Here is a 143,592-nt window from a genome sequence, read left to right as displayed (position 1 = left end):
GGAGTTGCTCTGATACCATTTGTAACACCCTAGGTCCAATAACCCGGCCCACTGTCAAGATATTGTCCACTTTAGACACACAGTCCATCATGGGTCTGCTAATGGGCCTTGCAACCCAAAACGCGTCTTAACAGTTTAAGGAGCTCACAGGGTATTTAACCAATCAAATTCTCCCACCACTAACCAATGTGGGATCCATAGACAAAGCACACACAGACCCAGCATCTCTCCTGTGCTTTGTCGATGTGGAATTTGCCTAATAGTATCACAGGTTTAAATTTTTTTTAAACTGTTTTTTAAGTTTGGATTAAAAAAATATTGTAAACCGTATCAAACCAGATTGTGCACACCCGTAGTTGTGAATTTAATAATTGTATTTAGGTTTTGACTTGTTCAATATGATGAGTTCTGTTTTGAAATAATGATTCGATTTAAATGAAATTCTTCATTCAAAAAAATATATCTATATATTATTTAATTTGTAATAATTATATTTTTATTATTATTATTGATGACGTGACTGTCAATGCAAATATATGTTTATATTGCTTGAATGAAATTTGTTATGATAAGGTGTTAATTTGAACATGCCAGGTAGATTTGAGTAATAACTAAGAATATATATTGAATATGTGGAAATTATAATAATCGAATATTATCTTAAACGTGAAAAGTGCAGAGGCGGCTTATTGATCGTGCCCCATGCATCCACTATTTTTATTTATTTTTTCAAGTCTACGTTCAACGAAATCTTCTAATCACTAAATGAAGAAACTTTTAAGAATTTATTACAATAATACCTAAAAAGGAAATAGAGTTTGAATTGGTCAAACTCTATTAAATTTAAATATGGCAACCTTGTTAGAAATTTATTGTTGGATGCATTTAATAATGTTTATTTGTTACAATATTGCTTATTTACAAATATTATTTAAAATTTTGTATTGTCATTGATCTTAAACGTGTTATAACATGTTAAACCTTTCGATAAAATTATATATATTTATTTTAAATATATAGGTAAATATAAATACATATATATATATTTATGTACTTAAAATAAATACGTATAATATCACTTTAAATCTTTATATTTCCTAAAAATTTAAGATAATGTAAGATATATTGAACTTTTAAAAACTCATCAGAAATTACCCATAGTAAATAGGATTAAAAAAAAAAAATACCAATAAACGATAAACAAGTAAAATCAACAAAATGAAGATTTATTTTTTTATTAATAGGAGTTGAACAAGTAAATGCACTAACTGATAGTATTTGTTTTTTTTTTTATGGTTTTGTTTTTGTTTTTGTTTTTTTTTAATTTAATTTCATTGAAGAAATTAAAGATTAAAAAAAAAAAAAACAGACAAAACAATTTCGCTTTCACCAACCCCCAACTAAACCCAACAGCAAACTCATCAGATAAACTAACACCAACCCCAAACACTTCTCCAATTTATTATCAACAACAGTTACTAGAAACCGAGGCTGTTGTTGAGTAAAACGACGGCGAAGAACGTGATAATGAAGACGAGGACAAAGATGAAGACAACAGCCTAACTTTCTCAGCTGTCTTAACGCTATTATCCTCTACTATGTTCCCCTCAACTATGTCGTCCATCTCATTGAAAATGAAATCTATGTCGTTGTCGAATCCTGTGTCAGCGAATATGTCAGGGAGGTGATCGCCGGAGACATTTCCGAACGAGAAATCGGGAACCAGGAGGGGGGTAAATCCCGGATTGTCTAGATTGAAACTCCAAGTCATCTCATGGATATCTTCTGTAGTGTCAATGTATTCATGGTAATGATGTTGATCAAGTACGCCTACTTCGGGCGAAACAATGGCATCAGCGTTGACATTGGCGTTTCCGTCGACGTCTTCTTCTTGTTGTTCTTCTGCTGGTTGTTGTTGTTGTTGTTGTTCAACCTCTAACTCGGGTTCGGTGTCTTCGGATTGGTCGGTGGAGGACTGGTGAGGGAAAATGCCTTTGATTTTTAAGCGATCAAGGTAATGACTAATGTCAAAGTTGGTTACGGCATTTGCCCCTCTGTATTCAATGGCTGCCATGTCATAAGCTGCAGCGGCTTCCTCTTGCGTATCTACAAAAAAACAAAAACAAAATATTAAACCAAGGACGGTGGAAAGTAAACTTTTAAAGATGCAGCAGAATATTTTATAAAAGCAGATCAACGTCGATAAAATAATTACAATTCACGTGAGGTAGATGAAAAAATAATTCATCACTACGAGTAAAGATGATGCTGATTGATTCTACAAAATATTAAATAATAAAACTTAGATTTTTCATATTTCGCTGGAGAGAAAGTGCATTTGTGTACTCTATTTACAGTGTTCTTCCTCTCAACTAATATTTTTATATTCAACTTTAATTGTCATTTTTACCAAAAAGAAAAAAAGTAAATATTTTAGGGTATATGAAAGTCATCGGATAAAAGTTTGGTTTCCCATCAAACCTTAGGTGGGAATAAGTCTTTTGACCTAATCTAAACGATGAATCATATACAGGTGAAGGTAGAAATTAAAAGAGGTGGAGAAAATGAGAGGGAACAGGTGGATTAAAAAAGGTAAACAACGTGGACCTAATTAAATCTTAGAAAGAGACTAGACTACTAATTGACTAAATTATGAGAAAAAGGAGATTTTAATGATCTCTTAGTCAAATCTAAGTAAGTTGTAGCACACGACTCCTCGTGAGGGTCACTGATGGGATTGAATTTCTTTTGAGATCTGAATTAAAGGCAGCACCTCACTGACAATCTCTCGTGCGATCAACTCATTTTTAACACTTTTCAACATGCATAAACCAGCGTAAATATCACCTTCACCCCTAACGTTAACCATTTCAACAAACAGTTTTTGAAGGGTTCATTTTAAATTTTATTAAGATTAAGTGATATATTAACTATAATATGTTATCATATGATATATTTTAATTTATTATTAATTTAAAATTATTTAATTAAATAGTAACACATCATTATTTATTATAGTCAAATAAATACCACACGAGTTTTATTAATAATTTGACTTCTAACAAGTTGTCGGGAAAAATGAGGGGTTCCTTTGAGACACTGCTTAAACGTGGAGGGGATACATTTTATTCCAAATATTAATGACCAAAGAGTCAATTTTAAAGCAATCCACGTGGATTGTTCACCGCCCCTTTAATTAGTCCTTTAACTAACTCACGACTTGCGTGGCCAACGTGTTGTGACTATTGTATTTTAGAATCTGACAAAGAAATCCGAAAAAATTCCAAATAAAATTTTTAAAAAAATAATTCAAACGCAACCTCAAAAAAAAAAAAAAAAAAAAAAAGAAGAAAAGAAAAGCATCTTCACAAAACAATATTAGAATGACGTGGAGAACAGTTCAGAAATCTCTCCGCCACGTTCCCCTTGTTGACTAAAAATTGCTGATGCTTAAAAATGGGGATCCAGAGTGCCCAAATTTGGCAATATTTCTTTTTTTTAACCTAAACTCGAGATTCTGATTAGAATCTCTTAATTAAAATTATAATATGTAATTAAATTTATAAAGGTAATTAGTTTAGTTTAGTTTATAATGGGAAATAGAGAGAAATTAGAACTTACTATAAGTTCCGAGGTATAGATATTTATTTCCAAAAACTCTTCCAATTCGAGCTTCCCACCGCCCATTGTGATGATGCCTACAGTCAAAGTAATACATTAATTAATTATGACAAGTACTTGATTATCACCGAATTACGTCATTAATTGGATGATTAAATTACCTGGCCACGCCACGGTATTTAGAAACTCCTCTAGAGAAGCCGCTGCTACGACGTCGTAGAGAGGCTAAGTACTCTTCCTTGGATACCTTCTCCATTTCTTCGAGCTCTGTTTTGTACGTCTCCATCTGCAAAGAAAATTAAATTAAAAACACAATTAATTAGTAAGTAATTAGATTATGAAGTACACAAAAATAATAATAATGAAGTCATAATTAGAGAATTATATGTAAGTACAGGAAAATTCAAAGTCGTTTCTGGTCCCCAATACTTCAACGCAGCAAGATCATATGTTTTTGCAGCTGCTTCTTCACAATCATAAGCCCCTACAAAGAAACAATAGAAAAAATAACAATTTTGCCTCTAAATCCCAAATGGTTTCAGGATTCGAATTCAGCATGTTTAAGTTTAATGCGGAAGAGAAAATGGAGATGGATTGAGATTTGTGAAGAATAATTAAATAAAACCGACTTACCCAAGTAGACTACAGAGGAAGGTGGAGGCGAACGTTACAAGGAGAGACAGATTTATCAAAAGTAAAACACAGTCAGTAATTAATAAATAAAAAATATTAAACAGATCTCCATGATTTTTGTTATTCTTTTGAATGAACAGAATGGGGAATTTACCTTGTCGCCCCTTCTTGTTCTGAGTGTTGTTCCAGGAATTCTTGTCCCACAGATGCGCTTCAAACCTCCCCGTCCATCGATGCCTGTTCAGAATTAATCAAATGATTAATTAACATTAATCATAATTAATGTTTAACTAAGTAATGAATTGACCTGGTCACTCCTCTGTAAACGGAGCTTCTTCTTCCTGAAAAGTTGGGAGCAGCAGTCTGACATTTCTTTTTCGTTTGGTTTTTTCTCGGCCGTTTGATTGTCGGTTTAATTGATTGATGATGATCGAGAAGAACAAAAGCGGAAGTAGAAGAAGAAGAAGAAGAGGAGCAAGAAGTAGAAGGCGACCTCTTCTTCATTTACTCAAGAAAAAGTTTAAATTGATACAATTTGAACCCTGTAGAAAGTGTTTGAATAAAAAGAGAAGAGTTAAGTGAAGTAGGTTTCAGAAGCGAAGACTTTTGGTGCAATGGGTGGCAACCAAGAGTTGTTTACCAAAACAAGGAGGGACAGAAAGAAGGAGAAATTATGGGGCAATGTCGGGGAAGAGAGCTAAAAATAGTGGAAATGTTAAACCAGGGTTAAATCCTGGTTGTTGAGTTAATTAACTAGGGGTTAAGGATTTAACACTTGGCTGGTGCTGCAGCCATGCTGCCAATGGCGATTGTTTTTTCTAAGTGGGCTTTCTATGTATCAACATTTTTTTTTTAATTTCTTCTTTTATTTTCAGAGAGATATGCCAACAATTTAATCACACCCTATATATTAATTATTGAAATTTTGATATGGGTAGTGTTATATGTATAATTTTAATGCATAATTTTATATATAAATAACGATATGTCATTATATAATTAGATAGTTAAAAATTAAAATAAAATAATATTTAATTATATAATAACACACAATTATTTATATATAAAATTATATACATATATAAATCTATTATATATGTAATTTTTTAAAGAAATATTATTTTGTATAATCTGTTATATTTTATTTGACTAATATATTTTATTAAAATTATTTGGTGCGAGGAGAAATTTTAATAAAAGAAATGAAAATTTTGAACCGTAGTAAAGAATAAAGTATATTTTTTTATATAAATATTTAAGAACTAAAATATTATATTTCATATAGAAATAAAAAGTATTTAGAGATTCAAAAAGTTTAAAATCATTCACATGATAAATTAATTTATTTTAAATTGTGTGAAGAGGAAAAATAAAAATTAAAAGTAAATAATTTATCAAAACACATAAAAAATTAAGAATAAATAGAAATTTATTTTCCTTTAAAAATGGATAGAGTATTTTACATAATAATGAACTATTATCCAAAATCTTGGATTTTCTGTTATAAAATGAAATAAAAATACCTTTATTGGAATAAATATAAAAATATCTATCTAAGATGGTTTTTACAATAAATAGATAAATACAAAAAATAATATAATGTATTAAAAGGTCGTATTTTAAATTAATAACAATAAAGTGGAAATTATAATGATTTTTATTGACGTGGCAGGAGAAATCTGAGGTGTCGCAATCGTAGAAAAGCTGTGAAATCTTTATAAGCAAACTGTAATCATTTCCCAACTTTCTAAACAATGAAAAATATATCAGCCGCAATTTTGGCAAGATAGTTGAATATGTTATAAAAGTATAATCAGCACAAAACAAAAAATTTTATCATTCTGATGTATTAAAAAGTTAATTAATTAAAATTATAGAAGGGTTTAAAAATGGGAAATTAAATTAAATGGCCAAAATTGAAGTACACAAAGCGAAAATGTCTAATTTTATGGCCAAAGAACTATTTCCCACCCAAAGTATGCTATTATCTTAAAGTTTTCTCTGCTAACTTTGAAAATCTCATTTATCCAACTGTAAACAGTTAAAATTAACAGAATTCTAACCCCTTAAAATTTTATCTCTTTTTTCCCCCCTAACCTCTAAAAACTAACCATTTTTCCCTAGACCAAGTTTTAAAAAATAGCGTTCTCCCCTTAAGGTTTAGTTTTCAATCCCCGTACCAAATTCGATATCATCATCGATGACGAAGTTTTCCCGATACACCACCATACTCCAGTGGCCTCTCTTCCCTCTCGAATGTTGATCGACCCAGATTTGACGTTGTTTTCATTTGGAAAGTTTCTCATCTTCGTTTGGGAAGATGAAGAGTTTCGTCTCCCAACAAGTATAATATCATAACAACCAACATCGCAAAGTTCTTCTATGCACTTGTTAGACACGCATGGGGTTTGCCTATCATGCAATTGACTAACTTCATTTGAGGCACCTTATAGCGATGGTTTTACAAAAGGATAAACCATGCAAGTGTGTATAGTTTAGTACTAATTATTTAATTGAACATGCTTTTTTACACTTAAACTTATTGACTAATGAATGTGCTAATGCTTTTTAAAATTGTAAATTAATACATCCACTAGGTTACACCATAGACAGAGGAAAAGCTTAGCTACCATGTTTTCAAGTCTGTGAACCTGAAGGTCTGTCTGATTACAAATGTTTGGTATCAAGTGGCAAATACCCGTGAGATGCATTATGTACTCAACATCAAGGTGTATAGTCATCGAGTTTAATTCAGGTGTGCATAGTATCAACGAGATGCACCACATATGTACTCAAGGTAAGAGCCATCTTTGGATGGTTTGTCAACAATTCTAATCAACTTATGTGATAAGAGAAGAGCCATCTTTGGATGGTTTGTCAACAATTCTAATCAGCTTATGTGATAAGGAAAGAAACTGTTACCAGAGATTTTTTTGTATGATTAAGGTGTTCCAATTAGATAGCTTAATAGGCCATTTGGCATATGCGCAAGACACTATAGTTTTCACCACAACATCAAATATGTTCATTCCAGCTTGGGTCTCCATAGTTTTTCATAGATGCCCTATGTCAGGGTTCCAATGTATTGTAGTGTGACAATAGTTAACTTACAAATGGAATACAAATTTTATTGCCACATAATTTATTAGCCATAAACGTCAAAAAGTCTCCACTTACTGAGTTTTTTTCACGTGTTTCTTTTGTATGTTTTACAGATAGAGGTGAGTAGTAGGGTAGACAGAATCCAGTAGTCCAACTAGCAGCTACACGAGGCAAAAGGTTGTTATACAATTTGTCAACCACATGACATTATTACTATTATTTTTTTTTTTCAAACATATGAGTTTACTCAAGATTTGTATGACTATTTTATAGCAGAGATTTCAAATACTTGTTAATTTTTGAGTTTGATTTTTAAAGCAATTATTTTTATTACATCACCTTTTTACAAACTTTATAATGATGATAATGTATTAAAACTTTTAAATAGTTCAATTGTGCACCTCTCTTTTAGTATATTCCCATCAAGGGTATGTATCTAAAGAGGGGTGTTACATGAATTTTCTCTCTGTCGTCAAAACTCGTGGAAGCCTCGGGATTTCTCTGAATTTGGGAATAGTGAATTTAGGGAAAAAAAAAAAAAGGATGAGGATTTGATTTGGTTTTGTTTATATATGAGAGTATTTTGGTCATTTCCTGTTAATAGCACATTTTTGCTTTATCTAAAAGAATTTGGGGTTTAGGGCAATTAATTTAATACCCCTATTTAAAAACTAAAATATTACATTACATGTAGAAATAAAAAATATTTAGAGATTCAAAAAGTTTAATATCACTCACATGATAAACTAACTTATTTTAAATTGTCTGAAGAGGAAAAATAAAAATTAAAAGTTAATAATTTATAAAAACATATAAAATATGAAGAATAAATAGAAATTTATTTTCCTTTGAAATTGGATAGAGTATTTTACATAATAATGAACTACCATCCAAAATCTTGGATTTTCTCTTATAAAATGAAATGGGTGGCAACCAAACGCGAAAAGCAGGAGAAATTAAGGGGGGAAATGCAGGGGCAGAGAGATAAAAATAGAGGTGGAAAAGTTAAACCAGGGTTAAATCCTGGATGGATGTTGAGTTAATTAACTCGGGGTTAAGGATTTAACACTCGGCTGGTGCTGTAGCCATGCTTCCAATGGCGATGTATTGCCTAAGGTGGCTTTCTATGTATGTTTTCAACATTTTTTTTTTTTTAATTTTCACTCCTTATTTATTAATTATTGAAAAAATGATACATAAAATCTGTTATATATGTGTTTTAAAAATAATAATTTTAAAAATATTATTTGTATAAAATATTATATTTATCCAAGGGGTGCAATAGTGATTTTATTTTTTTATTGGAGTAATTTATTTCATTAAAAATTATTTCAAAAAATTTATTTTGGAGTGTCTTATAAGGAATAAAGTATATTTATTATTATTATTATTATTTTTTGTGATATAAATATTTAAAAACTAATATATCACATTACATCTATAAATAAAATAATATTTAGAGATTCAAAAATTTTAATAGCACTCACAGGATAAATAAAGTTTATTTTAAATTGTTTGAAGAGAAAAAATAAAAATTGGAAATTAAAAGGTAGTATTTTAAATTAATAACAATAAGTGGAAATTATAATTATTATTTATTGACATGGTATGATAGAAGAGTTGTGAAGCCATCCACGTGTCTATATAAGCAAACTGTAATCATTTCTCAACTTTTTAAAGAATATCAAAAAAATTTTAGGGCAGTTTGATTTCAGTTTTTTAAGATTATCTTGATAATCTATATTTTATTCTTTTGTTTAGTCTGTTAGTAATAAAAGATTACAATAATATTCTATTACCAATGCTGATGTGACAGGTAATATAGGTGATAATCTGATTACCACCTTCACCATAGGTATTTAAAGATTACCAAGGTAATCTTGATTTTATTATAATTATATTATAATTTATTAATTTTTTGAGACAAAAATAAATTTATTTTTAATTAATATGATAAATAATATAAAAAAAATATTTAAAAATAATTATATTCAAAGACATTTAAGTAAAATAATTTACTAGTAATATTTTATTACCTTTAACTAAACACAATAATTATTTATATTTATCAAATTTTATTAAATATAGTAATCATTTATATCCAATAATCTTTTAAGTAATATATCGTTAGAGTAATCTTTATATTTTGATAATAAAATATTACCCAAATTAAACGCTCCACAAGGTATGAAAAAGATCTCAGCCTTTTCAATTTTGGCAAGACAATTGAAAATGTTACAAAAGTATAATCATTATAAAACAAAAAATTTTGGTTCACCATGTGGGTTTCAATGGATTGTCTTCAACCTTCACCAGAAAATACCCAATCTCAAGATCAATAATTCCTTCCAATTCTCAATCTATTTCTAAAACTTAATTTAATCTGCCCAAAAAATCCCTCCCACTAATCATGCTACTAATCACTCAATAGTACAACCACAATTATAATTTTTTGAAATAAATGCATCTTTTATGTTAAAATTGTAAATTAATTTCCTCATAATTATTCTCTTATTTTTATTTAAGATAAAAAATACAAAAGCACATCTAATGAGTGACGTGTTAGGTCTTATTTAGTATAATTTTTAAATCAAATCAAAATTTACGATTTAATGCAAATAGTAAATTTTGAATAATTTAGTTTAATTATATCATTTCGTGCATAACCTTATATTTAACTTATTAAAAATGATAAAATGATGATTTTTTAATAGAAATTACTTATAAATTAATTTTTTTACTTATTTATGTAAAAGAACATAACTAGAATTAGGATGTTTTGTGTTAGATTTGTCCGGATTGAAGATGGCAATATTAGGCTCTGCATGAGAAAGTAAGCCTTATATGGTTCTAGTGGCATTCATTTAGTTTTCCTAAAACCAGTGGCTATTTATTTACTAGAGCACACAAAAGCCATAGCTCACCTCCTGTTGTATCCACATTCACTCACAAAATCCATCTCCCTCTCTCTCCTTTCTTTTCTTCTTCTATCTCCGAAGCCACAAAGTACAAAATCACCGTCCTGCTACTACTTCTTTCTGCCATGTGTCACGTTGCCTTGTCAGGCACCGCCGACGGTATGTTATTCTGCATTATTCGGTTCTTGTTATCACTTTCAAGGCCTTACTGTTTCATTATAAACTGCAACATTGATAGTCAAATAATGGATTCTTTCTTTTGATTTTCAATCTAATAGTGAAAACTAGCAGCTTCCTTGATAATTTTATCATTCAAATAACATTTGAAACTTTTTATTCAGGAAGAAAATGACTAAGAAAAGAGAGGATTCATAAGGTGAGAAGCTAGAGAAAGCACATAATTTTTTATTTTTAAGTAGTTAATGCCAGTGTAGTTGTATATATAACCATGTAGAAGTATATAATGCTCTTTGTTAAAAGTTTTGTCACCTTGCGTAATCGGTAGTTATCATGCAAAATTTTTGTTCACCTCACGAATTTACATGGTGACATTGTTTGGAGATGTGGAGGTGATGTGAATTTTCAAACTTTTGGTAGCTGACAAAATCGCAAAGTTGGGGGCCAAAGTGTGAGTTTCCAAACAGTGAGCTTGCGGTAATGCTTGGTTGGGGAAAAGTGCACTTTTTCAAAGTTTTCCCACCATGCGATTTTGTAAAGTAAGGGACAAACTGTCATTTTTCAAAGTTTTTCCACAATGCGAATTCGCATGGTGGAGATTAGTGGGTAAAGTGATATTTTCCATTTTGGAGTCAATTTTTTTCTATTTTAGGATTTTTTAGACGTGTAGATTTCAAATTTGAGATTTATGTTAAGTTTTTTGTATATGCATATTTCAAATTTGAGGTTTGTTTTTCCAATTAATGAACTTATCTTGAAAATTGACTTCATTTTTACTATGTAAATGACGTAATTACAATTTTTTTCTTATAGAGACTACCATAGAAAAGAAAAAGAGATAAGACGAAGGATGAAATGGTAATCCCATCGATCGATCCTTTAAAGCATAAGTTGGTCAACATGGGTATAGAGATGCAATAGGCATGGTTAGGAAAGTATTGACAGAAAGACAGTTGAAAATGTTTCAAAGCACATGTTTTGGCCACTTTCTTGACCTCAAGGATAGCAGATATAATGGAGTGTTAGTACACTCCTTCCTTCTAAAAGTTGTCAACAAGGTGAACTCGAGGAATGAATCATGGTTCATGGTGAATGAGGTTGACGATAAGTTTAGCTTGTATGAGTTTGACATTATGACAAATCTTTGATTCAACCAATTGATAGATATTGGCATGTATATTCCATTTGATGACACACGCAGGATCCGATATACATATTTCGATGGGAAGAAGTCGGCTAGTTATGAAGATGTTAGTAAAGTTTTCAAGCGGAGGCCTTGGGGGGAGTATGACGAAGATGCAGTCAAGTTGGTCCTACTGTATTATCTTCATCATGGGTTATTATGGAGTGATTTGAGGAAAAAAAATCTCTCAGTTGGTATTACAATTGGTTGATCATATAGATGGTTTTAATACATTCCTGTGAGAGTAAAAGTATGACAGATGATATATCATTCCATCAATGACAACTCACCTAAATGTGTTTAATGGGGTTTTTGCTTGCTTTACAAGTAATGTTATCCTTAGTGTAACTTGTGAAGTAAAATCTTTTTAGATAAAATAAAATCGATTAAATACGGTTGTTATTTTTTAAATACCTATTGACGTTGCACTTCTAGTTCTAGATATCAAATTAAATGCCTCCTTATTAAGGACATAAGAAAAAATGCTCCCTCTAAAGGATTTAAGCAAAAATGCCCTTTTTTCAAGGGCTTAAGCAAAAATGTGTCACTTTTTTTTTAATTATCAAAAATACCCTTCACCATTTCTATATAAACTTCACCCTTATATCTTTCTTACACCAAAGAAAATTCGTGTTTCTAAGTTCGAATAAAAAAAATCAGTTCGTGATACCAAGGTATTTATATGAATCTTTACAGAAAACTTAATTTATTTGTTAAATCAAGTTCATATATTTCATATATTTACAAAGAAATGTGCTATAAAATGAATATTAGAATACATATGAGACATTTAGATATTTGACAATAAATTAGGGGATTAAATGAAATGACAAAAAAATATAGAGGTATTTTAATATTAGACAATGTATGATCGTATTAAATGAAATGTTAAGGTAATATAGGGGTATTTTGATATAAGATTATGTATGAGGTGTAAAATGAAATGTTAGAAAAATATAAGGGCATTTTAAAATTAGACAAAATATGAGAGTATTAAAGAGATACAACAAAATTTAGAGGACATTTTGATATTATGCAAATATGAAATTCTTATATTTTATATATTTACATATTAATTATGTCATAAAATGAATGTTAGGAAAATATATATGCATTTTGATAGTAAATAATATATGAGGAAGTTAAATGAATTGATAGAAAAATATTGGGGGTATTTTGGTATTAGACAATGAATGATGGTGTTAAATGAAAAGTTAGGACAATATAGGGTCATTTTAAAATAAGCAAAATATGCGGGTGTTAAATGAGATACAATGAAATTTAGGGGGCATTTTGATATTATTTGAATATGAAGTTCCTATATTGTATATACTTACATATAATTTATGAGACATTTCGATATGAATTTCATAGGGTGTTAATGTGGACTTTTCTCCTAATTTTTTTTTTTTACCAATATTAGTTATTGTAGGATTTATTATTAAAATGGTAGGTTATGTTATTGTTCATTACGAAGAAAAATTGATTCAAAGTAAGTAGAACATAATGTAATACAAAATAGGTTATAAAAGAGTGGATAAAATTCAATGCAAAACAATACTTGAGGGATTTATCTAGTTGTTAAGTGAAAAATATGGTATCGATTTGATTTAAAACAATATTCAACCATGCATAAAACCAAAAGATATCAAGCTAGATTACCCTATAAAAATAAAAAATGATAAAAGATATGGAAGGTCTTGTTGACATGTCTAAATACTTCAAGAAATGTATTCCAGTTTTTGTAACATATACCCCCATTAAAACAAAACTAAAAGAAAAAAGAAATGGCAACAATGATGGTGAATTGCAAGAGGAATCTGATAGGGAAGACCTTATAGATTTTTGAAATGATGCATTGTATACTACTAAAAAATGGGTTCATGGAGACAAAGAGAGAGTTTCAGATTGGAGTGACTTTGATAGAACAAGATGTTGATGTTTTTGTTGATGAGATTGACTTTAAGGAGATGTTACATGTTAACTATGATATAGGTAGTCTCTAACTTGCAAATCCTCTTCAAGGTGGTAGGAATTATATTAGACCATTTTTTGATAATGTTCCAACTGATTCATTTAAGTGGCTACCCGATTTTTCTCCACAATTTTTAACATCAAGTGGTTCAAGATTAGTGCGAGAGGGGAAATAAAAATTGGTAACTTTTAAAAAAAAAAAGCACTTGATATATGTAATGGCTCAATTTGTGTTAAAGAAATGATTCAAGTACAAAATAGCTAAGTCAAACATAGGGAGATGAAAGATTAAATGTGTTGATAGGTAATGCAAATGGTATCTATTAGGAAGAAGAACAAAACCCACTGAATTATTTTGAATCCGTTCAATGAATCTCACTTCATATGTTCAAGAGATTAGATAAAGTCATATCGTAGGCAACTTAAGGCTCGAGTTTTAAGCCAAATAATGAAATCAAAATTTGTATTGGTTAATCATATTTATCAATTTAAGGAGATCATTGTTAAAATTACTGATAGATATCAAATTGATATATCATATTCACAAACTTAGTAGGTAAGCAATTGGACATTACAATTATTGAAGGGTTTGCAGAAGAGTTATTTATGCTCTTACTAGATTATTACTATAATTTAAAATGTGCTAATCTGGATACCATGATGCATATACAAATAGATGATGAGCATCACTTTCGATACTTATTCATGACATTGGGTGATTGCATTTGTGGATTTCAACAATATATTCGACCAGTTATTTACATTGACGTTGTTTTCTTAAAAGATTGATATTTGAGACATTTATGTATCGTTGTGGCCATGAATGGTAATAACCAGATCTATTTAATAACTTTCTATGTGGGAAAAAAGGAAGATCATGTGGTATGGTGTTGGTTTTTGACAAAACTTAAATATTGCATTAGTAAAGTAGTAGCGTTGGCAATAATGTCATATCAACATCATGTCATCTACATTGTAATAGTTGAAGTCTTTCCAAATGTACACCATGAATGTTATTGTCATCACTTTCCTTGTAACATGTGATCGAAGTATAAACGTAACTCAAAAATCGTGTGTTTGCACTAGAAAGCAATGAAGGCTGATACAAAAGCAACTTTTGAGGTCTTGATGAGATACACCTTGAAATGAGGGATTACTTACAAAAGGTGGGGCATCAATGATTGAGCAAGACACATTTTCTAGGCCACAAGTATAACATTATGACAACCATTATTGTAGAGTTCTTTAATGCACTTGTTAACGTGCACTGAATAGGTTTCATTTGTTAACGTATGCTTTTTCTTTTTAATTTCATTTTTGAAGTTCAAAAGAAAATTTTCTTTTCTCAAATGGACGCTGGGTTGGAGAAAGAGTGTCGAGCTTTTGATCAGTTGCTAGCTTTTCCCATATACCCCCTGGGAAATATGCTAACTCTCCACCCCAAAATTTCTAAAAAAGCGTCAACTAACACCCTGTCAATTAGTTCATTCTATAAAAAAGTTAATGAAGTTCTCGTTAAAAAGGTATTTTACTCATTCTGTCCAAATAAAAATCCTACTCATCGTCCCAGAGAGCCTTATAAGTCAGTTTTCACTAAATTAAATAATTATTTTTTTCCTTTTTTTCCCTTGCAAATTTTTTTAATTAATCAAAATTTAAAGGCATATGTGTAAATATCCAATTATTCTAATTTTATGCTGACTTAGTTAAATATAATTTTGTTATTATTCCTAATTTTCTAATAATTTTTCTGTAACCTCATCAACTTTGTTACTCTCATTTGCAATATCTCACATCTTAAATAAAATATCAAATAGGGAAAATTAATACATTCATATATAAAGATCAATTTTAACTGGTTCTACAGGTTGGTTTGACCCCTTTTCATTTTCTATTTACACTTACCTTAAAAAAAAAAAAATCAATTTCAACTTTAAATTAGTGCATTTGTCAAATTTTTATAACTTTTTATAATTTTTTATAATGGTTCAAAAGGTTAGTAAATTAATCTTTATCATGCTTTATACATTTTAGTGTGAAGATTTAAGCAATTGGATACAGTTTTTGGGTTAGGGTTTTGAATTGAAAGATTTGATGAAATGACTTGATTCATTAGTGTTTTGGATCGATATTCTTAGGGCTTTTATGTTAAAATAGGTGTAGAGTTGATTTATGATGAAATCAAATTAAAAAAAACAAAGTTTGGGTGGTGAAATTCACATTGCATAATTGACAGTCATCGAGCGAAATTTCTGTTCACCTTGCAAATTCACATGGTGATGTCATTTGGAGATGAGGAGGTGATTTGAATTTTTAAAACTATTGGCAACTAACAAAATCGCACGGTTTAGGGGCAAAGTGTGAGTTTCCAAACAGTGAGTTTGCAGTAATGTTTAGTTGAGGGAAAGTGCACTTTTTCAAAGTTTTTCGACCATGTGATTTTGTAAAGTAAGGGGCAAATTATTGTTTTTCAAAGTTTTCACACCATGGTATAAATTAATGGGTAGAGTAATATTTTCCATTTTGGAGTTAATTTTTTTTTTATATATTTTAAGGTTTTTAGACGTGTATATTTCAAAATTGAGTTTCATTTTAGGTTTATGGATGTATAAATTTCAAATTTAAGGTCAATATTGATAGAAAGACAGTTGAAAATGTTTTAAAGCATATGTTTTGGTCACTTCCTTAACCTTATGGACAATAGATTCAATGGACTGTTGGTACATTCCTTCCTTTTAAGAGCTGTCAATAGGGTGAACTTTAGAAATGAGTTATGGTTCAAGGTTGATAAGGTTGACATCAGGTTTAGTTTGTACAAGTTTGCCATTATGATAGGCCTTCGATTGATAGATGTTGACATGTATATTCTATTGGATAATACACACATGATTTGATATACATATTTCGACAGGAAGAAGTTAGTCAGTTACAAAGATGTTAGTAAAGTTTTCAAGCGGAGGCCTTAAAGGGAGGACGACAAAGGTGTAGTCAAGTTGGCCTTATTGTATTTTCTTCACCATGAATTATTATATTTGTGAAAAAAAAAATCCACCAGTCAGTATTACAATTGGTTGGTCATCTAAACAGTTTCAATGAGTTTCCATGGGAAGTAAAGGTATGAGAGATGACACATCGTTCCATCAATGACAACCTCACCTGAATGTGTCTGGAGTCTGACCTAATCAACAAGGCAGACTCCCTTAAATAATATAGTTTTATGGGGTTTCCACTCGCTTTCTAAGTAATGGTATCCTTGGAGTAACTTGTGAAGTAAAATCTTTATAGTTAAAATAAAATCAATTAAATATGGTTGTTACTTTTGAAATACCTATTGACATTGTAATTACAGTTTTAGATATATGAGACGTTGGACACATTGTATCGTTGAGCGCATTTAGTGTTGGGTCCTCTTCCACATATGTTACGTTGGCATATGAGGGATATCTCGGGTTGGTTTGATATATAAACTATCTTCATTAATTCCAATGTAAGAAATTGCTTACTATTTATGAAAAATATTAATAAGGTTACAAAGATTACTTAGACAGAAGTTGAATGAATTTAATTAATTGAACTCGACCAACATCGTGATTGGCAAACCTTACGTGTGTTTGACAATATCATGATGGGCAAACCCTGTGCGTGTTTGATCAGTGGCTTAAAGGACTTTGTGATTTTGGTTGTCATTATGTTATGCCTATGGCATAGAAAATGTGTCATACTCTATCAGTGATACCCTACCTCACATAGGTAATCCTTCACTTCAAAGTGTATCTCTTTAATTGCTCTTATCATGACCTCAAAATTTGTTTGTGTATAGGTCTGCACTACTTTCTAGTACACACACGCAACTTTTGAGTTTCGCTTGTACTTCAATCGCATATTACAAAGAAGGTGATGACAACAATATTCATGGTATATATCTACAAAAATCTCAACCATTGTAGAGTAGATAGTGTGATGTTAATATGAGATTATTGCCAACTGTGCTATTTCACTTATGCAATTTTTAAGTTTTGTTAAGAACTAAGACCACGTTGAGTGATCTTCCTTTTTTCTCATGCTAAATGCTATTAGATAGATCTGATTATTACTATCTATGACCATGATGAAAAATATGTCGTTGAAATACATGAATGAAACATCCTAATGCCATTAAAAAGTACTGAAAGCGATGCTCCTAGTTTGTTTGTATATATGTCATGATACCTAGATTAACACACTTTAAATTGTAGCAATAATCTGGTAAGAGCATAAATGACTCTTTTGGTGAACCCCTTAATGACTATAATGCCTAATTTCTCACTCACTAAGCCTGTAAATATGATATATCCATTTTATACCTATCAGCAATGTTGATAATGATCTCCTTAAGCCAATAAATACGATCAACCAACACAAACTTTGATGTCATTAATTGGCCTAAAGTTTAAACCCCAACTTGCCTATGATGTGACTTTATCTGATCTCTTGAATATGTGTGCGTGGGATTCATAGAACGGATTTGGAATAAGTCACTGGTTTTAATCTCTTTCTTGTTACCTGCCATTTGTATTGCTGATCAATGCCCTTAATCTTTTATTTTCTCGTGTTTGACTTAGTCACTCTATACTAGAATCCATTTTTCAATGCAAACTGAGCCACTGCATTTATCAAGTGTTTTTTATTGATAAATACGTCACCCATTTTTACAGTATTTCCCTCTCGTATTGATTTTACATCATTTGATGTTGTTGATATTAAACGCTGAGGAGGAAAATCAAGTAACCTCTTAAATGGATCAGTACAGGGAATTATCGAAAAATGGTCCAACATAATTCTTGCCACCTTGAAGATGATTTGCAATTTAGAGATTGCTTATATCATAGTTAACAAATGATGTCTTCTTGAAGTCTGGCTCATTAAAAAGAACATTAACCATCTTGTTCCTATCAAAGTTACTCTAGTCAAAAACCTTTTTTTTTATCTTCATGAACCCATTCTTCAGTAGTATACCGTCATGATGAAAATCTATAAGGTCTTTCCCATTAGATTCCTATTTCAATTCATCATCATCATTTCCATGACTTTCTTCTTCTCTCTATGCTTCGATGAGGGTACATGTGACAAAAACTAGAATACATTCCTTAAAGTATTTAAACATGCCAATAAAACCCTCGACATCTTTAGTATTTTCAATTTTTACATGGCAATCCAGGTCAAGACGTTTTAGTTTCATGTATAGTTGAATGTTGTTCCAAATTAGATAGAACTATACTTTTCACTCAGCAATTGAATAAATCCTTCAAGTGTTGTTCCCAATCAAATTTTAACCATTCTTTTATCACCTCCAATGCATTTAATTATATTCTAATTACTTTGAATCCATTGTTCTTCGTAATAAACTGTAACATAACCTATCATTTTAATAATCAATTATACAATGGCCAATAATAGATAAAAAACATTTATAATAAAAATCCAAATAAAACTTTACTAATATAGTCAACTTGATTTACATGATTAATTTGACACAAATTTTATTATTAATTGACCCCAAAACATCAAATATCACAATGCCCTCATATTTAAATATCAATATTAATTTAGATCTAACTTGACCAAACATCAATTTAGCCCACAAAATTCAAAAAATTTCCATGTACACCATATATGTTGGCAAATTTCATTAAACCCCACATTGTTACTTATTTTGGCAATTTTTTTTAACACTCCCATACATTTTCTAATGCCCCCTAAATTTTGTCATATTGCATTTAACACCCTTATATTTGTCTAATATTAAATGCCCCTATAATTTTTTAACATTTCATATAACACCCTCGTATATTGTCTAATATTAAAACACCCTTATATCTTTGTAGCATTAACATGCCCCATATATTTTTCTAACAATTTTTAACACCCTTATGCATTGTCTAATATCAAAATTACCCATATATTTTTCAAATTTTTTTTATAGCACAATTTTATATAAGTATATAAAAATATACGAATTTGATTTAATAGATAAATTAAGTTTTAAGTTAAGATTCGTATAAATATTTTGTTATTACAAATTGATTTTTTTTCAATTTGAACTCAAAAATATGAATTTTTTTCTTTTTGAACAAGCTTATAATGTTAACTACCGAGTGAAATTGAAAATCTCAATGATGTGAAGAATGAAAGAGGGTGATGGTTTATATAAAAGTCATGAAAGGTATTTTTGGTATTTTAAAAAAAACTGGGGCATTTTGACTTAAGTCCTTGAAATTAGGGTATTTTGCTTAAGTCCTTGAAATTGGGATAATTTTCTTACGTCATTCAAATTTAGGGCAATTAATTTAATCTCTCTCTAAAAATTTAGCCAATCTAAGCCAATATCAACACTGCCCTTCATCAATATATAATTTCAACTCTTATCAATCAATTTTAAATAAAAAATTTGAATGAATATAGCTATAAAGATTTATATTTGGTTATTTTATTATTAGTATTAATGATTTAAAAGATTTTAAGTGAAAATTTTGTTGAAATTGAAAAAGAATGAAATTTTATGGGGTGATCTAAGCTGACTCACATATTTAGGGGTAAATGATATTTTATGTAATAAGGGTTAAATAACATTTATCATCACAGAATTAGACAAAATAGATTGTACAATGATGTTGTTATAAACTATAAACTCTAAATTGTAACTATTAAATTTTAAATCCTTAATTATAAACCCTAAACTGTTTTTAGTAAAACAAAATCATAAACCCTAACCATAAATCCTAATTTCCTAAAAATTATAACTTTCACCTATGCGGTGATTTCAGAATGATGATTGAATATGTAATAAAGGTATAGGCAATATGAATTTTTTTTTTTTTATTTTGATGTAGTAAAAAAGGGTAAATAATTATTAACCAAGGATTTATAAAATTTAGCCAATACATGATGGGTTACACAAATATAACTAAACATCTTATAAAATATCAATATTGCCCTTCATCACCAGACAAGTTCAACTCTCATAAATCAATTTTAAATTAAAAATCACAACATTTAGCAAGAAATTTGAATCAGCCTAAATATGGAGATGTATATTTGGTTATTTTGTTGTTAGGTATTTATAATTTAAACAATATTTTAGAATCGAATTGAATATCAATCTAGTGGAGGCGGTAGTTTGGTCCAATCAGTGGTTAGATCAATTGGTCGATAGTTAGATCGATTAATTATTCAAAAATAATTTTAAAATTTTTTTTATATAATTTATTATTAATTATATAATTTGGCTTATTTAGTATTAAAATAAATTTAGTTTGATTTTATATATATATATAAGGTAATTAATTAAATTAACCAAGAGTTTATAAGATTTAGCCAACCCATTAAGAATTATACAAATATAACTAACCATCTTAAACATATAATATTAGTACTATCTATCATTATCGTTTAATGTCAACTCTTATCGACCAATTTTAAATTTAAAAAACTATAAGGTAAAGTAAGAAACTTGAATGAATCTAAATATGAAGATGTATATATAGTCATTTTGCTGTTGGTATAACTGATTTAAAGGATTTTAAGTGAAGACCACAAATCTTTTTTTGGCGACTGATGTGAAACTTTATGCATTTCATGACCGTCGACATGATGGTGGTATAGTCTCTTTGCTGCTTTTTTTTTTTTTTTTTTTTTAACCTGATTTGTTTTGCTTAGTAGTGGATTCGGGTTAAGCATTTGGCTTTGATGGGATTTGCATTGCCCAACGATGGATTTGGGTTAAGCATTTGTTTGGTGGCCTCGCCAATATAGTGTTGAGATTTCATTTGAGAAAGGACAAAAAGTAGTTGCATTGGTTTATTAATTCAATAAAATTAAGTGTATAATTTTTTATATATTATTTTATATATAAATAATAATATATTATAATATGATTGAATATTAATTTATCTTTAATTTTTAACTATTTAATTATATAGTATTGCGTCATTGTTTGTATAGAAAATTATATAAAAAAGTTATATACATAACATTACTCTTCTCAATTTTTGTTAAAACTAAATTACTCTTAATGAAAATAAAAAATTACTTTAATAATTAATCTTTCATTATTAAACCAAGTTATGTACAAATTTTTATTGATATTCTATTATTAATAATGATATAACAAATAATATGTGAGGTAATCAAAGTATTATCTCCACCTTAAATATTAAAATATTTCTAAAATAATATTTATTTTATTATAATTCTATCCTTACTTATTATTTTTTAAGGACAAAAATACTCTCATTTTTAATTAATATAACAATTAATATAAAAAATATTTTAGAATAATTATATCTAATATTTTTTAGGACATTTAAATAAACTAATATCTTTATATTTTTTATTATATTAAAAAATGATAATTATTTATATCTACTAATTTTTATTAAAGAAAGTAATAATTTATACTTAATAATCTTTGAAATAATTTATCTTTGTGGTAATATTTCATTTTTAATAATAAAAATGAAATTTTTTATTTGAACTTTTAAAGGTCTATTTTTCATTGACATGTAGATACTATTTTATTAATAATAATTTTCCCCTTTATTGTATCTCTTTCACTATCAATCAATTAAATCCTAAATCTTTGCAATTGCAAGTCTGAATATAAGTAATATAAAATAAAATGTATTAGGTTTGTTTGTTAGTAACTTATACATGAATATGATATAAATTAAAAGCTAGAATATTTGGCTTTTATTTGAGTGCGAAAAAATCAATAATAATTTTTTTGGTCCACAAAACTTTTCTGCATTACATATTTTGGGTCCCCTCTTATTTTTTTTCCTAAATTTTCTCTTCGACCAAAGCTACACTAAACAATATAATAACATAATTATTTAATATTAATAAAACTATGTGTATATATTTTTTATATATAATTTAGATACATAGATGATGTATTATCATGTGATTGAATAATTTTGAATTAAAAATAAAATAACACTCAATCAGATAATAAAACATTATCTATATACTTAAATTATGTATAAAAAATATATACACATAGCATTACTTTAAATCAATAAAACTATATGTATACATTTTTGGTACACAATTTAGATACACAGATAATATGATATCAATTCACCCGAGTGTATCATTATGGTACAAAGCCCTGCTAAAGAGATTGTTGGAGGAGGTCAAGCCAGAGTTTTTGTAGTTACTTAGGCTCAAGCTGATGCTAGCCCATTTGTTGTGACTGGTTAACTGATTTTTTATTTTTGCTATTTGTATGTACTAATTGGTTTTGGTATGAATTTTTTGAGTCAGTATGAAGCTGAAATTGACTTTAGAAAGAAGAAAGTCAAGTTATATCTTGATGATAGTGAAAAGTTCACTTTCGAAGAGGGTTGAGTATTAAATATGATGGTCAACAACATTAAAGCCATAAAATTGTTGAGCAAAGGTTGTACGAGTTATTTGGTGCATGTTGTGGGTAAGGATGATGATTCAATCTCGAATTTACAATCCAATTATGTGTAAATTTTAGGATGTGTTTCCAGATAAGTTATCAGGAGTGGCACCTAAGAGGGAGGTGGAGTTTAGTATTGAGTTAGCTCTCAAGATAATACCGATCTCTAAAATACAGTACAAAATGACCCCAACCAAACTTCAAGAATTAAAGAAATAGTTACATGGCTCTTAAACAATGGTTTCATTAGACCAAGTCATTCTTCGTGGGATGTATCGATCTTTTTTGTGAAAAAGAATGATGGGTTAATGTGCATGTGCATTGATAATAGAGAACTGAATAAAGTGACTATCAAGAATAAGTACCTAGTTAAAGGGTGCTTTTTTATTTTCAAAGATTGACTTGAGATCGAGGAATCATCAAGTCAAGGTGGCTGAAAAAGATATTTTGAAGACTGCATTTTGGACCAGATATAAACACTATGAGTTTGTAGTGATGCCCTCTGAATTGACCAATGCACTTGTAATCTTCATGGATTTAATGAATATAGTGTTCCAAGATTGTCTTGATAGGTTCATCATAGTGTTAATTGATAACATCTTTGTATACTCTATGACTCATAATGAGTATAAGTAGCATATGAGGTTTACATTACAGAGACTGCATGAAAAGTAGTTGTATGCTAAGTTCTCCAAATATAAGTTCTAGTTAGATTATGTAGCATTCTTGGGTCACATGGTATTGGTTAAGGGTATCTTGGTAGACCCAAGTAAGGTTAAGGTTGTACTTGATTGGTAGAGGTCTAAGACAACTACGGAGGTCTAGAGCTTTTTAGGTTTAGGAAGGTACTACAAACAATTAGTATAGGGCCTCGCCAAGGTGGCGTGACCGTTGACAAAGTTAACCAGGAATAATGTTCCCTTCAAATGGTCTAATGCTTGTGGAAAAAGTTTTCAAAAGTTGAAACAAAGACTGACTTCTACATTGGGTTTGGCATTACCAACCAAGGGTGCAAAATATATTTGTACACAAATGTTTCTTATCAAGGCTTAGGATCTATTTGATGCAAAAGGGTAGAGTGATTGCATATGACTCTCGAAAACTTAAGGAGTATGAGATTTGATACCTTACCCATGATCTAGAATTGGTCGCAGTTATGTGTTTACTCTAAAGATATGGTGACATCATCTATATGGTGTAAAATGTAATGCGTACACAGATCACAAGAGCTTAAAATATTTCTTCACTTAGAAAGAACTAAACATGAGGCAACATTGGTGGTTGGAACTTATGAAGGATTATGATTATGATATCAGATACCACCCGTGTAAGGCTAATATGGTGGCTGATGCCCTGAGTAGAAAAGTCGTCTTATCTCGAATCAGCACATACAGAGAGTTGTAACAAGACTTAGTGAAAGAGTAGATTGAGTTGGTACTAGAGTGATAGCTTAACTGAGGATTCAGTTGACTCTCATTGATGAGATTTGTATGGCACACTTAGTAGATAAGTGATGTGTTTAGATAAGGCAAAAAGTTGCTAAAGGTATTGAGACAAAGTTTGCTATGCTTAAAGATGTGTTAAGGTTCCATAATTGGGTCTGTGTTCCCAGCAATAATGATTCGAGGCATAAGATGCTTATGGAGGCATATAATTCTCTTTACACTGCCCATCCTGAGCGTGTAAAAATCTATCAACACATGAAAAGGTTATTGACATGTGTTAAGGTTTACACTGCCTACACGTTAACACTTACCAAGTTTGAACTTTATTGAGAAAAGATACAATACAAGTTTGTGTACCTTATTTTTAATACTTAATTGGGTATCCAGATGATTGATCTGTCATAATGTGTTTTAAAGATTTTGAATTAAGGATAAAGTAATATCAATTACATAATGACACATCATTTAAATACTATTGAATACTCAAAACTAGATATACATAACATTACATAAAAAGATATATGTAATGTAGATGTGATATTTTTATTTGTTGAAAATGGTAATGCGATTGAATGTGTGTTTTACGTGTTGCATGTTGAATTGACAATACAGTAAATATTTCCTTGATGATTGATGAAAAATGGATTGGTCTAAACTTAACGTTTGTAGTCAATTTGAATAAATTTTCATGCTCACTAAAATTCCTCAAAAGGAATGAAATATCTAACACTTTTATCTTAAGGTGTTTTAATCATATTTGCAAAGTTTTCAAATTTTCCTGCAAAATTTTTTTTATTTTTCTACTAGGAATGACCATTTTAAGGCCTATAACAACCATTCCAAAATTGGTTGATTGTTTTATGTATTAGTTATAGATGGAACGATCATTTCATTATTAGTAATAATTGTTCAAGAAATAAGGTTTCGGAAAAGCTCATTCCTTGTTCAAGCAGCACTTGTTCCATCAAGACTATATAAAATAGAAGTAGCATTTTCCCTTCATTTAAGCCCTTTCACTCATTTCTTAACACTATTTTTCTCTCCGAAACTTCTCCTAACACTCGAAATGCCTATAACCAAGAACACTCTAACCACACTCATAAAAATCAACATAAATAACCAAAAAATGTATTTTTCAAGGTATAATTCTTAGGAAAGTTTTTGAATGGAGTATTTTGACTATTGTAGGTTTGAATGATAAGATTGTAGGCTGTATAAATGGATTAAAGTGGCATAAGATACCTAATATAGAGTTTGTGGAAAGCCTTGATATATGAAGGAAGAGGTTGAATGTTGCAACAGTCACTGATTATTGATCAAAAAATCAAAAAATATTATAAATAGATTAATGTGTAGTACAAAACTCACATGAGGATCAACAGCTTTGATCAACGATCCTCATGTGTTATCGATACAATCTCTTCTCATAAGGAAACAACATTGGAAAATATTTTTTTTAGTATTTTCCGGAGAAGAGTTAATTTAAAATGAAAATTTACAAATTTACAAATATAGTTGAACTTTCTTTCAATGGAGCATTATTGTTGGATGTATTTATGAGTGTAGGTTTACACCTTGGGAGGATGGAGAACCCAGCTAGTTCCGTTGAGGTAATTCAGACTCAAAAACGGCTGAACCTCTTCATCTGTGAGTATCTTGGCAAATTTGGCTCGGCCAGTAGTTTCGGCACCTGGTCCACTGCACTGGTACTCTCCATAAAATACTTGTCTGCGTAATTGCAATTAATTTCAACAAAATACACCATTAATTAGTCGGAGAAGGAGGGTTCCTATATACTAATTAAAATCATATTTAAAGTAATAATTAAGATGATTAATTAGGATAGTACTTGTCGTTCTTAGTAGGTTCTCCAGTCATGCCATTAAGCCATCCTATATCGTTGATGTGTTCACCCATGAATGTGTAAGCAAATATCACCCTAGGGCTAAACTTCCATGCCCGTCCAAGGTATGTGTCACCACTGCCGATTATTTTGCAATGGACGAATGCAAATCCACTTGCCCCACTCACTTCTTGTCTCGCATGTGCTGTTATTACTGATAAACCTGTTGCCACAGATTTTATAGTCGAGTTCTACAATTAAAAAAAGAAAAATGTAATTGTTAGTTTTACTGCTTGTCAACACAGCATTCTTCTATAGCCATAATTCAGAGTCTTTCAAGTACCAAGTATATGGATTGGCCATCTCCGAAGATGAAATCAACGGTGCCTTCAATGTAACAGTCTTTGAACAAATGTCTGCCAATAAAATCACATAAGGTGTCTTGAAAACCAATAAACCTGCAATTATGGAACGCTGCCTTGTCTCCTGTTACTCGCAAGGCCACTGCCTGTTGATCGAATCTTTTTGCATCCGGCGGTGGACACGAATTCTGAAACAATATTAAAAGTAACAAATATGAATATTGAATTATCACACGGGAAAGATGAATTAAGACTGAAAATCGTGTATTTAAAACTTAAAAAACTTACGACGAATTCAATGTTAACAGCCATGAAGTAGTCACCCTCTACAGCCACTGTAGAGCTATTCACCGTGCCATATTGGGCTGCTGATGCATCATACATAATCTTTGGGATGCTTGGATCTCCAAAAAATGTTACAAACTTCCTGGAGGGATCAATGGTGATCTTTTCTTTATACTCACCGGGGCCAATCTTAATTATCACTCTCTTTGTGTTCTCTGGTGGAATGCTTTTCACTGCATCAGTAATCGTCTTGAAATCTCCAGGGCCCCGTTGGTTGACAGTTATCACTTGAGGAGAAGCCTCCGCGGTGGCCAAAACTGCGTCCAAACCGCTGCCATTTTGGCCATTCGCAGCATTCTGTGCTGCGAATTCTTTCACGTTTTCAGTAATCCATTGGTTAAGTTTAGATACATCGGCAGGTATGATCCCATGGCAAACCACAAATGGGATGAAGTTAGAAGAAATTACTAACAGGGTTGCTAGAATTGAGAATTGTTTCTTCTTATCAACCATTCCTGACTCTTTATTTATCTATTATTATTACTTTTTTGTTTTTGTTTCTGTTTTTGTTTATGATATGAAGAGTGAATGATAGTTAAGGTATTTATATTTGTTTGCACTAAAATTAGTGGCCCCTTGCGGGAGGTTAAATTTGACATGACCAATAATAGCAATGGTTAGAAACAAATTGTGCATTCCACCATACGTAGAAATTCTATTTCTAGATTTTGACTATCATTAGATATTAGATGGAAAAATAAGTTGACGTATTCAGTGGTAAATTAAGACGTAAAATGTGCAACAAATTGAATGTAAAAGATACAATATTAAATATGAAACTTCAAATATGAAAGATATATTGATATTTACCTATCACTGAGAACATAATTACTAGCAAACTAGAATATTGCGCACCTATGCTTAATTTTTCAATTTTTTTTAATTCCTTTTAGGAGGTCAATTTTACACCAATTCAAAATCGAATAGGAGCCTAGAAGTAAAGGCATAATCTTTATCCTCTCTGATATTGTATCTACATTTTTATTGGTCGAGCTTTTTTGAATGTATCCTGAGATACCAACATATATTGACAAATAAAAGTTATATTGATATATTACAACAAATATTAAATTTGGGACAAAATATTTAGATACGATTTTAATTTTACCTAAGAATGTTATTTTTGGAGACAAAATTTTAATTTCGTCGTAAAATAATTATTTTAGGGGATGAAATTTTAATTTCGTCCCTAATAAGTTAAGATTTATTTTTAAGGACATTTTCAATGTTGCCCCAAAATTATAATTTTATGGACAAATTATTGTCCTAGAATGATAATTTTAGGGGATGAAATCTTAATTTCATCCTTAAAAATGTAGGATTTATTTTTAGAGATGATTTTATTTTTGTCCTAGAATGTCATTTTTAAGGGCAATTTTATTTTGCCCTAGAGTGATAATTTTAAAGGACAAAATTAAATGTTTGTCTCAAAAAACATGGGATTTATTTTTAGGGACAGTTTTAATTTCGTCTTAGAATGTTACTTTCAGGGACAAAATCTTAATTTCGTTCCAAAAAACGTAGGATTTATGTTTAGGGACGACTTTAATCGTCTTAAAATGTCTTTTTTAGAGACAATTTTATTTTTATCCCATTTTTTTTAGAGACGACATTAAAATGTCTTTAATGGTTAAGATAAAAAACGGAGATACTATTTTGTTTCAAGAAATTTTTTGCTCAATCAATTTTTGAATTCTTGATCATGTACAAAGGAATTTTGTTTTTTTTTTTCCCTTGAATTTAACTAAGCTTTGGTTTTATGCAAAAAGTGAAACAATATTTGCAAGACCATCCTTGTATTACTTTTAATTTGTCTTTTCCATGTCTCATTCTATGGCTAAAAAATATTATGTGGTTAAAATGTGGAATGAAATGATAAAGTTGAAGGAAAAAAGTTCATCAAATAGAAAACCATTAACTGCAAATGAAATTTGTGATGAAGTGCTTGGAACTTAGTCAAGCTATATTAAGGGACTTGGGTATGGGCCAAAGCCTAAGAAGAAAACAAGACCAGATCTTCAAATTAAGAGACTTGTTGATGCTCTTAAAGAATCTGAAGATAGGTTTAAAGAATCACAGGAGAGAAATATCAAATATCAAGAGAATGTCAATGAACTAACCATTCACTTAGAACGACAAGAAAAAATGTTATAGATATTGTTAGCCTTTGGAAATCATCCACATGCTTCTTTAAGGTAAAAATCATAAGTAATTTATATTTGATGCAGCCCATATCATTATATCAAGTATTTTAGATACTAAAATTCTAATGCACAATGATCAGTTATCTTTGATGCTATTACAGAACATCTGGAAATTTAAGTTCACATTTTTTTTATACTCACTGGAAATGAGTTTTGCTAAAATTAGAATGGATATGGTTCTATGGTTTCATTCTTTTGATGTACACTGAATACAAGTTTTAATTATCTCATTGATATATTATGTGATAAAAAGGTTTATTATGTGCTTCCTACTAGTATAAAATGTAAAAAATCTCTAACTGTCTGAGTTATCTCTACTTAATATATAGTATATTCTAGCTTCCTAAACTTTCGTATTCACTGGAAGAGGATACATAACTAAATGGGCCATGCAACTCACTGTAATAAGAGAGAAAGTGTATATATACTTAAGCCTAGAATGGGAGGAGGGGCTCCTGGAAAATGCTTGATAAGTTTTGATCAATTTGATGCATTGATTTCATATGAATTTGATTTTTTATTTGCTTAGTATAATTTTGGATGATAATGAAAATGTTATATGTTCAAAAAAAGGTCTAGGCTTACAGTTATCATATATTTATTATATTTTAGTCTAAGGTGCATTACACGTATATGTGCGATACTATGTTCATAAGTTGAATTTTTGTGGCATGAATATGATTAGACCCCTAAATTCAAGAAACATTTTAGTTTAACACAATCCATTGGTGACCCTTTGAACATTTTCATCTAAATTCAAGAAATTTTTTATTTTCGATTCGCAACACAATTATGGACATAAAAAATTGCTTTCAATTCACTACTTAAACAAGGACCATAAAAATTTGTCCCTAATTTATTATACAATCAAAGACAAAAAAAATTGTCCTCAATTTGTTATACAATTAAAAACAAAAAATTTTGTCTCTAATTCATATACAATTAAGGACAAAAAATGGTCCTTGATTCATTACACATTTAAAGACGAAAAAAATTATCCCTCATTTAATGTATAATCAAGGATGAAAAATTTTGTCCTCAATTCATTATATATTCAAGTATGAAAAAAATTGTCTAATTCATTATACACTCAAGAACGAAAAATTTTGCCCCTAAATATGATCTTTTTGGGACGAAATAGAGTTATTTGGGATAATATCTATTTTATTTATGGACAAAATATTTTGTCCTAAAATGTGTATCATTTTATGACAAAATACTATTTCGTCCACAAAGATTGGTTATTAAAGACAATCTCATTTGTTGTGGGCATTATCAATTGCTAACGCACATTTTTTGACGATTTGATCTTTTGTCCGAAAGGACTTTTTAAGACGAAATTTTGATTTTTTGGGACAAAAATTTTTTGTCTTTAAATTGAATATTTGTTGTAGTGATATCACCTAAAGATAACAATTTCAGACCGAATGTATGGCCTCTAACCCTTCCCGACCTTAATAAGGAGGGGATTTCTTAATAGAAAGGGGGAAGGGGACGAAAACGGGGATGAAAAAAAATTTCATATTTACTTGTCACTAAAAACATAATTACTAGAAACATACTCTCCATTCTAGCAACCTTGTATCTACATTTTTATATGTGGAGTTTCCTTGTATGTATACTTAGATAGCATTGTGTCACACCATTGTGTTTTTGATAAATAAAAATTATGTGGATATCATCTATACATATACATGGATATGTCGAGTTCGAGCCTAAGCTTTGTGATGAAATGAATGACATCGTTTTTTATAAATAAAAAAAAAAAAGTGAAATGTTGCCATTTCACGAAGAGAAGAGATCTCCACGTTCACTAAACAAATACAAAAAAGAAGCCCTAAAGGCTAAAGTTCAAAAATCACCTAAGTACTTAGAGCAAAGCATTACTCCTAACCCAAAGCAATCAATGACCAATGACGACAACTGGAGACTGAGCAATGACTGAGTGACTGACAATGACAGGAGACAAATTCCCCCCAAGAATGATATAGAAATTTGTAATTTTTAAACTAATTTTTTTCTGTTGTAGGAATGTTGTAAGCGATTGAGGTTAATCAATTGCTTGTTGAAACGTTGAGGTTAGGTGCCTCGACGGCTAGGGTGGTATTTAGAATGGATTGGATGTGAATTCTCTATTTGGTCATAATTATATATTAGTTTGTCAAAAATCAGTTATTTGATGGTTTACTAATTGTTTCTTGCATTTGCCTATTTTTCACATTGAATATTAGGTTGTTCCAGGGAAAAAAATGTATCAAATTAACTGGCTTGATTATTGGGTTTTTGGTTTGTTGGTTTGGTAGATGATAAATTCAGGAGCATGTGTTGAACTGGAACTTTGTTGTGGCTTTGGTGAATATGTGTAATTTAGGTCATGGTAGCATCTGATAAATGAGGAACATCAACTTCATGTTACGAGTCTCTAAGCAAGAATGTTAGAGATGGAGAGTTAGTGAGATGGGAACTTTGAGAGGGCTTGAGAAGATGATAATTGATCAAGTTAAAATTTTGTCTATAAGATTATGGGAATTTTTTTTTTTTGAATTTGTGAATATTACAGTATTATTATACTGAATTACTATCTAATTACAATACATACTATTCATTTAAAAAGTTATTGTCTAAGGCTATAAAGTAATGGTTTTAAAGTGTGTTTTTATTTTCGAAGTAATTAGTTTGTGATGTTCAGGTTTCCCTCTTGTATAGTGCATCATATTCATGATTATTGTTATTTTTTATTTTGTTGAGGAAACTTCTTTTTAAAGTTGATTTTTAGGTGAATATGTACAATATGGCATCAAGAAGATTTGAATCATTTGGACCAGGTCGTGCTTCATCTCAAATGTCTACCACTAGCATTGTGGCACTTTTATCTCATACATTTATTAAAGGAAATTTGGTGCAAATTGAAGCTTCTATACCTAGGCTAGAGGTTGCGATGGAAGATAATTTAGATGTTGATATGATAGTTATAGAAGATTTTTACGCTTCAGCTTCAAATGAGAAAGATGAAGCACTTGTACATTTTTTAGAAACAAAAGAAGCACCACCTCCTGTTATCCAATCTAACAAGAGGAAAAAAAAATTCAGCTATTTGCGAGTGTTTTCTAGAGAAGATGTTTATTAATGTTGGGTGTGTGAAATATGTAGTATGTAAGTATTTCAAGAAAATGTTGAAATCACTGAAGACTAGGGCTATTACCTATTTAACATGACATACTTCTCAATATTTTGAGGGGAAGAAAACATTGGGGAAGGATGTTGTTGTAGAAGGACAAACATTATTGGGTTTCAACCTTCAAACTCTGAGTTGATTAACTGTCTTTCTACCTCGCTTGTGTTTAAGAAAAACATGAAATATTAACATAACAAGGTAAGTTTAAGTAAAGTAAATAACTTTATAACTATAATGCAATTGTTATGTAAATAATTGTACTAATTAATTCAATGATTGTGGTGTCGGTGTTGTCAGTTCAAAAGGCCTTGATTGACCTGATTCGAATAAATGAAATTTCATTCAATATAGATGAGTGTGTGATGTTAACTAATTTATGTCGCGTTCTTCAAAATTTTTACAAAAATTTGGAAGAAAACAAGCAAAAGTTTATTGTTATAAGGTTTATCAATCAAAATATCTTAGGTTAAAGAAACTTTTTAAGGAGATAACAAGACTCAACATTTTACTAATCTCTGGAATTCGAATACTTAAAATATTGAGTATATTGTTATTATAACACCCCACCCAAAAAGTCTTATCTCATCAAGTAAAGTGCTAATAAATCAATATCACACATGTTCAAGAATGTGAATATATATAAATGTTAATGTTTTATTTTACTGAGTTTGAATATTAATCAGAGTTTCGGATCGATTTCAGTCAAGAATCATATAATAAACCATACACAAGTCAACACACCAATATTTACTTGGTTCGGGTTCAAAAGATTAGAACCCTACATCCAAGTAAATATTGGTGTGTTGACTTGTGTATGGTTTATTATATGATTCTTGTGCAAATTCTTGACTAAAAATCGATCCGAAACTTTGATTAATATTCAAACTCAGAAAAATAAAACATTAACAAGTGGTATCAGAGCATTTTTGAGTTGAATATTGTTATTCTTGTTTGAGAAAAATTGTTTGGAGTGTTTCTTGGTTCAAGATTTGTTTATCTTGTTGTTCTTTACATTCTGATATTGTTGTTTTGAAAGAGCTGAAATTATTTTTGCTTGCTATTTGTTCACTGTTTGCCGATTGTGACTATACTGTTCATTATTTAGATATTTTGTCACTGTGGCTTAAAGAAATAAAATAAATAAATAGCTTGCTTTGATCTCTTTCTGTTATTGTGGTTTGTAAAGAACTAGATTAGTAAATACTTGATTAACAATGAGTCAAACAAAAATTGATGTTGAAAGATTTGATGGGAAGGGTGATTTTAATATGTGGAGAAAGAAAATGCATGCTGTTCTTGTTCATCAAAAATGTGCTAAGGCATTGGGTGGTGAATCTGCTCTCCCTGAAAATATGGACCCTGATATGAAATCTGAAATTTTAGAAACTGCATATAGTTTTCTTATCTTGCATTTATCTGATAATGTCTTAAGACAGGTTGATAATGAAAATACTGCTGCAAAGATTTGGTTGAAATTAGAGTCACTATATATGACAAAGTCTCTAACTAATAAAATCTACCTGAAGGAACAATTGTTTGGTTTTAGAATGGATTCCAATAAATCTCTTGATGATAATCTGGATGAATTTAATAAAATTGTCATTAGTTTGGCTAATATAGAAGAGAAGATATCTGATGAAAACCAAGCAATAATCATCTTGAACTCTTTACCTGATTCTTTTAAAGATGTTAAAGCTGCAATAAAATATGGCAGGGAGTCTTTGTCTTTAGATGATGTATTGGGTGCCTTAAAATCAAAAGATTTAGAAATTAAATTTGAAAGGAAGGCAATCAATGAAGGGCTTCAGGTTAGAGGTAGGACTGAAAAGAGAAATAATCTAAAAAATAGGAAAACCTCTAGATCCAAATCTAAAAGTAAGAAAACTTGTTGGCAGTGTCATAAAAGGGTCATTTTAAGAAGAATTGCCCAAAGAAAAAGAAATTGTATAATAATAATAACAATTATGAAAACCATGACACAGTAAATTTCCTAGAAGGGTATGAGAGTGCTAAGGTTCTTACATTAACAGAGAGAATGCTTAGTGAGGAATGGGTTATGGATTCAGGCTGCACTTTTCACATGACACCTAGGAAAGATTGGCTAACTGACATTAAATACTTGAATGGAGGTAAAATATTTATGGGAAATGATGAGTCATGTGATGTTATTGCTATTGGTAGTGTCAAATTTAAAATGCATGATGGTTCTATTAAAATTCTTGAAAATGTGATGTTGGTGCCTAATCTAAGAAGGAATTTAATCTCTTTAGGTACTTTAGATTCAAATGGATATGCTTTTAAATCTGAAAATGGTGTTCTTAAGGTAATGAAAGGGTCCTTAGTGGTTATGAAAGGGAAATTGAATCAGGGGCTGTATATTTTGGAAGGTTCTATTGTGTCAGATTCTATGAATTTAAATCCTAAATCTGATGAAACTGTTTTGTGGCATAAAAGACTTGGACATATAAGTGTTGCTGGATTGCATGAACTTTGTAAACAGAAATTGATTAATCTTGATAAGATTGGTAATTTGGATTTCTGTGAAAATTGTGTTTTGGGTAAATCACATAAACTTAAATTTGCCTCTGCTACTCAAAGAACTAAGGATGTTTTAGAGTATATACACTCTGATTTGTGGGGATCTCCACAGATCCCCAATTCTTTGGCTAATTCTCATTACTTTATAACCTTTTTTTATGATTACTCTAGAAGGGTATGGGTGTATTTTTTAAAACATAAGGATCAAGCCTTTGATTGTTTTAAAGAATGGAAAACACTTGTTGAGAATCAAACTAACAAAAAAATAAAGGTTTTAAGAACAGATAATGGATTGGAATTTTGTAATAAACCTTTTTCAGATTTTTGTAAGAAAGTAGGAATACTTAGGCATAGAACATATACTGAAACACCTCAACAAAATGGGTTAGCTGAAAGAATGAATAGAACCATTATGAATAAAGTTAGGTGTATAATGGCAGATTCAAGTTTAAGCAAAAGATTTTGGGCAGAGGCAGTTGCCACTGCATGTCATTTGATTAATAGATCACCTTCATCTGCATTGAATTTTAAAACACCTATGGAACTTTGGAATAAAAAACCACCATCATTAAGTCATTTGAAACCCTTTGGATGTTTTGCATATGTTCATGTAAATCAGGGAAAATTAAATCCTAGGGCTTTAAAAGCTGTTTTTTTGGGTTATCCTACAGGTACAAAAGGCTATAAATTGTGGTTGATTGATGATAAAAAATGTGTGATAAGTAGAGATGTAGTCTTTAATGAATCAAAATTTTATAAAGACTTGTTTGTTAGTACTCAGTCAGGATAGGTTGAAATTGAGGTGGAGACACCACAGTTTAGCTTACATAGGCAGTCTCAAGAGTCTAGTGGTGGACCTGAATTGGGTTTGGATGAAATTCGTGCTTCAAAGTACGAAATCTCAGACTTGAATCAGCAACCACCACTATCGAGTCAAGAAGAAAGTTCTCAATCTGAAAGTAGTCCTAATTTGTCCAATTATCAACTTGCTAGAGATAGGGTTAGAAGGGAAATTAAACTACCTTCTAGGGATGCACATGCAGATCTCATTTCATATGCATTACAGATAGGTGATGTAATAAAAATGGATGAACCTATTAATTTCAAGCAAGTGTGTAAAAGTAAATGCAGGGATGATTGGATGAAAGCTATGGAGACTGAGATGGCTTCTCTACAGAAAAATCACACATGGTCACTTGTAGATAAACCCAAAGGTAAAAAGGTAATTGGATATAAGTGAGTTTTCAAAAGAAAACCTGGTATACCTGGTGTTGAACAAGCAAGATTTAAAGCAAGAGTTGTTGCTAAAGACTTCTCACAAAGAGAAGGCATTGATTATAATGAGGTATTCTCTCCTGTGGTAAAGCATACATCTATTAGACTAATGTCATCTACTGTTGTTTTGTTTGATTTAGAATTAGAACAAATGGATGTTACTACTGCCTTTTTGCATGGAAAATTAGAATAACAAATATACATGGAACAACCTGAAGGGTTTGTGAAACCTGCTAATGAAAATAAGGTTTGTTTACTTCATAAATCTTTGTATGGTCTTAAACAGTCACCTAGACAATGGTACAAAAGATTTGATGATTTTGTTCTTTCAATTGGATTTTCTAGAAGCAGTTATGATCACTGTGTTTATTTTAAGAAAATTGAAAATGACAGTTTTGTATATTTGCTGATTTATGGGGATGACATGCTTATAGCTTCTAAGGATATGAATGCTTTACTTGATTTGAAATGTATGTTGAATTCTGAATTTGAAATGAAGGACTTGGGTCCTGCAAAGAGAATACTTGGTATGGATATAAGTAGGAATAGATTGAAAAGATGTTTGACTTTATCTCAATCTACTTATATTAGAAAAGTACTTGAACTATATCATATGATCAATGCAAAGTATGTGAATGTTCCTATGGGTGCTCAGTTTAAATTAAAATCTGCTAGTTTTTTGTCTTCTGATGAATCTGATTTCATGAAGAATATATCATATTCTAATGTGGTAGGAAGTCTAATGTATGCAATGATAGGTACTAGACCTGATATAGCATATGCAATTAGTCTTGTTAGCAGATTTATGAGTAATCCAGGTAAAGAACATTAGAATACAACAAAATGGTTATTAAGGTATTTGAAGGGTACATCTGATTATGGCTTATGTTATACTGCTGATGCTACTAACCTATTTTCTGTGAAAGGATTTTGTGATTCAGATTTTGCAGCTGATCTTGATAAAAAGAGATCCTCACTGGTTATGTTTTCACCTTTGGTGGAAATGTTGTAAGCTGGAAGTGTAATTTGCAACACATTGTGGCACTTTCAACAACTGAGGCTGAATATATAGCATTAACTGAAGCAGTTAAAGAAGCACTGTGGCTGAAGGGAATTATTTCTGAATTGGGGCTGAATATTGATGTTCCAGAAGTCTTCAGTGATTCACAGAGTGCTATTCACTTGTCCAGAAATTCTGCATTTCATGAGAGGACTAAACACATTGATGTAAGGTTGCATTTCATCAGAGATGTGTTGGCTGCTGGTAAAGTTAATGTGAAGAAAATATCAACAGATGTCAATCCAGTTGACATCTTAACAAAGCCTGTGCCATTGAGTAAGTTTAAGGATGCCTTGAATTTGCTCAAAATTTGTACAATGTAAATGTGTTGTGGTCTGCAGAGGAGTCTTAGATATATTAGTTTTTGTCAAGGTGGAGTTTTGTTAAGTCTGTGACATAAACTAATGGCAGTCTTGTAAATAATGAGCAAAGTTTGAGCAAAGTTTGGGCTATAGTTATTATCCAGGGATAGTTTTGTCTTTGCTAGGTTTAATGCTTTAACTAATGGTTTATAACCATTAGTTGGTTCTAGAGAAAATTAAAGTGAAGAGAAAAAGGCTTTACGTGGCTATTTCTTTGAATAGGAAAAAGGCAGCCTTTGTGAAATATTTTTTTTCTCTTTTGGATTATTTCATTCTTCTCTGCTAGGTTTACAAGAACTGCATCAGTCCACCATTTTTGCTTAGATCTAGTTGTCTAAACACTTGAGTCAGTGTACAAGGTCGCTGTGGTGCTCGGGTTTAGGAAGGATTCGAGTCGGAAGGTTGGATTCGTTTCCGTTTGTGTCTGTAATGCTAGATCGGCTTCTGAATCTGTAAGTTGTACTATTTTTCTTACAAATTAGTGGATTTGCTAGAGGATTCCTCTGCCTTGGATGTAGGGTTCTAATCTTTTGAACCCGAACAAAGTAAATATTGGTATGTTGACTTGTGTATGGTTTATTATATGATTCTTGTGCAAATTCTTGACTGAAAATCGATCCGAAACTCTAATTAATATTCAAACTCAGTAAAATAAAACATTAACAATAAATTATTCCAATCCCAGATGCACAATATTCAATCTTTGAATGACATTATGTCTTTATTAATAATAATAAAAACAATAACCAATATAAATCCCCAAGTATTAATATCAAAGTTCTATATAATCAAAATAGCATCCAAGGTGCATACTAATATAAATCATAATCACATTATCTCATAATCTAGGGGTCCATCAAATGCACGCCACCATAAGTCACATGTCAATTCATCATTGACCAACCCCCTCATTGTCGGCATCTCTATGCCCCTCACTTGCAAAATCAAAAGGAGGGGAGTGAGTGAAAAACACGTAGTAAATAAAAATGATCTATCATACAATTCATCAATCAAATTTATTTATTTCCTTTTTTAACTTAGGCTATCTTTATTCCAATCTCATACTACTTAGATATCAACTGAATAAAGGGAATTTTTGTATCCACTATAGTGACCAATCTCTAAGGTTCATTAGTCTTGATTGTCTTATCTTTTTGTCAATCAATAGACTTATAGTCTTGACATATTAATCTATGGACCTCTCTATATTCTAGTAAGTCCTAAATCAATCGATAGATATGTGGTCTTGGCAATTTTGTTAACTACTTGGGTTTCAAAATCAGAATTTTCGGACCACAATTCTGGTTTATTGGAACTTTGAAATGACCTACTAATTTGAAAACTATGCATTCGCTCAACCTCATATCCCAACTTATGTTGTGTAGATAATTACACAACTCCCTAATGAAAATATAAATGGAATTTACATAAAATAGAGACATAAAAGAAGCTAAATGTAATCCACTAATATAATCACAATCCAAAATTGCCCTAGCCTTTGCTTACAAACACACTAAAGACTGATTCCGTCGTGACCTAAACCATAACGTTATTCAATCATTCTATATAAAATCTTTAACAAGAATAAAAATTTCAACGTAAATTTTGAATTAATGAAACCATGGGTTAAAATAGACGGACAAAAAAAACTAAAAATGGCATATCTAAGGCAGCGAATTGCATGAAAGTGCTAAAATATCACAAATTGAAGAAATCAAAGTAGAGAAGGGAACCTTTGAAGAAGAGAGGGTGACGGAATCTATCTGAGTTTGGTGACTGAAAGGCGAGAGAGTTTACAAGATGAGAGTGTAATGGGTTTCTCTGCCAATGGCCTTGAACGAATATATGCTTTTTCGGTTTCAAATAGCTGTATTTTTTCAGTATTTTAATTTATATTTTCTAACGAGCAATATTATGTGTACTTATTTTTAATACACAAATATGCATACATTTTCTAAAGAATCTGTTGTTTTTGTTCCTTTTTGCGTTTTTTCTTTACATCCAAGTCTTTGCTTTTTAACGGCCACGATTTTAAATAGGAAGGAGAAATTTATATAAAGGAAGTTAAAAGTGCAATACTAAGTAATACTAAGTGTATATATTTTTGAGTATATAAAATGAGTATATAGATAATTTATCATCATATAATTCATCTAATTAAATGATAATATATCATCTGTGTATCTATTTTATATATTTAAAAAAGAAGCTGAATTTTTTACTTAGATTCGACTCAAATTTGAATCAAATGAATTTCAACTATGCTAAATTGAATCATATCCAGCCCTAGACTAGTATCACTAGCGGAATGAATAATATCGTCAAAAAAATTAGTTGCAAAAATGAATTCCAACTAATGTTTTTAGTTGCTAAAATAACAATTTTGAAATGATGAAAAAAATTAGTTGGAGAAAATTAATTTAATTATACATTTCACGGCTCATGTTATAGTTGCTAAAGAAATTTATTTACAACTAAAATTTTAGTTGTTAAAATAACAATTTAGAAATGAAATTATTTTGTAACTAAATATTTAGTTGCAAACAAAATTATTTGCAATTAAAGAATTAGTGACAGAACATTAAGTTTATCTCTATTTTGCAACCAAACTTTTAATTGTTTTGCAACTAAAAACTTAGTTGTAAATTATTAATTTTAGTAGTCTATTGTTTCTTTCTACTAGAAAAGTGAGGTTGAAAGAATAGAATTAATTTTTTGCAACTAAATTCATTTTAGTTGCTATTGGTAAGTTTTTGCAACCATTTTTAATTAGTAGTAAAAAAGTTAGTTGTTATTTGTATGTTTTTCTATATTTATTTTTTATTAGATTGAACTAAAATTGTAGAATCTTGAAATAAAATTTTTTTTGAAAATGACTTGATCAGTGAGAGTGATCAATCTCAAAACTTAGTTCATGAGAAGGATTATTGAGATACCCAACCTTCCACTTCAAGTAATAGATAGATTGTTATTCATAGTACCTCTTAACTTCAAATAAATGTTGAACAACTAATTATTAAAGCTCCACAAATTGTTGATAATAGTCTAGTAGACTTAGTTGTTCAACAATCTTTAGATATTATTGAACAACATATTGTACAATCTACTTTACAAAATGATATTGATACAACATTAAGAAAATCAGTTAGAATAAAAAAATCAATAATTTTTAGTGATAATATTATGTATTTACAAGAAGTTAACCATAATTTAAGAGTCGAAGATGATCTTGTAATATTTGCACAATCAATGGATTACAATAAATTTGCTTTTGTTGTACAATGCCATGAAATATAAGATGGAGTCTATGAAAAGTAATAGAGTCTAAGATCTTTCAGAGTTTCCTAATGAAGCAAAAGTCATTGAGTGTTAATGAGTTTTTAAAACAAAGAAATACTCATTAGATAACATTTAGAGATATAAAACAAAATTCATTGCTAAAGGTTTCATTAAAAAAGAAGGAATTGATTACATATAAACTTTTTCTCTTGTATTCAAGAAAGATTTTTTTCGTATTATTATGACATTAGTCATCCATTTTGACTTAGAATTGCATCAAATGAATATGAAAACTATGTTCCTTAATAAGAATATAAAGGAAGAGGTATACATGAAACAATCAGAAGGATTCTCCTCTAGTGATGATGTAATACCCCTCTTCGAATACATATTTCTACTCGGAATATGTACCTAAAGAAATGTATTGACTTAAAATTCTTTCACAACATATATATCAAAAGCAAGCATAATAAATAATAAACTTTCACAATCCTCAAAAGTGCATTTATTAATAAATTCATAACACATGATCCAAATATTAAATACCTAAGTGTTTGCAGTTCAAATCATAACAAACATTGTGCATAAATAAACTTGAAAGAACTAAAAATACATAAATGTAGTCATATATGAAATGATAATTATGCCCTTACCTCATGCGTTGCCTTAAGCTGACTTGCTAGCCCTTTTACTGTTGCTTTACTACTCAATAATCCTACTTATAAAACCATAAAAGGAACATGTGAATGAAACACACTCAGTAAACATGTGATCTGTTGACACTTAAAATATATAATATGAATAATCATAATCTCTTATGTGCCTTTATTTACTTTTCTAATGGTATTTTAGATTTTTTTTCAGAATTTTGAATGCCTATTTGAATTATCTCAATGCCCAATGCCCAAATCTCTAATAGCGATGTTATCCTAGATGACTAATGTTAAACGATGTATCTTAGCATCCTAAACACTTAGTGAAAGCATGAGACATCTCATATGTGACAATAAAGTACACCTAGTACATTTGCTAAGTGGGCTTCATGCTATGGATACTATATCATGAGAGGAGTGAGACCTCAGACCTCTCCTAATATTAGATAAACATCTTACATACTAAAAGGCCCAACGTTAGTGCACATTCATTAAAAGGTATTGAGGTCACACAAATTAGCCTGGATGCTTTCACAACTACACTATACATAGTTGGGTAGCCCAAAATAGAATGATATATTGTTTTCAGTTTTTTACTCAAAATCACTCCAATTAAGATCAGTGTTGTCGTTCACATAGTCAAACACCTACAAATCACCTTTCATGCCATCTTCCACATAGTCTAGCACCCTTATCAGATTTTCTCATCATGTTGCCTTCATTAGGGCCTTATGACTTATTTCCTTCATAATCATCCTTTATAAGGGTAAAATGGTCTTTTCATAGTAGTATACGTGTTTAGCAACTCTATGCTAACATTAGTAGTTTCATGCACCTTTATCCTAAATTTTCCCAAATGTACACAGGGATGTACTCTTCACACATGTGGGTGAATTGCATTACCTACACGACAAGCATCTAATATACATGGGTATGTAACCTGGCGTAGGATCCACGATCGTGTGTCTCATACCATAAAGGCGTGTACTTGAAACCTAATTAACATGCCAATGTATTTCTTCTACACAGGGATGTTCATCCCCAAAAGTACGTGACCATGAATATAATGCACTATATAACGGGGAAAACTAAATATCACAAGCTAATTACATGGAAAATAAAAACATTTTAAAACTGTCACTTTATAGCCTTAGATAATAACCTTTTAAATGAATAGTATTTACTGCAATTAGATAGTAATTCGGTATAATGATACTGTAATATTCACAAATTAAAAAAAAATGAATTTTAACTTGATCAATTATCATCTTCTCAAGCCCTCTCAAAGTTGTCATTACACTAAACTTTCCATCTCTAACATTCTTGCTTAGAGACTTGTAACATGAAGTTGATGTTTCTCATTAATCAAATGCTATCACGACCTAAATTACACATATTCATTGAAACCACATCGAAGTTCAAGTTTCAACACATATTCATGAAACCAAACAAAAAGACTAAAAACCCAATAATAAAGCAGCTAATTTGATACATTTTTTTCCCTAGAACAACCTAATATTCACTGTGAAAAATAGGCAAATGCAAGAAACAATTAGTAAACCACCAAATAAAGCAACCAAACAACTGATTTTTGACAAACTAATATATAATTATGACCAAATAGAGAATTCACATCCATTCCATTCTAAATACCACCCCAGTCGTCGAGGCACTTAATCTCAATGTTTCAACAAACAAATGACTAACATCAATCGCTTACAACATTCTTACAATAGAAAAAAAATTAGTCTGAAAATTTTAAATTTCTATATCATTCTCATGGGGAATTTGTCTCCTGTCATTGTCGGTCAGTAATTGCTCAGTTTCCCATCGTTGTCATTGATCACTGATTGCTTTGGGTTGGGAGTAATGCTTTGCTCTAGGTACTTAGGTGATTTTTGAACTTTAGCCTTTAGGGCTTCTTTTTCGTATTTGCTTGGTGAAAGTGGAGATCTCTTCTCTTCGTGAAATGGCAACATTTCACTTTTTTAATAATTTATTTATAGAAAACGATGTCATTCGTTTCATCACAAAGGTTAGGCTCAAGCTCAACATATCCACGTGTATGTATAGGCGATATCCACATAATTTTTATTTATCAAAAACATGATGGCATGACACGATGCTATCTAACTATACATACAAGGAAGCTCCACATATAAAAATGTAGATACAAGGTTGCTAGAATGGAGAATATGTTTCTAGTAATTATGTTCTTAGTGACAAGTAAATATGAATTTTTTCCATTCCCATCTTCGTCCCCTCCCTCCTTTTTATTAAGAAATATTCTCCCTATTAAGGTTGGGAAGGGTTAGAGGCCATACATTCGGTCTGAAATTGTCATCTCTAGACGACATCCATATAATTTTTATTTATCAAAAACACGATGGTGTGATACAATGCTATCTAAAGATACATTCAAGGAAGCTCCATCTATGAAAATGTAGATACAATATCAGAGAGGACAAAGATTATGCCTTTACTTTTGGGCTCCAATTCGATTTTGAATTGGTGTAAAATTGACCTCCTAAAAGGAATTAAAAAAAATTGAAAAATTAAGCATAGGTGCGCAATATTCTAGTTTGCTAGTAATTATGTTCTCAGTGATAGGTAAATATCAATATATCTTTCATATTTGAAGTTTCATATTTAATATTGTATCTTTTACATTCGATTTGTTGCACATTTTACGTCTTAATTTACCACTGAATACGTCAACTTATTTTTCCATCTAATATCTAATGATAGTCAAAATCTAGAAATAGAATTTCTACGTATGGTGGAATGCACAATTTGTTTCTAACCATTGCTATTATTGGTCATGTCAAATTTAACCTCCCGCAAGGGGCCACTAATTTTAGTGCAAACAAATATAAATACCTTAACTATCATTCACTCTTCATATCATAAACAAAAACAGAAACAAAAACAAAAAAGTAATAATAATAGATAAATAAAGAGTCAGGAATGGTTGATAAGAAGAAACAATTCTCCATTCTAGCAACCCTGTTAGTAATTTCTTCTAACTTCATCCCATTTGTGGTTTGCCATGGGATCATACCTGCCGATGTATCTAAACTTAACCAATGGATTACTGAAAACGTGAAAGAATTCGCAGCACAGAATGCTGCGAATGGCCAAAATGGCAGCGGTTTGGACGCAGTTTTGGCCACCGCGGAGGCTTCTCCTCAAGTGATAACTGTCAACCAACGGGGCCCTGGAGATTTCAAGACGATTACTGATGCAGTGAAAAGCATTCCACCAGAGAACACAAAGAGAGTGATAATTAAGATTGGCCCCGGTGAGTATAAAGAAAAGATCACCATTGATCCCTCCAGGAAGTTTGTAACATTTTTTGGAGATCCAAGCATCCCAAAGATTATGTATGATGCATCAGCAGCCCAATATGGCACGGTGAATAGCTCTACAGTGGCTGTAGAGGGTGACTACTTCATGGCTGTTAACATTGAATTCGTCGTAAGTTTTTTAAGTTTTAAATACACGATTTTCAGTCTTAATTCATCTTTCCCGTGTGATAATTCAATATTCATATTTGTTACTTTTAATATTGTTTCAGAATTCGTGTCCACCGCCGGATGCAAAAAGATTCGATCAACAGGCAGTGGCCTTGCGAGTAACAGGAGACAAGGCAGCGTTCCATAATTGTAGGTTTATTGGTTTTCAAGACACCTTATGTGATTTTATTGGCAGACATTTGTTCAAAGACTGTTACATTGAAGGCACCGTTGATTTCATCTTCGGAGATGGCCAATCCATATACTTGGTACTTGAAAGAGTCTGAATTGTGGCTATAGAAGAATGCTGTGTTGACAAGCAGTAAAACTAACAATTACATTTTTCTTTTTTTAATTGTAGAACTCGACTATAAAATCTGTGGCAACAGGTTTATCAGTAATAACAGCACATGCGAGACAAGAAGTGAGTGGGGCAAGTGGATTTGCATTCGTCCATTGCAAAATAATCGGCAGTGGTGACACATACCTTGGACGGGCATGGAAGTTTAGCCCTAGGGTGATATTTGCTTACACATTCATGGGTGAACACATCAACGATATAGGATGGCTTAATGGCATGACTGGAGAACCTACTAAGAACGACAAGTACTATCCTAATTAATCATCTTAATTATTACTTTAAATATGATTTTAATTAGTATATAGGAACCCTCCTTCTCCGACTAATTAATGGTGTATTTTGTTGAAATTAATTGCAATTACGCAGACAAGTGTTTTACGGAGAGTACCAGTGCAGTGGACCAGGTGCTGAAACTACTGGCCGAGCCAAATTTGCCAAGATACTAACAGATGAAGAAGTTCAGCCCTTTTTGAGTCTGAATTACCTCAACGGAACTAGCTGGGTTCTCCATCCTCCCAAGGTGTAAACCTACACTCATAAATACATCCAACAATAATGCTCCATTGAAAGAAAGTTCAACTATATTTGTAAATTTGTAAATTTTCATTTTAAATTAACTCTTCTCCGGAAAATACTAAAAAAAATATTTTCCAATGTTGTTTCCTTATGAGAAGAGATTGTATCGATAACACATGAGGATCGTTGATCAAAGCTGTTGATCCTCATGTGAGTTTTGTACTACACATTAATCTATTTATAATATTATTTGATTTTTTGATCAATAATCAGTGACTGTTGCAACATTCAACCTCTTCCTTCATATATCAAGGTTTTCCACAAACTCGATATTAGGTATCTTATGCCACTTTAATCCATTTATACAGCCTACAATCTTATCATTCAAACCTACAAATGTCAAAATACTCCATTCAAAAACTTTCCTAAGAATTGTACCTAGTTTCTACACCTTTTGAAGTGTCTTTTATGCTCATTATCCTTGTAAAATACTTCATTAGGTCAAGTTGATTTTTTATGAGTGTGGTAAGAGGTGTTCTTGGTTCTAGGCATTTTGAGTGTTTGGAGAAGTTTTGGAGAGAAAAGACAACGTTTAAAAATGAGTGAAACGACTTAAATAAAAAAATCACTCCAATTAAGATGAATGTTGTCGTTCACATAGTCAAACACCTCCAAATCACCTTTTGTGCCATCTTCCACATAGTCTAGCACCTTTATCAGATTTTCTCATCATGTTGCCTTCATTAGGGCCTTATGACTTATTTCCTTCATAATCATCCTTTATAAGGGTAAAATGGTCTTTTCATAGTAGTACACGTGCTTAGCAACTCTATGCTAACATTACTAGTTTCATGCACCTTTATCCTAAATTTTCCCAAATGTACACAGGGATGTACTCTTCACACAGTGGGTGAATTGCGTTACCTACACAACATTCATCTAATATACATGGGTATGTAACCTGGCGTAGGATCCACGATCGTGTATCTCATACCACAAAGGCGTGTACTTGAAACCTAATTAACATGCCAATATATTTCTTCTACACAGGGATGTTCATCCCCGAAAGTACGTGACCATGAATATAATGCACTATATAACGGGAAAAACTAAACATCACAAGCTAATTACATGGAAAATAAAAACATTTTAAAACTGTCACTTTATAGCCTTAGATAATAACCTTTTAAATGAATAGTATTTACTGCAATTAGATAGTAATTCAGTATAATGATACTGTAATATCCACAAATTTAAAAAAAAAATGAATTTTAACTTGATCAATTATCATCTTCTCAAGCCCTCTCAAAGTTGTCATTACACTAAACTTTCCATCTCTAACATTCTTGCTTAGAGACTTGTAACATGAAGTTGATGTTTTTCATTAATCAAATGCTACCACGACCTAAATTACATATATTCATTGAAACCACATCGAAGTTCAAGTTTCAACACATATTCATGAAACCAAACAAAAAGACTAAAAACCCAATAATAAAGCAGCTAATTTGATACATTTTTTTCCCTAGAACAACCTAATATTCAATGTGAAAAATAGGCAAATGCAAGAAACAATTAGTAAACCACCAAATAAAGCAACCAAACAACTGATTTTTGACAAACTAATATATAATTATGACCAAATAGAGAATTCACATCCATTCCGTTCTAAATACCACCCCAGTCGTCGAGGCACCTAATCTCAATGTTTCAACAAACAAATGACTAACATCAATCGCTTACAACATTCCTACAATAGAAAAAAAATCAGTCTGAAAATTACAAATTTCTATATCATTCTTAGGGGGAATTTGTCTCCTGTCATTGTCGGTCAGTAATTGCTCAGTTTCTCATCGTTGTCATTGATCACTGATTGCTTTGGGTTGGGAGTAATGTTTTGCTCTAGGTACTTAGGTGATTTTTGAACTTTAGCCTTTAGGGCTTCTTTTTCGTATTTGCTTGGTGAAAGTGGAGATCTCTTCTCTTCGTGAAATGACAACATTTCACTTTTTTAATTTTTTATTTATAGAAAACGATGTCATTCATTTCATCACAAAGGTTAGGCTCAAGCTCAACATATCCACGTGCCTGTATAAGTGATATCCACATAATTTTTATTTATCAAAAACATGATGGTGTGACACGATGCTATCTAACTATACATACAAGGAAGCTCCACATATAAAAATGTACATACAAGGTTGATAGAATGGAGAATATGTTTCTAGTAATTATGTTCTTAGTGACAAGTAAATGTGAATTTTTTTCATTCCCATCTTCGTCTCCTTCCTCCTTTTTATCAAGAAATATTCTCCCTATTAAGGTCGGGAAGGGTCAGAGGCCATACATTTGGTTTGAAATTGTCATCTTTAGACAACATCCATATAATTTTTATTTATCAAAAACACGATGGTGTGATACGATGCTATCTAAGGATACATTCAAGGAAGCTCCATCTATAAAAATGTAGATACAATATCAGAGAGGGCAAAGATTACGCCTTTACTTTTGGGCTCCAATTCGATTTTGAATTGGTGTAAAATTGACCTCCTAAAAGGAATTAAAAAAAATTGAAAAATTAAGCATAGGTGCGCAATATTCTAGTTTGCTAATAATTATGTTCTTAGTGATAGGTAAATATCAATATATCTTTCATATTTAATATTGTATCTTTTACATTCAATTTGTTGCACATTTTACGTCTTAATTTACCACTGAATACGTCAACTTATTTTTCCATCTAATATCTAATGATAGTCAAAATCTAGAAATAGAATTTCTACGTATGGTGGAATGCACAATTTGTTTCTAACCATTGCTATTATTGGTCATGTCAAATTTAACCTCCCGCAAGGGGCCACTAATTTTAGTGCAAACAAATATAAATACCTTAACTATCATTCACTCTTCATATCATAAACAAAAACAGAAACAAAAACAAAAAAGTAATAATAATAGATAAATAAAGAGTCAGGAATGGTTGATAAGAAGAAACAATTCTCCATTCTAGCAACCCTGTTAGTAATTTCTTCTAACTTCATTCCATTTGTGGTTTGCCATGGGATCATACCTGCCGATGTATCTAAACTTAACCAATGGATCACTGAAAACGTGAAAGAATTCGCAGCACAGAATGCTGCGAATGGCCAAAATGGCACCGGTTTGGACGCAGTTTTGGCCACCGCGGAGGCTTCTCCTCAAGTGATAACTGTCAACCAACAGGGCCCTGGAGATTTCAAGACGATTACTGATGCAGTGAAAAGCATTCCACCAGAGAACACAAAGAGAGTGATAATTAAGATTGGCCCTGGTGAGTATAAAGAAAAGATCACCATCGATCCCTCCAGGAAGTTTGTAACATTTTTTGGGGATCCAAGCATCCCAAAGATTATGTATGATGCATCAGCAGCCCAATATGGCACGGTGAATAGCTCTACAGTGGCTGTAGAGGGTGACTACTTCATGGCTGTTAACATTGAATTCGTCGTAAGTTTTTTAAGTTTTAAATACACGATTTTCAGTCTTAATTCATCTTTCCCGTGTGATAATTCAATATTCATATTTGTTACTTTTAATATTGTTTCAGAATTCGTGTCCACCGCCGGATGCAAAAAGATTCGATCAACAGGCAGTGGCCTTGCGAGTAACAGGAGACAAGGCAGCGTTCCATAATTGTAGGTTTATTGGTTTTCAAGACACCTTATGTGATTTTATTGGCAGACATTTGTTCAAAGACTGTTACATTGAAGGCACCGTTGATTTCATCTTCGGAGATGGCCAATCCATATACTTGGTACTTGAAAGACTCTGAATTATGGCTATAGAAGAATGCTGTGTTGACAAGCAGTAAAACTAACAATTACATTTTTCTTTTTTTAATTGTAGAACTCGACTATAAAATCTGTGGCAACAGGTTTATCAGTAATAACAGCACATGCGAGACAAGAAGTGAGTGGGGCAAGTGGATTTGCATTCGTCCATTGCAAAATAATCGGCAGTGGTGACACATACCTTGGACGGGCATGGAAGTTTAGCCCTAGGGTGATATTTGCTTACACATTCATGGGTGAACACATCAACGATATAGGATGGCTTAATGGCATGACTGGAGAACCTACTAAGAACGACAAGTACTATCCTAATTAATCATCTTAATTATTACTTTAAATATGATTTTAATTAGTATATAGGAACCCTCCTTCTCCGACTAATTAATGGTGTATTTTGTTGAAATTAATTGCAATTACGCAGACAAGTGTTTTACGGAGAGTACCAGTGCAGTGGACCAGGTGCTGAAACTACTGGCCGAGCCAAATTTGCCAAGATACTAACAGATGAAGAAGTTCAGCCCTTTTTGAGTCTGAATTACCTCAACGGAACTAGCTGGGTTCTCCATCCTCCCAAGGTGTAAACCTACACTCATAAATACATCCAACAATAATGCTCCATTGAAAGAAAGTTCAACCATATTTGTAAATTTGTAAATTTTCATTTTAAATTAACTCTTCTCCGGAAAATACTAAAAAAAATATTTTCCAATGTTGTTTCCTTATAAGAAGAGATTGTATCGATAACACATGAGGATCGTTGATCAAAGCTGTTGATCCTCATGCGAGTTTTGTACTACACATTAATCTATTTATAATATTATTTGATTTTTTGATCAATAATCGGTGACTGTTGCAACATTCAACCTCTTCCTTAATATATCAAGGCTTTCTGCAAACTCGATATTAGGTATCTTATGCCACTTTAATCCATTTATACAGCCTACAATCTTATCATTCAAACCTACAATAGTCAAAATACTCCAGTCAAAAACTTTCCTAAGAATTATACCTCGTTGCTCCACCTTTTGAAGTGTCTTTTATGTTAATTATCCTTGAAAAAATACTTCATTAGGTCAAGTTGACTTTTTATGAGTGTGGTAAGAGGTTTTCTTGGTTCTCGGCATTTTAAGTGTTTGGAGAAGTTTCGGAGAGAAAAGACAGTGTTTAGAAATGAGTAAAACGGCCTAAATAAGGAAAAATGCTACTTCTATTTTATATAATGCCAATGGAACAGGTGCTCCTTGAACAATGAATGAACTTTCCTAAAACCTTAATTCTTCAACGATTATTACTAATAGTGGAATGATCATTGCATCTATAACTAAAACATAAAAAGTCAACCGATTTTGGAATGGTTGTTATAGGTCTTGGAATGGGTTTTCCGAGTAGAAAAAACAGAAAATTTTTGCAAAACAGTTTAAAAACTTTGCACATATGATCAAAACACTTTAAGATAAAAGTCTTAGATATTTCAATCCTTTTGAGGAATTTTATTCAGCATGAAAATTTATTGAAACCGACTACAAATATAAGTTTGAACCAATTCATTTTTCATCAATAATCAAGGACATATTTACCATATTGTCAATTCAACATGCAACACATAAAATGCACATTCAAGCACATTACCATTGAGTACACACATGTTATATTTGTATGTATTAGTTTGTACATGTGGTTTAGAGAGTGATGAGTTTTGAATTGGAACTACTAAAGATTAGTTTATGTGGTTGCTTGTGGTTGCATAAAAGGTATGTTGTATTGGTTTAGTAAATGAATTGTGATTGTTTGGACAGTATGAAACGATTTATCGGAGCTTAATCAAAATTGTAATGTTTGGTAATGACATTAAATCATGAGCTTGTTGAATTGATTGAGTTATGAAATTAGGATGTGCCATGGATATGCCTTAAGTTATGTTGTATGTGTTGGATGAGAAGAGTTGTATCACTTATGTGTGCTTTCTAAATTGTTAGTATGAAGGAATGTCTTAACAGTGATTTTTGGTTAAATGATTGTAGTGTCATGATTATGCGTTATGTTGGTCAGGAATCACAAAGTTTAGGTGAAAGAGAATTCTAGAAAAAAACATTACACATTCGTGTATGTCTACATATACGACTATGTATAATTAGGTGAAAATTAGTTCATGTGTTAGATTTGAATTGCTAGCATGTTAATTTAGGAATTGATACATATCCATGTGGTATAAGACACACGACTTTGTATGCCACCCTAGGTTGCATGCCCGTGTATGATAGATGTAAAGTCGTGTATCTAAGATATATGCACCTTTGTGTATGAAGGATATGCCCCCTTTTATAATTGGGCAATTTGGAAAGACATATGTACGAAATTAACATTGCTTGCATATAGTTATGAAAATGACTACTTTACCCCTGTAAAGGATAAATATGTGGAAAATGAATGATGAAGCCCTATCAAAGGCTATAAAGGACATATTGGCCCTAATGAAGGCAATGAGAGACAGAAATTTTGCAAGTGTGTCTGACTATGTGTATGATAGCACGAGGAAAATTTTAGGGTGTTCAACTATGTGTATGACAATATTAAAAAAAGTTTGGGGTGTCTGATTATGTAAACAATGACACAAACCCAAATTGCAACAATTCCAAGTCGAAAACAAGAAAAATGTGCTTTTCTTATTCTTACCACCAAGTTTTGTGTTGTGTGGACTCATCACCAAGCTATGTGCAATATGGTCCTGCCATTGAGCTATATGCATAGTTTGTTGTCTGGATATAGATGTTTGTGGTAAAAAAATATTTCATTTCATTTATTGATAATTATTCACGATATATATATTTTTACATGTTTTATAACAAAAACGAAACATCAGATACCTTTAAGGTTATCAAAGTTAAAGTAGAGAATAATATGGAAAACAAATTAAGATCATTAGATTAGATAGAAGTAGAGAATATTATGGTAGATACATTCAAGATGGACAAACACTTAGTATATTTGCAAAGTTTCTTGAAGAAAATAAGATTGTTGCCTAATACATTATGTCTGGGTCTTTGGACCAAAATAGTGTAGCATAAAAAAGAAATCAAACTTTACTGACCATAGTCTGAAGTATGCTTAGCAACTTCAAACTTCTTAAATCATTGTGAATAGATACGCTTAAAATGATAGTGTATATATTAAATTGAGTTTCAACTAAGGTTGTTTCTAAAACACTATTTAAGTTATTTAATTGTTAGAAATCGAGTTTACGTAACGCCCCTCAAGTTCAAATGGATGTTGAACAACTAATTAATGAAGTTCCACAAGTTGCTGATGATAGGCTAGTAGATCAAGTTGTTCAACAATTTTCAAATACTATTGAATAACCAATTGTACAATTTACTCTACAAGAGAATGTTGATACAACATTAAGATGATCAACTGGAATAAGAAAATCAATTATTTCTAATGATTACATTGTGTATTTACAAGAAACTAACCATAATTTAGGAGTCGAAAACGATCTAATGATGTTTTCATAAGTAATAGATTGTGGTAAATCTGTTTTATAGTATAGTACCATGAAGGATGAGATCAAATCTATGAAGAGTAATGAAGTCTAAGATCTTGTCAAGTTACCTAATGAGCAAAAGTCATTAGGTGTAATTGGGTCTTTAAAATAAAGAAAGACTAATGGCCCAAAATTTTTTTATCTTAATAATCACAATATATAGTTGGTATATAGTATCATCCTACACATAAACCTATTTGCTTTATCAATAAAACTCTTCTGTGAGTTGTATACAATGAGCAACCACTCCCTAAAATCTAGGATGCCTACAAACCAGTGCAGTGCATTATTGAAGTTAATGTGGATGAAAATCTACAAATATTGAAAATTTACAATGAAAAAAATGTTAATTATTTATATGATGATAACCAACACACATATACAGTACATAACTCAAAGGCAAACTCAATGTCTACCAATTTGGTAAAAAGCTTAGGCCACTTGTACTAACCTGGCCAGTTGACACTCTGCTTAGTGTGCCTTATTGGGATGTGTGCAACAAAGAAAGTATAGGTCCTTGTCTAATTCTATTGTACATTGTCAATATGTTCATGTTAGCACTAATATGATATGCCAATAATAAATCTACGTGTCGATGATCGACATAAAAACAATATTAGTTTTATTTACATAAATATATAATAGTAAATAAAGTAACTGGATAAATTCTACTTACCTCGTTAAATAGTTATTCCCACAACTCCACTACCGTGCGCCAAAAGTCTGATTTTGACCTTCAACCGATGTTGTACACCTCTTTCTCCATTGATTCTTTAGCTTGCTAGTACCATTTTTAGAAGGTTTCTTCACGCTTGATGGATGATTGGGAACATGGCAACTTGGTCATTACACCCTATGTTTTAGCAATTTTGTGTATGGGGTACAAATGAGTGAGCTCTTCTTGATGACTTGACCATGAGCGGTCCGTAGAAGTTGTCAAAATACCAAAATATATAAAGGAAAATAATTAATCAATTTTAAATTTATCAGTAAAATGGATAATGATACCTTCTACACAGAATGAGGAGGTTTAATTAAGGAATTCTTTAGTAAGATCAAGTCGACCAAATCTGCCTATACGGTCAACTAAGGAAGGGACATATTGGTAAAAAAATAACCTTTCAATGTTTTCATTAGTAAACAGAAAATAATTATGGACATTTTTTATATATACCTCGCGAGCTCTCCTTGTGACAGATATTAACCACCTCGTTTCCTTATGAGGCAATGTCAATCACCTTTTTACTATCACTCAATGGGAGGTCTACTATGAAGAACCAGTGACCATCCTAAAAAGACAACCAAAAAAAAAAAAAAAAGAATCACTTTATTAGATTGAATTGTATTCCACATACTTATGAGCAACATTGTACCTACCTCTCCTATTGGGGATAGAGTACATAGGAAACTCTCATGTGATGATCTTTTAAGCCCGTTACCCTATATAAAAATTAATAATAAAGAGTCTATTTTCACAAACACTATATATGAGATGACGTAATAAATTATTACTAACCTCAACTAGGGTAAAAAATATCATGACAGGGCCCACCAATCATTGTTGGCATGAGAATATTGTAATAAGATATATGAGTCATTCTAATGTGTAGAGAAAATTGAATTAATGTGTCAAGAAATTTTCTATAGCTTTTTCACCTGTACGACAATATATGTGCATAGATGAGTAAATGTGTCTTACAGACGAGTCATCTTATCCTCTAGATAGTCCAAGATAAGATTATTCTATTAAGCCAATACAACATTAAAGTAACACATCCTCTACACTGACATAGGGATTAACCAAAATGGGCTTGGTGGTAGAGGATAGAATAGGGGACGGAGGTGAGATGCGCTCGATGGCAGAGGGTACAACCGGGCATTAACAACAGTGAGCTCGATGGTAAGGGCCTGAACATGAGCCTCGACAAGAGTGGGGTCAATGCCCAGAGAAGTAACATTAGAAAAAACATATGTTATTTCTCCTGAAAAGGAGGATATCGATGAAAAATAATGTGTATCAAACATTCCCATGTAACAAACAATGTTGGCATACCATTGTGTGACCTTCTCATTCACAGATATGTGGAGTGAGAAATTAACATCATCATACTCATTATATTATATTAATTAACATTTTTTGCAAGGTAATTAATAAATAATTAATCAATCAATTAATCAGTTAAAAATTACTTACCGTATCTTTATTGAATATAGTTGTGATATCACTCTATCCCAACATGTCTCTTGTTTGCCACCTTAACATGCATGGAAACGCATGAGGTGTCATCAAATTCATCTAATCCTATAATGTATTAAGCGTCTTATATATCCAAAACTACAATATTAATATCAATGTGTTAATTCCATCAATTACCATCATAGTGAATTTTTTTTTTCAATCACAAAATTTTTTTATAACAATACACTTACTGGGAAAGCAAGCAAGTAACCCATGATACCGTACTTTTTAACCTTCTTTTGATCACTAGTGTTAGAGTCCAAGCATAACCTCTCAATGCAATGGGACATGGATCAATATGTCATCTCCCATACTCGTACACCCCACTAGTAGGAATTGAATCTGTCCAATGATTAACCAATTGGAAAACTTTTTAGTCTATTATTTTTTACTATCATTACCCAATAACACTAGATGAAGACAATACAATAGGGTCAACTTGATTGCATCAGTGTCATTATCCCCCTATGCCCTCACCTCAAATATTGAATCCAAATTAGCATATTTCATTGATTAACGACCCCCCAAAAATAGGTGTTCTAAATCATATGTTGACACCCTAGGGAAGATACTTATCAATGCCAATCAATCGTTAGTGTCATTTTCTTTTTTGTGATCATTTCTATAAAAATAAAAAATTTGTAATTAAGACAATTTTCATAATAATTGTTTTATTTAGAAATACGGACAAAAAATTTGAAATTTATACATAAAAAAACTTTATTATAGAAAATTTTCTATTCTTCCCTATCAAAATTGAAAATATGAAATGTACACATCTAATAACAACTGTATTATTAAAAAAATTTCAACTGTATTGATAAATTCTTTTTTTTTTCTAAACCTTAATATATCTAAAATCTATCAATTTTCATAATTATTCGAATAAACGAACTTAAAATTCAAAAACTGTACGTGAAAAAATCGTAAAATAGAAAAAAATATCAATTTGCCCTTAGAAAACCCCTAGAATGGAACTCTGCACGAAGTTTTAAAAAGTGACTTTTTGCCTCCTTCTCATGAGCTCAGAGATGTCGCTATTTGAAAATTGACTCTTTACCCCTATCTCATGATCCCACAAGATGTCACTATTTGAAAACTGGCAAAAACCTCCCCGTCCCCAACTAATTAACCTCACGATCTGGCGAGTTAAGTTGATGACCTACGAGGTTGGATTTCCCGACCCAAAATGCATATTTCGACTTCGATTTCAACAACAATCAAATCTAAATCTATTCTAATACAAAACCCATCAACAATTCCATCCAAAACATAGAAGAATCAACCTATATAATCAATTGTTCATTACCAAAAACCCTAACCTAAAAAACATTCAAAATCTTCATACAATTGCTTAAATCATAACACCAAAATAAATAAAATATGACAAAGAACGATGAACTAACCCCTTATGTTATTTTTGTAACTGAAAAACTATAAAAATTGTGAAGAAAAGTTGGACACATCACCTCGTGAGAAGGTTTTGCGGAATTACATAGGTGATGTTGTTTGAGTTTTGTTTATACACGAGGTATTTTAGTCAATTTACATTAATTAGGTATTTTGGCTTTGTGTTAATAGAATTGGAGTAATTTTGTTTAGAGAACATGTTATTTCAGTATTTAATTTAATTTATCCTAAATATAATTATACAAATAAATAAAAAAGCAGCACAGAAAAATAAAAAACAAGAAAAGGTAGAATCAAAGACAAAGTGGCGCGCAAGCAAAAACCCCTAGGGTTTTACAGTACAGAGCACAGCACAGCACTGTCGCTCTCCCCTATCGTTTCAGACAACTCAGACACAAACAATCCTCTATTTCTCATTTCAGTTTCTATGGCATGAACTTCTTATCTTAGTCTGTTTCTTCTCTAATGGCTCTTTCTTCTACTCTCCGTTTCTCCTCCTCCTTCCTCCGCTTCCACCACCATCACCACCGTTACTCTCTCTTCCTTCCTTCCTCCTCCCGCCGCTTCCTTTCCGTTCCCACCTCCCCTCCTCCTCCTCCCCCCTCTCGTTCCCGCATCCTCTCCAAGGAGAAAGATAAAGATTCCAAGACTAGCGTCGCCGTTGTCAACAATGACTCGGGTCGGGTTTTGCCCGTGGAGCTCCATGAGGAGATGACTGGGTCCTACATCACTTACTCTATGTCTGTTTTGCTCGGACGCGCTTTGCCTGATGTTAGAGACGGGTTGAAGCCCGTGCATCGGAGGATTTTGTAAGCAGTAGCTCATTTAGGAATTTATTCAAACAGTTGGTGAACTATTTTAACTTCTTTGAGCGTATGTAATTTGTTTTGTTAGTTTGATGATTGGGTTTTTTGTTTTGTAAATCATCTGCGTTTTATCTTTGTTAAATTAATAGCTACTGTTACTTTTTAAATTTCTGTCATTTTTGTTGCTTGTTTATTGTAGGTTAAAAGAAACAAAGATAATTAATGGTTAATTTCATATTCAAACACATGCAAGCGATGTTAACATGAATTATTTATAGCACTTACAGTTTGTATTCTTGGCACGTTTTGGTTGGGTTTTATTTTGACAATTGTATCAGTGTTTGTTTTGATACATCTTGTGAGTACCTTTTACAGTCAGATTCCTAGTGTTACCTTTAATTTTTTTCATTTCTGTTGCTTGTTTATTATGGGTCGAAACAAACAAACATAATTGTGTCTACTGAATCAAGCATACACCAATTAGAAAATTGTCATTAGGATGTCACAACCTATTTATGCGACTTCTTTGAACTTAATGTACGATTTTCTATTTGTCAATGAACTGATAGCAATTTTTTTTTTCTGAATTTTTTCACAGATTTGCAATGCATGAGTTGGGCCTTTCATCCAGAAAACCTTTCAAAAAATGTGCTAGAGTTGTTGGGGAGGTTAGAACTTGTGCTAGTCAAGTTCGATGTGCTAATTCCTTTACAGGCTGCTGTTGATCTTGCTATCATTAGTTCACTTGCATTTTTTTAATTAGTAATAAGTTTTTGTTCTTTGATTCCAGGTCTTAGGTAAATTTCATCCACATGGTGATACTGCTGTATATGATTCCTTGGTTCGAATGGCGCAGGTAAAAGATGGGATTCCACTTATGGTCCCATTTATGATTCGTTATATTTTTAAAAGGTGATTATATATAAACTTGGTATGTGAGGTGCAAAACTTGTTAGCATTTACACCCTCTGAGATAATTTTGTAATGTGTTTGATATTGAGATTGCTATGCCCTTGAAGTCCAGTAGCCTTGATGGAGCTCTTAAATCTTTTTCTATTTTATTTTAGTATTTGTTTGTCTACTATTAATATTACTTCGCCGTATTCTCTTTTGCTAAAATGTGTTGGTAGATAATATTCATATTTATATATTAAATTTTTTTTAATTGAATAATCTTATATAAGAAAATAAGGAAAAATTATTTGAGACCACCTTAATGTTTTGTGAAGTTTAAGCTGTTGATTTTTTATTCTGAATTATGATTCTGTATAATTATAGTTATAAGATTTACCTTAGACCCCTATCATGTAATTGATTAAGGTTTTTTTTTCTTATTTTTCTCCAAAATACAGGTTATTTATCTATAAAATTATAAATTAGTAGCACTTAGCTTAAAATTGAATGTATTATACTTTCATTTATTTTTCACACATTAAGTTTGAAATTTATCATTCATCCTAAAATTCATTATTCATGATTACTGGTGAACATGTTTTCATTTTCAAATATTCTTTTCAGAAAATGATAATGAAAACATTTTTCAATTTTAAAAACATGAGATCAAACTTCTCATTTTCATTTGCATATTCATTTTTTGAAAAAAAAAAAAAAACATTAAATACAACATTGAGTGCCATCTATTATTTTGTGGGATTGAGTTTGTTTGCTTGGCTTACATCATTAAAGCTTTTAAGGACACTTTTTTCTATTCAGTGAAATTGAAAAGTTTTAGGTTAATTTTGTGCTATTGGCTTTGGCTTTTGAGTTCTCCCATAGCTTCTATTTTGGAGCTGTTCAACAAATATTGTTTAGACCATTTTTGTGATCTTTTAGATCCTATTATGCTCTCTTTTTCCTTAGAAAAAAAGAGAAACAAAAAAATGTTACTCACTTTTCTCATTTATGTGAAATTCACCCCATGCTCTTTCATGCAGGATTTCTCTTTAAGGTATCCATTAATTCAGGGGCATGGGAATTTTGGTTCGATTGATGCAGATCCTCCTGCTGCCATGCGGTATACTGAGTGCAGACTGGAAGTATGTATTACAATTTAATGCTCATTTGAACTGATGCTTTTCTGCTTGGATGTATTCTCTTAACTGAAGATGTTTTTCTTTACTGGAAATAATGGATGATTTGGTAAATCGTATCTTAAAATTTCGATTTAATATAGACATATATTTCTGCCTCTGTTGTCTTGATTCAATAGTTCTTGGAGTGGAACTGATTGAAGTTGAAATGTAGCTTTTAATTTGACAGCTTAATAAACTTCTGGACCAGTGGGGTTTGTGAAAACGTTTTAAATCAAAATTTTCACTTACAATAATGCCGACACATATATACTTTACCTTTTGAATGTGGCAGGTAGTTACGTAATTATTCCATCCCCTCTACTTTTTTTCTCCTCTTCCTTCTCTGCTTTTTATCTCACTGCATTGTCTAAAATTGGTAGTTTAATGAATGGAGGCTATTAGTCAAAAGATCTATTGTATTATAAGAAAGAGTTGAACTAGTTCCATTTTCTTACTGCTGATTTGATTGACTATGACGTTCTGAATTATTTTGATGATTTATAAAATAGCTATCATCAAAGCTTGTTAGGAGGTATACCTGGAAGACTAAGTTGAGCTTTATAGATTATAAATAATCATGTAGGTTATCTGGTTTGTCACAAAATTAAGAGCAAATTAGTGGAGAGAGGATATTTCTATTGAACTTTTTGGACAAGAAATATAACTATATATTGACCCTTGAGTGAATGATTACTCACAAATGAGATAGAGACCAAGTGAGGAATTAAACCCCTTAAAGGCAACAACTGCTAATTTTTTATTGTAGATTCTGACTCAAGTTAGATAGACGTTTTTTAAATAATTCCTACCTCAAATTGATGCGATCATATGTTTCATGGAACTATTGCATCAACTTGGAAGGCAAGTGTAAGGAAAGGTATGATTGGACTCCTAGCTATTCATCAAGAATCTCATAGATTAGTTATTAGAAAACATCATCAGTTTCTCCTTGAAAGCCTTGAAGGCTGAATCATTTTCTTGCTCTACAATTTACTTCCGGTTCGTCCTTAAGGAAAAAATTGCTTCGTCCTTTCTGTATAATAGTTATTAGAAAACATCATCAGTTTATTCATTTGAATCACTTTGCTTTGTATTCCTGCCTTGTTTGCTTTAAGTTCTTAAAGATCATTTGTTTCCTATAATTTTCTGTTGTGCAGTCACTAGCTGAAGCAATGCTGTTGACAGATTTAGAGCTAGATACTGTAAGTGCTATTTCTTATTTCATAATCATTTATAATCCACATGCTATAAATCATCATTAATATATTTGTGCATCATTTTTTATTGCATTGCAGGTAAATTTTGTTCAGAACTTTGATGCATCACAGAAAGAGCCATCACTTCTACCTGCTCGGCTCCCAAATCTGTTGTTGAATGGTTCATCTGGGATTGCGGTGATTTAATCTAACTATTTTACCTTAATTCTACATTTCTTTTGACTTCCATTGTTCCTGCTGCTTCTCTCATGAACTGTTTTCTTTTTGGTATTAGTAAAATATTTTGATGATAGATCATATTATGTTTTACAGGTTGGCATGGCAACCAACATACCTCCTCATAATCTTGGAGAGTTGGTAGATGTGCTCTGTGCCTTAATTCATAATCCAGAAGCCACAGTAAGTGCCTGAGGTTTTTATTCAATGATTGCTTTGACTGATATTAATAGAAATTTTGATTTTAGATTTTGTTTAGTATGTTGAGAATTATTCATTTTGTTTCTTATAGATGTATTGATCATTAGTGTCTTGTGAAATGCAATTCAATTTGGGTGGGAGTTTTGAAGATATGGAGGAATATGTGCCATCTTTGTGGATACCAGGTCCACTCGATACATGCAACTCCCTTTTCGTATTTAGTAATATACATTTTAAGTTTTCTCAAAAGAATAAAGAAGATTGAGAGGACAGAGAACTTTTAATCTTGAACAGATTTATTTTATCACAGTGGATACTCTGTTCCTTGTTTAGTTGTTGAAATGCTGTCAAGTTTGATTGGTCTTTGACAGTATGAGCTGTATATAGAATGGTTTAATTGTGTTTTATGTTTTGTATTTGGCATGTGAGAAATGGTAGGGTTTTTGGGATATAGAAGTTTTGATATAAAACTCAAAGTAGAGTTTGCTTTGAGAGTTTTATTTTCATCTTTATAAGCTTTGATGTATTCCATAAACAAGGATCTATATTTGAGTTTCACTGATGAATTGAACTTTAGCAGCTTATGTGCTTTTTCAACTTTCTTTCATTTGTGCTTTTCTTGATTGGCCCATGTCTTAGGATAGTATCCCCCCCTCTCTTTTGTTTTCCATAATTTTACTTTCTTTGTAAGAGTTAGTATGCTGACGAATTTAATTTATACTATTATTAATTGTTGTAATAAATGCTGGTTTTCACATTATTCTGCTCTCTATTAGTTGCAAGAATTGCTGGAATACATGCCAGGGCCTGATTTTCCAACTGGAGGACTTATTATGGGAAACCTTGGGTAAGTTTTTGTTCTTTCTGCTTTTTCTTTTTATTACATCTCTCTCTCTCGATTTCTTTCTATGCTAAAGTGACTTCTGTAATCAAAAGTCCAAAGCCTAACTTATAAATAACATTACAAACTTATCAAAGCACTAATTTTTTTATCATCATCTTTGCTAACCAATGCTCCAATTAATAATCATTCAATCCTGTCTACCTTACTCCCTAAATGTAATATTCATGTTAGTGCTGCAATCTGGAGGCTTGCAGTATGATCTGAGTGCATTTCAACGTACAGACAATCACATGTAGGAACTGATGTAATTGTCATTGTTTTAAGCATATGAGTTAGACTACATCAGAGGGCATTTAGCGAACCCCCCTCCCTTCCCAACAGATAAGAAAGGCACGAGGGCTATGTTCATGACAATCATTGTTTTCCCTTTCATATTGTCTATATAACATTTATTGCAGTTATAAACTATCAATAATTTTGTTGCAGTTTCTTCAAAATGCTGGTAACATCATAACTTTTTGTCAGTTCAAGAAATGTATTGCCTAAACTAAAATCGAATTGTCAATATATAGAGAAAACAGTAGAACCGGGAATTCAAAGGGCTGTTTGGGAGCATGTTTTGTCCAATATATTCTAACAAAAGGAAGGTAGTATTCCACGGTGACATAGCTAATAGGTATGACACATGAGGCTTCTTTTGCCTTTGAAAGGCTGTAAATATGGAGAGAAGCAAGTATTCTATGATTTCCATCAAACATTGTGCTTGAATCTAAGTGTAACAACCGGTCCACTATCAAGATATTGTCTGCTTGGAATTCACAATCTGTTATAATTTTTCTTTTAGGTTTGGTAACCCAAAACACATCTTGATAACTTGAGAGCTCACATGTTTTATAATCAGTATTCTCTTAACATTGGCTAGTGATGTGGGTTGCCACAATTCATACCTCTTTGGATGTAGTGTCCTCACTAGCATTATCAGCTACTGTTGACCATCTACACACTTTTGGTTGGGCTTTGTTTTGATACCATCCATAACAATCTAGTTCCCTATCAAGATATTGTCTGTTTTAGATACATGGTCGATCATAGTTTTTTGCTTTTAAGCTTTGTAGTCAATGTGTCTTGAGCTTAAAAACTCACAAGTTATTTAACCAATATTTTCTAAACGTTCTCAAATGATGTGGGATTCCACAATAAGTATCATTTGAAACATGTTCTTTCAATAAAGTATTGCCATATTTAAATTCTGAAACTGATTTGCGATCAGTGTCCTGAGATTTGACTTTTTTTGTCAAGGATTGTAGATGCATATCGAAGTGGGAAAGGACGTATTGTCGTAAGAGGAAAAACTGATGTTGAGTTGCTTGACTCTAAGACAAAGAGAATGGCAATTATAATAAAAGAGGTGAATATCTTGGTTTTTTGTAACGGTTTCAACAGATGTGTGTATTGCGTTTTGGATTGTCATTGAAATGTGGAGTACAGAGTAATGCTAATGTTTGATTTTTTTTTCCTATTGAAACAGATTCCTTACCAAACCAACAAATCCTTGCTAGTGGAGAAGATAGCTGATCTTGTTGAGACCAAGGTAAATCTATTTCTAAAATGTTTATTTCTGTTTGTTTTTTTCTTCATCAAAAGCTACATGGATGATGGTTAGCTTTTATATTCAATAGGAGAACAGCAGTTGTTACTTGGCTATACTGCATGTTTAGCAGCAATATTTGATTAATATGGTTGTTGTTGAGCAAACCTTTTACTTGCATGTATTGCTTTATTTTATTCAACAGAGTTTAGATGGCATCACTGATATTCGAGATGAAAGTGATCGTTCCGGAATGCGTATAGTACTTGAGGTATGATAATAGCTATTAATATGTTGTTCTTAACATTTGCTAGTTGCTTCATACAACTATTCTTCATGATTCCTACTGCAAAAATATCTTTGATTGGAAGAATGCTGATTGAATTATCTAATTCCTGCAGCTAAAACGGGGTGCTGACCCATCAATTGTTTTGAACAATCTTTATCGTCTGACTCCTCTACAATCCAGTTTTAGCTGCAACATGGTGGGGTGAGTAGTTTCTTTTTCTTCCTTCAAGACTATGAAGAAAAATAAAAGTGCATTGCATTGCTACTATGTCAATTACTTGGAAGCCTGATATTAGTTCTAAATTCGGGCAGTTTTAATATACCTGCTTTCAAAATGTTTGTGAGTAGATGCAAAAGCTTAGTTTTTAATTGATTTGGAACATGAAAAGGAAAAAAAAAAAGAAATTAGGAGATAATAAGGCAATAAATTAGAAAGAAATAGGAAAAGGAGGATAGGGAGAGAAAAAAGAAGTTACATCAAGAGATAGAGTTTGAGGACAAAACAGCTCGTCCATTATATTCTATAATTAGTTTGTATTAATTAAGAGTAAGACATATGGCCAATTAATAATAGTTTACATATTAAATTAAAAAAGAAAAGAATCTACTCTAAAGTATAACCTGATTTAATTATGTTATATCCCTAAAACCCAAAATCTTGAATATTCCCTAAACTGGATGGATAATAAAACACAGGTTCTTGATTTTTTCATAAAGTGTCTGGTAGATAAATGTTCTTGTATTCTTACTACTGACATGCATGTTTTACACCTCAAGTTGTGTATGTTTTTACAGTGGTGCATCTATTGTTGATTTGTTTTGTGCTTTTGTTCGGGGAAATCACAAGCTCAGCATGTGTGATTACTGTCTCCTGTGTCATGGGCCATGACTTTGGGCATTACAATTTTTTACTCTTCATGTGAAATTTATAATGACTGGGTAAAAATAAAAGCATAAAACTATTGTTCATCCAGTATAGGCTAGTTTTTCATCCATGGAGATGATGTGAAGAATTAAGAAGTTACTTTTGTTAAATTATATCTAATAGGCTGTAGATCTTCCTACATATCTCCCAGTCTGATGTAGTTCTTGCTTTATATTACAGTATACTTGATGGACAACCTAAACAGATGGGTCTGAAAGAAGTACTTCAGGTGACTGCTTGTCTCTTGTTTCTTCACATCTCTCTCTGTTAAATTTTCAATAATTTTACCATCTCTGTGTTTTCTAGTCACAGAATTTCTCGTAATTTCACAGATCCATCTATTGTTTTCTTTGTTTCTTTTATCTTGTCAGGCTTTCTTAGATTTTAGGTGTAATGTTATTGAAAGACGTGCAAGGTTCAAGCTTTCACAATTGCAGGAAAGAAGGCATACTGTTGAGGTATGTTACGGTAATTGTTTAAGTTTACTTATTTGAATATGTAATCTATTTGAGGTTCCCATCATCATCATTGCTCTTCTTCACATTCTTGTGTGAAGCATGTCTGGACTGGCTGATTTGTGCTCTAATACTGAAGTGAACTTCAATTCTCTACCTAGTCAAATTGACTTTTTTTTCTCGTCATTGGTGATGTTTTTAATGTTTCTATTTAAGTGTTCTGGGATCTGAAAAACAAAATATGGTCTTTTGATTTGCATTACATAATGGTTTATGTCTGATACACATTCATCATCAGGGCATCATGGTGGGGCTTGATAATTTGGATAGACTGATCAGTATAATTCGGCAAGCTGCAAGCAATGCCTCTGCAGTTGATTCTCTAAGGAATGGTAGGTTTCTCCTTATAGGTTTTATGTCTTTACATATTGTCTTGCGGCAGTATTGTGGTATTTTATGTCTGCGTAGTATATTTTTGTTTCTAATAAATATTACTCCATGGGATTTAAATTCTATTTTTACTGGGCTGTTATAAAAAATTTCGACGTATTTTCATTAGAATTATTTTTCTAGTTTGCACTGGTTTTGTTGTGGTAAGTGCTGAATGATTAATGCCTGTAGCTAACTGAAATATTGAGTTTGAGGACACAGTTTGTAGTAGATTTTCCAAGCATTCCTTGAATAATGTTACAAGTATTTTTGATATTGCAAAAGAGGTCGGAAGAAAAGGACTTGCTGAAACACATAGGAAATTTTTGTGAGCCTAGATTTGTCAGAGCAAACATTCATTCTGGGAAAAATTCAATTTCTTTGAAAGAAGCTTTATATTTATTTGTTTATAATTCTCAACCTAGTATCATATATACATGCAACATGTTGCTGTTCAAATTTGTGGCTTCACTGCTGGTAATTGAATTTTCTTTGACATCAGTTTATATTATGTTGAAAGCCATATTGATATATATAACATATATAGATATTTTGATCTTCGCCTTCTTGTTCTGTATATCATGAAACATTGAAGGAACATCCTGTCATGATAGCTGCTCTGACTTGAATTTTATTAAATATTGTTATCTTTTTCATCTTATCTAACACAGAATTCAAACTATCGAAGAAACAAGCTGAAGCTATATTGGACATGAACCTGAGAAGACTTACCATGCTTGAGGTTCATATAATTCTGCCAATGATAACATATTTTCTGTTTGCTTGATCAAATTTCTAGGATCATAGTTTCACAAATGATACCATCTGAAGGAGTGTTTGTTCTTGTTATTGTTCAGAGAAACAAGTTTGTCAATGAGAGTAAAACCTTAACAGAACAAATTATTAAGCTGCAGGAACTACTATCAAGCAAGAAAAACATACTACAGGTAACATATTTTTTATTTATTGGACATTAGGGTTAATACGAAACAGATGTAGTCTTAGTAGATCTACAGAGGCATAGAGATTCTCCTATCTCTAGAAAACAAGTCACCTTTGTTCTCAACTTGTTTCTTTTCATTCTCTTCCTTTTTCAAATTTATTACCGAGATGCAACATGATATCAGTGTTATGATTTATCTGATATGCTTGCTCATAGCTTCTGTACAACCATTCATATTTTGGTTCCTCTACAGTGCTTCTTGACTTTCTGAAGCTGTGAGCTGACTGACATGTTATTTACTATTTATTTTTGTATGTCTCCAGTCTATGCATATGATTGCTGTTAGCTCTGTGAGACCTCCATTAATCAAATGCTGTTATGCTTAATTTGTTTTATTAAGACTAAGCAGCATAAAAATCCCTGCCTTTGAAATATCAATGAACAGTTCCTGTAAGTTGCGCACCCCACTTTGTTTTGATTTTGAATTTTAGGGAAAGATTGTTCAACCTTAACCTGAAGCAAAAGTAACTATGCATATATTGGGGAAATCCTAATATGCTTGGATTGCTATGCTTCTATATCAGTGATATAATTTGTTTGCTATTTTTGAAATAATTTGCGATCCCTTACCTTGCTCTTAATTATTGAACGTATAATATCCATAATTCCTTCCTGGGAAAGTTGTGCAATCTAATCTGATAGATACGGATATCCTTGATATGATTTATCTCTCTTATGTTGATCAAATATAACTATCTTAGTTTGCTATCACATTAAAAGAAAAAGGAAGGAAATTTTCTGATGCTACTTTTGCCCATCCTCTGGAAAAAAGAATCCACGCTTATAATGTGTATTGTACATTTTGAAATGTTTCATTTGATATTCTGACCTTGATCTTTGTATTATCAATTATTTTATATTTTGATTCATTGTTACCTCGAACATTTCATTGTTATTATTAATGATATATTCTGATTCATATTTGATTGTTTCACTTTTTAGTTAATAGAACAAGAAGCAATCGAGCTGAAGAACAGGTTTTCAAGTCCTAGGCGATCAATATTAGAAGACTCTGATAGTGGTCTACTTGAAGACATAGATGTGATTCCAAATGAAGAGATGCTACTAGTGTGTTACACAATTCGTTTACATTTTCTTAAATTTGTTCTTAGCCCTTTTATCTGTACATCATTTTCAAGATTCAGATGATGTGAGTCCAAAGAATTTACCCCTTGCTTTTTTCTGAATCTAGCATATCTGATTTTCAGGCTATTAGCGAAAAGGGTTATGTTAAACGGATGAAGCCTAACACTTTCAATCTTCAAAAACGTGGAACAATAGGCAAATCTGTTGGAAAGCTAAGAGTCAATGACACAATGTCTGACTTTATTGTTTGTCATGCACATGATCATGTGCTTTACTTCAGGTATATATATATATTTTTCTATTGTCAAGATGTTGCTACTGTTTCTTATTTTATATTATTGAGTTTCATTGTCATCTTTCTATCTTTTCTAATATGTATTTGTTAAGATAATGAGGCAGAATATATCACAACAGGGCAATACCATAGATAAGGCAGTCAAAAATGTTAACCAAGCTGTTCCAGTTTGTTTTGTGACTTTGATCTATGTTATATTTTTGTTTTTCTTCCCATTTCTCTTGGTTTAAAAGCAATTCCCTTGGTTTTCTTTTTTCTTTTTTCATAAATTTTGCTAAGAGATGATATGGTTATGTTAGAATAAAACTAAAATAAAGGGAGCCAGAAGTACACTGATAAGAATAAACAATATGCATAAATTCAATATTTTTAATTATAGTGATTTCCACAAAGAAGACTAAAAGGATTCTGAATATTGAGAGAAAGCAGCTATCCAATACCTTTGAATAAATGAAAATGAAAATATGATGGGCTGTTTCTGATAGTGCTAATTTCATGATAAGAGAGGGAAGAAATTAAAAATCTTCTGTTGTTTTTTTCTTTGCTAGCAGAACCTCTTCCAGCTATGAAGAAAAAATTCTATTTATCTTTTCCTGATAGGAAACACCATGAATATTGAAATGGAGAAAAAGAAGGTCACATGGTGGGCTAACCATCTGCTGCAAGAGTGGTAGATCATTACCAAAGTATCTCAGAAGAGCATGATTTCTGAGAGTGAACAAATAATTAACCAGTGCAGATTTCTAAGCACATTTTTCCATCTAATTACATGGTTTCTCTTAATTTCTTTCTTTCATAATGAATCTCTCACTGATTTTTCATTGACCTCAATACTGAAAATTTTGCTCTAACTTGAACTCTCAAGATAAGTGTTTGGTCTTAAAGATTCTCCTTCTTTGTAACTCTCGCTGCCAATTTAGTCAATCACGTGACAAGAATCTAGTACATATTTTGTGTGGTTAAGTGCTTTAGTAGACTACGATCTGGATTTTTTAGAGTCCTTCAATGCTACTATTGTTTTTCCTTATTCACTGCTTATTGGAGCTTCACGACGTGAAGAGTATCTCGTGAGGTTTAAACACAGTGATATAGAAATTTGAGGTAAATCCATTTGATCATAAGATGATCATTGGAAAAGTATTGATAAAGGAAGTTCTCAAAACATATTCAAACATATTTTCATATATGTGATATTATCTCCTGTGGTAGGGCATCTATGATGAGTTGTCCATGCAATTCTTCTCTTAAACTCAACAGTCATCTCTTGATGATATCAGCCACAACATGATTTTTATAAAAAAGCATACCTTTGTCTTTATAAGTCTGATCTTTATACAAATGTGAACTTACACATATCTGTTCACATGACATTATGAATTAAAATAGGAAAATTATGTTTTTGTCATCTTGAGTGATGAGAAATCTGCACTGATTAATATTTACAACAGCATTTCCAAATCTCATAGTTCTAATATAAATGATGGTTGGACCAGAGTTATTTTTGAGACAGTACTTGTCCCTTAACTCAATATTTGATGCAAGGATATTTGACTTGTTTAGGTATCCTGCAAATCACCTCTTGAAAACCACAAAATGTCTAGAAAGCTTGTATTACTGATATGCTAATTAGTTTCATGTTTTGGTCCAATTTTTAGGTATGCCCAAGCATCTGGTGCATCACTTACTTCCTTTTAACTAATAAAAAGTTTTGGTTGTAGCATGAGTAACATATTGCTTTTACAGTGATAGGGGAATAGTATACTCAGCTCGTGCATATAAGATTCCTGAATGCACCAGGAATGCTGCTGGCACTCCACTAGTTCAGGTACATCATATTATTGATTCTTTCATATTATTCTCTGTGCCAATAACATTTCCTAAACTGTTTTCATGGTGGAGACAGATCTTATCTTTATCTGATGGGGAGAGAATAACTTCCATCATACCTGTGAGTGAGTTTGCCGAAGATCAGTTTCTTGTTATGCTCACAGTGAATGGCTACATCAAGAAAGTGGCTTTAAATTCTTTCTCGGCCATACGATCTACAGGAATCATAGCTATTCAATTGGTCTGTCCTCTTCTAGTGTGCCCTGGTGTTTAGATTTGGCCTAATTTTCAATAAATTAATTAATCCGTTTATTTTAATTTACTAGGTTCCTGGTGATGAGCTAAAATGGGTCCGTTGTTGCACAAATGATGACCTTGTGGCCATGGCTTCACTAAATGGAATGGTCATACTAAGTTCCTGTGGCATTGTAAGTTTTCTTATACTGTTCTTTTTCATTTATAAAATCTTTTCAAAATGTGTATCATTGTTGCTAGATTTACTTGGGGCACTTCCAGTAGCTTGAACATGTGCAATTGAAGATTCCTTGTTTCTTTATGTTTTTTCATACTCAAATTTAGTCCTTATGTTTCATTGTAAGTGGGGAGATTAAGTAAAATAGTGAAAAGAGAATATTCGGAGATAATGTTGTAATGCGATAGATAATTCTCAGGTTGGATAGAAAGATGTAATCATGACTGCTTTTGATATCTTGTGGGTCAATCTGAAAGTGTATGATACAGTGAAGAGAATGTGTTACTGGGGCTGCTTGTATCTAGATGTTCAGGAAATTGAATGTATAAAACCTATCTAGTCCATAAGGTGTGAGTAGGACATGTTGGAGCTCAGATGATGTTTAATTTATTAACTGAATTGTCCTGTTAGGCTTAGTCTTTAGTCCCTATGTTCGTTGTTCAAGTATTGAAGCTATAATCTGATTATTGAGAACAACTTTTCTTGCCTTTTTGCAATAGGAATACTTTTCAATTGCATGTTCTCAGAAAACCTCTCAGTTGTCACTCGGGCTGCATGATTTAGTTTACAAATTACCTAGAGTCTCTGTTACTAGGGAAAATGTCAAGTCTCTGTTTTACCATGTTTTGGTGGTGTACATGTGGCATATTTTATTCAATTTTGCAATACGCAAATCCATTAATCAATTTGTTGTTTTATGATGGTTTCTTTTACCTGTTATTTGTGTGGTTAGTGGATTCAGGTACAGAAATGCAATAAAACATGGCAACAAACTATCACCATCTTGATGGTGACATGTTCTGTACATGTGGTTTACTGTTGGCTTATTCATCCATCTGTGTATTAATTGAGATCTGGAACGCACAGTGTTAGCATATGATTTTTTGATATTTTACTGACACGTGCATTGAGTGGCATGTTCTCAGTTGCTCTGATAAACAACCCATGACTGTAAATGGTACTAGGGGTTGAAATGATCTACCGTTAGTTCCATGATTGGAAAATTTTCCGTTATTAATTTAATTGATCTCAAATTGTTGTGATGCAGATTCGATCACTAAGCAGAAATACTAGGGGTGCAGTGGCCATGAGACTGAAAAATGGGGACAAGATGGCAAGCATTGACATAATACCTGCATCCATGCCGAAAGACTTGGAGAGGACTTCAGGAGATTCTCGGAGCAAGTAATTGTTTAACATTATTATGAATGCTAGCACACAAATTTTAATCGTATAGCATACTAGATTTATTGGTCGCTGGATCAGCTGGACAGGGCTAGCAATTATTGACTGATTAACCTTTCCCAAATATAGTTGTTCTGACCTTAATACTGTGGATTTTGGGTGGAGTTCTTGGACTCCCTAGCCAATGCTATCTAAGTTTCATTAAATATATTCTTATATTGTAGTCTTTTTAGCAACCATCATATCATCAGCCTTAAGTTTCATAATACTGCAGTGGTCATCTGAACTTGGATTCTTATCAGTTGTTCTAAAGCTGTACTGCATCATGCATTTTGTTTTTATCGGTTGTGAGGATAGGAGTTACCATTTTACTTTCTTGTTGAGATCTAGTATGAGTTTGACCTAAAAATACGAGAAATTAACTTAAATCCATTGTGATTGTTTTCACTCTTTCATGTTAGATCTTGCATTATATAAATTTTATTCTCTTTACTATTCTTCTCTGTTTAAGATCAATGGAGAAAGACTATAATATATATAGAATTTATTTATGTAGAAACTAATATATATGTAAATTTTTGTTTATACTCCAGTGGTCCATGGTTGTTGTTTGTGTCTGAAAGCGGTTATGGAAAGCGGGTTCCCTTAAGCAGCTTTAGACGGTTGCCTTTGAACAGAGTTGGTTTAATAGGTTATAAGGTAAATTGATATTGCATCAACCTAATCTTTATTTAAAGTGCATTCTTCTTTGCCGAACTTTTTTCCCTGTAGCAGGAAACAGGCTAATCTCTTTGATTTCCAGTTTTCTTCTGAGGATCGATTGGCAGCAGTCTTTGTAGTTGGTTTTTCATTGGCTGGTAATATTGCATTACATGTTTTGAATTGAAATAAAGGTTTCATTTTATCATTCACAGAATTGTTATATTGATGTTTCAATTTTCAATCTCTGGTCTCTCTAAGCAGAAGATGGTGAAAGTGATGAGCAAGTGGTTCTAGTGAGCCAAAGCGGTACCATTAATAGAATTAAAGTTCGGGATATTTCAATTCAGTCTCGTTTCGCAAGGTACAAATGTCCTGTTTTGTTCTCACCTCTCTACATTTTATGAATACATGGACTTGTTTGATCCAGTGGAATAAATTGAACGCTGTTTTTACACCATTCTTTCCTGTCAACATTCGACCTCTCATACTTCATTTTGTATGCATATTATAGTTTGAATATTTTGCCTTTAGCTACTTAACACAGTGCAAAATTAATTGCCAAGTCATGCATTAGATGGAAATGAACATGCTACCAAGTCTCTGCCCTGAATCTATTTCATGAAGCATTTGAGTTTCATCAGTTTTTGCATTTTTATTCCGTTTTTTACTGTTGTTTTCGCTTTGGTTTACAGGGGTGTTATCCTGATGCGATTGGATCATGCTGGAAAAATTCAATCAGCTTCCTTGATATCTTCTGCAGAACCTGAACCTGAACCTGAACCTGAACTGCTTCCTGGTACACAACCACCCTCAGGAACAGAGGTCGGAAATGTTTCAATGGCTGCATAGAGATTTCAAGCATACCTCAAAATTGTACTGTATATGTGTATGCTAACCCATAAACCTGTTAAATTATCTTTGAATCAGTATATTTTTTGTACATTATGTTACTCAGTTTCACAGAATATTTATATTAGCAACAAACAAGACTTTGAAATGTTAGATTTGAATCATTTGTATTGGAGTAGCTGCATCTGCTAGAAGGAAATTGAAATTCCTTGATTTAACCAAAACTTTTGAGTTATTCTCAGCAACCCCTGCAGAGTATTTTTTTAAGGAAAAAAGATAGTGAAATTATATAATATAAGATTTGAGAATGGTTCAATATGCATTATTTGAAAATGATAACTGAAAAAATAAAGATGGTTATAAATATTCTCAACATATTAAAAATTCAAATTTAGGTATAAAAACTCAAAAAAGTTTTCTAGACTCTAGTTTAACAAGTGAATCTTTGAAAAATCAAAGGTTATATAGGTTTATTTTTGGGAAATTAATAAAATAATCAAATTGAAGGGGGTTTATATGAAATTAACTAATTTTTAAGGGGTTGGTTTAATCTATTACCTTTTACTTTTAACAATATCACAAATTGAGAGTGAAAAGCTGAATAAAATTATGTATATATATTCCTAATATCTATAATATGTATATAAATAAAATATATTATATGGTTATATGAATGATTTTAAATTAAAAATAAAATAATATTTAATTTTATAATAATATATTATTTATATATCTATTTTATATATTTATAATGTTTACCATTACTTTTAAAAGATAAATAAAATTAAATCAAATACTGAGTATAAAAGAACAACTCCAAAATAATTTAATGTCTATGTAAAATGAGATAATTACATTTGACTCCCTAGGCGTCTACTGAACCCCCTGCATTTTAAACTATTAGATATATTCCCCTTATTTTAATGTCAATAAAATTATACATATTTATTTTAAGTATATAAATAGATATATATTTGATATATGTTATTATATGATTAGATTATTTTTAATTAAAGATAAAATAATATTCAATCACATAATAATATATATAAATGTATACCTATTAAGTCACTATTCACTTATTTTTGAATTAAAAAACATTATTTCTTTACTTTTTTTTAAATTAACAACATCTGTTAGTTTGAAGGGGGTATTTTATATTTTTTGAAATACTAGTATCTTGGGAATAGGGCAAAAAAGATTAGGGTGACTTGATTCTTTTGTTTCAAACTAAAAGTACAGCGTAGAATTGTGTCAGAGTTATGAAACGAAAGAAACCAAAAACAGAAATGGAAGATTTTGAGAAGAAATTAAAACTGACCGAATCAATGGAGATTGAACCAACGGCAGATGAAGAAGCAAACAACAAGTCCTCCAAAACTCTCCTTTTGCTCCGCAGATTCCTCGCCGTTCAGCAGCGTAGAGCCCAAGCTTATGCCAACCTTAAACGGTACGCTTTTTTTCTCATTCATTTTTCTACTATTAAATCAACTCAAATTTCATTTATTGGTCATCGCGAGACGATTGTTAGTGATAAATTCATGGAATGGGACATGCCCACTTAAGATTTATTACTCTTAACCATGAAAGGGGATGAATGAACCAATTTTCAGCCTGTAGCTTTTTGGTTTACTTTCAAGAAGGGTTCTTTATTAGGTCTTTAGGGTTGAGGCAGATTGTTTTAATCAAGATTGCAATTTTTTTTACTATGTGAGCATCATATTTTAATTGTAATTACTACTGGTTTTGAGTTGTTTTTGTTCTTATAATTTATGCTTGGTTGTTTTAAGGTTTGACTAAGGACTCTGGCTTAGGAATACTAAAGTCGTGAAAATACATTGAATGTGCATATAGAAATGACATTGATACATATTTTGAAGAGAGGCTTATGAATGTGCGGTGTACGTATGGCAGGGGCTTTTCGGAGTATATGGTTTCAGGAGGGGAATTAGCTTACCAACAACTTTGCAGTGAGATTACAGAGGAGTTCAATGACTGCTCTAAACAAGTTTGTGACCATTCAATTATTTTAATTCTTTGGGCTGTTGTTCTTTTTTGGTAAAGTAAATTTCATTATGTTTTAATCTAACTCTGTCTTCTTCTGAGCAGGTACTTGAAATGGAATCTTCATTTCGAAATCCTGAGTTTTGCCGAGTTGATCTAGCTCAACTACTCAGAGCTGTTCAAATGCAGGAAAAGCAAAAACTAAATCTGGTCTTTTACTGTACTCACTAGCATTGCCCCTTCTTTTTTTTTTTCAAAATTTATTTCTAGTTAGAAAATTATGGACTGGATTGAATTTTTCAACCCTTCATTGTTCATGCAATCTTTTTGTTTATGCAAAATAGGGATGCTTTTGATGATATCTTCCCCTATGTGCAAAACAGGCCTCCACATTCCGTTATGTAAATAATCATGTTGTTTAGAAACATTATACTTGAAATAGTGTCAGGATATAGCATTGGTTATGAATCTAATTGGAATTGTTAGATGATATGACTGTTGAAAGCCATGTAACTTATAACTGTGAAAGGGGAAATTGTGACATGTTAAAGCCACTAATGGTATCAACCAGTAACAGGAGTATCACTGGTATATTGATAAAACATTTGATTGTTTCTATGCCGCATATAATTATAATGTTTCCGGCGGTGATCAGATGATGTTGATGTGAATATGGTCATTGTATTAGTACATATTTGAGAGCCATTTTGTTGATCTTATTAGGTATTTAAAGAAAAGATAAAGAGTAGTGATTTCTTCAAATAACCTGAAACATTGTAATGACAGTTTCAAAAGCAAGATCTTTACCATTTCCTATTGTAGTGTCAGAAAAATAGCTGTGTACCGTTTTTCTTACAAGTGAATTTCTTTCTGATCTAGAATCCATCAAATTAACGATTTTCAACCATGTTCTATTTTGCCATTTTGATGATAAGTTAAACATATTTCTCCCATAATGCAAAAGAGAATATGCTACAATAACCTAGTGTGTTGTATGAACTTGACTTATTGTATCTCTTTCTCTTTTAGTGTATATTTAAGTGTTATTGTTGCATTTTCTTCTGCAGCAGCATTAGGTGCAGAAGCACCAATTTCCTTGTTAGATCCTTTTAGTTTTTTCCTTCTCATTTTCACCTTTTTTTTTCTTTTTCCCTTTTTAATAATAAATTTCTAATAACTTTTCTTTGTTCTGAAGACGGCAAGAATTCAGGTACTGAAGAAGACTGGTCGTCCATCAGAGCGTGTCGTGAACCATGAGAACTGTCGATTTAGGTCTCCAACAGAGCATGAGTGTGTGCATGTCCATGAGATAACCGAAGCAGCTGGAACTGAAGAAGCAGAAGCAGATGCGGAGTATGATAATGCTCTCAAGGAAGCCATTAGAGGTGTTCAGGATGCTGTGACTGCCATAAATGAACATTTAGAAGAAGTAAGATATGAAATTGCCGCACTTGAATCTGAGTGACTTCATTCAGTATTTCTTTAGCTAGGTCTGAACACATCTGGTAAGCGTCTGCAAGGCCTTAGAAGAAAGTGACAAACACATTAGAAAGAAGAAAAAAATGATGAGATGTTTTGTATGGTAAATTGGTTGGCATATTGTGTTTTTTTCAAAAATTAATGGATTGTTTTGAGTTGATTATCAAAGTACATATGTCAATTCCAGTCTGATGGTCGTTTTAAAGATTTTGGATTGGCAGTGTAGCATATACCATAATCGAATGTGGGATGATGGCTATGAAATATAGCAGGGTGGAGAAAAATCCCATCTGCAAGCTTCCCTTTCTTCAACAGAGAAAATGGTCTGATATTGTCACCTGAGCGTTGAAAGAGGCCATGGTCACTAGCAGAACTGAATGGTTGAGCTATTCATTAGTGGTCAGTGATTTTTCATTTGAGCAATTTAGCCTGAGATATTCCTGCATATAACGATTTTTATTAAATTTAATTATCAAAATATTTATAAATTGTGCCCTTAATTTTTATACTCTAAAAGTTACGACAAAACCAACTTTAATTCAGATCTTCTGCCACCCAAGGCGTACACTCAACCCGTCCCTCAGCCTTCTAACGGATACTTGGTTGTCACTTGAATGAGTCAAACGGGGAGTCTTTAGGAAAAGGAAAGAACAAAAAAATTCTTGCTCAGAATGCTTGACAGCTACACACTAAGGTGGGAGCTTTCTCCACAAAATCCTGAGCCTTTTCAGCCACGAATATGTAAACCCTCTCACTTCATTAATCATCTTAATCTTGGCAGCCCCGTCAACATCTCAAGCTTCACATCAAAAGACAGTTTTCACCGCTTTCTCCTCAGCCTTCCAAGGTTGCCATCTCTTTTGTTAGTGTCCTTTGCTGAGAATCCCATCTCCCGAACATGTTTGGTATCTCCTTGATTCCCATTTTTCACCATAGACAACACCACCACAACTCCTGACCACAATTGACATCCTCAATCGAACATTCAATCAAATAAACAAATTTATTGAACACTCAATCAAACAAAAAACTGTTCTTAACATTCAATTAAAACAAAAACCTAATTAAAAAAGTCGATTATGATTGAAATCACACCCAAAGAAGTAAGAAAAAAAAATGATTGTGCTGTGTATGGGAGGATGGGGGAAAAAGAAGAATTATCCTGAAATGTGGTAAGAAAAGAAAAGTTGTCGAAAATTGAATATGAAGAAAAATGAATTTGTCGAATTATAATTTTAGGGAATTTTTTTACTTTTATTTTTCTAAAATTATTAATATTTATAATTAAATAAATAAAGTTATTTAAATACCCTTTTGTTGTTAAAGTTGATGGAAAAAAATTTGAAAGGTGTAAATTTGTTTTTTCTTAACTTTAAGAGTAGCAACTTGTTGTTTTAACATAATTCAAGTGGGAATTAGTTGTTCTCCCATATCAAAGCATAAACCCAAGTTTCAATATCAAAACCTAGGGAGCGAAGGTTATAAAAACAGTATTTTAATTCATTCTAAGAAATAAAATAAAACTTGAATAGGCCAAAGAGGTTTAATTCTTAATTGAAAATTGTTGATGCGAAAATTCTGACAATAACAAGATGTAAGAAAATTGTGATTATTGGGATTGACACTAATGAGATTGGAATTAATATCGCAATTGAGTATGAAAAATCAACGAACATAATAAAATAGTAAAGAACAAACATTTTTAATGTAGTTCGTCTTACTGCTAAAAAGTTTGATCCAATGTTATAGTATTTGTGTCTCTAGGATTTGCCAAAGTGTAACAATAGTGATCACAACAAACTTGTCCCCTTTGCCTTTATACCATCTTTCATATAAAAGACAAGAGGAAAGATTAATTAAGTAAAATTACATAAGGGATACACATAGATTTCAATACACATCTAAAATGGAAGATAATCATCATTGGTTTGAAATGGAAGATAAATATTTTATGATCATTGTCATGAATTTATCGGTGATAAGGATAAAATGCAGTCTTATGATGGAGGATGAAGATTGTCACGATAGTGAGATCATGGGATAAGATTAATATTATTAAGTTCTACTCTCCACTCTACCCATGTTTGGGACGACTTGCAAATAGGTGTATAATTGGCCACATCTTTGGATTTCTTTTTCATGAATTAGACTAATAAAGAGTTTTGACCGAATAACAATAGTTCATTTTTGCTTAGAGTGCGATTTAAACTTTGAAAACTCGTCTTTTTGCATGGATAAGATACATGTGGATGACCACAATCCCTGACTTTGCAACAAATTGTGATGATGATGTTTTAGACCTTGGATATAATGCAGTGGATGCACATCGTATGTCTATTGTGACAATTGTCATTGTTATGATTCCTAATTAGGCACGATTCATGTGTTTATTTAGATTATTGACATGTGTCACCAACTTAGCTTAATAACCGAGATCACTTCCTACTCAATCCCAAGTTGTATATAAAAGGCACCCATACCTTGACATATTCACCAAAGCTTTCGCTTTTCAAAACAAAACAATAAAGCCTTTGAATTTTCCAGAGACTTTTTCCTTCTCTTGAACCAACATCATTATCGTAATGTTTTCATTAGCTTATTGCCAAGGTGCGTTTTCAAACATTGCTTGTAATATAGTTTTGGTTTTAGTGTTTTTACTTGAAGAAAATGTCAAAATGTGGCCTCTTAGTAGATTTTAGGGTTTTGTCTTGTTTTTAGGGCAAAAACAAATAATTAAGGTTTTGTGTCATATTTTTAGTTAAATTTGATGTCAAAAGAGCTTGTTGATAGTCTGCTTTGAGTTGTTATTCTTTTAGCATAACTCTTTTGAGAATTTATTTATCTATAGGCATTTTTTATACAAATTTGGATGCTAGCTCATCACCTTCTTCAATTGGATAGAAAAGTGAACATGAGGGGTATAAAATGGGTAGAGGACAAGCGACCCTTCATTCTAGTGCAAACAAAGGGAAGAGGTGTATGGAGTTCTAGGATGCTTTGAAAAAGGTGTGGGTTATTGGTCTATGAAGATCGATAAGAGTGTTTAGGCATCCCTAGAACTCACTTTTGTGGCTTTAATGGTGATTAAGTGTGTCTCAATGAAATTTGGACATACTTTTGAGAAATGGTCACGCCTACAAAGCTTAAAAAAAATTTATTGAGAGTAATGTCGAGGTAATACATTTTAGCTTTGCTTTTTTATCTCTCAATTTGTCTTTCAAGTATGTTGACCACTGTTTTTAAGTTGTTTCAAGCATGTTGATTGACCATTCTTTTTAAGTTGTTTTGATTGACTCAAAAATTATCCATTTCTTCTAAGATCATTGGATAATTTTTTCTTCTCAAAATTATGCAGAGAATTGCTTTTGGTGCAAGAAGAAACAAATATGTTCTTAAAAAAGTAACAACTTTTTTAGTCAAGATGTTATAATAATGATTCAAGATTTGCAAATTAACAAGATTACAAATAAAAAAAGAACAAAATATCAAACACAGTGCAAATACTTGATTCAAATTTCATTAAAAAAATTCTTAAATCCAAAATAGAGATATTCTTCAAGTCAAATCCACTATTTCAAAAATCAATATACAAAATATTAACAACTCTCAAACAAACCAATTTACAAACTGCAAATCACAAAATAAAGAAGTATAAGAGTAATGATAAGCATAGACTTCTCACTAGATAGGGGTTGAACCAAAGAACATAAGGGGAAGAACAAAAACCCTAACAGAGCTCCAAAGAGAGAAATACAAGACTCAAGAAAGAGAGAAGAATCTAGAGTTTGCGTAAAAAAATGTAAAGAATAAGTAACCCCAATAAGACAACCTTTTTATACCTAAGGTCAATAATATCTAACCCTAGATATTACCAAAGTGCCCATGTTTATTCAACATAAGGACTAAATTACCCTTTTTCATATAAATTCCCAAATTTACCCTTGGCAAAGTTTAAGGCACACTTTACAAACTCCACCTTATCAAAAACTAACATATGAAATCGAACCAAAGAACAAACTTATGCAACCTATAACTCTAGACACTGCCAATATTCAACAAGCTTAAGGGTTCCATATTGTTGATCGACACAGGTTTAGTCACTATATCTACAAGATTTCCATCAAATGCAATCTTCTCTAATTTGACTTGCTCATTGGTTAGAATGTCTCTAACAAAGTGTAATCTTACATCTATGTGTTTTGTCCTCTCATAATAAGTACTATTTTTTTTTACAAATGTACAACATTCTAAGAGTCAAAGAATACAATACAAATACTATCAGTTAATCCAAGCTCTTATGTCATCCCCTTAAGCCATAAGGCTTCTTTAACTGTTTTTGTTACTCTTATGGTACATATTCTGCCTTTGCAGTAGAAAGTGAATTAATGTGTTGTAAACAATTTTTCCAGCTTACCATATTTCCCTCAAATGTAAAGATGTAACCTTTTAAAGATCTTCTCTTGTCTAAATCTATGACATAATCAAAATCATAATATCCTTTCACAAGAAAGTTGTTAGTATTATCAACACAATATCTTAATGCAAAATTACATAACCATTTTAAGTATCTCAACAATCATTTAGTAACATTCTAGTGTTTTTTAGTAGGTTTTCCTATAAATCTACTTATCAAGCTAATTACATAGGCAATATCATTTCTGAATTCTATCATTGCATACATCAAACTACCTTGAATAAGGTACATTTCTCATATACTCAATTTGAAGAAAAGACATGTCATGCAAGATTGACTTTAATTTCAAATGAACTCCTATAGAAGTGTTAACAGGTTTAGAATCCAACATACCATATAATTATAATACTTTTCTTAAATAAACAGATTGAGATAGTGTTAAAATTCCCTCAACTCTATGTCTATCAATACTCATTCCTAAAATTCTTTTAGTTAATCCTAAATCTTTTATTTCAAATTCAATTTTCAATAGTCTTTTTAATTTCACTAAGTCATTTTTATCTTTAGAAATAATAAACATATCATCAACATATATTAACAAATGTACATAACTTTCTTTATCAGTTTTAGAAAAATACACATAGTGATCAAAGTTACATCTAGAAAAGTAAATTGAAAGAACATAATCATCAAACCTTTTGGTAATTGTTTCAAACTATAAAGGGATTTATTTAATAAATACACCATACCTTTAGTACCTAGTTTGATAAAACCCTCATGTTGTTATGTATAATTTTGCTCTTCTAGATTTTCATGTAAAAAGGCAGTGGTTGACTAGTTGTTCTAATTCCATGTCAAATAAAACTACATTAGATAGTATAACTTTTATTAATGAGTGTTTAACAATTGATAAAAATACATCATGATAGTTAATACCTTTAACTTCAAAAAAAAAAAACCTTTTGCTACAACTATAGCCTTAAACCTGACATTTTCAACTAAAAAATAGCAAGTTTTCTTTTGAAAACTAATTTACACCCTATGACTTTCTAGTTGATAAGTCTTCTTACCAAAGACTAGGTTTTATTTTATGCAGAGAATTAATCTTATTTTCCATGGCTTTTAGTCACTCTATTTTATTCTTACTAATACAAGTTTGCTAATGATTTAGAAGTTAATTTAATTCAATTGTATCTCTTATTTGGAATGCATATGAAATTAAATCTGCTTGTGCATACATAAAGGGTAATTTTATATTCCTTCTAATTCTATCTCTAACCAACTGATAATAAAAAACATCAATTTTCCTATGAGTGTCTAAACTATATTGATTATAACTCTGTGGTGATTGTTGGTTCAAGCCCACATCTTCATGCTTTGAAGCACAAATTGGATTTGGATTCAAACCAGGTTCACCACTTGACTTTGAGACACTTTCTTTATTTAGATTAGAATTCTCCACCTCAGTGTGGACTTCTTTAGACTATACATGGCTAATGTTAAACAAATTTTTACAAAATAGTGTTTCATGTATGTAAACTAAGCAATCAAAATGTCTAAGATGATTCAATTTAGGTGGTCCTTTAAACCACAATTATGTGGGTGTTTTAAACTTAAGGGTAGAAGAAAAGGATCTATTTTTCAATAGCAAGCTATTGAAACAGCTTCTGCCTAAATCTTTTACTAAAGCTAGAGTAAGCCAACATCCATCTTACTTTATTTAATATAGTTCTATTCATTCTATTAGCAAAACCATTCTATTAAGAAGTTGCAATACAAGTTCTATATCTTGAGATTCTAGACAATTTACACTAAGAAATTAACTATTTATTACAAAATTCAAGTTCATTATTAGTTCTTAAAACCTTAATGTTTTTATTTATTTGATTTTCAATTAGAGTTTTTCATTCTTTCAACAAATAAAAAACCTCATCTTTATGTTTCAAGAAATAAATCCAAACTCTTTTTGAAAAATCAATAACAAATGTCAAAATATAATGAGCACTAGAAAAAGAGCTAGGTACATATAAGGATCCCCATAAGCCTGAATTGATAGAGTCTAATACCTATTTAAATCTATGTGTTGCAGTAGCAAATTTTAATCACTTATGTTTGCCCAAAACATAGTTCTCACAGAAATCTAAAATTCCAATTCTTTTAGGATCTATTAGTTTCTATTTACAAAGTTCTTGTAGCCCAATTAGACTCATGTTTCCTAATCTTTAGTGCTACAAAATTTGTGTCATATGTTTTAGTAGTATTAGTGGTCATTGAATTCCCTACAACTGAACCTTTCAATTTATATAAACCATTCAGTAACTTGCCTCTCATTATAACTAAAGCACCTCTCATTATTTTTAAGATTCCCTTTCTAGATTTATAATTATATCCACTGGAATTTAACAAACCTAGTGAGATTAAATTTCTCCTAAGTTTAGACACTAGTGTCACATCTCCTAGAATATTAGCTGAACCATTTGACATTCTAAATGTTATGTTACCTATGCCCGTTACCTCACATGACTCATCATTACCCAATAAAGCCTTATGCCCACTTATATAATGAAATTAAGAGAAATAATATTTGTAGAGGATAAGAATTGTCAGTTCATTACATTAGGTATTACAAGGAATATAAATTGTATACACTTTTGATCCTAATCAACTCTTAATAATAAAAGACTGAAAATTAGGGACCTAATTGACAATATATTAGGATAATAATAAAATAAATAGTTATTAATTTTAATTAGAGATACTAACAAAACTTGATTTTAGGAATTGTTTGATAGATAAGTTTGATTCGAGGAATTGCTTGATTGAAGAAGATAAGCTTGATTTGAGTGATTGTTTGATAGATGAGATTGATTTGATAAATTGTTTGATTGAAGGAGATTAGCTTGATTTGAGGAATTTCTTTTATTATTATATGTTTTAAATCTAAAAACCAATCTTCTGTAGGTATAAGTGAAAGGTACAACCAGAGTTTAATACTCATTCATCTCTAGACATTCCCTCAGAAAATACTAAAACCTCTACACTATCATAACCATCAGTGTTTTGTTTATCATAATGAAGAGAATTAGAAGAATTGTATAATTTCTTCCTATCAAGACAAATTCTTTTTTTCTTATGACCCTATTTGTGATAATGTCAACAAACTCTTTTAGTTTTTTATTTAAATTTGGTATTTCTTTTATCTTAGATTGTGTTGTCCTTTTAGTTCCGTTTATAGCTCGTAAACTTTCTCCTATTGTTATCTTTTCAAACTTGATTTATAAATATTTTGATCTTAAAGCTCTTAAAACATCGTTTTGGGACAAGGACTCTCTACCATATTTGATAACAATTTTAAAATTTGTAAGAGATTTAGGCAATGAGTTTAATATAATTATGGTACGTTTTTCATTTGAAATATTTTTATCTATATTTGCAAAGCTCACTGTTAAACTCTTCTATTTTATCCTCAAAAGTCTTACGAGAATCTATTTTACACCCAAAAAACTACTCTTTCAAATAAATTTTATTAATTAAAGATTTAGTGACGTCTATCAAATAAACAGAAAAAATTTAAAAAAAATTATTTAAACTCAAGCTGTACGTTCAATGATGGAGCGCCATTTCGTATAAGCCAACTCGTGATGGCTCTGAAATGTTGGCTCAAATAAAAAAGTCTTTGTCTTGTTCCTATTTGGCCAGGGGTTTATTCCCACCCGTGGTTTACTCTCTTCCCAATTTTCACTCAAAGTTTACTTTCTTTTTATTATTTTTTATTACCTTTAAAATTGGTTAGTTTTAAAATTTTATCTCTTTTTTCTTTTTAAACCTTAAAAACTAATAATTTTTTTCCTAAAAACCTAATTTTTTAAAGGTTTGAAAACCTATAATTTCCCTCTAAATATTTACATTTCTCTAACTGAAGTTTGAAAAATAACTATTTATTTCTAATATTTAGAATTTTTTCCTAATTACTTCTCTAACGATCGGAGTTGACCTTTCTCACCCATCTTCCATCAATGACCAAGAAGAAGGAAAGGCAACTGCTTTTATCTTCGTTCGAAGCTCGAAGGGTAATAAATCTCAGCCACAAGTCAAAGATCTGTTGTGCAATTTGTCAATGTCAGGCACGATGCTCAATTTGTCTCACTTTGTCACGTTAGGATAACAACAAGATGATGCTTGGACAATTTAGGCGCTTCGTTTTTTACAATTCCTCTCCCAAAATTTAGAGCATTCAATGATGGAAAGTTCAACTAGTGTGGCAAGACGATTCGGTCGGCTTGTCAAACTATTCAAGAGGTAGGAGAAAGCGCCAGTAGAGAAAGAAAATGAGTTTTCGGTTGGAGTCGGAGTTGTTGTCAAAGAGAGAGAATAAAAAAACTTAAAAAAAATGTGATTTTTTAAAACTTAATTCTAAGAAAAAATTATTAATTTTTTTAAACTAAAAAAAAAAATTAGATAAAATTTTATTATTTTTAATATATTATTAATTAAATGATAATTTTATTCTTGAAACTAATTAATTTTAATTATTTATAAGTGAAAATTTAGATTTTTAATACTTAATAAATATTAATTTAAAAATTCAGCAAACTTTGTGTGGGAATGAGCCGTTTGGCCTTCCTATTTCAATACATCCTTGGCTTCACGCTGCAGTCTCCAACAGTTAGACAACTTGATTAGTGAGGGATATAGTTGTAATTGTTGCTATCTGCATCACATTGATTATACGCTTTTTTTATTATTATTATTATTTTGGTGCCATAAATTCCCTCATAAATTGACCAAAGCACCGTCCAAAAAATGATGTAACATTTAATTCAGAATAAGCATTAATTTGTGGATATCGACATGAATATTATCTTTCACCTAAAATAAAATAAATCTAAAAGTTTTTAAAGGTCATCAAAATTAATAAAATATAAAAAAATTCAGATTTAAATTTTATTTTTAAAATCTTAATTTATAAATAATAATTATGAGTTTTATTATTTATATAATAAATTTATCTATTTAATAAATAAAAATAAATCCGATGTTCCAAATTTATTGAGGATTATTTTATGTAATGTGATGGGAGGGGGAGGTACTTTTTCTTCTCGTGAGTTACTGTCAGTTCACATTCATTTGTTTTTATTTTGATTGTCTTTTATGCATGTTGCTTTCATTTGTCCGGTTTTCGGAGAAAGAAGAAGATCATTACAATAATTCAGTTCTCTTCTTAACCTTCAATTATGTCCATGCATGCATGCCTGAATGGCATGGCCTCATCCTCTTCGTCACAATGAATTATTGAACCAAAATCAGATTCTGACTCTATTTCAGAAGTATATATTAAGCCTTAGAACCGATAAATCTCGTAATTATTGAATCAAATAAATCAAAGAAAATAATTGATTATACATGTGTTAACAGGGAAGTTTGAACTTTAAATTGGTTTATTAGAATTTGAGAGTGAAAAAATTTACTTTGTAAATGTGTACAGTGGCAAGAGCAACAACACATTCAATCCCTTCGAGCATGAAGAAATGGATTGTATTTTAATGGAAAAATGTGAGAGTGTCGAGAGACTGTACCGTTGCTTTATGGTAAAATGTGCCAGAAATACAGTGCAAAGAAAGAAAGACAAAGACGCATCTGGGTTGCCTATTTATATGTGCATTTTCATTTTTTACGTCAGAGTATAGCCATATGCTTCCAGATTCTCCTTTCTTGCGGTTAAATGTAACTAGTGTCACATGTCTATGCTCACAGTTTTCATCTTTTTCGCGGCTTGCACCATCAAATGAATTGGTGTAGTTAAATGCCAAATAATTAGGCTAATTGTGGTCATTAAAATCTAAAGTACTTAGCTCTTGATAATTGGTTTGGCCAAAGGGTTATTTCCCACCCATTTTTTAATGCACTCTTAAGTCACGTTCATAAAATTTGAAAAACTTAAAAGTTTTACCTTTAAGTCAACTATTGTTAAAATTTTTTGTTAAAGATAGGAGTAAAATCATTATTTTACTAATAAACCTTAAAAATTTATATCGTTTTTTCCTTTTAATTTGGAAAAATAATAATTTCTCTATGAATTAAGTTTTAAAAAAATTACTCTCCCCCTACCGCCGGGTTTCAAAATCCCCTTTCATTTTCTGACAACCGACTCCAATTCTTCCTCTACCATCGACAATAGATGATAGTGTTCTACCTTTGCCAACAACGAGACAACCAAGATGACATCATCGTCCAAAAGACTTCATCTTAACAATAACAAAGACAAGGTCGTCGTCATCGTCCAGATCTAAACAATCGTCATCGAGACCAATTAGATGATTCATTGCCCTGGATGTCTCGTTGTTGATGAAAATAGGGTCATAAAGTGTCGTTGTCAATGGGTAGAGACGATGGTCGAAGAGAGGAAGAAAATAAACCCTAGTTTTTTTTTTTCGCAGGGGGAAGAATGTTACTTTTAAAAACTTTAAGTAGGGTTAAAATTATTAATTTTTAAAATTTAGAGAAAAAATATGATAAGTTTTATATTTTTTTCAATATTATTAGTAAAATGAGATTTTACCCTTATTTTTAACAAAAACTTTTAACGATAATTGGTCTATGAGTGAGATTTGGGGTTTTTTAAATCTTACGAGTATAATTTTGAGTTGCAACAAAACTTGGTGGGAATAATAAGTCCTTTGGCCAATTGGTTTTTTCTAATTCATTGGTACTCACAATTCCAGGTGGTTGTTCAGCATTGCCTTTAACTTGGAATCTGCATTTGTTATTAACAGTTCAATGACTCAATGAAATGGAACCACAGTTTTTAGTAATAAACATTGACCATCAACAGAAGAAAAGTGAACCCAACAAGCCTCCATTTGTTTCCAATCTTGTTTCTTGTTCCTTGTTCTCTCTCAGCTCTTCATTCTCATGTGACAACTCTGTTAATTTCCATGGCTAAACCGCAACTCCATAACTCTTACCACTTTCTTCTCTTATTGCTCATTTGTTCTTGTTCCGTTCATCTATCAAAACAGCTTCAACAATCTCAATATGAAACCCTGATGAAAATCCAAGAGCTTCTAGACTATCCACCAGTTCTGAACAGCTTCTATAACTCTTCAGACTTATGCAATATCGAGCCAACTCCATCACTGACGCTGGTTTGTTATGAAGATAACTTGACTCAACTTCACATTGTAGGCGACAGGGGGGTCCATCCATTGCCTCAGAGTTTCTCCTCTGGCTCTTTCTTTGACACTCTTGGAGGCCTGTCAAGCTTGAAAGTCTTATCTCTGGTTTCTCTAAGATTATGGGGAGCAATTCCTGGAAGCATTGGTCAGTTATCTTCCCTGGAAATACTTAATCTCAGTTCAAACTACTTCAATGGTCCAATTCCAGTTCAACTATCATATTTAAAAAACTTGCAGACTCTCATACTTGACAATAACAACTGTAGTGGGAAAGTTCCTGGTTGGATAAGTTCTCTTCGTACTCTTTCTGTTTTGAGCTTGAAGAACAATTCACTAAGTGGGGTTTTGCCATCTTCTCTAAAAGAATTAGAAACTCTCAGAGTTCTCTCTCTTTCAAGGAACAACTTATCTGGTGAAGTGCCTGATCTTCATAACTTGAGATTCCTTCAACTTCTTAATTTAGCAGACAACCATTTTGGTCCTGACTTTCCTAATTTGCATAACAAGTTAATCACCCTTGTACTTAGAAACAACAGGTTTCAGTTTGGCCTCCCTGGTGAACTATCCACCTACCATCAGCTTCAAAAGTTGGACATTTCTTTAAATGGATTCGTAGGACCCTTTTTACCTTCAATTTTGTCTCTACCTTCAATGGTTTATCTTGATATTCATGGAAACAAACTCACTGGAATGTTATTCCAGAATATGTCTTGCAATCCTGAACTTGGTTATGTAGATTTATCCTTGAATCTTCTTGTTGGAGATTTGCCTTCTTGTCTTGAAGTGGGCAACATGAACAGGCTTGTGTTGTATTCCAACAATTGTTTATCAAATGTAGAGCAAATGCAGCATCCATCTAACTTCTGCCACAATGAAGCTCTGGCTGTGAAAGTTCTGCCTCACAAAGAGAATAATAAGAAGCCTACTGCAAAATCGGTTATTTCATTAAGCATGGTAGGAGCAGCTTTAGGGGGCATTGCAGTTGTTGGGGTGGTTCTTTTGTTTGTCAGGAAAGTTTACAACAAAGATTCAATGAAAATACCAGCAACCTGCAGGTTAATTATGGACAATGTGTCAAATGTTAACACACTGAAGCTGCTTTCAGATGCTAGTAAGTTGTTCATCTCCCCCCTTTCTGCCCTTTTCTTGCACATTTTATTATTGAGTCTCTGCGCATTCTGCCTCTATCATATAATGCCAATGTTTAGCTTAAATTTCTCGCAAAAGGAAAGCAAAAGGGTGAAAATTTTGGGCCAGTCTTAGTTTTATGCCTATTTTGAATTAGGCTAGTTCAATCTTCCAGATAGGATAGCAGATCTTGCTGGAAATTGAACCACTTCAAAATCAATAGTGTAATGTAATCACCGGAAAAGAAAAAAAATGAGCTTGCGTGAAATGTGTTGGTTTCTAATTCTTGTATTTGCAGAGTGTATATCACAAACAATGAAGATGGGAGCTACCCTTCCTGTGTACCGAACTTTTACTTTGGAGGAGCTTAAGGAGGCAACAGATAACTTTGATGTTTCAAGTTTAATTAGAGAGAGCTCACATGGTCAGGTATGCATTTTACATAATTAAAGATGCGGTATTTACTGGTTACAGCAATATTTCTAAGGTGGCCTCTTCTAGGTATAATATTCACGGAACAATTATAGCCAGTCCCTGCAGAATATTTAACTTGTTACTTACAGCCCTGGCCAAGTTGTTTTGGTTTTTGAAAAATCTATCCTGTAATGAGTCACACTTTAGCATCCATTTTTTTTTCTGCATTTCAGTCTATTGGTCCTTGGTTTGGCATTGAAAGCTTAAATGCCATGTTTTAGTTATTGTGCCTTTAGTACTATTAGATTAAAACACTAGTTTGTTTAAGAGTCTTCACTGCTTTTTTCTGATTGATGTTGCTGTAAAATTAGTTTGATTGTTGTTTCTGATTCAATGTCAGGTTTATAGGGGGAAGCTCACTGATGGCACTGTTGTAGCTATTAAAAGCATGAAAATGAGAAAACGACACAGTCCTCAGATGTATACACGCCACATCGAGATGATTTCGAAACTTAGACATCGCCATTTGGTTAGTGCTCTTGGGCACTGCTTTGAGAACTGCATGGATGATTCAAGTGTTACCAAAATATATCTGATATTTGAGTTTCTCCCAAACAGGACACTTCGAAGCTACATATCTGGTAATCAATGTGGCTTCCCTCTGCACCATTTATCTAGTGCACATGCTTTTGAACCTGATTTTTCTTCTTTTGTGTTTGTAAGCTATGCTGTTTGTTTGACGGTTAGTTTGTTGATGGGTTTCCAGGTCAAAAGCTTACTTGGATACAAAGAATAATGGCTGCAATAGGAGTTGTAAAGGGTGTCAAGTTCCTGCATACAGGGATTGTGCCTGGAATATTCTCAAATCACCTGAAGATAACAGATGTTATATTAGACCAGGATCTTCATGTAAAGATTAGTACTTATAACCTTCCTCTTTTAGCCGAAAACAAGGGAATGGTAAGGCAATGAAAATTTGGTAATATTTCATTAGTTCAATGTACTGCCCTCTATGTCAGTACTTTGATGAAATCTGATCTTTCGAGTTTTTTCAGGGGTATTCTGAAGTTCCTTATTATGGAATGAAAGCAAGGCCTTTGGCAAGGTGCATAATCTATTCTAATGGCGCCTAATGCAGTGGTAGAAGTAGCATTACTAGTAAAAGAAATAGCTGATCTATTTTGTGAGGAGAAAACTCTGCTATCATAGCATTTCAGCTTACTGAAACCTTAATCCATATTTCAACAACTTCATATTTCTCATTCGGCAAAATTTGCATTTACAATTATGTAATAAACATTGCAAGCTGAAACTGAAGTAGCATTCTTCACTGTTTGCAGGACACAACAGGATGAAAAAAGTGATGTCTATGACATAGGAGTGATCTTACTCGAAATCATCTTGGGAAGACCAATCACATCCCAAAACGAAGTTGTTTTCGCAAGAGATCTTGTGAGTGATTCAATTGTTTATTTTAGAGCTCAAATACCATCTTTGATCATGATATCAACACGGGTTATCTCTTACTTAAGGGTTGCTTTAGCGCACAATTTGATGCAGTCAGTTTAAGTGAAGTATAACTTAGTGATTCTCTCTTCTGCAGCTACAAGTGAGCATAACAATTGACGAGTCAGCTCGAAAAGGTATTGTAGATCCATCAGTTATGAACGACTGTTCAGAAGAATCATTGAAGACCATGATGGAATTATGTGTCAGGTGTCTTGGCAATGAGCCAAGAAACCGGCCTTCTGTTGAAGATGTTCTTTGGAATCTGCAGTTTGCTGCACAGGTTCAGAATGTTAAGAACAATCAGGAGTTGGTGTAAAACTATCAACTTAAAATATTGAAAGCTGTGTGTATATGCTTGGCATATAAGAATAGTTGGCCTGTTGAAGTTTTTGTGTTGACAACACTAGAACCGGATTTATTTATTTATTTTTATCATTTGGGTTTATGCCAAAGTTTAATTGATCTTTGAACCCAGTAGCTTGTGCTACGTAGATATGAAACTCATCCATCAAAGGCAACTTCAATACGTTGCTGCAACTGTGTTGTAAAAACAATGCCAATATATATTGAATAATTTATGTGTTACTCTTACAAGACACCAAAAATGCATAGCCTAAGTAAACAATTTCATACTTCAGCTCTATCCTTCGGATAGCGAACAATGAATATCGGCTTGCTCTCTCAAGAAACTTAAAGAATATGATGACATGTTACAAAAAATTTTTTTTAAAAAATGTGAATTTGAATAAAATCATACTATTGTCTTTGAGGGTGATTGTCTATTGGATTCATTTCAATTTGTCCAGCTTCCGACTCCCTATGAATCCCAGACTTTTCAAACTCTCTCGCAATCTGAACATCCGAAGGATTGTAGTATTGACATAGAACTTTTACAAGAAAACGCGGAACAAGTGCTGTGATAATAATAAGCAACAAGCACAACCAAAATTCTACTGCCCCAGCAACATGGAAGATTGCCCTGCCAAATTGTACAAGATTCAACTCAAGCCGACCAAGGATATAACTGGAGCTTTAGAAATATGGCTTTCTTAATAGAAATAAAACCCTAATGCAAAATACCAGATTTGGAAAGAGGGCATACCAATAATAAGGTAATGAAGGTATAGCATCGATCACAACCACACAAATGAAAGTTGCAACTATAGATCCCCAGATGGCTGCATGTGTGATCCAGCTCCACCGGATTACGTCCAAAGCCAGATGTATATTAACCAAAATAACAATTGCAAGAGTCCAAAGATCCCCAATACTCCATATATTTATGTTGCTTTTCCAGTATGCTAAGAGAGGGATAAAAAAGACTGCCACACTTTGCCACAGAGTGTCCATCATTATCAGCCAAAACAATTTGGAGTTGTAGCATTCTTGTCTGAGTCCCGCCCCATAGAGCTGAGGATATTTTAGAAGAGTCCTTCTACTTAGGTCCTTGTCAAGAATGGCGACAACAATTGTCGGCAATGAAGTGTAGATAACAGAATATAGCACACTGCTCCATTCGTTTATTGCAGTTGTTAAACTGTAACAAGTATATAAAACATACCTACACAAACAACAATATTATCAGCTGTTTTGACCCATAAACCAGAGATCAAGCATGCCATCATATACACAAGATCCTTTGGTTGTACAGTAATTTGCATTGTTTTTTACAGTCTACCTAGAATAAAAAAGCAGATGCAAATGTATGATACAAAGACCTATGGACAAAAAAAGGGAATAAAGGAGCCTAATAAGCATAACCAGATGCATATACAGTCATCAAAACAGTTTATTACTTTTCCTCCTCACCATTCAACGAAGATGATAGGTGAAGGTCTTCGCAAAAGTAATTAGCATATTCACATCTCATTCAAGCCAAAAGCACTCACCAAAACAAAATAAGAACAAATACTGCATTCCTGTAGAAGTTGTATAATATCATGTAGCCCATTCGCTGATAATTCCAATGTCCATGGACAAACAAAAGTGGAACCAAAAATCTAAACTGCCCCATCGCAAAATCTGATGCCATTACAGCTTGCCGACCCTCTTGCCCGCTGATGCCAACTCCCACATCAGCCATTTGAATCATTGACACATCATTGGCACCTATCGAGGATCCATTAGAATTTCTTAAATCAGGCAAAACCAACAATTAAAGACTGGAAATTTTTCTTGATAATTCCAGGAGCATATGGATCTGAAAGAAACCAGGGGAATAATGATTACCGTCGCCTATGGCAAGTGTCATGTCAGGACTCCTTCTCTTAACAAGGGCAACAATTCCAGCCTTTTGCAGTGGTGCAACTCGGCAACACAGTACCACAGAACAGTTTCTAGATAATTCAAAAAGCTGCAACTCAGGATAAATATTCTGCATCAGTTTATGATAAATCATTGAGAAATGAAAATTAAGAGGACAGGTGGACAGTTTACCTGTTCTTCAAGTTCACTGTCAAGAATATAAACAAGGCTGGTACCATCAATAATTAAGGCCACCAGTCTTACACCAGCTCCAGAGCTTCCTCCAGTTTCCTGTGAGAGTCCAGAAACAGTCACCAGTGACTCATCTAATCTTTTTTTACATGACTCCTTAGAGTTGCTATTGATTATAATCTGTTTCATCTCACTAGTAAGGAGCTTTGAAGAGTAGCCAATTGATATGGCAGTTTCTTGCTTGTCACCGGTTAAAACCCAAACTTTAATCCCAGCAGTTCTCAATGACTCAATAGCTTCAGGCACCCCTTTTTGAAGTTTATCTTCAATACCAGAGGCACCCAGTAAGCAGAGATTGTTTTCCACATTGCTTGCAACCTTGCGCAGCAAAGCAGCTCTACCAATTAAAGCAGTGCTAGCAGCCTCAAAGGAAGACTGCCATTGCTCAAATTCTGAAACACTTAGTTCCCGCGCACCAACAACAAGTGTTCTCAGACCCAATGAAGAGTAAGCATGAATATGTTCTTCAGTTGCCTGTACTATATTCATGTTCAAAGTTTTATTTATCACACTAAACATAGTTGTGTCTGCACCCTTTACAAGCAGTACCACAGTATTGTCAGGACACCCCAATATCACTGACATTCTCTTTCTGTCACTATCAAACTCATGCAAACCCAAAACATTGAACCTGCACTGCCCAAAAGGGATAATTCAAGAAAAAGTAGAAACAATAAGACCTGTGTTTCCATTTGAAGATTATGATCACAACATCAGGAAACAATAATCAACTACAGCTACAACTATCAATTGAACCACAACTAGCCCCACACTTTTCCTACCACGTTTAATGCTACACATTTTTAAAATTTAGCGCTGGTGGTAATTATGAAAGAAGGTGCAATGGCCAAAATGATGGTTATAGAGATCAGCAACAGAGTGGAAAACAGTATGTCAAATTACCTTTGCCTTTCCCCTTGGACATCAATTACTATATGGCCAGAAGTACGTTCTATTAGCATAAAGCCATAAGCAGCAGCAGCATAAGCCAATGCTTGTTCATCTGGAGACTCTCCCTGGTAGTCTATCAACTTAACATTAGGATCAGATGTGTCAATAAAAAGAGGCACAATTGTGTTGCAAGCTGCCAATACAAGGAAGAAATTATGGATATGTCTTCCTTCCTCTGTATCATATCCACTTCTTGCTAATTGTAGAAGATCTGAATCAACCTCCACCTTCATCTTTGGACTCAGCACCTTTCCATCAACTGTATACCATAGAACAAAAGAAATTGAATGGTAAGCTCTTGTTAAACGAAATCAGAAGTTGACTGCAGATATATGGTCAAAAATTAGGTCACATTACCATTTACACAATATCCAACTTGCTCTTTCTGTGAAATAGCTTTGCCACCACTATAATCTACTCCCCAGATGCTTGCACATTGAAATTCCATCTTGTTCTCAGTAAGGGTGCCAGTTTTGTCTGAGAATATGTACTTTATTTGTCCTAAATCTTCATTTATATTCAAAGCCCTGCACTGAAATCTTGAATGTGAGGCCTCATCAAACATATCAGTATCTTGGATCATGAAGTATGCCTGGCCAGCCCGGACAAGTTCCATAGAAATGTACAAAGAAATAGGGATCATGATTTGGAACACGATAACTGACATAAGGAAAGTGAAAACAATCTCCATTCCCCATCCATAATAATTATAGTCATCACCTTTACCATCACCTTTAGAGAAGTCCAATTTCCTATAGAAAGGCATGTAATCTAATTCATCCTCTTGTTGTTTCAACCAAATAGCCGCCAAGACAGAGACAATAGCACACAAAGCAATGAGGAAGATAGAGAGCTTGATGATCTCTGAGTTCATCCGCGTCTCAAGCCAGCTCCTTTTGGATGGGGCACCAGAGCTGTTAAGCATAGCTTTTGTCTCACGCCCAGCATAAACCACAACCCCAAGAGCCCAAGAAGTATTTTTCAGCTCACAGCCCCGAAGAACAATATTTGAAGGTCCAAGGGATAGCCTTTTCCCATCAATGTCCATATTAGCTTGAAAGCCATAAATATTTCTATTGGGTTTCTCGCACTTAATCAACCCACTGATTCTATCCTTCTCAGGAACCTTCAAAAGAGTCTCTTGCTTTGCATACCGGGTCTTCAAATTTGACTCCCCATCCAAATTGATAGTCTGCACATATGCAACCCCAGTCGGATCACTAGTCGAGAGCAGCACCATATCACATGGAAGAGTTTCATTTGCATGAACTTTGACAATGTCACCAACCAGAATCTCCTTCCATTTTTTTAGCTGAAACTGCTCGTTCACCAAAACCCAAGCCAAACGATTATTCTCAATTCTATCTGACTTATGTCGTCTGTAATCCTCATACGCATCCTTGATGGCTGTGACCAACAGAACAAACGCTAATGGCAAAATGGAAGCCCCCCGGCCAAAAACTGCAAGCTGGGGGAGCTGATTAAGCACTGCAATCACAAGAAAATATATGTATGCAACTCTATGAAACTGCTCAAACAAATTTTTGGGCAAGAATGTAAAGACTGAATACTTTCCAGTTTGAATCGAATTTCCAGTATATTCAAACCTCTCATTCGTCTTCACAGGATCATTTACATACACCAACCTAGCATCCTCTTCATCGATCTCTTTCTGGGAGATACTAAATGCCTCCGAATCAGCACCTCGAGATCCATCCCTCACCGGCTTCGATCCCGAATGACCTAAACCGGATTCCCTTATCGAATTCCCATGAGAAGCCTTAGAAAGAATTGAAGAAATACTTCTCCTCGATGATGTGTTGAAATTGGACTCAATGTCCGGTGAATTCTCAATATCACTTCTTGAATCCATCCACAAACTCAATCAAAATCCCTAAACTAGTTTCTTCGCTAGATCAAACAAAGAAATCACAACAACTTCTTGAACATCAATCACTCTTACAGACTGTACCAAAACCACCAACTTAAAGATCATGATCTAGAGACCAAAACCCTCTTCAGCAACTTAAAGTCAACCATCAACAAAACTCATGAAATACCCAGATACTGATTTAAGTCAGAAACACCTCAACAGCAACCAAAAAGGGGAAACCAAACAAAACGCAGAATCAAAAACAACTGAATGATGCAAAACCAAGGAACAAAACTTCTATTTTCTACCTTGTAGAGACAAAAAACAAAACTTGGAAAAACTTACTTGCGTGCAAAGCATGCCATTGAAGAGAGAAAGAGAAAAAGATAATTTCTTTTAGAAAGATAAAGGTGTGAACACATATGTATATATATCCTGAGAGTTGTCCATTGTTGGTAAGGAAATGAAAATAAAGTCAAAGTAGAGCAAATCACAATGAGAAAAGTCTGCTTAGGGAGGTTCTCGGAGGTGGAGATTTCTTCTTCCGTCGTTCCAGATGGGCAAAGGGGAAAAACAGAACAAGTTGAAAGGAACAAGTAAGCAGTTGATGTCCAAAAAGAGCTGCGAGCCTGCTTCTAGAAGGTTGACGTAAAAAAACCATGGTAGGCAACATGTTTTTATTCTGTTATGTTATTAAAAATCTTTTTGTTGAATTAAGGGTTTCCGAAATTGAATTTTTACCCATTTGATGCTAACTTAGGTAGGGATGGTAATTTCAACTCGATGTTAGGACCTCCGGCCCACCCCGATCCTATTAAGGGTAGAATTTCTTGATAGAAATAGAGACTAAAATGGGAATGGAGAGAAAATATATCCTTACAATTGAGGATGACGATATGTGTATTCTCGTTTAGTCTCGGCCCTCCCCTCCCTTCTCTTTTTCCTTAATCTAATATATAATATATTCTAAATAGTTTAAAGTTATTACAAAATTATCCTAAATCTAATAAATATTTATTAAAAAATATACACTTAATAGTTTTTATTACAAAATTGTCACTCATCTCTTTCTTTCTATGTTTTGTTTAGCATTAGGGTTAGATTCAAACCGAGTTCAGCTCGGTTCACATATAGTTGAGCTCAAGCTCATGAAAGTAAGCTTGAACTTGGCTCAAATTCAGTTCGGTTTGATTTTCGTTATTAAAACGACGTCGTTTTAATATATATTGGTCAAAACGATGTCGTTTTGTATCAAAATTTTTAATTAGAAAATATGGCGAATAGTTCGAGCTAGGCTAGGATTGGCTCGTTTTGAGATCGACCGAGCCGAGCTCAAGCTGGCTCGGTTCAAGTCCAGCCCTATTTAGCATAACATTTTATTTTTTCTTTTATTACAATTAATTTTGATTTTGAAATAATTATTACAAGTTAGTTTTTAAAATTTTATATTGTATTAACATAAAGAATTAATAAAAATATCAATACGAATAGCTACTAATGAGAGGATTGATTATTATTTATTGTTAGATTTTGTAATGCTGTTGATTTTTTTTTTTAAGAACACTTTCTATTTGATCTAAAGTAACAAATAAATATTTTGTAAAAAAGTAACAAGTAATATTTTGAGAAAATATGAGAATTATTTTATCTATTGAAAAAAAGAAAGAAATTTATAATTGTAGACACAAGAAGAAGATTTTTCTCGTAGGGATAGAGATTCCTTGTTATCTCTATAACAGGGATGAGAATTGAAACCCTCTACAAGGACAAGGACAGAGAGGGATTGATATCCCCTCGTCGTCCTTCCTCTCCTCATTGTCATCTCTAAACTTAGGTAGCATAGAAATAGAGTTGTCGAAACACTTATATGTATTTTCCTTAAAAATATATGAAATAAAAATATTAAAAAATGTATAAATATAAAAAAAAATAACTACCTATATTTCTTTAAATAATAATAATAATAATAATAATCAAGTTTTTAGCTACAATAAGACATGTACTCAATCAACTTAATTTATCAATCGATAACAAAATAAATAATGCATATCAAATTTGATTAAGCTAATTTTTTGAGCATCTTCTGAAAGTTGAAAAAGCTAAAGACGAAGAAGAAATAAGTTTTAACATGTCAGAGAAAACACGAAATTAAAATTAGAATTCGATAATTATGAAAGAAAGTAAGTGAAACATTAAATCAATCTTTAATCAATAAAAAAAAAACGCATTTATTTTTTTGCAACGCATTTCAAATTTGTTTATATTTTTGAAATGTTTTAAAACGTTTCGTATCAAGTTTGAAAATGTTTTGTGCCAATTTTGTAAACATTTCGAAAATGCACAAAATGCACCACGTTTGTGTGCTTCCTGGATCCTAACCCTTTTCTCATTTCACTTTGATTCTTTGAAAATTTGGTAATAGATCAAGAGTTTTGCTTTTTGTTAATTATTTATAACTTGGGATTATTATTATTTCTCCTTTGTCTTTCGGACTTGAAGCTCGAGTAGGGGATTGCAGATGTGTCTGACTTCGAAATCTAATTTAGAACGAGCTTAGAAGAATTGGGAATAAAACAAGCTAGTGAAAGATAAGAAATATATATATACTTTTGAGAAGATTAATTGAAGTATAGTACAATAACAAAGCTTGTACAAGTTGCATTAATTTTTCAACACACACATTGTTTAAGTTTAAGTTTTAGTTTTAGGTTAAAACATTATTTTCCCTCTTTCAAAGCATTGAAAACCCTTTTCTTTTTTTTTTTTAATGTTATGATTAGAGAATTTTGTGCGAATTTTTTTTTTTTTAAAGCATTAGAAATTACTTTTTGACTTGCTGCATATTTAATGCCCGACTTTCTGAATTACTTGAATGATTAATCATAAACATAATGTAATATAATCTATGTCACCATGGAGTGGTGACAGGCTTATAAAGATACAAAGAAGATGGTAGTATGAATGATAGTATGGATAAAGGTATATATGGTAGTGGGTCATATTGAGCTAAATTCAGTGTGATCTATCATGCCCATAAGTTATATCGTGTTAAAGATAGGTCTCAGATGTTATGTTAGCTCATGGTATAGTAAAGCTCAAGGCATGACCTAAGGTCTCATGGAATTGTGTCTTTGTAAATTTTTAATAGATTGTCTCTTTATTTTTAAAATTTTTAAAATTTTTATTTTGATTTTTATTTTTTTGTGGGTTGGTGGGCAAAATTCTAAAACCTTTGGCATAACTTATAAAACTATAGATTGTACCCCTCATGGGCTATGCTTTTTCGAGGGGGGCTCAACCCTTTTGACATGTCTAGATCAACAATGGGGTGGGTTGCCAAAGACACAAGGTGGCGGGTGTGTTGTTTTTGAAATTCAAGGGTGAGAAGTGTCACTCGAGCAAAAAAGGGTGGGAACTCTCATTTGAAATCCTCTTTTTAAAATGAACCATTAAACTTTTCGGCAACAAACTTTATGTCCGTTGGTTGATGGGTGACTTGAAGTGAAGTTTATGTCCCTTTCATAAAAGTTAATATTTACAAATTTCTTTTTCTCCCAATAACTTCACTATTCACAAATAATCTTCACCGAAAATTCAAAATGTTCACCGGGATATCAACCTAACGTTTGACCAGTGTAACCCACCACAACTGTATCTACAGTAAATAATCCCATGAGACACGTCAATTGGGTCAGATCGAATAGAGACTCAATACGAAACACGAAAAAAAGTACAACAAGAGGACTCAACCTGGTATTATAGTGTGTCAAGCTAAACCCATGAGCCTATTGGGTCAGGCTTCGGACTTTAATATTAAACTCATAGGTTGGTCCAGCCCAATCTGATACTATTTAAAAATAAAAATATTTTTTTTTCTTGTTTTTGCCTAGAAGCCTTGCTTCCCCCTCTCTTATGGTATTCTTATTGTACTTGTATTAGTAAAAATATTCGGGATATTAATTAAAATAGACAAAAAATTTTCCGCTTATACCTTTTTAGGCAAACGCACAGTAGTTTTACTTTTATAAGTAAATTTTTTTGTAACTCCAAAAATACCCTTCCAACCTTGTATACGTAGGCACTGGAAGAAAAGTTTGAGTGCGTGGGTGCGTGCAGAGTGCGCGCGGAGTGCGTGGGTGCATGCGGAGTGCGTGGGTGCGTACGGAGTGGGCGCAGAGTGCGTGAGTGCGTGCGGAGTGCGTGGTGCACGCGGTGCACACAGTACGAGTGTAGTGCGCGTGGTGCGCACAGTACGAGTGCAGTGCGCGCACCGTACATAGTGCACAGTAAATGTACAGTGCGCGCACTGTATACAGTGTACAGTGAGTATGCAGTGCGTGCGTGTACAATGTGTGTACAGTGTGTGCACAGTGCATGTGCAGTGCGCGTACTGTGCATATATTTTATATATATATATATATATATATATATATATATATATATATATATATATATATATATATTTATTATATTATAATATTATATATATAATATATAATAATATAATATATATTTAAAAATTATTTTTATTATTATTTATATATATTATATTAAATATTATAATATTTAATATATTTTTTTATTATATTTTATTATATTATTTAATATATATATATATATATATATATATATATATATATAAAAGAAAGGGTGCGCGCATCCTCACACTTTGTTTATATATATTAATCAGGGTGCGCGCACTACTCACGCACCGCACGCACTACGCGCACCACACGCACCACGCACACACCGTGCGCACTCTGCACGTAGTCACGTACTCAAGTTTTCCTTCCAGCGTCTACGTATACAGGGATGGGAGGGTATTTTTGGAGTTATAAAAAGTTTTGCGTATAAAAATAAAACTACTATGCGTTTGCCTAAAAAGGTATAAGCGGAAAAATTTTTGTCTATTTTAATTATTATCCCAAAATATTCTATTATTTTTAGTTAAAATTAATATATATTAAGGTATAAAAATAATTTAATAAAAATTTTGGCAAAGTGTCATTTAGTTCGGTGGATTTTTTTATTTTAATTAATTTTATTAAAAATTTGATAGATCTATAAGAAATTGACTTTATCAAACCCTGGGTTAGAAATAATCATAAGGCCAATATTTTTTGAACAATTTTATAAATATTTTAAAAATAGTAGAATGAGGTTAATAATTTTTAAATTTTATAGTAATTGAGGGTGAATTTACATTAATATATTTTGTTAACATTTATAAAACTTTATAAATTTTATAGTTAACATTTAAAAAAAAAAAAAACTAAAGTTGGAAAACAATCACCAGTTATTTTCAAGACCTAGATGATTCTAGACCTCTTTAATTTTAGTTAAATAAAAAAAAAAAAATAGAGCGCGTGTGGGAATTTCTTGTCTTATAATTGGAATTTGGAAAAGGTAAAGACAACATAAACGTGACAATAATTGAAGTTTATATTACTTTTTTTATAATTTTTTAATGGCCAAACGACTATTTCCCATTCAAGGTTTGATGTTTTCTCAAATATCTATTTTTTAATTATAGAAACACCAAATACCTACCCATGGCCGGTTAAATTTAACAGAACCCTAACGCTTGAAAATTTTATCTCTTTTTACCCCCCTAAACTTTAAAAACTAAAATTTTCTTCCAGTCTAAGTTTTAAAAAATGGTAGTTTCACCCTAGGGTTTCGTTTTGAAATCTTCGGCTCCATTGCCGACAACCTCTCCCTCCCGAAGCATCATCTCCTTCCGACGATCTCTTTCCTCCTATTTGGAGGCCTGATCGACGTCTGAGATGTCTTGGGAGACGAAGAACTTCGTCGGGGAAGATGAAGTTCTTCGTCTTCCCAGAAGACAACGGCTTCGTCTTCGTCTGGGAAGACGAGTCTTCCCCGACGAAGTTTTTCATCTCCTAAGGCGTCTCCGACGCTGATCGGGCATCCAAATCGGAGGAAAGAGATCGTCGGAAGGAAAGGATGTCTCGGGAGGGAGAGGCCGTCGGCAATGGAGTCAGAGATGTCGTCGGAGATTTCAAAACGAAACCCTAGGGTAAAACTGTCATTTTTTAAAACTTAAGCTGAGGAAAAATTTTAGTTTTCAAAGTTTAGGGGGGCAAAAATAGCTTATATTTTAGTTTATTTTTTAATACTATAGAGAAAATGACGATTTTACCTTTATCACCATTAATTTTAACTGTTCATGAGTGAGTATTTGGTGTTTTCATAATTAAAAGATGAATATTTGAGAAAACATCAAAGCTTGGGTGGGAAATAGTCGTTTGACCTTTTTTAATTATCTAAAATAGCACTTATACAAGTCACATTATTATAATTGGAGATATGATTATAACTTTGATATTAAATAATATAAATATTAAAAAAATATTTTAATAATTAATCATTAAAATTAAAAAATTTAAAGTTATATAAACCCCATATTAAAAATATGGATTTAAATGTTATACCTCATACTTACAACCGCTTTCAAATCTCACAATAATATTCTCTTTTTGACTTTTTAATATTAAAAAAAAAAGGTTAATTTCTACTTCTCTATCTAAGACATTCTAGAACCTAATTATGCTAAATATTAACATTTTATTATTTGATTCAATGCATTTGGATTAAAATGATGGGAAAAGCATTATTTCCCATCCAAATTTTAGTCTAACTCTAAAGTCTTTCCTATAGCAATTAAAAAGTCTAAACACCCACCTATAGAGTAATTACCATCCAAATTTTCAGTTAAAGACAGGGTTAAAATCATCATTTTACCTTTAAACCTTAAAACTTTAAAATTTTTATCATTTCCCCCCCTTCAGATTTTAAAAACTAACACATCCTCAAAGTTTGAAAAGTTTAATTTCACTCTTAGGGTTTACTTCCTTCTTCGACCACCATCATTCTGACCAACGATCAGTGCTTTCCACCGATCTTTCATCTCTAACTACAAAGGATGACGAAAGATGACCCTTCATTGTCTAAATCTAGATGACAAAACGTTGTTCAGATCTGAAAGAAGAGACGAAAGATGACGCTTTGATGTCCTCCGTTGCATTGTCCAGAAATGATAACGAAGAATGATGAAGTATTGTCCTTCATCGTGTCACCAGACGACAAATGACGATGCTCTGTTGTCCTTCCTCATCGGGTTTGGACGACGCGACAAAGGACGAAAGACGATGAAACATCGTCCTTCATCTCTTCTTTTAGATCTGGACGACGTTTTATCATCTAGATCTGGACAACGAAGGGTCATCCTTAATAATCGAAGATATAAGATCAATGGAAAACATCAATCATTGGTCAAAATGATGGTTGCCGGAGAAAGGGTGAAATCTAAAATTTTCAAACTTTGAAGATGGGTTAAAGTGTTAGTTTTTAAAACTTGGAGGGGGAAATGATAAAAATTTCAAAGTTTTTATGTTTACAAGTAAAATGATGATTTTACCTCTATCTCTAACTGAAAATTTGAATGGTAGTTAGCCCATAGGTAGGTATTTGGGTTTTTCATCTATTATGGGTATGATTTTGACATTGGGCTAAAATTTGGGTGGGAAATTGTCCTTCTCCCTAAAATGATTTTTAATATATGAGTAGTGTTATGTGTGTAATTTTATATAAAAATAATTTTGTGTTATTATACAACTGAATATTGAAAAATTAAAGATAAAATAATATTCAATAACGTAATAACATATCATTATTTGTGTATAAAAATTATACACATAATTTTCTTATTAGTGTATATATATATAATATGATCTTGACAATTTTATATCAATTTTTATTATAAAATTATTACATATATATATTCATTTTAAAAAACCTCTTATCAATTCCCTAAATACCTTTCCATAGGTTTTATACAATGTTTTTATAACCAAATCAGATATCAATTTAATGGAGGGGGTAGTCTGATCCAACCAATTGTCAAATCGATTGACTGATGGTTAGACTGTTTAATTATTCAAAAATAATATTCTAAAAATTTTTAGATAATTTATGATTAATTATATAATTTAATTTATTTAACATAAAAATAAACTTAGTTTGATATCGTATATATTCAAATATAATAAATAATGTATTAGGTTTAAGTTTTCATAATAAAAATTTTTTAAAAAAAATTAAGTTTTTTGTTGACCGAGTCAAACAATGTCAATTGCCTATTTGCGTGTCAGAAATTACTTGTTTTCAAAGGCAAACTTTTTAATATTGCTTTTCAAAATTGTATTTTTCTAGACATTTTTTTGAGAACTAGTGGAAAGTCTTCCTTCCCTTATGAAATTCTATTTAATCAAATTTGAGACAAAGCTTTAACATAATTAGACATGTGTAACGGTTTAATTGGGTACTTATTATATTCAATTCAAGTGTATTGTTTAGAATTGCCGCTTTAGCCGGCAAGACTTTATTATAAACCAATAATAATAACATATAATACGTGTGCTTAATGCTAAAGAAAGCAAGCCAAGATCTTTACCATGTGCAAATAATTATACTTCTCTCTGGAAAGGATTAATTAATACTAATTTTCTCTTTAAGTTGGTTTTCGACCAAACTTTGTGAATTAAAATGTAAAATTTAAAAATAAATATGTTAAAGTGGAAGACTTTTCAAATGAAAAGTTGGCCAAAACGCTTTTCCCGCCCAAGGTTTGATGCAAAGATAAATGCACACACTTACGGAATTTCAAAAATTCAAATATCTACTTGAGGTTTAGTGCATTTTTACACATAAAAATTTTTTTTATTAGGGTTAAGAGTAAAATTATCATTTTATCAGTAATATTAAAATAAATAAAATTATATCTCATTTTTCTTAATTAATTTGGAAAACTAACATTTTTTTTTTAAATTAAGTTTTAAAAAGTGCATTTTCCCCCTAAGGTTTCAAATTTCTCTGATGATTTTTCGGTGAACGATGACCACTCTTTCTCCCCCCAGACAAGGGCTCTTCCACCGACATCTTTTTTTCATCCAAAGCTCTCTCCCTCCAATCAGTAATATTTTGATTTAAAGAATCCAATCAGTAATATTTTGATTTAAAGAATCTAGATAAAACCCTTCGTCTAGACGATAAAAACGTAGTCCAGACAAATCGTTGTCATCTAAACGCATCATTGTCATCCTCCAAATGAATAATCTAGACATTGGAGAGAGAGGGCTTTAGACGGAAAGAAGGCGCTAGAGGAAGAACCAATGCAAGGAGGGAGAAAATGTTACTTTTCAAAATTTAATCTAAAAAAAAAAAATTGTTAGTTTTCCAAAATAAAGAGAAAAAAATGAGATATAATTTTATTTTTTAATATTATTAATAAAATAATGATTTTACCCTTAACCCAAATAAAAAATTCTTAGGTGCATAGAAATTGACTAAATCTTGGGTAGGTATTTGGGTTTTTAAAATTCTATGGGTATGCCATCTTTGCACCAAACCTTGGGTGGGAAATAATCTTTTGGGCTGAAAAGTTTAAATCCTCACCAAATTCGGAGGCCGTTAATGTGGTCGGAATCCTTTCTCAATCAGAAGCCTCTCCATTTATAATGTATGGGGCCTTATTAATACTTTTTAAAATATAAAGAAAAATTATGTGTACAAATAATTTATATAAATCTAAGTACAAACGATAATATATCATTATATGATTAAATAATTTTAAATTAAAGATTAAATAATATTAATCACATAGTGATACATCATTATTTACATTCAAGTTTATACATGTAATACTACTAAAAAAAAAAAAAAAGCCCAAATACACACTTTGCGATAGTAGTTATATTATTTCCTAAAAATGGTAACATTGGTACAATATTTATTAGTGTTTGATATAAATAAGGGTGAACTTAGAAATTAAAAAACAAACCAAATTAGATTTTCTTTTTTTACAGTAAGGTCAAAATTATTCAATTATATGATAACATATTATATATGAATCTATTTGTCTATTTAAAAATATGTACGCAGTTTTATTACGAATTTTAAACACTATGTTCCATAAAATAGAGAAAAAAAATCTACACAAATTAATATTAAAAAAAATTAAAAAACAAGTATTATCATATTGTTGTGACATTAAAAATGGTTATATTATCATTTTGAGGAAGTTAATTTTCAGAAAAAAAGGAAAAATATACAAGTTTTATTTATATTGGTAAATAAACATTTTTATCATTCAGAGAAAGTCTTTCTAACCTTTGGAGGGTTTTTGTTTAAAGAATATTTTATTATCAAAATTAAAAAATTATCTTTAAAATTATTAAGTATAAATTATTATTATTATTATATTTGATAAATTTTAATAAAACTTGATAGGTATAAATAATTATTATATTTAATTAGAGGTAATAAAAAAAATATTTTTTTACTTAAATACCCTTGAGTATAATTATTCTAAAATATTTTATGTTATTTGTTATATTAATTAAAAATGAGATTTTTTTTGTTTTAAAAAATTAATAAATAAGAATATAATTATAAAAAAATCAATATTACTTTAATAATCTTTTAATAACTAAAGTAGATGTGTAATCAAATTACCCTTTTATATTACATGTCAAATTACTATTGGTACTAAAAGATTACCAAAATCTTTTATTACTTATAAATCAAATAAAGTAATATAAGTAATAAAAAATATATTATTAGAATACTCTTTAATTCTCCTCAACCGAACGCCCTCTAAGAAAAATCCATTTAATCTAATTTAAGATTCAATTTTAATTAAATGCGACATGTGTAATGGGTCAATTGGGTACATAATATATTTTTAAAATATGATTTTGGTCTTTGGTGAAAATTGTTGATTTCCAAATAACCAAATTTCCTAATAAATGTTGGCACCATTAACCTTAACATCAAATTGTTTATTTAACAAACTTCCCACTTATAATTTCAACTTTAAACAAATAAATTATATATTCAATATACTACTAACAGTTTTATATTAAGTATTATGTTGCATTAAAAAATTAAAAAAGAGAACAAATTAATTCAACCCAATAATATTTTATTTATAAATAATTGGTCTTTAGTATGTACAACCAAACTAATATATCATTATATGATTAAATAATATATTATATTAAAGAAAATTGATATACCCACAACCACAAATCTGAACAGATCACAACCACAAAATAGAGGCATAAAGATGTATAATTGAAAATGTAATTCATGCCCTTTATTCCAAAGGCTTTTGCCCTTTATATATACTTAAAAATTAAAAAAATAAAAAACAAAAGACAAAAAACAAAAAACAATTTTCCACCCCAAGAAATCAACATGCTATTCTCATAGGGAGGTCCTAAATTGAAGGATTTCAGATGAAACATGAAAACAACCTAGTCTAAATAATTACAAACAAGCTAGGCTTAAAAGTAAATATGAAAACTAATATCCAGTAAGTTGATGTGGACTTGAACTGGCCACCTGGCAAACTTTTGGGTTTGTGCACTTGGCATCCAGCAGTATAGTATCATTCCCCCTGCTAGAAAACATATTTGTCCTTCCTTCAGGATAAATAACACCAGGAATTCCCCTGTGAAGTGAAATTCTTTTACCCAAGTGGCAGCCTCCATAGGAGAGTCCTTCTAATGGATGAGTATCCCTTGGTTACAGGGTCGGGTCAATGTCGGGTGGAAATGACAACTGATGAGTGGAGTCGAGTTTCATCATGCAAAGGAGACAATATGGTAGAAATCGATAAAAGCTTTTTCAAAAATCATTTGCTATAAACTACATTAACCGGATCAATCAGATTAGATTGAGGCAAGAATTTTGTACCCTAATCATATGGGTCTCATAATCTCTTACAGTCACATGATATAATTAAACTTATCTTATCACCTCCACTGTGGGTGCATATAAGAGGATTATGGTCCATGATAAAGTCTTTAAATGATCCCTTGCTTCATTCATACATTCTTCTGCAGTTATATTCCACTCACAAAAATAAAGGGAAAGCTGACAATGCAAGAGCAAGAAAAGCATAAAACAAAAAGCATTTTTTTTCCTGTAAATTAAAATCGATGTAGCAAAATTATAATTGTTTGCAAAATGTTGAATTTACCAATGGATTTGAAGTTTGATGAACTGATGACCAAAATAAAAACTGAGTTTCCAATGCAACTCTCCCATCTTCAACTACTTGGTCTTCTTGCTGCTTTAGTTGCAGGCTTCTTCACCATTGCTATTTATGTTCTTCACTCCAGAAAACCTAAAGGTCAGAAAATCTTCAATTATCATTTAATTAAATTATTTCTTCCTTCTGTATGGCAATTGATTTTTTTTTTTGGTTATTTTTTTCAGGGTGCTTGGAGCCTGAGAAATTCAAGGAATTCAAACTTGTTAAGAAAACTCAGCTTAGCCATAATGCTTCCAAGTTCAGATTTGCTCTTCCTAAACCTACATCAGTATTTGGCTTACCTCTAGGACAACACATTGTTTGCAGGTTGACAATTTCTTTTTCATTCTATTTCATATATTTATCAATGATCAATATATATATTTTAATGGAGTAATGCTAGTTGGAAAAACGAATTGTACAAATTTATTTATACAATCTGATATAATAACACATCTAATTGAGTAATTTTAGAGTGAGAAAAAAAATAAACAATCATATCATCCAATTACAAACTGTCACCTCAATTTATACAGATAAATAAGTATAATATGTTTGTATGCATAGTTTTATTCATTTTAACTATGCATTTTAAGCTAGTGAAATTGCCATTCATGCATCATCAAACTACTGGGAATTTTTATTTAACCATTAGTGACTAAATTTATTGTGCAGAGGAAAGGACAGTGAAGGTAACCAAGTCATAAGACCATATACTCCAATAACTTTGGATTCTGATCTTGGTTTCTTTGAACTAGTTGTAAAGGTGAATGCTAATTGTTATTTGCGGAGCCGAATTCGAATTATTTATTAACAATAAAACTATATATAACCAATTTCTAATATTCAAATGATTTGTAATTATGTAACTAGGAAATTTTGAATTAAAGATAAAATAATATTCAATCATATAATGATACATAATTGAATATCTAATTAGGTATCTAAAACTAGATGCATATAACATTATTCATTTATTAATTATCGGGATTTTAAAATTATTAATTCTAAAAGTTAAGATTACCCCCTATATTTATTTTCTTTGAGAGTTTAATTGAATTAATGGATGTTATACGTAGATGTATCCAAAGGGAAGGATGTCTCATCATTTTAGAGAAATGAAGGAAGGAGATTGTCTTGCAGTGAAGGGACCAAAGGTACATTCTCTTCATTCAAATCTTTTTATGTAAAATTTAAGTAAATGTTTCTGAATTCTAATTATAATAGTAACTTAAGCATTTTAAGTTGTGGTTTAATTTTTGCAGGGGCGTTTTAAATATAATGTTGGGCAAGCTAGAGCATTTGGGATGATTGCTGGAGGCTCTGGCATTACTCCAATGTTTCAGGCACATAAATAGCAGTATTTCCCACAATGGTTTTGTAATTTTATGACAAAAAAAGATAAATATAATTATTTTATTTTTTTATTCAGCTCACCCGAGGCATATTAGAGAATCCTAAAGATAAAACCAATGTGAATCTCATCTATGCTAATGTCACTGTTAATGACATTCTTTTGAAGGTTAGCCATTTCCTTACAACACACAATTACAAGTTTTACCCGACATAAACTTGGTCTTTCGTAGCATGTTAAACTCGGACTACTATTAAGATATTGTAATTTTTCTCTTACCCACCTTAAATAGTGAGGCTTAGAGCACGTCTCTGTATATTCAAACTTACAACTTTAGACTTCTCATTAGAAATGAATATAATCCCATTATTCAAGGGAGTAAAAGAAAATTGGTAATATCTTAATAATAAATTGGGGTGTTATAATTTAATATTGCAGTGGACTTTGATGATGGTTGTTTTATAGGAAGAACTAGATAGCTTTGCAGTGAAATTTCCCAGCCGTTTCAAAGTGTATTATGTCCTAAGTCAGGTATGTGCTTTCCTTTATTTGTAAAACATTTCTTTATGAGCAAATTTATGAAAAACATGTAAAATTTTTACAATTTTACTTACAGTGCCTTGATCCTGCAACTGCATTTCATGAGCTTTATATTCTGCAAGTATATAGCATTTAATTTCCCTTTCATTGATGATAATATATATTATTAAGAAATATATTTGGCAGCCTCCTGAAGCATGGGATGGTGGGATTGGGCATGTTTCCAAGGAAATGATTCAAACACACTGTCCTGCACCAGCCTCAGATATTCAGGTAATTTTCCACAAATTTCTGGGGATCTTTTTTGTTGGATTATTTCATAAACCAAAACCCCAGATTCCGAAGTGTGCAGAATTCAACCTCAGAACATTTTATATAACTCTAAGAGACCGAACCAGTTGAATTTGCGTTCTCAGGAATTTAGTTTTACGCCTTCCTTGCGGCTGAAGTTTATGATTTTACAGATCCTGAGATGTGGACCTCCAGGCATGAACAAGGCTATGGCAGCTCATCTGGAAGCTCTTGGATATGACTCAAAGATGCAATTTGAGTTCTGATACTTGCTGTCACTCCGTCTAAAAATGTAATATATGTGTTGGTTTGTTAATCCAGGTGACTGAACTCAGGAAGAAATCACTGTAAATAATTTCACCACTGCATATTACTCGAGAAATATTTGCATCTTATTTATTGTCTTACTGCAATTCGATGCCTCACAAAAAAGAAAAGGAAATAATGATGTCCCAGCACAGCAAGTAGCCACATATACTATCAGAAAATGTTGGCATTTAAATCCCACACAAAACGAAGATTAATCTCAAAATCGACGAGCTCACAAATTTGATGCCAGTTAGTTTACATTGAAATTTTAATTCACGGCTAACCAAGATCGTAACTTCAAAGGCGTTTTATTCCTCATTCATCTGGTCAGTCAATCCTTCCCAATCAAGGTTTGGCAAAATTGAGCTCCTGGTTGTCACTAAATCTGAACCCAAAAGCCTCAACAAATTTATGACACACAGTATATATAATACATTAAACATAGAAAGATCAAGACAGAGATATAACCTAGTCAATGATTTCTCCTTCTTCCTCCTCAGGTCTATTACACTCTGCAGCAATCTTACCCTTTACTTTAACATTATAATCCATTTGCTCATCTATATCATTTTCATTGTCATCATCACCGTCATCGTCACCATCACCATCCTCATCATGTTTTTTATCATCCTCACTATCATCATCATCATCTTCAAAAGCTTGGGTGTTTCGATTCTGCCTTGCCTTGTTATCATCATTTTCATTATTTTCATATTCAAAGTTTTCAGCTGTGGCTCTGCTGCTGTGTTCGGAAGCATCATTATCTATGAGCAATGATTTCTCTTCAGCCACCACACTTGTAGAACCACTTTCTTTAACTAGAACCAAGGGAAATTTCAAAGGCTTCTCTGGCCAATCTTTGAAAAAGGAATTCATCACCATGAACCTAAAAACTTGTAACAAATGTCTTTTGTCTTTCCTAATATCTGCACTTAGAAGCTTCTGCAGAAGTGTTGGCTTCTTCTTGTTGAAAGAAGAAGTGTTAGGTGAATTCCTGTCATCTAACTTTTGCTTCTTAGCAAATAGGTCTTTTTTGTTATATCTCCCTCTCTTATCATATCTATTTTGAAATTTCCTATTATTAAAAGACTTCGTATACTCCTCCCTTCCATGCACAGGTTTCTCAGAGTCCAAAAGATAATGTGATGGTATTTCTGCAACTTCAACTCCCAACTCAGCCTGCTTTGTCAAGATATCCTTGAGTTGCTGCAGACAAATATCCAGTTTATCAAGAGATGCCAAGATATTAATAGAGAAGAAACTGAGAGGCATACACCACAAATGTTTATTTAGATGTCAATTTATGAGAAAATGCAGAATTCTAATCAGCATTACCTATTTGAAAGGGGACCTTACTCATTTTTTCACTAAAAGCCATTTTCTACTTCTAAGGCAAGTATTAATATCAGCAAGAAGAGTATTTAGCAATTTGTACATATCTATTGCAATTTGTACTAGTGGAACTCTATTTTCCATTGCAATTGTTACTGATGATACTTAGAAATTTGCTCATCCCAATATATGTAAAGACCAAATGCCTATCAAAGGTGACTATTAGAAACTCCAGGTTAACTGTCAACACCAAAGCAATAAACAATGTACTGAAAAATTGTAGGACACACTAATTAAAGTGATAACATCAAGTGGCAACCAACTACTAGAACTGTGTTTAGAAATGGGTACAACAGAAGAATCCCAGCATGAAAAGAACAGACAAATCATACATAACAAATAATCCATCTTTTAAATATTACGATGCATGCTTAGCAAGAGATTTAGGTTTTCCTCAACATCTCCAGCCCAATTGATAAGGGGAAGAACTCCATTAACTCGTTAATCATGTTTTTTCATTGTTGTGTAAGTGAGAAATATGTACTTTGCTCGAACTTGCTAAAAAATGAATACAACACAGAACAAGGAAAAAGAACTATATATATGCATCTTTAAAAAAGAGCATTATAACTTTTATTAATAAGAGAAAGATAAATAAGTTCACCTCACGTCGTATTTTGGCCTCTCTATCAATGATCTCGGAGTTCAACTGTTTTTTACTCAACTTCTACAAATGATAAAGTCAACAATCAGAACACTTGTCTCAATATGAAACACAGATGACAGAGATAGCAGTTACTCTAACCTTCTCAACATTGGCCTTTGTTGGGTAGTTCTTCCTACGCTCTTCACACCATTGTTGGATTTCTTTTTCAGTATAGGCCAAAGCAAGAGATTTTCTAATTATAAAAAATGAAAAGCACATCCATGTGAAGCAAAGTAGTAACCAGTTAGATATATAAAAAAACCATATAGAGAGAAAATAATGAGAGCACATAGACAAACTACATTCTCAGGAATAAATTAAAAAGAGGTAATACAAGTTTATATCCAAACATTAATGGAACGAATGCAAGGTTTAAGCATTCAGCTTCTCCCTTTCTGTTTGCTTGGTCAATCTTGTTGAATGCAACTTCATGCTTATTATATTGGCAACCAATCATTAGGACCTTGAGGCTTTAAACATTAGATCCTTGAACTTTTAGCATACTTGTATTTGGTTTTCTTGTCAACAGAATCAAAGTGCTAAATCAGTAATAACTTCACTTTATAAGTGAAATGATTACAAATTTAGCACTAAAAGTATGCTAGGAGTTACCTAGAAAATGAGATTCACAACCTTTATACTTAATAGAGCCCACCAATAAAAAATAAAAAGGAATGTAGCACCAAATAAAGCCTCTTAGTTCTCTAATCAGTTTTTATTCGACACAAATTCATGGCCTAAATAAAAGATACAAGAGTATCCCATGGGAAAAGAGTACCTATGAATACTGTGACAATCACCCATATAAAAGTATTTTTAAGGTAAGGAACTATTTAAATGCACTTCCAAATCAATAACTTCAAGAAAAATTGGCAGTTTATTAGGAGATATATAAATTTCCATGCAACTGGAAAGGTTAAACTATACAGTCACCTTGATGATTTTTTTATCGTTGCTCAATTTAAAACTGATTTGGCAATTAAAAGCTTTACCTTAATTGAAACAATTGTTGAAGTGCTATGATATTTTCCTAAATGCCTAAAATAATCTCAAGCCTCAATATGGGCAAGATAGAGTTACTATTCAGCTAAATGAAGTAAGATCCTATTGTTACACCTATCTAATTGTCCATACATAACCTCTATTTGCATTTTTTGTGTCAGAATAACAGTAAAATTCAATAGAGTTTTCTCCCTAATTGAAATAAACATATGATTACCTTTTATTTTCCTTTGGTTGGTTCATATGATTAGCCCGACCAAATTTTGCTGTCATCTCATTGCCATGTCCTGTGAAAAGTGAAATTTATTTTCTGTAAGGAATATCCACCATACATAGCAGAAAAACACATGTTAATGATGCAGGTGTCCATGCACAGATTTGCTCCTCCTCCCTCAAGACACAGCCATAAACCAACATATATTGATCTCATCAAAGAATAATTTCACTTCCTGAAAAGTAGACTTCTTAGTGGACTTTATTTGGCTACATAATTCTTGTATGTGCCCATAAAGCTAGTAGATGATAATAGCAATGGCACCACAAATCATGTCAAACTCCACAGTGATATATTTTCAAATTGTTTTTACTTTATGGAGAACTTAAAATCAAACAACCACAAACCTTTTGCTTTATGGTTATTATTAAATCCATGGTTTCTCTTTGAATTGTCCCGATGATGAAACTGGGACTTCTGAAACCTATACAAATTACATTTTCATTGTCAATTACAAACTACTAGAAAGAATCTTATACGAGCTGAAATTATAAATGCCCAAAAAAAAAATTGCTAGAGAACTCACCCCTGTGATTGCTCTCGTCTCGGATTTCTTACAAAATTTTTCCTTGGACCATTTTTCCAGTTGGTATTAGAAGCATTACCCTGACCATTTCTAAAAGATTTCCCCTGCAACAATCAGAAAGGACATAAGTAATTTACAGTCACTGAAGCTCAATTGAAAATACTGGTACAATAACAATTCCAAACAACTGTTTTTGACATGGAAGCTGGCAAAAGATAAAATGGAGAAGTTACAAATAACCTGTTGGTTCAATTGCTCGGTTATACAGATAAGCCACATTTCTACATAGCAATTATTCGAAATTGATCTGTAAGAAATGCTTTCTAGTAAGTTACAACTAGGTGTCAGAACTTAAGATTCAAGAGCAATCTAAAATTTAAAGTAAAAGACTCCCCAGAAGAAAAAATGCATGCCACTGCCATGAATGGTATGACAAGGGGTGTGCAAAAGAATTGGGTGGAATGGGAACTGCCAGGTGTCCAACAGTTCAGTTATGATTCCAAAAGTGGTGGAACTGGTATTGTGCAGATAGGTTCTGATTCCATCACTCTAAGGAACCGGAATCAACCTGAGAATCAGATCCAGAACCAAAGGCAACAGACCTGATCCAATAATATTTTTTTAAACCTCTAAAACAAAATGACATTGTTTTGTTACAATATATAAAAATTTTGAAAAATAAAAATAATTCTACTATATATTTTGTATTCTGATAAACCAAATCGACGATAAACCAAATCGACCATGACTTCAAATCTTCTCCACCATTGTTGCCTCAAACCCCAACCTTTACATTACCATCTTCGGTGATGTTTAAACCATCTCAAGACTTCATCAAGCTCTGAACCCTCTCCAATCATCAACTTCAAGGGGCTCTAAATCCTATCCCATTGTCAACATTGATGAAGCCCAAGCCACCATTATGTATGATGGTGGCTGAGGTTAAAAGGCTTTGGGATTAAATTGACTTTAAGATTTGGTTTTTAATATTGAATTAAATTTAGATGCTTGTGTTTTCTACCAATGTAATGGTGGGGAGGAGCTATGAAATTTTGGGTTGGGTTCTACATGTGGAGGCAACAAAGGTGGTGGAAAAGATAGAGAGATGAAAATGAAGGGCTTTGCTATGGGTTTTGTTTTATATTATTTTTCTTCCATTTTGAATTTGAGATGACTGTGGTGAAGGATTCAGAAGAAAAGATTGTGACATTAAATGTTATTTTGTTTATTGGCTGGTTAAATGGTTATGGGCTGGAGTTTGAAGTAAAGAGTGGTTGTTTGTTGGTTAATGGTCTTGGAGTAATTGAGAGTGGCTTATCAAAATTGTGAAAATGATCAGGTACTTGGAACCAGAATCAGAACAACTGGGTCAGAACTTGTCCTCATAGGTTCCGGTTCCTAAATCTTGAAATCAGTTGGTTTCGGGACTGGTTCTTGCATTTTCAGCATGATATCAAGACCCACTCTCCCCTATGTATGACACTATGATAACAAAAAGAAAAAATTAAAGTGATCAAGACTAAATTCCTCTCATGAATCATATCAAACAGACATCAATGAAACAGGACTTTCGGCAATGACCTCTTCAGTTCAATTTTATTTGTTTACATATAAATAACTAATATAAGACCAAAATAGCTACCTGAGACCTTGCAAAAACAGAAGGCTGTGAATTCTGATTTTGTTGTGCTCCACTCGAAGGCAATGATATCGATCCACTTGCATCCATCACTGGCTGAACCAAATTTTGCTGGTTTTGGTTTACATTTTGGCCAACACCATTACCATGCACAAGACCAAACTGCGGATTCCCCAAAAAGGCAGGGTTCGCCATTTGCATAGACACAAGTTGATTCAGGTTTTGCAAAGCCATGTTTTGGCTAAAGTGCAAATTTGATAAATTAGAACCAAACATTTGCCCGGGCACAGGAAGCATGGGAACATTATTCAGCTTATGTTGTGGCTGAGACATGGGCGGCAATTGGAGCATACCCAGATGGTTATTTTGTGAGAAAACATAAGGGTTTTGAGCATTCATGAAAGTTGGCTGAGTTATCAATGGTGCTTGCACATTGGGCATGGGCGTGGGTTGCCCATTACCTAAATTAAACGGAAATTGAGGTTTTAAAAAACCCATTTGAGGTTGAAGTGGCACTGAATTCTGTAACATATTAGAACTGAAACCCTGGTGAATTAACAAAAATTCAAGCCAAAAAAAAAGAACACCCTTAGAAAAAATTACAAAATTAAAAGGGGAACGAGATAAAATATAGAGAGAGTTACCTGGTGAGGTAGCTGAGGGGTGGAAGAATTAGATTGGATTTGATGAGGAAAGGAATTAAAGTGAGGTTGCATATTTACAGATTATGTAGTAGTTTCAACTCATGTTCATACCAAAGGGAAGAGACCGAAGAGTTCTTGGTTAGGGTTTAAGACTGGGGTTTATAAGTAGGAAAATTTTAATCCCTTAGGTTTGGCTTAAGTAAGCTTGGGTCCCATAAGTAAGTTTTGTTGTAGTTTCTGCCTTGTCAGATTGTTCACTTAAATCAACCACTTAGTTCAAAAAATTTTAAACACCCCTCCCGGTGTCTAAACCCGACAGATTTTTATACCATTCATTTATTTGACACAACGCGATATATGAAAATCAGACTATAGTTAAGTTTTTTAACATGAATTCTAATATGAGTTATATTTGAATTAACTTATATTTAGATTGGTATAAATTATCTAAACACGTTTCGAATGTTTATTTAAAATAAAATTAGCAAATATATGTCAAAGGAAGCCAAAAAACCAACACCCTATATCATAAATCCTTAATACAAACACACAAAGCATCTCTCCTTTAGTCTCAACTGTGTCCAACCCCAACCCTAATGACCACTAGCCGACCAAACTGTGCCAGCCAACGGTTGACCACCAAACTCTCCTTATAGTTTGTTCGCTTCTTCTTATGATATGTTGGCTCTGATCAACATTTGTCATATAATTCATCTTTCTCTTATAGCATGTGTTGACAAAAAATCCAAACTTTAGGTCTCATTTTGGCCTTTTTTTGGTTAATTTTCCGAAACACATGCTTATTATAGAGATTTAAATAAATTAGACCTCACAATCTAATTATTTAATTTATTGGTATTTCAAAATTCTCACATATTGATCCGGGTCGGGTCAATCTTTGATGGGTATTCTGTTTAACACTTCAGTAAATCCTTCCCAGATGAGCAAATAATAAAATCAATTTGATCAATCAAAACAAAAACCCTAAAAATGTACTCACTCACTTCTCTCCGTCAAGCTCGTAACTTTTCTGCTACTTCTCTTCTTCGATTCTATGGTTGTCTCCATTCAGCCAATATTCCAGGCAAGTTTTTTTTGTTTCCCCCAATTTTATGAATTTTTAATGTCATACTATTTATAGCTGTTGCTTCTGAGAATTCTGGGGCCAAGAGAATTGATTTAATGGTTGATTTTTTATGTCTCAACTTAAAAAGGAAGATATTTTGATGGGTTTGTAGTTGTTAATCATACCTGATTTAATTTGAACCTTTTTGTGAGATTTTCTGTGAAAAGAAACCATTTTTGAAACTTAATGAATTTTAATTGAATTTTCCACTGGTTTAATGAGGTATTTAAGTAATTGTTTCGTTAAAAAGGCGATGCCAATTTGATCTTTTTGTTGTGTTAAGTTTGATCATGTTTGTTGATTATGTTTTTTTTATCTTTTGTGACTTTGTCGGCTGTTCAGAGTGTGAGAAACATGGAGGAAATGAACATTCTATGTGACGATTTTTGGGGAATTTGGGGATGAATTTATTTTCATCGAGTGCTAAGGGAAGTGCTTCTGCTCCATATGCTTTAGGTTTTCCGAAATATGTGCATTCAACAAGTCAGAAGGATTTTGAGAATGGAAGGAATTCAAGGCCAATGGACTTTGTGAGGGGAGTAATAGAGGAAGATGGAAAGGGGTTTATGAACTGGTCTCAATATCCACGCTATAATGTGGAGCATAATGCTGATTTTGTCCATATTAAGCTATTGCGGAACAACACCTTTGTTACTGTGACGGATTCTAAAGGAAATAAAAAGATTGGGGCCTCTTCGGGATGTTTGCCTGAACTCAGAGGAGGTCCAAAAATGTCTCGTTATGCAGCTGAAGCAACTGCTGAACATGTTGGATGATTGGCAAAAAATATGGGTTCGAAATCTGTTGTGATGAGGGTGAATGGATTTACTTATTTTAAGAAGAAAAGGCAAACAATCATGAGTTTTAGAGAGGGCTTTAGTAATTCTGGAGATCGAAATCCTATTGTTTACATTGAAGACACTACTCAAAAGCCTCATAATGGATGTCGGCTGCCAAAGAAACGTCAGATCTGAATAATAGCTGGCGACTGCTTTTGTGACTTGGCTGAAGCTTTTTTCCTGTGGTTGGTGAGGAGCTCAAACTCATTGATACTTTGGGATTTCAAGTCGTCAAGGAAGCCTATATTGCTTGGCTCATTGCAAGTCTTTTTCATTTTTTCTTCTTTTGCGGATGTTTGTCTAAAGTCATGATCTTGCTTTCTGAGATCTGAAGATGTAGGTCCTGATTATTTCCATTGAAACATGTCTAGTGAATGTTACATTCCTTTAACATATTTGTACCAAATGCTTCTTAAGAATTCTTCACCATTATGCATTCCGCTGGCTTTTGCTTGCTAGTGGCCATTGCCTTGTCTCTGAATTTTCAGTTGTCTTCAAGATGAGAGCAAACTGATTCTCATGTTCTTTTTTTTCAAGGAAATAACAATTTCCCCACATGTTACAGATGAGAGGCCCTTTTTATCTTTGGGTTGAGAAGTACAAGTGACTGAGATTAATATTAGATGATAGATCATTTTATCTGATTTCTAATGTATGTATATCTTTAAATTACTTCAAGATCATTAGAAGATTTTGTGAAATATTGTTAGACAGTAGTCTTGGATTATTAAAATGCTACTTTTATTGTCATCACTTGCAGAGTTTTGATGTTGATGCTGCTTTTCTCCGAGGTTTGAATATGGTCTGAGTGGTTTAGATCTCTGGTTCCCAGTAAAGTCTAGGGTTGTAGTTGTTGCAAGCACGCTTCATCTTCGTTTCTTAATTCAAAAAATTGTGGTTGTTTAATAAGTTCATGCCATGCTTAACATTTTTATGCTAGTAATGTTAGAATAAGATTTGAAGGTGGCATATCGTTTGCTAGTTGGGTAATGTAAATACTCTTGGTTATATTTATTGATATCAACAGTAGCATGGTTATGTCTCCTTTCCTTTGCTGATACAGACCTGTTTCTTTTTCTTTGTTGTTTTGAGGTAATGATTTGTCTAAGATTGGGTATTGGTTAAGATGTTGAGTTTGAACCATGAGGTCAAGGAAAGTTGATGCAGTCTCTCCAATTTCTCTTGCTTGGTTAAGATTGGTTAGAACTGCACATATCAACACTTCTTTTTCTCTTGCTTTTTCTGGGTTAAATATCATTATTATGGGTAATTGATCTAGAGATGGAAATGAATCTAACTTTTGATTGCAACTTTGAGTTGTGTCTTGCCCCAGAAAATGGATAATTCATAAGCTGCAATGGCGAATTTAAGTAACTTCAATAATTTAAATTACTTTTAACTGACTTTAAATTAGAATCAAATTAACATTATACAGTTCCTCGGCTTAAAAATTGTACAGATCTCAATGAGAGATTTTGTTCATTATGCCTATAACACAGCATATAGTTAAACAAATAATCTAATTGTGTGACACCCTCTCAATGTCCTGTTCTCTAACCACTATATTTTCTTCCAGCCCCAATATCTTTGGGAAGCCTTGCCAATTCCACAAAGTATGAAAAAAAGTGCAACAATTGCTGCGGCAGGACAATATAAGAGTATGTATCAACTGGTTACCACTTTCATATGCCCAGCAGCTCTGAAGAAGAGATACTCTTGAGGAATTCATAATCATCGAGGGTGGCCTTTTGATCTTCGACGTTTCCCGAGAAGTTTAAGCATATTATCGGTGACATCCGGTGGGGTATCATCATCCTGGTCTTGATTGTCGGTAGAGGTGTGAGTCAACCAGGCCAAAGCCTCTACAGCAGCATCCCTCTCTGCAAGCTGCTTGTTTTTTTTTGGTTTTCCCACAAATTGCATTCCTTTGAACTCTACCAGCGCCCTGAACTCATTTGTCTTAAGGTGTTTTGTTTTGTATTTAGGAGGGGAATGGCCTGCTCTCATCAAAAGAGTCTGTAGTAAGCTTTTAGGATTTGTTCCATCTTTCGTAAATTTGCTGTTGTCAGCAGACTCCTTCGGTTTCTTGCTTGCACGGCCAAACACAAATCTTCCCTCACATTGGTCTCCTGTTACCAGCTCTTGAACAGCAAGCATAAGGTACTTGCCTTCCTTGTGAATGTCAATGCTACAATCTTCAAGCTGTGCCAACAAAATTCAAAAAGCCATCATCATGCAGTGCTTCAGGTCTATGTTGCAGGGTTTTCAAGGAAAGAACTAGAAAATCATAAAGAGGGAAATTTTGTTAAATAATTCAGAATGAAAATAAATGATGCAAGTGATCAACAAAGGTTATCCAAAGCCCTATAACATAGCAATTTTTGTTTTCTTGACAGGCTTACAGACAAATCTAATGCAAATTATTTACTTGTCCGTACAGGAATATGACAAGGGATAGAACAAAAAATCAGTTTGATTGCTTACACTTTATGATAGGGATTCTCATCCATGTGGCACATAATTAGTGAAGTATATAATGTTTAAGCTCTACCATTGATAAAAAACTTCACCTTTTTTTGAAGAAGCTTGTCAAGTTCTTCCTTAAGCTTCAAATAGCACTCAGCCAAACTAGGATCCATGAAGAAATCAATATAACCATCCAGCATTTTCAAATGGCCCGCCTGAAAATAGTGAAGTTGATAATTGTGAAGTAATAGAAATTACAATGCCTAGGAACAGTGAAAAGTAAAATATTGTCTGTTAAAGAAGTACCTGTGCCCCACTGTTTAGAGCACCGCCAAAAAGGATTAGTATTGAATCAGATATTCCAGTAGAATCACGGATGAAAACTGTATTGACTTTCACTTTTTCACCAAATACCAGCCAAGGGTAAGGAATTGTCTGATAGCGTGCATTTACAGAATTCTGAAGAAGAAACATTACCACCAGCATCAACTAAATGCAGGAAAACCATATCCAACAATTGCATAGAAGCAGAGATAAGAATATTTAAAAAAAAAAAAAAAAAAACTACCTAATTTATCATAATAGCAAGCTTATATCATAAGTGATTGTTAAATATTAACGCAAAGAAGATTTTGACTTCTTAAAAGGAAGGGTATTTAATATCCAAATGAAGACATATAGCCATGTGGCACATAAAATGTGCCATACATGGATCAGGTATTTTCCTCTTTTTTTTCAAAGTAAACATTGTCAGGAAAACTTAGTGGGAAATATAAATTCACGTATTGGCATGTTAACAATTTTTCCAGGCTTAAACATGTAACTTGGAGAAATTCACACAGATCAAATAGGCCAGGCTTATAACCAAAGCTAAATCAAAGAGGTCCCAAAAGTATTATAGTAAATTGTCTGAATAATCACCCTATAAAGTCAAAATGTGCAGAATTATAAAAAAATATTGTAATATTTAAATGATGTGGTATATATTAGAGCCATAGTGAAGACACATGGAATTTGAAGCTCTACCGTGTGTATCAATAAGATGGTTACAAGCTGTCCATAGACCATTTATAGCACTTGTTTTCTTGGTGGGTGTCAAAGTATAGATATTTTCCTTCCTTCATGTAAGTAATAATCAGCATATAGGATCAATTTTCTCCAAATTAAAATCAACTAATTTAGAATTGAAATTTAGAAGCTGCAAAGATTTAAATAAATGGAACATCTGCAGAGTCACAATCACACAGGTGCATATCCACCATGCAACAGAGGGCAAACATCATCTAAAATGAATCAATAGCCAATTGGAGGAAAAACAGAAGATAAAATACTTATGACTCAACAAACACCAGTCTAGTTTTGGTTAGACATGGTCACTTGTACACTTACCGCATATAGAAAAACTTGACCGTCATCCATTGTTTTGAAAGACATGGATGTCTCTCTGTGCTGTACAAAAAGTAAACATTAAAAATATCAACAGAGAATTTTAGGATGAAATAAAATACATGCATTAACATGCAGAGATGACTTACCACAACAGATGATATGCCAGGAAAGAGACCAGAACATATGACAGCACGGACCATGGACTGGTTGTGACTTAATTTGTTTTTAGTACCTGTATCTTCATCGAGTAAACCAGCATCTTTTAAAATGAAGGTAAACTGCTTCTGTAGAGAATGAATGGCCTGAAGAGTTTGTGCAGACAGGAAATTCCTCCAACAATACTCATACGCAGATCCTTCTCTTTCAGCATCTTTCCACCCTTCATATGCACGGACAAGAGCCATGTGATCACTGTAGTCTTTGGCAGAGAATCTAGACTTAGCTATTCCAGCTAACTAAACCAGAGAGAGGAATCATTAATTAATGCATGAAGCTTCTTAAGAAATCAGATGCATCAATTTCATGGATCCTAACAATAGCCTAAAATATCAGATGTGCACAATTGAGGGTTTGCCTATGAGTACCAGTTATGAGAAGCTCCCTAGGCCCCAATTATAAGAATGAAATCAATAGGTGATCATAACTCAGATGAATACACTACCAGATGCGTAGTCTCCAGAATGCATGTACATGAAGCCACAAAATGATATCACATACGTAGTTGACAGCTATCGATAACTATGACAGGCTCTGGGGATATATTACTTTAATTCAGTTTTATCGGAAAAACAAGAATGATTTTAAATGTTACATATGCATTCATCAAGTCATTCTTGGGTGAGAAATCATTGTGTGATCCTATCTCATAATAAAAAATGAGTCTTGACTCCCAATGAAGGATCTAGGGAGTTCTGTGAAAAAAATAAAAGGACACCCCACACTAAACACAGTCCCTTTTAATTACAGTTCAAGACCTTATTAGATAAACGCATGTGTGGTACTAAGATTATATCCAACATGCATAATTTTTGCACTTTTGGCATAAAACATATTATATGTAATCTTTTTTATTTGGTAACTATATTAGATGTAATCTTATTCATAAGCTAAATCATAAATTTAGTTGAAAAAAGGGGGCAAGGAGAGATCTATAAGAGGAAAAACATACTGAAGAGTCAACTATAGTTCTTTAGTACATATCAGGTAATGAGTTGATTTTTACACTTACGTCCTTTTTTTCTTGAGGCAAAAGGAAAGGATCCCTGACGCTGAGCCCTGATACAATGGTTAATACAGGATCAAAGCATCGAAATATAGCACCCATGACTAGCATTTTCCCTAGCTTGGGATCTACAGGAAGCATTGACAAAAACTTTCCTGTTTGGAAGGAGCAAAAACATAAGGACAGAGAGAAATTAAATAACCAAGCCAAGATTTTAATGAATGTAAATCAAATGCACAAATAAACATCTCTCCTTTCATATAAGAACTAGGAAACTCACCAAGATTTGTCAGATTCTCCTTCTCATCCAAGGCCCCAATCATCTTCAAAAAGTCAATAGCATTTTGGACCTGTCATTCACTAAAGCTGTCAATATCTACAAGGGATGGGAAGTGAATGGCAAAATAAATGTGGTGGCCCCAGTATCAATTAAACATAGTCATATATTGAAAATTGGCATCAACAAATAGGAAGTATACGGCATATATAAATAAAGATCCAACACATTAAATAGTGAAGAATCCTAAATCTAACAAAAGTTCATGAAATGGGCTCGGAATCCCCTATGAACAACATAATTTAAGACCATCCTGGCAGAAGCCTCTCTTGCCATCAAATTCCAATTTTAATCAATCCTCATAACTAAGTAATCTTGTGACATGAAATACACTTACAAAATATAAGAATATTGTAAGTTAAATATATGTACCAAAATGATTGATTAGCATCTATATGAAAGAGAAATCTTGCCATTAAAGAAAAGATTCTTAAAGTTCCTTAACAACAATATGCTGGCATTCATAAGATAGATGTCAACATGAAAAATAAATAACTCATAAAATTACTTACAGCCAATGGTTCCGGTGGCTGCAAAGCTGCTGATAAGAATTCTGCAATACTTCCAACTTGCAGACTCTTTATTTGCAAGCAGAGAGAGTTCAAGGGAGTTCTCAAAAGTTCAGGAAGTTGATATTCAGCAAAAGCTTCATAAACACATCTGGGGTATAGGTGATAACATTCTCCAGGTTGCACACGACCGGCCCTGCCCCTTCTCTGCATCCAAGAATTAACTTAATACTAAGCATTTTAAATGCTCAGACAGCCAAATCAAATAGATAATTGAAGCTGTAAAAGTAGGAGCAATAACAAATGCCAATAACATCCTAAAATCTCCATTCTAGGTGCACAGTCCAGTCCTTGTTTTAAATACTCATACTTGGATGAATTGCCTCAAGTTGCAAAAACTCTGAGTTAAACACAACTCTACAAGCAAAGACCATCAAAAACCAAAATTTTTACACATCCACACACACAAACATATGAGGAAAAGGAATCAATTTAACCCACCAGAAGATAATGTCTCTTTGAGTTTTAGTGACCTAGCTATGCTGGGTACCAGGCCAGGTAAACAGAAAGAAGAAAAGGCTCCCCATTTTTTCTTCTTTGATTGGCGAAAACGAATAACATTCATACACCCAAATGCAATAAAAAAATAACTTCACCATTCATCACATTAATGAAGCGAAGATTGTTACACCCCTCAGCCTTTGACCATGGCGTCAATCAAGAATAAAAGCAGAATTGAGCTGAGTCTAATCTATTGTAGTTGTAAACTTACTTGTCGAGCAGAAGCTTGTGATACCCAAGAAGGTAGCAGACAAGGTGTGTTATTCAGTGCATCATAAGTTGTTTCCTTCGCTTTTCCACAATCAACCACAAAGACTACATCATTAATTGTAATGCTAGCCTCAGCCATATTTGTTGCCAAAATAATTTTACGTATATTTGGTGGTGGTCTCTCAAATATCAGTTTCTACAGAAAAAGATAAAAAGAAGACGTAAATAGCATGTGAGTGAGTCTTGACCCCCATATATGATAAGGGTAGAAACACATACTTGTTCAGATGTAGCCATTGAACCATGGCAAGTTAGAAGCAGAACTCGATTAGGATCTCCTACAAGCGGATGAGCTTTAAGTTGATCCCTCAAACAGCTGATATCCTCCCAACCAGTCATAAATACCAACACAGCACCTGAGCGTTCTTTTCGGCATATATGGCACAGAACTGCTTCAATAAGATTAAATCCTATACAATCAGGTGTCCAGCATGCAAGAGAATCACGTGCCCTGGAGCTGTAATTTTCAAAACTAGATTTCTGTAGTGCATCCTGAAAAAGATAAAGGTCATTAAGATCACACCAGCGTCTTAGAAATTATTACATACATTTTGTGTAGAAATCTCAATTACGTCACATATCACAAGGGAAATGACGATAAACACATTAAAAAGTTCCTGGAAATCTCAAACAATGTATCCTGAGGCTAATGAAAATGGTTGCATCAATATTTGTGAATTTCTAGCTATCATAATTTATATTTCTAATTTTGAAGACTATGAACTTTACCTCAACAAGAGCAGTGATCTGGTTTTTCCGTTTCCGTGGCACCAGCTGTCTCTGTGTTTTCCACATTTTCTCTTGTCCATAGTCATCAATTTGGTTAAAAGAAGTCAACTTGTACCCAGTCATTTCCAATACATCTTCCAAAAAGTGAGCTTGCACTGGATATGTAAAGCCCTGAATTATACGAAATCACAGCCAAATCAGATCAATAGCAAACTGAGTTTCAATGAGATAGAATTGCATTCGGTTTTTTACACACAATTGCACACCAGAAAGTGCTCATTGCTTATAGACACCAGGAAAACTTAGATTTGAAAGATGACGGTAAATCAAGCAAGAGCTCAATTTCTAGCTTACCGGGATGTGAATTGTGGGTGCCTCTCCAAAATAATTTGAGAAAAGCTCAGCATTCAGAGTTGCACTCATTAAAATCAATCTCAAATCCCTACGACGTGAAAGAAGATCCTTCAACACAATTAAGAGAAAATCTGTAAAAAAAAAAAAGGCAAAAGAAAACAACAGTAAGTGTAAAAATATCTCAAGACTAATACCAGAATGCTGACTGCAGCTAGAAAACAATACAATAAGATCATTAATACTGCACCTTCATTCATGCCTCGCTCATGTATTTCATCAACAAAGACATGGGTGACACCATTCAAGTTGCGATCACTTAGCAGCCTTCGAAGTAAAATACCACTGGTGCAAAAAAGGAGATGGGTATTTTTTCCTTTCATGCCCTCTAATCGAACTTTGAAGCCAACCTACCAAAAAAAACTGTTGTGGTATAGCAGGAAGAATAAACAAAACTCCTTTAATTGAAAGACTATCATGTGATGGCGAAAATTATAAGTTTGTGTGTGCAAATGTTAGCTCATTGAGGGAGACCGAGCTCACTGTTTCACCAAGAGGCTCCCCTCTCTCTGTGGAGACTCTATCTGCAACAGCCATAGCAGATATTCTTCGAGGTTGTGTGCATATTATGCTACAGAATGCTCCACGACCAGATTCTAATTCTGACTCTAATACATATTGAGGAAGTTGAGTGGTCTTACCACATCCTGTCTCACCGGATATTACTATTACCTATAGTTAAAACAATTCATAAGAGTGCTGATAGAGGATGTAGATATACAAATCACCCCAAGAGAATGATATATAATTTTTTTTTTAAGACTTCTCATTGATTTTTCCCAAGTAAACAATAAGCCTTTTCCTTTACAGAGAAAGCATAATATGTTAGATTCACAATATAAACACCCTAGTTAGTTCCCACTCTAAATGACACATCAGGAGTTGCCCTTCAATATGTTAATAAAAGTAGAAAAAATAATGATGCACATATAATACCACAAGAACAATAGCTGTGCATTCTAAATAGTAGCTAGTTCCAACTAAAAACGAACATAGTCAACAACTAAACAAAATTTAAATTCATTATTTTAGAACATCATTGCTTGCATTTTCTGCCATGGCACTTTTATAATAATTCTTTCGTTATCTTAGGTGAAGTGCAAAATTTGATGAGAACAGTTTGAAAAATAAGCAATTCCGAATTAAATAACCTTAAAATAAACTAAAACCAAAGATTTTCAGGAAATCCTTCAGGAACTTCACATAGAATAAAAGAGGAAAGGAACATTTCTCCATAACATTAGTACATTGTGTTTGAAAAGCTCAGTTGAAAACCAGACTAAAGTTCCATGTTCAAACCTGATTCCGGGCTATTGCTTGGAGCAATCTTTCCTTTTCCTTGAATGCGGGTAGAGATTTCCGAAAATCCATCATCTTCCTACCTTCAGGTGATTCCTGCAAATTAAACGGCAATATTTTTAGTGAGAACAGAAGGTATCAGATCCTTAATGTCAAGAAAATGGCCCAATGGACAAAGGAAAAAAAAAGTTTTTAAAGATATCAAGATAGGCCAGTGAAATCTTAAATAAAACTTAGTGCCCATTATTTTAGTTGCATCTCATATTTCTACTCTTATTTGCAATTAATCAATCCAAAATTAATAAATTACATGATGTTTACCTCCTATTCTTCATGAAAGAACTTTCTATGGCATGATTGTGTAGTTAGTATAAGATATGTCAATGATGTATTTTTAAAAATTAAAAATTGTAAATTATTTTGGATGAAGACCACTAGAAAGGATTAGATGGTAAAAATTATAAGCCCTTAGGTGGCACATCAAAGCTTTTCTTCTTAGATAAAAAGAATAGAATACAAAACTTATAGCAAATATAAACAGGTGATACCAGGATTTTCTTTAAAAAATTCCATAAAAACAATTTTAACTTTTAGAATTTTTTTCATATTTAAGATTTGTGTGAACATATATCTACTGTAACAAACTATAGAAATTTTTTCTTTTACTTCCTTCTTGGAAAAAACACACAAATAATTCGCAACATATATCAAAATTAAAGTGGCAAGTGTGGTTATAAAGAAAAAGGTTGCTGCAGCTAAGTATCTGAAGTTGAGTAGATCACCAACGAAGTTCAATGTGTCATATGGCACCACAATAGAAATATCATATGCTGAACATAAAGTAACGTGAACCATACCTGCCAAGCTCTTTGCATATTTCGCATTTGCAAACTCCTCCTCAGAAGAACCTTCTCCATGACAGACCCATCGAGGAAAGAATCCGGATTTTCATCCAGATTCACATCTTCAACCTGATCAACAGACTTCAATTCATCTGAACTCTCAGTAACATTTCCGGAACTTAACTGAGTTCTATCAAGGTGTTCCTGCAGTAGACCCTCGACTCTCCTCTGCAAGCTTAGTGGGATCACAACCTACACAAGTGAAACATCAAAAAGTCAACTCTTCAGACAGGAAAAAAAACCTTTGTTATATAGAACTGAAAGCTTTGAAGACCTTCCAGACAATATTACCTCCCTTTGTGGCCGCTTATCATCCAAATCTGGCCGGTAATTAGCAAGAGGAACCTTGCTCGCAACTACTACTTTTCCATAAATTTGACTGTCACAGCAACAAACAATGTGTAAGATAAGGGTGTTCAAAATTACCCGATGACCGAACCAAACCAAAATACGAACTGAAAAAAAGATTATTTGAAAAATCTGTTTAGATATTGGTTCAAGAATATAGCAAAACCAATTTTCTTGGTTCAATTATCAGTTAACCAGTTTTCAAAAAATTGAATAAAAAAAGTCTTAAAAAAATTTAAAAAAAATAGGGTGAACCTTTGAAAGTCAGTTCAAAACCAGTTAACCAAATATTTTGGTTTGGTTAAAAACCGTTTCATCTCCAAACCAACTAGATTTTGGTTTATTATTTTCTTTGAACCAAAAATTTGGTTCGATTAAAAAAAATGTCAAACTAATTCGATTAACCAATTTTGAACACCCCTATTGTAAGGTAAGATAAAATATCACTCAATTATTAGGACCCATAAAATCATCTCCACTAATTGGTAAGATACTGAAAAGGAACGCAAAAGAAAAAGAGGCAAATGGCAGTTATGTACCTGTAGAGCCCCATCCTTTTAGCGAGATTTGAAATCTGCTCATAATCTCTTCTATCTCTTTTATCTCTGGAGACAATCTCTTGGTCAGTTTCACTACGTAACAGCACACTGAGTTTCCATTTCCACTCGTCAATGTTGGCCACCGTTGATGATGCCTATAATCAAAAACCAGAAATTAGGATCACAACTTTCCCATGGTCACTTATACCAAACTACGGTAAGCTAAAAGGAAAATAAACCAACTTTAATGCAATCAAATTCCCATCTTCCCTTAGAAAAATTACTTAAAAAAAAAAAAACTCTCCTGAAGCACATCAAAACTCTTTTTATTGATCACATGCGGTATTAATAATATATTTGATGTCTTACATGCCTAACTGAACTATTTGACAAGCTTAGGTGAGTTTTACATTTTCCAGAGAAGTACGAAGACCAAACATGCCATGAAAATCTAACTGAAACCCCCAAGCTTTGACAAAAAACAAAACCAAACAAGCTTTGAAATTCATCAAAACCTAAATTTCCCCTAAAATCACTGGAAAACTTTCCTGAAATTTCATAAACTTATCACAAGCCTCATCTGCAACTGAGGTTAAAAACCCATCGTAAACTTATTTAGGAATGCCTTCGAGAGTCACAAGAACTTCCCTGAACTCCACAGAAGTTAATCAAACGTCCTCTTATCCACCAATTTGCCAAGCCAGGTGGACAGCACCGCCACTTCAAACTCCTAGTTACACAAAAGCTACTCCCATTTTCTCAGCACCCAAACAGGCTTCAACGAGATATCAATGAGACAAAAAATTTTGTTTTTCTGTTTATTCTCATTCCAATCTCACAACTCAACAAAGAAACCATTAACAACTAAAATAAGTTTCAGAAAACATATCTAAATCCTCCACTACAAGTGAAGCCTCTCCCTTTTCCAAATCATGCGAATTGGCCCATTCAATACTCTAATTACAATCCTTTCTTTTTCTTGTTCTTACTTTAAAAAAGAAACTGTCAGCAGAAAAAAAAAAAAGGACCCGGATCAGAAAATACCTTATGAGTTTCATAGTCACACTCGTACTCGTCGTCGGAGAACTGCTCGGCAGCATAGCCGCAAAAGCCACGGCGTTGTTTTGGAGCAGAGAGTGGGAGCAGAACAAAAAAGTTAAACAGGGGGTTGTTGCTGCGAATAGAAGGAGAGTGGTGAAGTAAGTGACGATTGTTGGGATTGGAGTGCGAGCGTATAGAGCCCAAGAGTAAAGCTCTGAGCCTGTAGTTGTGCATATTATGTTGCGGGCATGGCGCCTCTGACTGTTTTTTTAAGCAGACGCGTTGCTCGTATTTAAGCAAATAATCACAATGGAGATAGTAGGGGTGCAAATGTTAGTTTCAGAAATTTACTTCAGTTTAAGAGCTCTCACATGTTATTTCAGGGGTAATCTGTTAGTTAGCAACTTTTCATGATTTCTGGCGAGAGATAAATTATACAAATATAATAATATATGTGTATCTGTATTATATACATATTGACAGACACAATAATAGGTCATATTGAATCGAATCTACTGTAGTCTATCATGCTTACGAGTTATATCATATTTAAGTTGGCCAAAGGACTATTTCCCATCCAAGGTATACTTTTTCCGCACATTCCCACTCGTTAATTTTGAAAAGCCCATTTACCTATCTATGGGTTGTTAAAAAAGCAGATTCAAAGACAAAATCGTTATTTTATCTATAATATTAAAAATAAATTAAAATTTAATCCTTTTTCCCCCTCTAACTCCTAAAAACTAATCATTTTTCCCTATTTCAAGTTTTAAAAAATAACATTCCCCCCCTAAGGTTTAGTTTTCAATCTCCGATGCCATCGCCGACGATGAAGCCTTCCCGACGCACCACCATGCTCCGACGACCTCTCTTCTCTCCCTCTGGAACGTCGATCAGCCTAGATCTGGCGTCGTCTTTGCCTGAAAAGTTGAAGAGCTTCGTCGGGAGACGAAGCTCTTCTTCTTCCCGATGAAGACGACGACCTCGTCTCCGTTTAGGATCTTCATCTGGGAAGAAGAAGAGCTTCATCTCCCAACAAAACTCTTCAACTTTCCAAGCAAAAACGACGCCAGATCTGGGTCGATCAGAGTTCCAGAGGAGAGAAGAGAGGTCATCAGAGCATGGTGGTGCGTCGAGAAGGCTTCGTCGTCGGCGATGGCACCGGATTTGGCATCGGGGATTGAAAACTAAACCCTAGAGGGGGAATGTTATTTTTTAAAACTTGGTCTAGGAGGAAATGGTTAGTTTGTAGGGGTTAAAGGGAAAAAAGAGATAAAATTTTAAGGGGTTATGTTCAGTTAAATTTAATTGCTCATAGATAGGTAATTGATATTTTTAAAGTTAAAAGGAGGAAACTTGAATATGCAACATACCTTAGATGGGAAATAGTCCATTGGCCTATTTAAGTCTCTCAATTGACAAGCCTTTCCAGCCAGGGTAGTCTACTAGCGTGGCAAAACCTTGGTTATGCCTTTGCTAACCCAAACGGGTCACTTTATGTATTTTAACATATGAGCAATGCTATGTGTACCCATTTTTGGTACACAATTTATATACACAGTGATGACACATATGATAAAGAAACATCCAATCACATGATAACACCTCATCTGTGTACACAAATTGTATATAAAAAATGAGTACACATAGTTTTATTGTTTAACATATTGGTATACTGTTTTATATATTTTTATTATTTTTTATTGGGCCAACCACAGGCTGTACCCCAAAGTACTCAATGCAACAGCATGGTCTATGATCTTAACACGACTTGTAATTTTGCGAATTATACCCCTATGGACCATGCCGAAACAATGGGGGCTTAGGCTGTATCAGGGCAGCCTGACATACAAGACAATGGATATTAGAGAAGAATCAATAGTCTTGCAATCGGAGTTTAAATTTGCAATAAAATTTTGTATTAATAAGCCAACACTCCTTTAATATAATCTAGCCATTATAAGCACTTCTGATGATTTCTCATATTGATGATAACTTATTGCACAACAAAATCCTTAAAAGTGATTTAATGCTATCCTTAACAGTCGTATACCCATCATCAATGAAGAGCCAAACTTAGTAGAACAAGTCATATTCCATAGAATAATAAATTGCACTCGATGTATTTCTACAAATACATTCCACAACATAAATTTCCACAGAACATACGGTTTCTGTGTTCCAAATTGTAGCAGAAAAACTATGTTATGTATCCTCGACTATATCAACTACAGATGGCGTATGGATTTATTAAATAGTACTCGAATATTTTCGCTGTGAGCCAAATGCTTGCTGGTTACGTGTTGACTATGAATGCAAGCTTTTGTGCCAGCTACATAAGAAATGCGTGTTTATACATCTTTGACAATGTTGACTGAGGCATTGCTAGTTACCTTTACAACATGGAGACTGATGAATACTTTCTGTGGAACTCCTTAAACTTGCCCAGTTATGTAGATGGCATACACCAGCAGTAGAGGAATGGTGAGACTATATACAGGAAAGTGGATTATCGGGTTCATTTCATACGCTTTGATGAGAGATCTGCAATTCTGTAAAAAGAAAACAATAACTAAAGATGAAATAAGAGGTTCATAAGTTCAATGAAATCAAACTTTATTATAAATCAACTTAGTAGAAGTAACGACATATATTTATGGTTTTTTTTCCTTTCTGGTGAACCGTTGGGAGTAACTCTCATCTTGGCAGTTCAGTATTTACACACTCTTGAAAGCCAGAATGCAGAAAAATGATTACACAGTAAACACGTACCATTAAATGCTTCAAAAGAACTGCCATGCAGATCACCAATAGAATTTTTCGAATCCACCGCCTTTCTAGGAGGAACTTTGATTTCCGATTGCTGTTGTAGTTAGAAGTTTGACCTCTTTTATTGTACTGATCATGATCATCTTCTTTCTTCCCTGAATGTGATCGCACATGCTCCCTATAAATCACTTGTTCAGCAGCCAAAGCACCACTAGCCAAAGTAGTAGGAAAAACCACAAAAAAGAGATGAGGGAGAACAAGCACCATTACATCCGGCACTCCAATATATTCATGTCTTTCCTTATTGTTAAAGGTTTTCACCACCCAGCCCATATAAGTCATGTACCCCTTATCCCCACCTTCAGTGAAAACATGCCCAACAAACCAGGGAAATAATATAAGGTAAAATAAGTAAATCAAAATACCAAGCCATACTACAGTAATCTTGGAGAGCTCATGTAGAACCCATGCCATACCATTTATGAACCCTCTCTTGGCTACAAAATTCTTGTACGTGTATTGCTTCTTTGAGAAAATTTGGACCACTTTTGGAATGAGAAGAATGAAGAATTGGAAATATAGAGCAGACCAGAGAATTGGATAATACAAGGCAGCCCATTGACAACCCATTACAAAAATTTCAGTCCATGTCCATGGAACCTTAGCAGTAAGACCATTTATGGAAAACGGCCTTAGTTCACTCAAAGTTGATCTACCCATGACATCAGTTACTTCTATTTGCAGCCAAAATCTACTAGGAGATGAGTCCTCAAATGCCCTGTAGTTCCATAGTGTTGTGTAAAGAGTTCCTCTGGAGAAGTTATCCACATGATTCATCATTGGTTCCTCCAAAACCAAATCAAGATTCCCTGATCTTGAATCATAGACTTTGGCTATGACTGACATAATGGGGGAAACAGAAAACACCAGTGCTCTGATAGTCTCATAGGATGGAGGGATAATATGTTCACATTCATACAGCTGATGCGACGAAGACCGTGACATGAAGCGTGAATCTAGAGGAAAGGTGGGCAATATAATAGTTCTTTTAGATCCTGACCCCAAGTTGATATCAATATATGAAACATGGCCTCTATCAATGGCCAAAATTCGCATGGCTCTACTCTTCCTCCAGTCACCCATCTCCCATTCCCAAAATTCTTCAATTGGTGGAGCTCCAGGTGTACAATTTTTTGCACTTCCCAAAGGTGTTTGGTGTACACCTAGCTGGAAAAACTTCTGTGAGGACAGAAACTTATTACTCAACTGATGGTACCGCTTCAAATTATTACCAAATCTCTCATGAAGATGTCCACATAGATAGGCTGACACAGAATGCTTGAGAAATATATCTTGCAGGCTCCTCCCTGAAGATGAAGATGCTGAGAATGATAGTGGGAAATGCCCAAAAGAGATCTTGGTCACGGGTTCTTTATCTTGAGCATCCCATTGTGATAGTGCTGAGTCTAATTCAGCTAAAAGTTGGTCAGTCGGGTGCCCAAAAAGATTAGTTGGGCCTCGTAAACCAATAGACATTGTGCTATCAATCCCGACAAATAGATGTTTCCTATCATTTGTCTGGATAATGAAGCACAAACACGTAAGATGAGAAACAAATCAAAAAGTGTAGCAATTATCATTTGGAGTGTTGATGTTCATTCAATGCAAGAATGCTCAAGACAAAGTTCATAAAAAATCTGGACAACAGAGGTGAGACGGGTTGTCCATGCAGCAACAATATATCTTGTTTACAGAAAATCACAACCACGAAATCTTTTTCCTTTCTTTTAAGATACAAGTCAAAAAGTGTAGCAATTAAAAAGAATGGCAAAAAAAAGGAGCACAGAAAATTTAGCATCATAAGCAACTGGACTCGTTAAATAATAATCCTAATGTCAGACTAAGTTTCACAATTCAAAGGAAATGAATTTGACAAAAAAATAGCTTGGTAGATACGACCCCAGTTAAAAGCATGACCATAAGTTGCTGTAACTGATGATGGTGACTGACCTGAATAGTTACACTATTGACATTCTTCTTTCTTCCCAATTGTCCATTGATGCTATACTTTGAATAGAAGTCAAAGGCACCACCAACTACTGGTACACCAAAATTATCATGATTCCCTCTAACATCATAGAAAATACTCTTGTCAAGTCGACTCCTTGTTATAACATCCTCCATTACATTCCGGTACTCCACCCACTCATGTTCATTTTGCTTCATTGTCAGTAAGTCCTTGCTTTTCCCATCTGTGAAAATAATGAAACAACTATCTAATAAGAATTGTCCAGTTGCTACATCATGATAAAGGATAATTCAGATGATTGTAAAGTAGCCAAATTCATGACTTGAGTATAAGAGCATGAATAAGAAAAAAAAATTACATCAAAGTGGACTCATTTTACTGAAATTGAACGAAAAGGAACCAAAAGATCTGATGTAACATAATGGTAATGTTAGGCCACCAATCAAGCAGGTATACAAAAGAAAAACCAAGGAAGTTAATAACTAAGAATTGGAGACTTTAAGCACAAACAAATTATCAGGAGATGTTTCAGTGAAGGGTAAAATACCAGAAGACAGCAGGGGCAAAATACTGGAAGACAGCAAGCAGATGGAATCTTGGCAAAATAAACAAGCAATGGCAGCTGAAGTCTCAGCAAAACAATCGAGCAAAGATTAAAGAAACCAAAACAAGGACTACATAGAGAAGAGTTAAGGATGCATAAAGCAAGGGAAAATTCAGTAAATCAGTAAGGGGCTTTCAGCCAAGGGAAGACTGGCACCTCTTATTGCCGGATATCTTTCTTTCTTTTGTTGTTTTCATTCCTATTGAGTAAATCATTGTTCTGGCGTATAGAGAAAGAACATGATAAATAGAAGAAGTCAATGTCCAACTTCAGGAGAGGAATCAAATCGTAGACAAACTCAAGGAGAACTTAGTTAAAACACAATATCACATGAAAAATGTATTAAAAGTCCAACGGGATTTAAATGGTTTATTAGAAGTTTGATCCACTGCAAGGATTTACTGACTTGGGAGAGCACTTGGGAGCAATTTCAAATTATCCAGGAACAATTCCTAACATTCCACCTTGAGGACAAGGTGGCTCTCACTGGGGGGTATTATTAGGCCACCAATCAAGCAGGTATACAAAAGGAAAAACAAGGAAGTTAATAAGAGAGAGTTGGAGACTTTGATCATGAACAAATCATCAGGCAATAAATCAGTTAAGGATATAATATTGAAAGACAACAAGGGAAAAATACCAGAAGGCAACAAGCAGATGAAATCTAGGCAAAACAAACATGCAATGACAACTTAAGTCTCCACAAAACAATCACACAATGATTAAGGAAATAAACAAAGACCATAAAAGGGAGAATGAAGGATAGAAAGAGCAAGAAAAAATTTAGTATATCAATGAGGGGCTTTCAGCCAAGGATGGATTGACACATCTTATTGCCAGGATATCTTTCCTTTTTATTGTTTTCATTTCTATTGAGTGAATCATTGTTTGGGTGCGTAGAGAGATAATGATAAATGATTTCTTGTTTGCCATCTGTGTTGTGTTGAATATTGGAGTAAGACTGTATTATTCGTGAAGTTCCATATCACACACAAAGCTAAGTGTCTAAATTCTATTAAATATGATTCTTGGATTTTGTCTAAGCAACTACACCATATAAGAAGTCTCCCTCAACCATCTACGGTTTAATATTCTAGCATGTAAGTCAACTATTACAAATAATATTGGAAGCTCTTTCATACATATGGACTTGGAAATCAAAAAAGCATATGATACAAGGAATAGTTGAAGAACAAAGTTTTTTAATGAATAAAGAAGCGACAGGCAGAGAAGAGAGAGGTTCCTAGCATTCAAAATTCTTTGGCTCAATAGTTTATTGAATTGCACAGAAAAGAATATGTTGGTAAAGAAGAACAACACCGAGAGTACACGAGAAGAACCAATGAACATTGTCATCTCCATACATAAAAAGACATAAGGGAGAAATTCAAATTTCAATGACCACTTTTGCTCTGTTGATCAATTACTAACTAAACAATTTTAAAGCAAAACAAAAAGAATTCAAAAAAACCCACAATCATTTTTGAAACATCTTTGCACATAAATCAACCCAAAAATGTGCATACAACATAATCAAACATGAATTCATTTAAAAAAAAACATATTTTCACCTAAACATAAACAGCCACATATCATTTAATCCCATTTTGACATACTAGTAATTCACAAAACCCACTAAGAAAATTATAACTTCAAATACATAAACACCAGCCAGCTAACATCAAGAAACAAATACATATACATAGAGAGAGGGCACATGAAAGTATCCCAAGTTTTTTTTTTTTTTACACATATTATCAACACATGCATGAAATTCAGAAAAATCCACATGTCATTTCCCAGTTTCCAAACACTAGTTCAAAAAACCCAACAAAAAGATTCAAACTTGAAACTCAACAAACATACACCAAGCTATATTCAAGTGACAAATACATAAATGGAGAGAAATAAATAATGAAAACAAACCTGTGAGATCACCAGTAATGAAGACAAGAGAAGGGTTGACCATGGAGAGAGTCGGGCCCACAATTGACTTGAAATCTGAAGCTCTATCAGGGTGGTGCACACTGAAATGAAGATCAGAAAGCTGCACCACCCAAATCACTGACTCCGGTCCACCTTTCACATCAATAACTGTATTTCGGCCATTGAAATTTTCTTCTTGCTGTTGTTGGTGTTGTTCATTTTGTGCGGTAAAAGCGGGGATTGTAATGCACAACAAGAAGAATATTAAACTGTTCATTTCCCCCTGCCCACACAACTTTGGAACTTGTTTCTGTTGGCGAATTTAGTGTCCTTATTTTGTTGTAGGGGGTGAGTTTCAAACTTCAAACTATTGGGGTTTGTTGGATATTTCTTAGGTTATGAGGTTAATTTGGGACCAAACGAAAACCGAACTAAAAATAAATATTTTATTTCAAAAGGAAAAAAAAAAAGGGAAACTAAAATAATTGCCCCAATAAAAGGGGCAATAAAAAAATTACCCTAAATTTTGGGGTATCAGCAAAAATACCTTTATATTAAAGTGTTTAAATAAAAATGTCTCAAATACCCCCTTAAATACCAAAACTATCATTCTAAATTAAATTATTATTTTATTTAGAGCAATACTATGTGTACCTATTTTGGGTATACAAATGTATATACACTCATATGTGTCATCATATGATTGATTATTATTTTATTCTTAATTCAAAATCATTCAATCACATGATGACACATATAAATGTGTACACATTTGTGTACCCAAAGTGGATACACATAGTTTTATTGTTTTAGAGCAAGGATAATAAACAAATTTACCCCTAATTTAAGGCATTTAAACAAAAATATCCCAAAATAATACCAAAATTACTCTTCCTCTATTTCTATATAAACCACATATCTTCTTTCATTTTTAACATATCTGAGAGAGATTTTTGAAAAGAAAAAATAAGTTCGTATTTAAGATTTCCGACGAGAAGAGAAAAGTTTGTCATTTCGAGGTATTTATTCCTGTCATTACTTCAATTATTATTATTTTATTAATAATGTAATTATATGTGATATTTTATATAATAAATTATAGTTGTGTGTAATAAGTAAAATAATAAAAATTAGATAGGTTATATTGTAAATATTATAGTAGTATAGGATAACATGATATTACTTCAATAGTTATTATTTTATTAATAATGTAATTATATGTGATATTTTATATAATAAATTATAGTTGTATGTAATAAGTAAAATAATAAAAATTAGATAGACTATGTTTAATAATATTATTTTGTCAAATTGAATTACAGAATAGGTATAATTGTGTAATAGATATTTGTAAATAGTATTTTCATTCGTATTATTATGTTGATTATATATTTTATTTGGGCAATATACAAATTTACCCCAAATTTTACGGTTTAAGCAAAAATATTCTTATATTAAAGTATTTAAACGAAAATGCCTCAAATATCCCCTTAAAGACTAAAACTACTCTTCTAAATTAAATTATTATTTTTTTAAAGGGTAATACCAAAACATGATATATTTAAGTAGTTACAATATATAATTGAATTATGAAATATATATAATTGTGTAACAAACATCTATAAATAGTATTTTCAGTCGTATTATTTATGTTGTTTATATATTTTATTGTAGAATTAATATAAATAGCTGGATATGCTTCAATTAAATATGAGGGAAAATGGATAGAAAAAGGTAACAATGTTATAAAATATGTTGGAGGTAATAGGAAATTGATTAAAATTTCAGAATACACATCATTCGAAGAATTAATCCAAATAGTGAGCGACAAGTGTAATATAGATCAAAGTATATTTAACATTCAATTAAGCATGAAACCGAAGCATCTCAATGACGGCATTCCAGTAGAAATTTCGAATGATGAAGATGCTAAGGTTCTTAATGGTCTATCTAACCTCTTCAAAGAATGTGTTCTAGTTTTTGTTATAACTACAGTTAATGATGATAGTTATGAGGCTCAATAAGCAGATGAAAATTTACAAGGTGGTGAGCCGAGCAGTTATCCAAAAAATCAAACTATTGGTGTATAAGAGATTCAAAATATCGAGATCAATCCGAAACAAGAATTTTTAGAGGAAGATTTTGCATATATAAATGAAATCAATGTTGATGCATTGTACCGCACAGAAGAATTTCTTAATGGGTACGTAGCAACTTTTCCAGAGTGAAGTGAATTTGATGGAAATGTTGTACATGATATTCCAATCAAAGAATCAGAGGTTGAAGAGAAGACTTATGTTAATAAAGATATTGAAGGTACAAATAGTTTTCCAAAAACAAATCCTGCTGGTAGGAATGTTCGTACTAATGTATTTCATTGGTTATCACTTTTTCTTGATCAACCATCTACATCCAAAAGCTCAAAAGTATCGATCGATAGTGATTCTCCAAAAGTTGGTACTTTATTTCTAAATAAACAACATGTCATTGATGCGATATATCAAGACGCGCTTCGTAGGGGATATCAATTTTTGGTGAACAAATCAGACACAATTAGATGGGTGGTTAAATGTCGTAACGAAGAATGTAAATGGCATGCATGAGCAGTTAGGGTAGGAGAAAGTGATAGTTTTGAATTACGTCGTACGGATAACCGTCACACATGTTGCAGAGATCAGATATTACCTCATCATAAGCAAGCAGGTGCTCGAGCTTTAGGTCAAATTTTGAAGACCAAATTTATATTAGTTGATCGTGTTTATCGACCGAAGGAGATCATTGTTGATATCGCAGACCGATATAAAAATTCATATATCATACGCACAAGCATGACAGGCAAGAAATTGGGCGCTTCAATCATTAAAGGGGACACCAAAAGAGTCGTTTATGTTACTATTAGAGTATTGCCTCAATTTAGAACGTTGTAATCTGGGAACGGTGACACATACACTAACAGAATAGCAGGATCGATTTAAATACTTTTACATGACATTTGGTTGTAGTATCTGTGCATTCCAGCAACATATTCGACTGGTTATTTATATTGATGCTGCTTTCTTAAAGGTTAGATATCTGGGTAAACTATTTATTACTGTTGCATTGGATGGGAATAATTAGATATATCCACTTGCTTTTGGGATTGGTCCTAGGGAAGATCATGACACATGGTGTTGGTTTTTAACAAAGCTGAGGGATTGTATTGGTGAGGTTCCTTATTGAGCCATCATTTCAGATTGACATGTCAGCATATTTTCTGCAATGGCTGAAGTATTCCGTAGTGTGCACCACGGTTATTATTGTCACCACCTCTATTGTAACATACGGTCCAAGTACACAAAGAATACCAAAGTCGCATGGATGTATTGGAAAGCAGCTAAGACATACACAAAGTATGAATTCTAACAGATCATGAAGTCACTGGCCCGTATGCGCCCTGATGCAGCTGTATACTTTTGTAAGGTGGGTTTCGATTGATGGGTACGAGCATATTTTTCAGGGCATAGGTACAATGTAATGACTCCCAATATTGTTGAGTCATTTAATGCCTTAGTCAAACTCACTCGAGACTTACCTATTACGATGCTAATCGAGTTCATTAGAGGTACATTACAACGATGGTTTTATGAAAGAAGAAATCATGCCAGTAAGTTCATGTTATAAGGTTATAATATGTTATAAATGTGTGTTACTAAACTTATATTTGATTACTCACCAGATATGTTTATATTTATATGATTTACATATACTTGTACCACCCTAGTCATATCTTGGGTTGAATATAAGATTGCCAAACGTGTACGGAAGTCTTCAAACTTGGAGGTGCGTCCTATAACATCTGACGATACCAGGTCCTTGGTAGTGGCCAATATGATACCCTGGTCGACCTGACGGAGCGGACATGTACCTGTAGAAAATTTCAATTATCACAGATTCCCTGCATGCATGTTATTATTGTAGCCACATTTATGAAGCTCACAACCTGCATTCAATAGGTACATCCATACTACAACACAACTTTTTATCGTACAGTATATACAGAGGCAGTCAATCCATTGGGAGATCAGTCAGAGTGGATTCATCCAGAGGAGGCAATGTTATCTACCCACCGTTTGTGCATCATCGTCGTGTAGGCTGTCCAACAAATAAAAACAGACGTCCTTCGCAAGGAGAGGGTGTTGAACAACTTATCTGTAGCCGATATCACCAACCTGAACATACAAGACAAAATTGCAAAAGCCCTATTCTAGTACTTATTAAATTTTTTAAAAATTCAAGTACCTGCTCTCGGTACTCATGTGCAGGGAGCTCAACAATATCATCAGTGACCTCAACATCCTGGGAGACAATATTGATTACCTGTTTTTCTTTGCTTGGAGTGTTGAAATAGACCAAACAGAGATTCTATTGTAACAACAGAGAAAAGGTAAATGACTGTTGATATTAACAAAAGTAACAATTAATAGTGCGTATTTCAACACTTCACCTCAACCTCCTCCCAAAGCAATACTGGAGCATCTGCATGTGGTGATCGATTGACATCGCTGATATCCTATGACAATATTAACATTTTATATTATTAAATCAAACTATTCGACAAATAATAACAAATTATACATTATACAATATACA

The 143,592-nt window shown here is 32.5% G+C and overlaps 12 protein-coding genes, 1 long non-coding RNA gene and 1 pseudogene across 14 annotated transcripts; 8 read left to right on the top strand and 6 right to left on the bottom strand.

The window, feature by feature from the left end:
* Window positions 1-1,210: 1,210 nt before the first annotated feature.
* On the bottom strand, window positions 1,211-4,903 carry LOC123192698 (ethylene-responsive transcription factor WRI1-like). Its single transcript, XM_044605343.1, has 7 exons — window positions 4,562-4,903; window positions 4,409-4,491; window positions 4,255-4,263; window positions 4,017-4,105; window positions 3,783-3,907; window positions 3,622-3,698; window positions 1,211-2,106 (listed from the first exon to the last, which is right to left on the bottom strand). Exons 1-7 carry the CDS (start codon window positions 4,756-4,758, stop codon window positions 1,466-1,468), a joined length of 1,221 nt encoding a protein of 406 aa, XP_044461278.1. The 5' UTR covers window positions 4,759-4,903; the 3' UTR covers window positions 1,211-1,465.
* Window positions 4,904-25,859: 20,956 nt separating this feature from the next.
* Window positions 25,860-27,538, bottom strand: LOC123193674 (pectinesterase PPME1-like). Its single transcript, XM_044606737.1, has 4 exons — window positions 26,992-27,538; window positions 26,685-26,891; window positions 26,348-26,592; window positions 25,860-26,226 (listed from the first exon to the last, which is right to left on the bottom strand). The coding sequence occupies exons 1-4, from the start codon at window positions 27,499-27,501 to the stop codon at window positions 26,067-26,069; spliced, it is 1,122 nt and encodes a 373-aa protein (XP_044462672.1). The 5' UTR covers window positions 27,502-27,538; the 3' UTR covers window positions 25,860-26,066.
* A 16,985-nt stretch (window positions 27,539-44,523) lies between these two features.
* On the top strand, window positions 44,524-46,252 carry LOC123193671 (pectinesterase PPME1-like). Its single transcript, XM_044606733.1, has 4 exons — window positions 44,524-45,071; window positions 45,172-45,378; window positions 45,471-45,715; window positions 45,837-46,252. The coding sequence occupies exons 1-4, from the start codon at window positions 44,562-44,564 to the stop codon at window positions 45,994-45,996; spliced, it is 1,122 nt and encodes a 373-aa protein (XP_044462668.1). The 5' UTR covers window positions 44,524-44,561; the 3' UTR covers window positions 45,997-46,252.
* Window positions 46,253-48,924: 2,672 nt separating this feature from the next.
* LOC123193666 (pectinesterase PPME1-like) lies at window positions 48,925-50,653 on the top strand. Its single transcript, XM_044606730.1, has 4 exons — window positions 48,925-49,472; window positions 49,573-49,779; window positions 49,872-50,116; window positions 50,238-50,653. The coding sequence occupies exons 1-4, from the start codon at window positions 48,963-48,965 to the stop codon at window positions 50,395-50,397; spliced, it is 1,122 nt and encodes a 373-aa protein (XP_044462665.1). The 5' UTR covers window positions 48,925-48,962; the 3' UTR covers window positions 50,398-50,653.
* Window positions 50,654-57,274: 6,621 nt separating this feature from the next.
* On the top strand, window positions 57,275-73,619 carry LOC123193274 (DNA gyrase subunit A, chloroplastic/mitochondrial). The gene is made up of 27 exons (XM_044606149.1): window positions 57,275-57,815; window positions 58,411-58,480; window positions 58,603-58,668; window positions 59,747-59,848; window positions 61,042-61,086; window positions 61,180-61,278; window positions 61,414-61,500; window positions 62,295-62,365; window positions 63,662-63,770; window positions 63,891-63,953; window positions 64,156-64,221; window positions 64,352-64,440; window positions 65,344-65,392; window positions 65,535-65,621; window positions 65,917-66,010; window positions 66,719-66,789; window positions 66,905-66,994; window positions 67,993-68,118; window positions 68,259-68,416; window positions 70,175-70,256; window positions 70,335-70,499; window positions 70,585-70,686; window positions 71,779-71,915; window positions 72,509-72,614; window positions 72,718-72,772; window positions 72,879-72,978; window positions 73,310-73,619. The coding sequence occupies exons 1-27, from the start codon at window positions 57,472-57,474 to the stop codon at window positions 73,464-73,466; spliced, it is 2,790 nt and encodes a 929-aa protein (XP_044462084.1). The 5' UTR covers window positions 57,275-57,471; the 3' UTR covers window positions 73,467-73,619.
* A 1,087-nt stretch (window positions 73,620-74,706) lies between these two features.
* LOC123192374 lies at window positions 74,707-77,117 on the top strand. Its single transcript, XM_044604906.1, has 4 exons — window positions 74,707-74,916; window positions 75,381-75,474; window positions 75,576-75,680; window positions 76,666-77,117. Exons 1-4 carry the CDS (start codon window positions 74,729-74,731, stop codon window positions 76,933-76,935), a joined length of 657 nt encoding a protein of 218 aa, XP_044460841.1. The 5' UTR covers window positions 74,707-74,728; the 3' UTR covers window positions 76,936-77,117.
* Window positions 77,118-79,441: 2,324 nt separating this feature from the next.
* Window positions 79,442-81,240, top strand: LOC123193678. Its single transcript, XR_006497118.1, has 2 exons — window positions 79,442-79,556; window positions 79,798-81,240. It is a non-coding gene; the product is annotated as an uncharacterized LOC123193678 (long non-coding RNA).
* Window positions 81,241-88,086: 6,846 nt separating this feature from the next.
* Window positions 88,087-92,051, top strand: LOC123192481 (probable inactive leucine-rich repeat receptor-like protein kinase At3g03770). 2 transcript variants are annotated; one of them, XM_044605054.1, is made up of 7 exons: window positions 88,087-89,649; window positions 89,965-90,095; window positions 90,481-90,721; window positions 90,847-91,034; window positions 91,136-91,185; window positions 91,421-91,532; window positions 91,684-92,051. In XM_044605054.1, the coding sequence occupies exons 1-7, from the start codon at window positions 88,299-88,301 to the stop codon at window positions 91,903-91,905; spliced, it is 2,295 nt and encodes a 764-aa protein (XP_044460989.1). In that variant the 5' UTR covers window positions 88,087-88,298; the 3' UTR covers window positions 91,906-92,051. The 2 variants fall into 2 exon arrangements, with proteins under 2 accessions (XP_044460989.1, XP_044460988.1); XM_044605053.1 differs by having other exon boundaries at window positions 88,088-89,649; window positions 90,847-91,040.
* Window positions 92,052-92,131: 80 nt separating this feature from the next.
* LOC123192480 (phospholipid-transporting ATPase 1-like) lies at window positions 92,132-97,559 on the bottom strand. Its single transcript, XM_044605052.1, has 7 exons — window positions 95,394-97,559; window positions 94,989-95,295; window positions 94,026-94,716; window positions 93,819-93,942; window positions 93,479-93,698; window positions 92,692-93,150; window positions 92,132-92,568 (listed from the first exon to the last, which is right to left on the bottom strand). The coding sequence occupies exons 1-7, from the start codon at window positions 96,907-96,909 to the stop codon at window positions 92,346-92,348; spliced, it is 3,540 nt and encodes a 1,179-aa protein (XP_044460987.1). The 5' UTR covers window positions 96,910-97,559; the 3' UTR covers window positions 92,132-92,345.
* An 11,310-nt stretch (window positions 97,560-108,869) lies between these two features.
* LOC123193476 (NADH--cytochrome b5 reductase 1-like) lies at window positions 108,870-111,597 on the top strand. The gene is made up of 9 exons (XM_044606487.1): window positions 108,870-109,129; window positions 109,216-109,357; window positions 109,706-109,796; window positions 110,110-110,187; window positions 110,296-110,376; window positions 110,463-110,552; window positions 110,850-110,915; window positions 111,111-111,197; window positions 111,389-111,597. Exons 1-9 carry the CDS (start codon window positions 108,964-108,966, stop codon window positions 111,479-111,481), a joined length of 894 nt encoding a protein of 297 aa, XP_044462422.1. The 5' UTR covers window positions 108,870-108,963; the 3' UTR covers window positions 111,482-111,597.
* Window positions 111,586-117,825, bottom strand: LOC123193474 (probable ATP-dependent helicase PF08_0048). The gene is made up of 8 exons (XM_044606486.1): window positions 117,648-117,825; window positions 117,007-117,549; window positions 115,365-115,468; window positions 115,186-115,262; window positions 114,782-114,851; window positions 113,662-113,755; window positions 113,521-113,583; window positions 111,586-112,730 (listed from the first exon to the last, which is right to left on the bottom strand). The coding sequence occupies exons 1-8, from the start codon at window positions 117,717-117,719 to the stop codon at window positions 111,993-111,995; spliced, it is 1,761 nt and encodes a 586-aa protein (XP_044462421.1). The 5' UTR covers window positions 117,720-117,825; the 3' UTR covers window positions 111,586-111,992.
* A 419-nt stretch (window positions 117,826-118,244) lies between these two features.
* Window positions 118,245-120,093, top strand: LOC123193475 (annotated as a pseudogene).
* An 884-nt stretch (window positions 120,094-120,977) lies between these two features.
* On the bottom strand, window positions 120,978-131,952 carry LOC123193472 (DExH-box ATP-dependent RNA helicase DExH3). The gene is made up of 19 exons (XM_044606485.1): window positions 131,639-131,952; window positions 130,595-130,749; window positions 129,999-130,086; window positions 129,663-129,899; window positions 128,806-128,901; window positions 127,990-128,178; window positions 127,697-127,856; window positions 127,450-127,580; window positions 127,096-127,266; window positions 126,586-126,858; window positions 126,308-126,502; window positions 125,539-125,742; window positions 124,970-125,039; window positions 124,696-124,844; window positions 123,614-123,922; window positions 123,468-123,527; window positions 122,385-122,537; window positions 122,183-122,293; window positions 120,978-121,814 (listed from the first exon to the last, which is right to left on the bottom strand). The coding sequence occupies exons 1-19, from the start codon at window positions 131,867-131,869 to the stop codon at window positions 121,344-121,346; spliced, it is 3,453 nt and encodes a 1,150-aa protein (XP_044462420.1). The 5' UTR covers window positions 131,870-131,952; the 3' UTR covers window positions 120,978-121,343.
* A 1,759-nt stretch (window positions 131,953-133,711) lies between these two features.
* On the bottom strand, window positions 133,712-139,272 carry LOC123193424 (putative metallophosphoesterase At3g03305). The gene is made up of 4 exons (XM_044606415.1): window positions 138,964-139,272; window positions 136,415-136,656; window positions 134,408-135,982; window positions 133,712-134,187 (listed from the first exon to the last, which is right to left on the bottom strand). Exons 1-4 carry the CDS (start codon window positions 139,238-139,240, stop codon window positions 134,071-134,073), a joined length of 2,211 nt encoding a protein of 736 aa, XP_044462350.1. The 5' UTR covers window positions 139,241-139,272; the 3' UTR covers window positions 133,712-134,070.
* Window positions 139,273-143,592: the final 4,320 nt, after the last annotated feature.

Source organism: Mangifera indica, chromosome 12 (assembly GCF_011075055.1).
Source record: "Mangifera indica cultivar Alphonso chromosome 12, CATAS_Mindica_2.1, whole genome shotgun sequence".
Taxonomy (NCBI): domain Eukaryota; kingdom Viridiplantae; phylum Streptophyta; class Magnoliopsida; order Sapindales; family Anacardiaceae; genus Mangifera; species Mangifera indica.
This window is presented reverse-complemented; position numbering and strand designations above follow the sequence as displayed.

What these genes read in the sequence shown, in the direction of transcription:
- LOC123192698 (XM_044605343.1), bottom strand. Translation starts at nt 4,758, where the DNA reads ATGAAGAAGAGGTCGCCTTCTACTTCTTGCTCCTCTTCTTCTTCTTCT. An exon ending in GTTTACAGAGGAGTGACCAG is followed by an intron (nt 4,492 to 4,561) that starts GTCAATTCATTA and finishes AATTCTGAACAG; the next exon opens with GCATCGATGGACGGGGAGGT. An exon ending in AAATACCGTGGCGTGGCCAG is followed by an intron (nt 3,699 to 3,782) that starts GTAATTTAATCA and finishes CTTTGACTGTAG; the next exon opens with GCATCATCACAATGGGCGGT.
- LOC123193674 (XM_044606737.1), bottom strand. Translation starts at nt 27,501, where the DNA reads ATGGTTGATAAGAAGAAACAATTCTCAATTCTAGCAACCCTGTTAGTA. An exon ending in CTGTTAACATTGAATTCGTC is followed by an intron (nt 26,892 to 26,991) that starts GTAAGTTTTTTA and finishes ATATTGTTTCAG; the next exon opens with AATTCGTGTCCACCGCCGGA. An exon ending in GAACCTACTAAGAACGACAA is followed by an intron (nt 26,227 to 26,347) that starts GTACTATCCTAA and finishes GCAATTACGCAG; the next exon opens with ACAAGTATTTTATGGAGAGT.
- LOC123193671 (XM_044606733.1), top strand. Translation starts at nt 44,562, where the DNA reads ATGGTTGATAAGAAGAAACAATTCTCCATTCTAGCAACCCTGTTAGTA. An exon ending in CTGTTAACATTGAATTCGTC is followed by an intron (nt 45,072 to 45,171) that starts GTAAGTTTTTTA and finishes ATATTGTTTCAG; the next exon opens with AATTCGTGTCCACCGCCGGA. An exon ending in GAACCTACTAAGAACGACAA is followed by an intron (nt 45,716 to 45,836) that starts GTACTATCCTAA and finishes GCAATTACGCAG; the next exon opens with ACAAGTGTTTTACGGAGAGT.
- LOC123193666 (XM_044606730.1), top strand. Translation starts at nt 48,963, where the DNA reads ATGGTTGATAAGAAGAAACAATTCTCCATTCTAGCAACCCTGTTAGTA. An exon ending in CTGTTAACATTGAATTCGTC is followed by an intron (nt 49,473 to 49,572) that starts GTAAGTTTTTTA and finishes ATATTGTTTCAG; the next exon opens with AATTCGTGTCCACCGCCGGA. An exon ending in GAACCTACTAAGAACGACAA is followed by an intron (nt 50,117 to 50,237) that starts GTACTATCCTAA and finishes GCAATTACGCAG; the next exon opens with ACAAGTGTTTTACGGAGAGT.
- LOC123193274 (XM_044606149.1), top strand. Translation starts at nt 57,472, where the DNA reads ATGGCTCTTTCTTCTACTCTCCGTTTCTCCTCCTCCTTCCTCCGCTTC. An exon ending in ATACTGAGTGCAGACTGGAA is followed by an intron (nt 59,849 to 61,041) that starts GTATGTATTACA and finishes TCTGTTGTGCAG; the next exon opens with TCACTAGCTGAAGCAATGCT. An exon ending in CTGGCACTCCACTAGTTCAG is followed by an intron (nt 70,257 to 70,334) that starts GTACATCATATT and finishes TGGTGGAGACAG; the next exon opens with ATCTTATCTTTATCTGATGG.
- LOC123192374 (XM_044604906.1), top strand. Translation starts at nt 74,729, where the DNA reads ATGAAACGAAAGAAACCAAAAACAGAAATGGAAGATTTTGAGAAGAAA. An exon ending in GCTTATGCCAACCTTAAACG is followed by an intron (nt 74,917 to 75,380) that starts GTACGCTTTTTT and finishes TACGTATGGCAG; the next exon opens with GGGCTTTTCGGAGTATATGG. An exon ending in AAAAGCAAAAACTAAATCTG is followed by an intron (nt 75,681 to 76,665) that starts GTCTTTTACTGT and finishes TTTGTTCTGAAG; the next exon opens with ACGGCAAGAATTCAGGTACT.
- LOC123192481 (XM_044605053.1), top strand. Translation starts at nt 88,299, where the DNA reads ATGGCTAAACCGCAACTCCATAACTCTTACCACTTTCTTCTCTTATTG. An exon ending in GAGAGAGCTCACATGGTCAG is followed by an intron (nt 90,096 to 90,480) that starts GTATGCATTTTA and finishes ATTCAATGTCAG; the next exon opens with GTTTATAGGGGGAAGCTCAC. An exon ending in TTGTTTTCGCAAGAGATCTT is followed by an intron (nt 91,533 to 91,683) that starts GTGAGTGATTCA and finishes TCTCTTCTGCAG; the next exon opens with CTACAAGTGAGCATAACAAT.
- LOC123192480 (XM_044605052.1), bottom strand. Translation starts at nt 96,909, where the DNA reads ATGGATTCAAGAAGTGATATTGAGAATTCACCGGACATTGAGTCCAAT. An exon ending in AGTTGGATATTGTGTAAATG is followed by an intron (nt 95,296 to 95,393) that starts GTAATGTGACCT and finishes TATGGTATACAG; the next exon opens with TTGATGGAAAGGTGCTGAGT. An exon ending in TTTGTTCTTATTTTGTTTTG is followed by an intron (nt 93,151 to 93,478) that starts GTGAGTGCTTTT and finishes TTGTTTGTGTAG; the next exon opens with GTATGTTTTATATACTTGTT.
- LOC123193476 (XM_044606487.1), top strand. Translation starts at nt 108,964, where the DNA reads ATGTTGAATTTACCAATGGATTTGAAGTTTGATGAACTGATGACCAAA. An exon ending in GCATTACTCCAATGTTTCAG is followed by an intron (nt 110,377 to 110,462) that starts GCACATAAATAG and finishes TTTTTTATTCAG; the next exon opens with CTCACCCGAGGCATATTAGA. An exon ending in TTAATGACATTCTTTTGAAG is followed by an intron (nt 110,553 to 110,849) that starts GTTAGCCATTTC and finishes GTTGTTTTATAG; the next exon opens with GAAGAACTAGATAGCTTTGC.
- LOC123193474 (XM_044606486.1), bottom strand. Translation starts at nt 117,719, where the DNA reads ATGCAACCTCACTTTAATTCCTTTCCTCATCAAATCCAATCTAATTCT. An exon ending in TAATAACCATAAAGCAAAAG is followed by an intron (nt 114,852 to 115,185) that starts GTTTGTGGTTGT and finishes CACTTTTCACAG; the next exon opens with GACATGGCAATGAGATGACA. An exon ending in AGGCCAAAATACGACGTGAG is followed by an intron (nt 112,731 to 113,520) that starts GTGAACTTATTT and finishes ATTTGTCTGCAG; the next exon opens with CAACTCAAGGATATCTTGAC.
- LOC123193472 (XM_044606485.1), bottom strand. Translation starts at nt 131,869, where the DNA reads ATGCACAACTACAGGCTCAGAGCTTTACTCTTGGGCTCTATACGCTCG. An exon ending in GTGACTATGAAACTCATAAG is followed by an intron (nt 130,750 to 131,638) that starts GTATTTTCTGAT and finishes TTTTGATTATAG; the next exon opens with GCATCATCAACGGTGGCCAA. An exon ending in CAATGGCTACATCTGAACAA is followed by an intron (nt 126,503 to 126,585) that starts GTATGTGTTTCT and finishes CTTTTTCTGTAG; the next exon opens with AAACTGATATTTGAGAGACC.
- LOC123193424 (XM_044606415.1), bottom strand. Translation starts at nt 139,240, where the DNA reads ATGAACAGTTTAATATTCTTCTTGTTGTGCATTACAATCCCCGCTTTT. An exon ending in CATTACTGGTGATCTCACAG is followed by an intron (nt 136,657 to 138,963) that starts GTTTGTTTTCAT and finishes TTATTTTCACAG; the next exon opens with ATGGGAAAAGCAAGGACTTA. An exon ending in TTCTTTTGAAGCATTTAATG is followed by an intron (nt 134,188 to 134,407) that starts GTACGTGTTTAC and finishes TTCTTTTTACAG; the next exon opens with AATTGCAGATCTCTCATCAA.